General features: G+C 52.9%; 3 protein-coding genes across 3 annotated transcripts; 2 read left to right on the forward strand and 1 right to left on the reverse strand.

Moving 5' to 3' along the window:
- Positions 1–4,233: 4,233 nt before the first annotated feature.
- On the forward strand, positions 4,234–37,582 carry OSGIN1 (oxidative stress induced growth inhibitor 1). Its single transcript, XM_036832133.1, is given in 11 exon segments — positions 4,234–4,314; positions 30,983–31,087; positions 32,214–32,350; positions 33,454–33,645; positions 33,888–33,979; positions 36,258–36,486; positions 36,488–36,579; positions 36,581–36,954; positions 36,957–37,009; positions 37,012–37,117; positions 37,120–37,582. Coding segments are annotated over 10 exon segments (1,596 nt in total). The 5' UTR covers positions 4,234–4,314; positions 30,983–31,020; the 3' UTR covers positions 37,374–37,582.
- Positions 37,583–38,866: 1,284 nt separating this feature from the next.
- On the forward strand, positions 38,867–82,128 carry NECAB2 (N-terminal EF-hand calcium binding protein 2). The gene is given in 14 exon segments (XM_036835202.1): positions 38,867–39,016; positions 39,019–39,081; positions 41,599–41,623; positions 46,992–47,100; positions 49,091–49,116; positions 49,287–49,384; positions 71,381–71,517; positions 74,001–74,119; positions 74,330–74,409; positions 77,541–77,594; positions 78,185–78,297; positions 80,504–80,581; positions 81,036–81,127; positions 81,641–82,128. Coding segments are annotated over 14 exon segments (1,173 nt in total). The 3' UTR covers positions 81,670–82,128.
- A 5,368-nt stretch (positions 82,129–87,496) lies between these two features.
- On the reverse strand, positions 87,497–121,455 carry SLC38A8 (solute carrier family 38 member 8). The gene is made up of 10 exons (XM_036834130.1): positions 121,267–121,455; positions 116,672–116,870; positions 103,293–103,434; positions 102,370–102,471; positions 99,068–99,125; positions 93,407–93,521; positions 91,967–92,114; positions 91,399–91,607; positions 90,127–90,178; positions 87,497–87,757 (listed from the first exon to the last, which is right to left on the reverse strand). The coding sequence occupies exons 1-10, from the start codon at positions 121,453–121,455 to the stop codon at positions 87,610–87,612; spliced, it is 1,362 nt and encodes a 453-aa protein (XP_036690025.1). The 3' UTR covers positions 87,497–87,609.
- Between the last annotated feature and the right edge of the window lie 1,456 nt (positions 121,456–122,911).

Raw genomic sequence — 122,911 nt, forward strand, 5'->3', positions numbered from 1 at the left:
CTTGTAATAGTCTTTATTTTAAAGTCTATTTTGTCTGATATGAGAATTAACTACTCCAACTTTCTTTTGATTTCCATTTGCATGGAATATCTTTTTCCAACCCCTCACTTTCAGTCTGTATGTGTCCCTAGGTCTGAAGTGGGTCTCTTGTAGACAACATATATACGGGTCTTGTTTTTGTATCCATTCAGCCAGTCTATGTCTTTTGGTTGGAGCATTTAATCCATTTACATTTAAGGTAATTATCGATATGTATATTCCTATTACCATTTTCTTAATTGTTTTGGGTTTGTTATTGTAGGTCTTTTCCTTCTGTTGTGTCTCCTGCCTAGAGGAGTTCCTTTAGCATTTGTTGTAAAGCTGGTTTGGTGGTGCTGAATTCTCTTAGCTTTTGCTTCTCTGTAAAGGTTTTAATTTCTCCATCAAATCTGAATGAGATCCTTGCTGGGTAGAATAATCTTGGTTGTAGGTTTTTCTCCTTCATCACTTTAAATATGTCCTGCCACTCCCTTCTGGCTTGCAGAGTTTCTGCTGAAAGATCAGCTGTTAACCTTATGGGGAGTCCCTTGCGTGTTATTTGTTGTTTTTCCCTTGCTGCTTTTAATATTTTTTCTTTGTATTTAATTTTTGGTAGTTTGATTAATATGTGTCTTGGCGTGTTTCTCCTTGGATTTTTCCTGTATGGGACTCTCTGTGCTTCCTGGACGTGATTAACTATTTCCTTTCCCATATTAAGGAAGTTTTCAACTGTAATCTCTTCAAAAATTTTCTCAGTCCCTTTCTTTTTCTCTTCTTCTTCTGGGACCCCTATAATTCGAATGTTGGTGCATTTAATGTTGTCCCCAAGGTCTCTGAGACTGTCCTCAATTCTTTTCATTCTTTTTTCTTTATTGTGCTCTGCAGTAGTTATTTCCACTATTTCATCTTCCAGGTCACTTATCCGTTCTTCTGCCTCAGTTATTCTGCTATTGATTCCTTCTAGAGAATTTTTAATTTCATGTATTGTGTTGTTCATCACTGTTTGTTTTCTCTTTAGTTCTTCTAGGTCCTTGTTACACGTTTCTTGTAGTTTCTCCATTCTATTTCCAAGATTTTGGATCACCTTTACTATCATTATTCTGAATTATTTTTCAGGTAGACTGCCTATTTCCTCTTCATTTGTTAGGTCTGGTGGGTTTTTCCCTTGCTCCTTCATGTGCTGTGTGTTTCTCTGTCATCTCATTTTGCTTATCTTACTGTGTTTGGGGTCTCCTTTTCACAGGCTGCAGGTTCGTAGTTCCTGTTGTTTTTGGTATCTGCCCCCAGTGGCTAAGGTTGGTTCAGTGGGTTGTATAGGCTTCCTGGTGGAGGGGACTGGTGACTGTGTTCTGGTGGATGAGGTTGGATCTTGTCTTTCTGGTGGGCAGGTCAACATCTGGTGGTGTGTTTTGGGGTGTCTGTGACCTTATTATGATTTTAGGCAGCCTCTCTGCTAATGGATGGGGCTGTGTTCCTGTCTTGCTAGTTGTTTGGCATAGGGTGTCCAGCACTGTAGCTTGCTGGTTGTTGAGTGGAGCTGGGTCTTGGTGTTGAGATGGAGATCTCCTGGAGATTTTCACCGTTTGATATTACGTGGAGTTGGGAGGTCTCTTGTGGACCAGGGTCCTGAACTTGGCTCTCCCACCTCAGAGACACAGCCCTGATGCCTGGCTGGAGCACCAAGAGCCTTTCATCCACACGGCTCAGAATAAAACAGAGAAAAAATAGAAAGAAAGAAGGAAGGAAGGAAGGAAGGAGGGAAGGAAGGAGATAAAATAAAATAAAGTTATTAAAATAAAAAGTCAAGGGGCTTCCCTGGTGGCGCAGTGGTTGAGAGTCTGCCTGCCAATGCAGGGGACGCGGGCTCGAGCCCTGGTCTGGGAAGATCCCACATGACGCGGAGCAAGTGGACCCGTGAGCCACAACTGCTGAGCCTGCGCGTCTGGAGCCTGTGCTCCGCAACAAGAGAGGCTGCGATGGTGAGAGACCCGCGCACCACGATGAAGAGTGGCCCCCGCTTGCCACAACTAGAGAAAGCCCTTGCACAGAAACGAAGACCCAACACAACTAAAATAAATAAATAAATAAATAATTTTTTAAAAATAAATAAATAAATAAAAAGTCAAAAATAATTGTTAAGAAAAAATTTTTAAAAAGTAAAAAAAAAAATGGACAGACAGAACCCTAGGACAAATGGTAAAAGCAAAGTTATACAGACAAAATCACACACATACACACTCACAAAAAGAGAAAAAGGGAAAAATATATACATATCTTAGCTCCCAAAGTCCACCTCCTCAATTTGGGATGATTTGTTGTCTATTCGGGTATTCCACAGATGCAGGCACATGAAGTTGTTTGTGGAGCTTTAATCCGCTGCTCCTGAGGCTGCTGGGAGAGATTTCCCTTTCTCTTCTTTGTTTGCACAGCTCCCGGGTTCAGCTTTGGATGTGGCCCCGCCTCTGCGTGTAGGTCACCTGAGGCCGTGTGTTCTTCGCTCAGACAGGACGGGGTTAAAGGAGCAGCTGATTCAGGGGCTCTGGCTCACTCAGGCGGGGGGGAGGGAGGGGTACGGATGCGGGGCGGCGGTGGCCTGGCCGTGGCGATGTCTGCCCCCAAGACCAGAGTTCTGAATCACCCAACTGTGGGGCCTCTTGCCCACCTCCCCTTGCCTCGGGCTCACCTTGGCAAGAGGTGCCCATTTTCAGGGTGACCCCCTTGAGGCCGAGGGTGCTGTGGTGGAGGTGCTGCGAGGGAAGGAGCGGGGCCCAGCCAGGACCCCGGGGCAGAGGCTGTCCAGGCTTCCCCCCCCCCAGACCCCCGCCCGCCAGGATAGGGCTTTGTGATGCGACAAACAGGCCAGCCTGGCCTCCTGTCCCCCTGCTCCCCTGATGCCACAGCCAGGTTGGCGGGGTGCCCCCAGGGGAGGGCCAGCTCCACTGTGCCCACTCCTCCCCAGCCAGCGCTGGTCACCTGTCAGCCCTGCAAACCCAGCCTTACTTGTCACCAGGTAGGGAAGGCGGCCTGCGGCGAGGAGGGGCCAGGGAGGAGGGGGAGCTCCAGAAAGGTGGCGGCCAGGCCCTGTGGCCCCGTGGCCCCGGAGCGAGGGGGGTTAAGCCTGTGGGCTGTGGAGTCAGGGGGCCTGGTCGGGAGCCCCAGGGCTGTGCTTGCCGTCACGCGATCTGGGGAAAGCGCTGTGACCCCTGAGCCTCAGTGTCCCCAGCAGTAAAATGGGCTAACTCTGGTCCCTCCCCTGCGAGGGTGACGGGAGCTCCCTCTGGAGGCCCTAGCACACTACCCCCACCCCATCCCCCCGTGCAGAAGGTGCCAGAACCCGTCATCGTCCCTTGTCATCAGCCCACGTAAGTGGTCACCATCACTCCCATCTCAGCCCAGAGCCCAGGCTCTCCTCAGAGCGCCAGCTCCCCACCGACTCCTGTGGACCCTCCGCAAGAAGCAGCCCTCGCCAGTGTGCCCACGCCCCTGCCACTCCGGGGCCGAGGGGGAGAGGGTGGCCAGGCCTCCCTCCCTGCCTCTGTCCTCCTAGGCCTCTGGCGCCACCTTGGCCCCGTGTCAGGCTGGTGGAGACAGGCCCGGGCGCTCTGACTCAGTCTCTGGCGAACCAGCTCCCCCAGGAGACCGCGTGCTTCACGGTGTGGGCCCCCCTCGAGTCCTGCAGAGGAACGCAGCCCCCAGGGATGCCCAAGGCCCCAGCCAGTCCTCCCCCCGCCCCCCGGACAGGGGATGCTGCGACCTCACTGGGTCCTGACCCCAGCCCTGCCACTTTCTGCGGGGGTCACTTTGGGAAGGTTGTGCAGCGTCCGTTTCCTCGTCTGTGAAATGCCTGTAACCACAGCTTCCCGGTGGGGAAGCTGAGATGCCCCGTGATGTGATGCAGGTGGGGCGCCGAGCCCCCGGGGGTGGGGTGAGTGGTCTGTAAGTGGCGCCCCCGACCCCATCCTCCGGGTGGTTGGTGGAACACCACTCCCACAATCTGTTGTCCTGGTTTAAGTGGCTGGCCTCCAAGGCTGACGGCAGAGCTCCTGGGGCTTCCAGGCCACAGCCACAGGCAGCTGAGCTCAGGCAGAGCCAGGCTGCCCTGTGTGCCCAGCCTCGCTGGGCTCCACCTCGGGCAAACACCACGCCCAGGCGTTGCCCGGGCGTGGCCCAGGGGAGGTGGTTCTGCACCCGGAACGCTCCCTGCCCGATGCACCCCACCCCAATCCCAGGACCGGGAGCAGGACGCAGCCGGGCGCGACGGAGCTGAAAGGCCGGAGCTGAAACCTGGAGGGAAAGGTAGTCCTCAGCAGCCCTCCCTGCAGGCTTTAATCCCCTGCAGTCCCTCCTGTGGGAGGTTTCTGGGGCAGCCATAACAAACAACCACAAAGTGGGCGTCTTAACACCACAGAAATGTGTTCTCCCACGGTCCCGGGGCCAGGGCCCCGGATCAGGGCGTGGGCAGCGCACCACCCCCCAGGCTCTGCGGGAGCGTCCTCCCTTGGCTCGTGACTGTATCACTCCAGGCACTGCCTCTGCGGTCACATGGCCTTCCCTGTCCCTGTCAGATCTCCCTCTCTGTGACAGGGACAGTTGTCATTGGATTTAGGGCCACACTAAATCCAAATGATCCCATCTCAATCTCCTTAACTTGATCAACTTTGATCTGCAAAGACCCTTTTTTCTCAGTTGGCCGCATTCGTAAGTTTCTGGGGTTAGGACTTGGATGTATTTTCTGGGAGGCCACCCACCCTCTCCTCCAGACTCCTCTCCCCACGATGTGATGATGTCTAAACAATGACATGGAGACACGTGGGGTTTGCCTGGTAGCAGTTCACGTGGCTCAGCTTACACCTTGACCGCCAATTCCTGTTACACACTCCCAAGCCCCTGGATATTAGAACGGATGGGGGGACGGGAAGGACAGGCGTCCAGAACGTCTGAGATGGAAAGTCCCAGGGGAGGAGCCCAGGCCGACCCCCTCATTTACAGATGAGAAACCTGAAGGCCAGTCGACGCTCCCAGGGAGCCAGGGGTTTGAAGGTGCCCTGGAAGAGCTGACCCCTCTGATGTTATGTCTCCAGGAACAGAAAGGTCGGCCCCAGAGGAAGGAACCCAGGAGCCTCTGGTCTCAATTGTCCCTCGCTTAAGGCGTGCTCGTAAGCCCAATTCATGCAGTGGTATTTATGGAACACCTACGTGCCAGGCCCCACCCTAGGCATTTGTGATCCACCAGGGAACAGGACAGAAAACACCCTCCCCTCTGGGAACTGGCATCCCAGTGTGGGGATTCAGACAAACAAATGAACAAGTAAGTGTGTAGTGTGTAAGTGGTGGCGAGGGCTGTGTGGCAAGAGGCAGCTGGATGAGGAGGGTAGGAGCTGCTGTTTTTTTTTTTTAAGATTTATTTATTATTTATTTATTTATTTTATTTTTGGCTGCATCGGGTCTTAGCTGTGGCACGCGGGATCTTTCATTGAGGTGCGCGGGCTTCTCTCTAGTTGTGGCATGTGGGTTTTCTCGTCTCTGGTTGTGGCACACGGGCTCCAGGGCTTGTGGGCTCTGTAGTTTGCAGCACACAGGCTCTCTAGTTGAGGCGCGCAGGCTCAGTAGTTGTGGCGCGCCGGCTTAGTTGCCCCGCGGCATGCGGGATCTTAGTTCCCTGACCAGGGATCGAACCCGAGTCCCCTGCATTGTAGGGCAGATTCTTTACCACTGGACCACCAGGGAAGTCCCAGGAGCTGCTGTTTTATAGAGTGCTCTGGCCACTGAGAAGACATATGAGCTGAGACCCAAATGGATTGGAGGAACAAGTCATGTGGATGTCTGAGGAAAGAGCATCGTAGGCCCAGGGAAGGGCAAGTGCAAAGGCCCCATGGTGGGAGCAAGCCTGGGGGAGGCCCAGGAAGTCAGAGAGGCGGGAGAGGAGATCAGACAGGTGATGCCGGGTCGCAAAGGACTGGTTTACACCCCAGGTGAGAGGGAAGTCGTCGCAAGGCTAGGGCCCCCTGCCTCTGCCCCCTCCCTCTCCCCCCTCCCCCCCCCCCAGCTTTGTTTGATGTGACTGTGCTAGTGGGCCGGTTTAGTTAGAAGGCTTTGCAGCAACACAGGGCACAGATGTGGCAGCAGCTGGGGTGGTGTCAAGTGGTCAAAGTCCAAATACATTTGCAGGTACAGTGGGTGGGATCTGCTGATTGGGTCGGGGTGTAAAGGTTGCCTCTGAGCAGCTGGAAGGAAGGAAGAGCAGCTCTGGGGAGGGGGCTGGGGGGAAGAGGGGGAACCAGCTCTGGCACCCGGGCAGGGTGGGCTTCCCAGTGCAGGGAGCCGAGGTGGCCGGGCAGGTCCTGCCTCTTGAGTCCCCCCTTCTCCACCTGGCTGCGTCTTCCCCCTGCCGGTCGCTGCCTGCCCGGGGCCGGAGGGTGGGGCACGGAGTCAGGCCCCCGCCCAGGGCCCTGCCTCACCCAGTCCCGGCCAGAGCCAGGAGGACAGCACGGAGGGACGCACGCCGCTCCCCCGCCTTCAGAGCGCCAGCGAGGCCCCCGTGACCCGGTAGCCGTTGCCCCATCGGAGCAGGAGGTGGCAGGCCTGCAGGGGTGGGCGGGGTGCCGAGCCTCCTCTCCAGGAATGTGGTCACAGTGTTAGAGACACAGAAGCTCCCCGTGGGGGGCCTGGAAGGGATCCAGACCCCACGCCCCTACCAGCGCAGACACTTACGCATGAGGGTGTGTACGCAGGGAGAGGTGGGAGGGAGCAGTCGGAATGGAAAAGACCCAGAACCCCAGGCCCCGGGTGGCCTGGTTTCTAGGCTGGCTCTGCCTCCTGGGCACCTCCATTAATAATGATGATGTGACGCTGCGGCTGGTGGCGGAGGCCAGCCTTTCTGCAGGGCTCCCCGTGAGTTGGGGACAGTTCTCAGCGTTCTGGGCCGTTCCCAAACCTGTGCAGGGCTTGCTATTTTTATCCTCATGCCACCTGTGGGGAAACTGAGGTCCAGAGTGGTTAAGTCACTTGGCCCAGGCCACACAGCTGGGAAGCACCCCTGAGGCAAGTTCCTCACCACACTGCCTCTCAGAGCTCTGTGTGGCCGGGCCTCCACCCTCCTCCCCATCACCCCCTCTCTTCACCCCCAGCACTCGGCACCCTTGATCCCACTGTCACCCTCACACCCACCAGGCCCTCCCAGCCCCAGGGTCTTCGTCAGTGCTGTCCCCTCTGCCTGGAGGCTCCTCACCCATCCTTCCGGGCTTAGTGGAAACGTCACTTCCTCAGAGAGCCTTTCCCTTCCCGTTGATTATCGATTGGTGCTGAATCAAGCAGGACCGCCACCTCGCACATTCTGTAGGTGATGCCCTTATTTTTTTTTTTAAAGCCTTCAATTTTTTTTTTAAATTTATTTATTTTATTTATTTTTGGCTGTGTTGGGTCTTCGTTTCTGTGCGAGGGCTTTCTCTAGTTGCGGCGAGCGGGGGCCACTCTTCATCACGGTGCGCGGGCCTCTCACTGTCACGGCCTCTCTTGTCGCGGAGCACAGGCTCCAGATGCCCAGGCTCAGTAGTTGTGGCTCACGGGCCTAGTTGCTCCGCGGCATGTGGGATCTTCCCGGACCAGGGCTCGAACCCGTGTCCCCTGCATTGGCAGGCAGATTCTCAACCACTGCGCCACCAGGGAAGCCCATGATGCCCTTATTAATGTGACCCAGGATCGCAGTACAAAGGACCGTCCTCTGGCCGCACCCACTGAACCTAGCTCTGGAGCGGTGATTCTCAACCCTGGCTGCACGTGGGAATCACCTGGGGAATCTTTTAAAACCCCAGCGCCCAGGCCTCTAAGGGTGACAGTGGTTATTTATAGAACTGTCTAACCCAGGGTTCCCAAAGTGTGTTCCAGGGAACACTAGTTCTGCAAAATGCACCTTGAAGAAAGGGTGCGTGGGCTGTAAAGCCATCCCCGTACACCTCGCCATCAGATGCATCAGGGTGGAAACTACCCTCCCTCCAAGAAAGGAAGGCAAAAACGCCTGAATCAGGCTTCCTTCGCTGGAAGGACTGCCTCAACTGAGAGCAGCTGGGGCCTTGTCCAGCGGTCAGGCAGTCAGAGAAGTTGCCAGCCTACCCTGAGCCAGGCGCAGATGCTGCAGGGTGTACAGGGCAGATATGGTCCCCACCCCTCCCCGCCCGAATCCTGGGCATGGCTGTGGGTGCATTACTCTGTACCCAGCTCTCACGCCCCTCTCCTCAGGCGGGTGTAGCCACGGAGCTGAGCAGAGGGAGGGCAGGATGGACATGAAACCCTTGGAGGAGAGACAAGTCACCACTGCAGGGTCCTTCCTGCCAAGCCGGGGGTCCTGGAGGGCCTTGGCTGGGTGCCTCCACCCTGGTCAGCCAGCAGGGGGTCAGGGGGCCGGCCTAACTCGAGTTCAGGGGTCCAAGGTGATGAGGCCGAGTTGAGAATGAACAGGAAGGGGCATCTGTCAAGTTTCAGGAGCCCGTATTCAGTCCTGTTTGAACTGTATCTATTTATTGACTAGATGGTACAGGAAAATGGCCCAACATCCAGAAAGTGCCAGTGGGTTTGTAGTGAGAAGTCAGTCCCCAGCCAGGCAGGTCCCCACCCAGAGACGCCTGCTGCAGGTGCTGGCGTGTCCTCCCAGGCAGCAGACCTGTCCCTCCCCTCTTACCACTCCCTCCTCCCAACCCCCTCCCTGCCTTCCTTCTTTTCCTGCACAAATGGAAGCAAAGTCTGCCCACCATCCTGATGTCCTGTTTTCACTCGCAGTCATGGAGAACATTTCGTGTCATCCCAAAAAGAATGGCTGTAACATATTCTACTGTAAGAATGTGCCAGAACCTATTTAACGAGTCTCTTGACGATTGGCACTTGCGCCGTGTCCCGTTTTCTTCTAAACAATGCTGTAATGGATAACTCAAGGCAAACATCATTTCACACAGGTGCGAGCCTGCCTCTAAGACACGTACCTCCCGAGGCATTGCCGGGTCAAGGCCATGTGCACTGTCATCATGACAGACGCGGCCAGAGCACCTCCCGAGAGGGTTCCCGCCGCCACGCCCACCCGCGATGCCCGAGGGATGCAGGCACTTCTGCTGAGTACTTTTCTGTCCTCCAGAAGCTCACCGTACCCCCGCCCCCCCGCCCACCCTCACCCCGGGTTTCTGGCCTCTGGTCTCAGAATCATTTCTTCCACTGACATCCTATGCAGAACGTTGATAACTGACAGAAATGGAAGTGAGCTGGGGTTCAGGCAGGGATGGGCTTCTGCTTCACTGTCCCCCAACCCCAGGACACCACCTTTGGGCCACCCAGCTGGGGCACAGGGAGAGACATTGAGTTCTCCCCGGGCTAAAGAGGCAAGAGGAGAGAGCATCCCTGGAGCCGGGCGAGAGCCAGACCACGAGGAGTCACAGGGCTGGAGCCAGACCACAGAGGGCGCTCCGGACAGGCAGCCTGAGGAAGTGTCACCCGGCCCAGTGGCCCGCCCACCTATGAGGGCCGGCTGTCAAGCCTTCAGAAATTCCGTGAACCAGTTGTTAGGCACTCCCATTATTGAGAATTAAATTATAGGAACTTACAATTAATAAATTATACTCAAAGCAAAGACAACATCTACTCAAAATTCATCACTCCCTAATGACTTTGCTCCATTTCGCTACGAGCTATGGTCGTGAGGTTCCCTACATGGATGTATCTGGAAATACTCCTGCACATCTCTTCCCAACTCTGCGGGCAGAGCTGTCATGGGGGTAACTTGAAATTGACCGCGGTGGGAGCATTTACACCACAGAAATTGGCAAACACTGCCAATTGGGGCTGGTTCACCCCCTGAAGCTGGTTGTGCAACGTTTGCCCTGACTGCTCCCTCCTCCTGCCCTCTGACCTCCTGCCCTCTGACCTCCTGCCTCCTGCCTGCCTCTCCCTTTGATCAAATCCAACCAGAAGCAGCTGGCTAGGGCCTCAGCCTCCCGGGGCTCACAGCAGGACAGAGAAGGGAGAGCATGGATCTGGGAGAAGCCAGTGGCAGATAATTGGCACGCCAGGCCCCTGCTCTCGGGGAGACAAAAGACACCTGATCCACATCGCCCTCCGTGTGGGGCAGGCGTCTGTGACCAGGGAGGCTCGGGCTGGTGCTCTGATGACGTAGCAGACCACGTCAGCCCTGAGCTCCAGAACCCCTTTGCAATTTTTAGAGTAATAACATACTTCTACTCCAGGGAATTTGTGTTCCCATTTTGATTGATTCATCACCAACATGTTCACAAGCCAGGAATCAGCGGTTCTCACACTCGAGCTGCATCAGAACCCCCAGAGGGTTTGTGGGAACACAGATTGCCAAGCCTCACCCCCAAGTTTCTGATTCAGTGAGCATGATATCATGATATAATAAGACATACATATTTCGGTCCTCATTCCTGGCTTCCCGGCCAGAGCTCCTAAAACCTTTGTCATTTCCTACATGATGAAATGCTAGGAGCATGTTTTATACTAATGGTTGATCTTTGACCCCCACTTCTGGACACAGAACTTCCAAATCCCTTGGAATTTCCTGGGTGAGGGGAGCATCTTTTGTTCTAATGAGGTGACTCTGGGTGGCCTCGGGGACAGCTTCAGGATGGGGCTGGTCACCAGGACCATGATGGGAAGCTTGGAGCTTTCAGCCCCACCGTCCTCGCCCAGGGAGGGAGTTAATAATCGATCAGCCTATGTGACAAAGCCTCCATAAAAATCCCTAAAGTGTGGGGTTTGGAGAGCTGCCAGGTCAGTGAACGTGTCCCCATGCCGGGAGGTGACGCACGCCAGCTCCACCGGGGACAGAAACTCCTGTGCTCAGGAACCTTCCAGACCTCCCCTGTCTGTCTCTTCATCTGCCTGTTCACGTGTATCCGTTAAAATACCCTTTGGAATAAATCAACAATAGTAAGTAAACTGTCTTCCCGGGTTCCCTCTAGCAAATTAGTGAAGCCAAGGAGGGGGTCGTGGGAACCTCTGATTTGTGGCCAAGGCGGACAGAAGTGTGGGTGGCCTGGGGACCCACTGCTTGTGCCTGGCATCTAAGTGGGGCAGCAGCCTGGTGGGACTGCGCCCGTAACTTGTGGGGCCTGTTCCATCTCTGGTTGGCGGCAGAATTGAATTGAATTGTAGGACACCCAGCTGGGGTCTGAGACTCAAGTCGCTGACGGCAGACACCCACACATCTGGGGTCAGAGGTGCTGTGAACATGAGAATAAAGGAAAGAAAGCAGTGAGTTTCTCCCAGAGAGTGAGTCTGGAGTGGAGCCCGAGAGCTTGCACCTCTGAGTTCCCAGGTGATCGGTGCTGATGCTCTGGGACCCCACGTGAGAATTCAGCTCCGAGGTGTGGCCAGGTGGACCAAGGTGACGTGCACGGGCCCGAGCTTACAGTGATGAAACCGCCAGGTAGTTGCAAAGAGGGGATGCAGTGAGGCACAGGAAACAGGGACGGTTGCCCGGGGACCCCATGCGCGTGGGACCAGGGCAGTGCCACAGCTTGGGTCCCTGAATTTCAAAGATAACTTGCTGATGACAGGAAGAAAACGCCTCTCCCGCTTAGGAAGCAGCGACTTGCTGACAAAGCCCCGACCCGGGCTGAGGACAGAAGGGGAAGAGAAATCTTGGGAGAGGGAGGAAATCAGTCAGGCAGGGGCTGCCAAGGTCTCCGGCCACCAAGGCAGCAGGATTCAGGCCCAAGGAATGTGCCTCTCAGGGCTGGAGTCCGGAGCGAGCAAAGGAAGGCAAACGCAAGAGAGAAAGAACATTCTGTGTGGTTCCGTTTATGTCAAGTTCAAGAACAGGCAACACTAACCTCAGGGGACAAAAGTCAGACGAGAGCTGGGCGTGTTCCATGTCTTGCCCTGAGTGGTGGTCACACGGGGGTGCACGCTTTGGATGTGTGGGCGTTACTGTACGAAGCTGAGCATTTACTGCACATTTACCGAGGCCTCCTGTGTGCCGGGCATCTTGCTGGGCTCTGAGGACGTAGCTGGGAGGAAGGGGCTGCCCTGACTGTGTGGCATCCCTCCCACGGTGCAAACCCGGCGTGCTCAGAAGAGCCCCAGCCAAGGTGGCTTCGAGCAGCCAGGTGGAAGTGGGCCGAAGGATGCGGGTCAGGGCCCGGGAGACGTCGGCAGGTCGCCAAGATGCTCTGGTTAGATCTGAGAAGACAAGGCGGCCGCCCTCAGGAGGGCGACGGAGGGACGTGTGCTCCTGGCGGAAAAGACAGTCCACGCAGAAGGACAGAAATGACGTGTGTGCAGGGAACTGTGGGCCTTCGATACGGCTGGAACATGAGGTTCAAGGTGGGACAGAGGCAGGGATATACGGCTGGGGAGATAAACGGGGCCGGTGGTGGAGGCCCAGGTGATGCCGCCGAGTTGGAACTTCTCCACCCCCGCCCAGCCCCCCACCAAGGCAGGGGCTGGCTGCAAAGCAAGCGAGGGAATGGCGTGGCCAGCTACCCGTGCAGGAAGCGGGCTGGTGTCGGGGGGCGGCGGCCACAGGGACCCGGCCAAGGTGGTGCGTCCCTCTGGAGAGCCACGTGCAGTGCCTGGTAACCTCACACACTCGCCTTCCCTGTGACCCGGCGTTTCCGCTTCTATGCATTACCCCAATAAACGAAAGCCAGTGTCCCCACAAAGGCTCGCTCTGGAACCATCATAGCAAAAGCTAGAAACAACCAAATGTCCAGGAAACAGACACACAAGCTGTGGAGGATGCAGACGGTGAGGCTCTGCCCAGCAGTTAAACGCAGGGACCCACGACCCACGCACCGGCGTGAGCGGACCCAGGGCCAGAGATCCAGACATGAGAGGGAACATTCCGTGCGATGCCGTTGGTGGCAAGCTGGAGAGCCGACAACGCTAATGCGTGGGGACCAGAGTCAGAGGAGGGGGCATTCCAGGGGGCCGCGCGTGTCCTGCATGGTGGCCTGCGTGGTGGCCACGTGGGCGTGCACATCTGCAAACTTAAGCGTGCACTGTACTGTGTGTAAGTTAAAAGTTACACCCACTGCATAGAACTCACGGGGACAGTGCAGGTTAGTGCATTGCAGGACAATGCAGGCGAGAGATGGGGAGGCCCTCGGTAACAGACAGATGGGGGCTGTGCATGGTGGGGAAGTGACAGGATGTCGTGCCCCCTTGCTCTGAGGACCCCCTCCCGGGGATCAGTGCGTTCAGCCATTGAGTCGCAGGCACCTGAGTGTGCCGGGGAGAAGCCCACCAGGAGCCCCAGGCTGGTGAGCGTTGGGAGGCCTGGTGAGGAGGGGCCGTGGAGACCTTGGGTGCGGGGTGCTCGTCCAAGGCCAGAGTCAGGACCAACCTCCAGTCTCGGGGCCTCTGTGGCGCTTGGTGTCTGGCAGGAGCTCAGAACCTGATCGTGGCGTGAATGGATGAGAGAAAGAGCTCAGGGCCCGACTCTTGGTAAATTCTTTTGCTGTGAGGCATCTCTTACCCTGAAAATGACTGGCTGGCAGGCCCCCACTCCTGCACCTCTAAATGGGACCAGGGCCGCTTCACAGGCATCCGGGGCTCAGAAGGGCCCTCGCTGGGTTTAAGCTCTGCTATCGCCATCTTGATTTTTTTTTTTTTAATTGAAGTATGGTTGATCTACAATGTTGTGCTAGTTTCAGGTGTACAGCAAAGTGATTCTCTCTTTTTCAGATTCCTTTCCGTTATACGTTATTATAAGATATTGAGTATAGTTCCTTGTGCTATACAGTAGGTCCTCATTGTTTATTGTATATATAGTAGTGTGTATCTGTTAATCCCAAACTCCTAATTTATCCCACCCCCCCTTTCCCCATTGGTAACCGTAAGTTTGTTTTCTATGCCTGTGAATCTGTTTCTGTTTTGTAAATAAGTTCAGTTGTATCATTTTTTAGATTCCACGTATAAGTGATATCATATGATATTTGTCTTTCAATGTCTGACTTACTTCACTTAGTATGATAATCTCTAGGTCTGTCCATGTTGCTGCAAAGGGCATTATTTCATTCTCCTTATGGCTGAGTGATATTCCATTGTGTATATGTACCACATCTTCTTTATCCATTCATCTGTCAATGGACACTTAGGTTGCTTTCATGTCTTGGCTATTGTAAATAATTCTGCAGTGAACACAGGGGTGCATGTATATTTTCAAATTAGAGTTTTTGTCCTTTCCGGATATATGCCCGGGAGTGGGATTGCTGGATCATATGGTAACTCAGTTTTTTAAGGAACCTCCGTACTGTTCTCCCTAGTGGCTGTAGCAATTTACATTCCCACCAGCAGTGCAGGAGGGTTCCCTATCTTGATATTCTTATTAACTGTGGAACAAGGGGCCGTGCGTTATCATTTTGCTCCAGGCCTGCGTATCCTGTAATCTGTCCTGGTTTTGGCCCTGGGAGAGGGGTCTCTGGGCAGCTTGGGGTAGGGTAGAGCATGCTAAGACTGAACCAGGACAGCTGTCTGGGGGGTTGGGGGCTCCCAGACACACATGCAATCCCACGGTTGCCAGGGAAGAGGGGAGGTTCAGGGTGTAGTCATGGTGGTATTAGGGCAGGAGACTCACAGGACCCAGATCCTGCCGGGACCCGGGCTCCTGTCCTCCCCATGAGATCCCTGGGAGAGGCGCCAGCACAGGGGGTGCCCACTGATGTCAGTGGCTTCAGGAGCCCGACCTGTCTCTCCACAGCCCCAGGCCCCGGCCAGAGACCCAACCCCCCCCTGCACACGTGGAAGGCGCAACCACACAGGCCAGTCCCAGGAGAAGGAAGAGGGCACTCAGGGTGATGGCTGCCCCTGCCCAGGACAGACCACGCGGGCTCAGGGAGAGGAGAGCCCACTGGGCAGCTCTGGACCCTCGGGGAGGAGGACAGACCATGCCCGCGTGCCCTGTGACCTTTAACCCCTCAGCAAGTTCCACCCACTGGCACTTCCACCTCTCCTGTCTGCATGTCATACCCTACAACACACACACGCACACACACACACACGCATGCACACACACACACACGCACACGCACACACACAGTGTCTGGAATATGGCCCGACCCAGGTGGAGCTTCTTCCTGGGGACAGAAAGTGGCCGTGACCTTGATGCTTTCTTGGGACAGACGCCACAGCCCCCGATCCACACTCGCCTTCATCCTCCCCACGATCTTTTCAAAATGCGAGTCTGATCCCGTGACCCTCATCTGGGGTCTTCCCTTTGCTCCTGGGAAAAAGACCACCAGGCCGTGCGTGACCTGGCTACTGTCAGCCCCTGCAGCCTCAGCTGATGCCCTCACTCAGACACACACGCCCTTTTGGTTTCTCAGAAGACTCCTTCCAACCTCAGGGCCTTTGCACCTGCCACTTCCCCCACCTGGAAGACCTTTCCTAGCCCAGTGGGTCCTTCCCACGCTCTGCTCCCGGCCCAGTTGTCTCCTGGGGCCTCTCCTGACATGGCCAGACTGGTGACAGGACGTTCTCTCACATGCTCAGCTGCTCATCTCGCCGCTGGGTCGTCACCTCCTTGGGGACGAGACCTGCATCTTCCTCCAGCATCGTGTGCCCATCTCCTAGCACTGCACTGGTGCATAGATGCCTGCTGACTGAGTCCCTGAAGGGCGGGGGAGCGTGGAGCCCCCTCCCCAGAGTCCTGGCCTTTTTAGGGGGAAGCAGCATGGTGGCCCTAGAGGCACCACTTCCCCTCCTGGACCTCAGCTTCTGCACCTGGGAAGCGAGGCGTTGGGCTCATGGGGCAGCTCCCTCCGAGTGTCGACGTCCTGGTGCCCGGGACCCTGCACCTCAGCTCTCAGGGGGCCCAGAGTTCCCAGGGGAGTAGGGCACAAGAGCAGAGGATGACCTGCTCCTGCCCCCTGGCTGGGGAGACAGCATCTGCCCACCCTCATCAAATAGAGGATGGAGTCTGAATTCCAGAAGGAGGAAGAAGGCTACAGTGGCCTGGAGTCAGGTCCAGAGTCCTTGACGGCCAGAGGTGGACCAGCCCATCCTTGCCCAGACTCGTGAGGAGAGCAGAGCCACGCCCAGCCCGATGATGATTTAGCCCCCATGCCTCCGATTCCACTGGCAAAGCGCCATCACCTGTAGTGCAGGAATCGTCCCGTGACGAGGGTGTCTGGGGCCCCCTGCTCATGCAGCGGACACCTCAGCCCCCCTCCTCCCCGAGCCCACACAGGCTGCTCCTGCACCCCAAACCATGCACCAAATGCGCAGAGCCTCCAAGGTTCCCTGCCCGGGGGCGGCACCCCAGCGCCGCAGAGGGCAGGCAGCAGTGGAGGTCAGATGGCAGGCTGCCCCATCAGTCCAAAGAGCCCAGGGCCTGTCAGGTCCTGCTGGATGCAGCCCTGTGAGCAAGGCGGGGCTCTCGTCTATTCAGAGGGGCACCCCCTTGTCCCGGCCATCTCCTTACCCAGCTCCAATCACAGTACCTCAGTGCCACCATGGGATTGCCCCCCTTTAAAATGTACAAGCAGTACTCGGCCATGGCAGATAACTTAGAACTACATGTAAGGAACAGTCCTGTTATCCCACTACCCAGTGATGCTTATGATGATGATGATGATGAAGATGGTGATGAAGATGGTGGTGATGGTGAAGACGGTGGTGGTGAAGATGAAGATGGTGATGATGGTGATAGGGATGAAGATGACGGAGATGATGAAAATGAAGATGAAGATGGTGATGATGATGGAGGTGACGGCTGTCATGATGATGAAGATGACAGACGATGGGGATAAGGATGAAGGTGGTGACCATGAGGAACCAGAAACCAGCTGTGGTTCATTTTGGTCTCAACTCAGGCTAGTATCAAAGGAGACCAAGCAGGCCTCATTTCTTCAGAAAACAAAACCACTCCCAAGGAAGGCTCTGTGTTTGGAGAAGGAATTGGGCTCAGCTGGGAAGGTAGGCAGCAGCGGAGGTTGCCGCCATCAGGCTGCCTGGCTCGGCCCCTCGCTGTGCCGCGATTTGCTCCTCTGTAAACCTGGCTGGTGATGGGACCTGCCTCGGAGAAGGACGTGCACATTGATGGTACACAAGGCACTGAGCACCAGCCTGGCATCTGGTTAGGATGTAATAGATCGTAGCTTTTCTCATTATCATTTTTATCCCAGTCTCTCTGTTTTCTCTGATTGGCCCGCTCTCTGCTGCTGGTGCCACTTTTCCCTCCCTCCCCTGGGCCACGCTGTCACCTCAGCCGAGCCAGTGGGGCCTCTAAGCTGCTTTGCAAGATCCCCACGGGGTCTGCCTGTGGTCCAGGGGGCCCCAGAGTCAGCAGCCCTGTGAAGATGCACCCGTTGCATTGCTCAAACCAGGAGAATGGCTGGTATTCTTTTTTTTTTTTCTTTTATAAATTTATTTATTTATTTATTTTTGGCTGCATTGGGTCTTCGTTGCTGCGCGCGGGCTTTCTCTCGTTGCGGCGAGCGTGGGCTTCTCATTGCAGTGGCTTCCCTTGTTGCGGAGCACGGGCTCTAGGCGCGTGGGCTCCAGTAGTTGCCGCACGTGGGCTCAGTAGTTGTGGCTCTTGGGCTCTAGGCACGCGGGCTCAGTAGCTGTGGCGCACGGGCTTAGTTGCTCGGTGGCATGTGAGATCTTCCCGGACCAGGGCTCGAACCCGTGTCCCCTGCATTGGCAGGCGGATTCTTAACCACTGTGCCACCAGGGAAGTCCCCAGAGTCAGTGGCCCTGTGAAGATGCACCCGTCGCCTTGCTCGAACCAGGAGAATGGCTGGTATTCTTGACCCCTGGGGTCGGCTCACACGGGACTATGCTTGTCTCTTCCCAACTCCGCACATGGAGTTGGTAGCTTCAGATCAGCCGTGGTGGGAGTATTTAGGCCGTAGGAATCGGCAGGTACGGCGATCCCGGCTTTTCCTTTGGAGGGAGTCAGTCAGCTGTTCCACATTTAGCAGGGCGGCACCGCTCACTCCCCGGGTATAGCCTGTCATCGAGTCGTGCTGATACCGGCTCCAGAATGGACCGGGCGCCCATCTACTCTCGGCCTAAACCGCCAGCATCCTGGCCCAGGGCACTGCCGTTTCTCGCCAAGTAGCCACCACAGCCTGCCCACTGCTCCGGGGCTTCGCTGGCCGGTCAGGGGCTCCCACTGCAGCCCAGGTAATGTCCAGGTTGTTTCTCTGCACGGCCTGTCCCCGGCCGGCCCCTCCGGCTCCCCTGCACCCTTCCTGCCTTCCTTTAGTTCTTCAAACAAAGCAGTGCAGTTGATGATCTGGAGGGCTTCTGCTTGGGAGTGTCTCTGCCCTGCCTTCCCTCGGCCTCCTCCACCAGCTCCCTGGGTGACCAGGCCACCTCAGCGGAAGTGCTACCACAGCCAAGGGGCTCCCCGTCACCCTCACCGCCCTCACCCCCATTCCCTCCAAAGCTCCCCCGTACCGTCTTCTCTCTGACGCGGGACACTTGGGCATGAAGCGCTTGTTGGCTCTGGTCTGGTGGGCAAGGCAGGAGCCTCCTGAGTTATAAGCCCTTGGTATATAAGCCCAGCGCCCTGTAGGGCTCAGGAAATGCAAGCTCCGGTTATCCCTGACTCGTTTGAACAGCAGAGAGCTCGATCCAGAGAGGTTTGCCCGGAACCAGAGGAAAGTGAGGCAGGGGATCGTGGGCAGAGCAGGGCAGCCGGCAGGAGACAGCATAGGCGCTGGGTGCCGGGGGGACCCTGAGAGCCGGGGCACGTGGGCCCCCCTCCAGGTCCGTTCCTGCCGGGCCTGTCTGCTGGTCCTGAGGCCAGGCAGGTCTGAGGACAGCCAGGAGCCCCTGGAGGTGGTGCCGCAGAGGAGGTACAGGGTCTAATTTGCAGTTTATAAGAGACTCTGGAGGCGTCTCTTATGGGGCCTCAGTAAGGAAGGACAGGAGTCTGGAACCCTGCTTCCGGCAACCACGAGACCCCGAAGCCCCGCAGCCCTCTTCCCGGGAATTCACAGGTGCTCTCTGCAGAGAAACGTGTGAAATGCCCCTGGGGCTATTCTCCCAGCCCGTCCAGTTCCTGGGGAAAGGTCCAGCTCGCAGGACGCAGGACGAAGGACGGTGAATGAGGTCACTGAGGCCCTGACCTCACCACCGCCCAGGAAGGCAAGGCCTGAAGGGTATGTGAAATCCAATAAGGACAGCAAACAGGGCTTTTTTTAGCAGCATGTGGGGCAAAAGGAAAAAGGAAGGTGATGCCGCGGCTCCCCTGGGCCAAAGGGCAACAGCAGCGGCTTCCCCAGGACTGCTTGTCCGCCCGGACAATGAACTTGGACTTGAAGGAGCCACATACCTGCTAGGAGGGCCCGGAAGCTTGGAGGAGGGGCAGGTCAGGGCAGGTCGCAGCCCTCGGCAAAACCACCGCTCGGCGTGCTGAGGGGCCTGGGACATGCCCTAAGAGGACTCACAGGACACGGCAGGACCCTCCAGGTCAGGGACAAGCAGGTGGGCCCCAGGCTTCTGAGGGACGAGGGGGCACGCGCTCACACTCCAGCCCCAGGTCACAGATTGCTTATGGATTACCAGCCGGAGGGAGAAAGAAGCAGTGGCCCAAGTACTCAGCGCGGCTTCTCCAGGAGCAGTCGAGTCAGATGACGGTCATTCCTTTGTCTTGTGGGGCCTGCAGACGGGTCCGGAGGGTGGCGTGGACGGCAGTGGTTCTCAGGATCATGCAGAAGACTTGTGACAGTGCAGACGGCGGGGCTCATCCCAGAATTTCTGATCTAGTGAATCTAGGGTGGGGCCTGAGAATCTGCATTTCTAATAAGTTCCCCAGTGCTGCTGGTCCGGGGACCGCACTTTGAGAACCACTGCACTAGAGGATACTTGTGGGGGAGGGGTGGAACTGTGGGCTGGATGATTGGAAAATGACTCTCTGCTCAGAGTGAAAATGTCTGGATGGTGGGAAGCACAGGTGGCGGTATCCACAGTTTGCTGAGAACCCACAACGTGCCAAGCAGCAAGCTACCCTGAGGGACAGGTGTCCCTATTTTATAGACGAGGAGATGAAGGCTCAGAGAAGTGAAGTAACTTGCCCAAGGACACACAGCTAGTAAGTTCCAGAGACTCAACCCAGAGTTTCTGACTCCACAGACAGGACCCTTTTCACTCACCCCTCTGCCAATGATAGAGCTGTGTCCACTAGTGGGAGGGTCTCTGATGGCGTACCACAGGGCTCTGTCTTCAAGCCACTGCAAAGTTGTCATCAAAGATATAAACATACAGAAGGCACGCCAATCTATATGCACATGATATAAAGCCAAGGGGGGGCCATTCGTGCTCAAAATCTTTTAAGACTCTGTCAGGAAAGTGTGAAAGCAGCAAGATTCATTCACTCATTCAATTCGTATTTATTGAGCTACTACTGTGTCCCAGGCCCTGCATAAGGCATACATCAGTGAACAAAATGAAACAGAAAATCCTCGTCTTGAATTGCCTTTCCTTATGATTATTACTATTGATTATACAAAGATAGTGAAAATTCGAATTTTAAAAATCCATCTACAGGAATTCCCTGGTGGTCCAGTGGTTAGGACTCCGTGCTTCCATTGCAGGGGGCACGGGTTTGATCCCTGGTTGGGGAACTAAGATCCTCTGTGCCGCATGGCGCAGCCAAATAAAACCAAAAAAAAAAATCCATCTACAATTCCTTGGCCCTGGCAAATATTCTAGCTTCTTTTTTTTTTTTTTTTTCCTTGATTCCTTTCCACTTCCTGCCCTCAGGCCCACGTAGTCTGCTTCACTTGTTTCTATCATAGAGAGTTTCCACATTGCCTCCTGGCTCTGTAACTGCCATTTCCAAAGGCTGCCGAATGGTCCTCTCTGAGCACTGGCTCCCGCTGGCTGCACTGGTCTCAGTGGCCAGCACGGAAGTTGCTTAGTTCTTGCTATAAATATCAGTGCTTGGTGCGTGTCTCCTTGTCTGTCGTGGCTGGGGTTTGTCTCTGCTTCCGGGTTTTCCCTTAGGATTGGAATTTAGGATCAGGGGATGCCTGTGCATAGAGAGAATGAGATGAAAAGCCGTGGGGGTCAATGTCGAGTCCTCCATCAAGTTCAAAAGTCAAAGTTGAGGAAACCAAATCTCGGTAAATGAGCAAGGTGACATCGAGGTCTGTCCGGTTGGTCGAGGCCCCACCAGGGTCACCAGCTGGCCCCTGCCATCCTGGTGGCCTGCCTCTTCCAAAGACGTGTTTCTCTTTTAGACCTCATGGCTGTTCCTGCAACAGCATAAAGAATGTGGTTTACAAAAAGGTGGGCCGCCAGGATGGAAGGGAGTCCAATGTATTGGGCATCTCCATGGACCAGGCGGTTCCTCAGCTGTGTCTCAGCTCATCCCCCAACAGCTGCAGGGACAGAGGATCCCAGCCCTGCCGCACATGGAAATCACCAGTGGTACTTCCCGTGTCTGGCCTCATCCCAGCCCCGTGATGTCAGAATCTCTGGGACTGGGGCCTGGGTGTTAGCGTATCTTTAAACCCCCTCCACCAAGTGATTCTGACATGCAGCAGGGATGAGAAGCACTGCTGTGCCGTCTGCAGCTCACGGATAAGGAAACGGAAGCTCAGAGAGGTTAAGTCACTTGCCCAAAATCACACAGCTGAAAGTGATGGAGCCAGAATCCTGGTTGGTCTGACTCCAAAGTGGAAGCCTTTTACACCCGGGGCTGGACCCCTGTCCACCCTGACTGTTGGGCAGACACATTCATTCTCCTGCCAAAACTTTCCTCCTGGTTTTTAAGGAAAAGAGGGGGCAATCAGGAAGCAGAGAATGTAGCTGAAGACCCCCAGCCTCAACCCTGTGCAGACACTCCTTCCCGGGGCCCTCCTTGGTTCTCTCCATGCGGGGGCAGGATGTGGGTTTCCCCAGCTTTGACACCGTCTCCCCCGGGGGATCTCTGGTGACTATCCAGGGCGTGAACCTGCCCTGCGCCCTGGCAGCTCACACCGATGTCCTGGGGCAGCAGGCGCAGGCTGTACCACCAGACAGACCCAACTCTGAATCCCCTCTCCCCACTTCATTGCCCCTGGCCTTGGGCAAGTCCCTCCGGGTTTCTTCATCTGTAAACAAAACTTGTTATTGAAAATATTTGCCCACCTCTGTGGGTTATCGGGAGAATCGATGGAATGCGGTGGATGACAAGACTCTAACCGGTGAGGGCAAATATTAGCTCTCCTGTCATGCACTGGCCGGCCCTGCCGTGACTCAGGGCTACATCTCACATTCTCAGGGCCTCAGTTTCCTCAACTGTAGAATGGGAGCATAACAGCACCGAGCCTTCCTCACTGGACTGGTTAACAGATCAAATGTAGCAATCCCCCAAACACCTTACAGTGTGAACGCCTCATAAAGGGGGTGGCCGTGGAGATAGGGGGCCCTCCGGGAGAGTTCAGGGGTCTGTGCCTTTGTGTCTGAGACAGGAAGCAGGCTGTCTTCCTTCCTTAGTTCCTTCGTAGTCAGCCTTTTTCTTGCAGGCGCCCAGGCTCTGCAGTTGCAGCCCTGGGTTCAAGCCCCAGTTCTGCCACCTACGCTGTGTGACCTCAGGCTCAATATTGGCCTCTCTGAGCCTCAGCTATGTATAAAGAACCTTGTGTCCACAGTGCCCAGTGCCTGGAAGTGCCCGGCAAGTGGCAGAGCCATGGGAGCTGTCCCAAAGGAGAGGGATGAGGAGAGGCCAAGAACAGCCCCTTCGAACCGTTCTAGGATTTCTTTTATCTTGTATTTTTGTTCTAATTTATTTATTTATTTTTGGCTGCATTGGGTCTTCGTTGCTGCACGCGGGCTTTCTCTAGTTGCGGCGAGTAGGGGCCACTCTTCGTTGCGGTGCGCGGGCTTCTTATTGCAGTGGCTTCTCTTTGTTGCAGAGCATGGGCTCTAGGCGCGCGGGCTTCAGTAGTTGTGGCTCGTGAGCTCTAGAGCTCAGGCTCAGTAGTTGTGGCGCACGGCCTTAGTTGCTCCGCAGCATGTGGGATCTTCCTGGACCAGGGCTCGAACCCATGTCCCCTGCATTGGCAGGCGGATTCTTAGCCACTGCGCCCCCAGGGAAGTCCACGTCCTGGGGATTCTTAGGGAGGGAGGAATGGTGGGCTTGATGTGAGGGCTGTTTCAATACCAGGACCCCCAGGGAAGTGCCCTGAGGCTACCCGTCCCCTCTCTTCCCCTGGTTCCCCAGCTCCCGAGTACTTGCCGGGGGGTTGGGGGGAGCCTGGGGGGCAGGGGGCTGCACACCAAGCACAGGCTGCTCCCATGAGCCAGGCCCCTGCCCTCAGCTGCACGGGCCAGTGGTTACCCCCTTGCCAGCCCCATGCTGGCGCTACAGGGCACGGAGTGGGAAAGTGAGGCTCAGAAGCGAGGCGCCAGCCGCTTGCAGTGGCCCAGGGTGACCAGCCATCCTGGTTCACCTGGAACTGAGGGGCTCCTGGGACGTGGCGGGGCTTTTGGTGCTAAACCCGGGAATGTCCCAAAACGTCCCCGTTTGCGCGAGCCGCTGGTGCAAGCGTCCCGCAGAAGCCAAATGAGAGTTGTGTGTGTAACTGTGAGTTTTCCAAGAGCGTCGTTAAACAAAGAGGCGGGTGACGCTAATTTTAATAATCTATGTCACTTAACCCAAGATGTCCAAAATATTTTCACGATATTCATCTCAACCTGGAATCCATATAAAAATTATTGAGCCATTTTGCCTTTTCTTTTTTAGTTGTTTTTCGTTTTTACTAACAGTTTGAAATCTAGCGAATATTTTACACTTAAGGCTAGATTTGCCAGATGAAGTGCAGGCTGCCCAGGTAGCTTTGAATTTCACATAAACAATGAAAAAAAAATTTTTAGCATAAGTATATCCCAAATATTGCATGGGACACACTCAAAGTTTATTTCTTGTTTATCTGAAATTCCGGAAGTTACCTGGGTGCCCATATTTTTATTTGCTGCATCTGAGCCCTACTTATGAGCACATCAGAATGAGGAGGCTCACACTTCCGGCGCTTAGTATTCAAAGTCATGGCCGAGAAGGGGGCGGGGCAGGTCTAAAGGAATCGGGGCACCCAGTGGAGTCCAAGAGAGCCAGTCCCCCAAGAGTCAACCTGCAAAGACCCTTCTTGCTCTTTCTCTGTGGCTCCTCTAACCTTTGCCCCTTTGTCTGCCTGTGACATTATCAGTCTTTGTCTTAGTCAAGCTTTCTGGAAGCAACTCAACACATTTTATTTCTGCTAATCTGCTGTCAGGTAAACAGGCGACAGGGAAGAAAGTCCATATCCCGCCCGCAATTCTCCCGTATCAGCAAATTTTCAAAATCCGGAAAAGGGGTCAGGGCCAGTGGGGGCAGCGGGGCAGGTTGGGAGGAAAGACTGGCCAGACCCAGAGATGGGGGTGCCCGGAGCCCACTTCCTTCCCAGGCTCTCCCTCCGGACCCGGAGCCTCAGCCTCGCCCCACCCCGCCATGCTCCGCGTGGGAGTCTCTGACCTCAGTTTACACACCCACCAAAACCACCGGGAGGCTGCAGACCAGAGCCCTGGGACGGAGAAGTGGAGACAGCGGGCGGGGGTTGGGCAGGCAGGGCTGCTGGGGAAAGATGCAGCCTGTGCCAGAGGGACATCCAGGGGCAGCTCCATCTTCGGCCGTCACGGCTCCTGGCGTGTGCAAACCCAGACTAGGTCCTGGTGTGTGTGGGGTGCACACCAAGCTGTCAGGGAGTTTTGGTAACAAAGCCCCGCTGGAACAGGGGCCCAGAGAGGTGGGCCGCCAGCCCAAGGTCACACAGCAATGTGCAGCAGAGCTAGAAGCCAGCCAGGGAGCTGAGGCCTGGAGCAACGGACTTCCTGCCGCCTCCTGCGTGTTATGTCACACTGCGTCATGTGACGCCAAGGGTCCCTGCTGCCGAGGACCCCAGGAGGAAAGGACTATGAGTGCCATTTCTCCTGGGTAAAGGGAGGCCCCGAGGGCGCAGTGCCTCACCCAAGCTCCTTCGGCCCGTAGAGCTGAGCCCAGAAGCCAGCTGTCACCCACCCCACCACGCACCGGATGCAGCCCTGCCTGGACCAGTCACGTGATTTGTGGGGCCTGGTCCCCCAGGGTCTCCCTTCTCATCCCAGCTCCTCTCACTGCCCCCCAAACGCTTGTCAACAGCCCCTCCCTGTGGGGCACCCCTCTCTCCCTCTCCTCCCCCCCTCAACCTCTCTCTCTCTCCTTTCTCCCCCTTCTCTTCCGGTCCCAGCAGCACTCTGCATCTTCAGAGCCATCCTTCACCCGGGCCCCGCCCCCTGTGCCCAAAGGAGCCCAGCGGTCAGACCCGGTCCCCCCCCTCTTGGTCCCCCGCCACCCCTCTGTGCATATTCCACGGCAGGGCCCTTGTCCCCTGTGGCCACCAGGGCCAGGACTAGGAGAGAGGTGTCGCCTCGAGCACAAAATGCAAGGGGCAGCAAAGCAGTCCATAATCAAGGCACATAGTGTGTTCATGCAGTATTTTTAAAAATCAAAAGTAACACCTCAAATCCAGGATGAACAAAATGTCAAAGTTTTAAATACAGACAGCATGCGTATTCTGATTTTTCTTTTTGCATCAGGCTCTAGTACAGCTTGGCATGGCATGGTTACAGATCTTTGTTTGAAATTTTAACATTTTCGTTTATCTTGGATTTTTGGCATTAATTTTTATTTTTTTCAATTGCATCAAAATACTGTTTTCTTGATCACTGAGTGTTTTTGGCATCCCCTTAAATTTGGTATGCAAGGTGAGTGCCTCCTTGCTTAACCCTGGTCCCAGCCCTAGTGGGGCCGCAGGGCTGGCAGGGAAGTCCCCAGGCAAGTGAGGAGGACGGGGGTGACAGTCACATCAGTAATGAAATAACAGCTAATATGCACTGAGGTCTCTGGGCCGAGTACTGTTCTCAAGCCCTCCCGTCCTTCCTCCTGGATCACCTACTATGTGCTGAGCGCTCAGGATAGAGCAGACAGAGATAACACTTTCCTGCCACTCAGAACCCACATCCTGGTTTGGGCAGAGAGACGATAAAATAATAAAATGAGTAAGAATCGGCAAAATGTGAGGCACGCAATGCTACAGGCTAAAGAGAAAAAATAACGAAGAAAAGAAGACATGAACCATGTTTTAGGCACGGTCACCAAGAATGACATCCCTGAAACGCCCCGACCACCCAGGAGGGAGAGTTATTACTTAGCCCCATTCTCAGATGAGGAAACTGAGGCAGCCTGCCCAGGAAGTGACAGCTGGGTTCCCAGCCTGCTCTGGGCTGGTGCCAGAGGACTTTCTGTTGTGGGGAGGGAGAGGGAGGGGAGAAGCGGGAAGACACCACATAGAACCAGGTGGAATGAGGGCACCAGGACTTCTTTCTCTACTTAAAGGGGCCGCCTTGACTGTACGTTGGGCAGGACTGTCTCCGCCTCCCTAAGGGGAAAGGCCAGGTTGGCTCAGCCTGGCCACGACCGGGCCCCACCCTACCATGGACCGGCCCCACCCCCCAACCCCCCGCCCCGGGTAGGGGCCCTTTAAGGCCGTGCCCCGGAGCTGGCAACGTGACCGCCCTCCCTCAAGTGTGCAAGTTCATTCATCCAGGGGCCCCTGCTGACTCACGCTTATGAAAGTGATTTTCCTGGCCCCGCCCACCACCCGCCTCCTCCCAACTCGTGAAATACCCTCGCTTCCCCGCCTCTCATAGCCTCTTGGATCCCCACGGGGTAATGGGTGTCCTGCTCCCTCGGCCGGCACCGTGACCCCTGGTTCTCCTAGTGCCTGACCAGGCCAGGCTTACGAGTGTCCTCGACCCCTGCCCATCAGGTGAGTGGCCCAGGCGAGGCATGGGGGGGCGGTGGGAGAAGCTAGTCCCTCCCAGGCAGGGGTGGCCACGGGGCCCTGGAGCCACGCAGGCTCCCCGGACCAGCATGATGCCCCCCACCCCAGGGTCCTCCCTCGCCCCTCCCGGCCGTGCCCATCTCCAGGTGCCTGGCACCCTCAGCTGACAGCTGCCCTGCCCGCTTGGAGTACACCCCAGCCCACGTGATGCTGCTCTGGGCAGGAAAGAGAGGTGTGGCCAGCCCGGGCAGGCTGCCCGGCGCCCCAAGGCCACTGGGTCACACAGGCAGGCTGGGTGCTGCCCTCCGGGACCCCGCCTCTCCTGCTTGCAGGGGACAGAGGTCCCAGGCACCTGCCCTCGGCTCCCGCCCCAGGGTCCCGGGGACCTGGCTTCTCCCAGGAGGGTTCGGGGTGCCGAGAATGAGGGGTCCCAGAGGGTCTGGGGAGCCTCGGAGCTCTTGGGGCTCCAGATGGGGGAGGCTCCGGGGGGAGGTGGTGCCACGGGGCGCGCGCCGGCGTTGAGGCGTCACCCTGGCGACTGGCAGCTGCTGGCACTTGGGCTGACAGAGCGCCTCCTCATCCTCCCCCTGCCACTTTCTTGGTAACTGTTGTCATGCTGTTTTCCTCAGAGGGCACTCACCCGGCCTCTGACAGGTATCAAGGGGCAGGATTTGGGCTCGGGGGCGCGGTCTCCAACATTCCTGGGAAAGACACCTGCTCCCTCCTGACCCCAGTTTTTCCCTCTGGGCAATCGGGATAAGAAAACCCACGGGGCAGAGGGGTGGGGGGTTGTCATTAAAGTGAAATGAGCAAAAAGCCACCACAGGTACTCAGTAAATGTAGCCATACAGGTGCCCCAAGTCTTAGAGTGGTTTCAAGCTTTGATAACCCTAGAAGTTCCAATGCTGCAAACTCCAAAGAAAGAAAGAAAATAATTGCACCTTGGAAGGTGCAGTTATTCCCATTTCTTTTAGGCTTCTTTTCTCTTGTGAACTTGAATGAGTTTTCAATGTTAACTTTTTTCAGTGGACATTTGCCATCTCCAACCAGAGGGACTCCAACAAAACGTTCGCATTAAAAACTAACCATTCCAACCCCACAAAACTAAAAAGCATAGAAGAAATGGGAAGTTAAACTTTCAAATGAAAGTTGGCAGCGTGCGTTCTTCCGAGGTTTTGAGAGCTTTGTCTCAGGACTTGGGGCTGTATCGCTGCACAGGAAGTAACCTCTCAGGTCAGCCTCTGGGTGGTGACCTCGTGTGTGGCATCCAGAAGCTTCTGGCAACGAGCACTGGACTTGGAGTCCAAAAGCTCTGGTGGTAAATGGGGCCCCTTTGCCTCCGGGAAGCGTGAAAAGGGGGCAGTCAGTTCTGATTGCTCATCGGTAAACGGGGGCTTCTGCAAGTACCCTCCTTACTGGCGCTGGGAGGATTCAAAGGGGCTGGGATCCTCAGTCCTTTACTGAAGCTTCAAGTAAAGGACTTGGCCCGGGGTGGGCACTCCGTGGGCGCTGGGGACAGGTTGGCACCCATTGTGCGGGGCTATGGGGTGTCCAGGTGGTCTGAGCCCTCGGTGAACAAACTAGTTTCATGACCCCCTGGCTCTGTGACCTCGGGGGCATGGCCTTACCTCCCTGAGCCTCAGTTTTCCGGACTGTAAAGTGGGCTCCATGAGGATTAAAGGAGCCGATGCAGAAGGAGCGTCTTGCAAGGACATCACCTGCGTCCCGTTGGTGCTATTCCTGGGGGCAGTGAGGATGTGCAGTGCAGGGCCCTGGGGCTGTTTGAAGGAACCAGGAGGAAGAGTTCTGGGAACCACAGCCCTCCTCCCCAGGGCCACCAGGCACACCCAGCGGCCGGTGGTTAGTGAGAAACTGTGCCCTCCCAGCTGCGAGCATTGGCCGCCTGGCCTCCCTCCCCCGACACCAGCGCTGGGACAGAGCAGCAGGGGGAGCAGGGACGGATACGCGTGCTACACTCGTATAGGGTAGGAGGGGCCTCTGTCACACACTGTCACACTGTCACTCCAGCTCAGGGGGCACAGAGAAGGCTCTGGAACAGGCCATCCTGGGCTCAAACCCAGCTCGGCCTGCGCAAGCTGGGGCAAACTCCTCGCAAACCATACAGGGCTGGGAGAAGCTCGCTGGGCCTCATTTTCCCCGTCTGTAACACGAGAGTGATTGCGAGAGTCCTTATAACAACGCAGCTAAATGCGGATTAAGTTAGTTAATGTGCATCAAGTGTTTAGAGCATGCCTGGCACCTGGCTAACTCCATGGAAGTATGGAAATGTTGGTCATTCTGTGTCGTTGTTGGCAGTGGCAGTGGTGTCACCCCGGAATCCTCCTCCCAGGCAGACAGCCTGGGCCTCTGCAGGGAACCAGGCGTGGAGAGAGCCATATGGTCCCTGATGGGGAACACGGGGCTCACCAAGACGGGAGGAGGAGGCTTTCCCAGCCCAGGCCCCAGCTGAGGTGAGGAAGGCCATTCTCAGGGGACCTGAGGGCACTGGGGAGGGGGTCCTTAAATGTCACATCCCCCTGTGTGACACTGGAGACACCCTTCACCCTCTGAGCGTCCCTTTCCTCACCTGCCAGATGGCGGTGACGCCGCCCACCTCTCAGGGTGCCCGAGAGGCCCAGATGCTATGGCTCAGGTGCAAGCTTCTCTCCTCGCAAACTGTAAAGTGCTGTGCGAAGGTCCACTGTTGTTGCTGTGGGAGTGACACCCAGGTCCTCCCACCAGCCTGTCTGGGCGGCTGTCCCTCGTCCCTCTGCTTGGGACCTGCCCAGCGGTGGACGCTGGTGTTGCTGTCACTCTGCGCACATCAGAGGTCATACGCTGGCCTCGGTTGTGTTTCACCAGCCTGTTGAAGATTTTCAAAAAATGTGACTTAGTTGCCCACTTTTCCAAATCAGAGAATTCACATTAAAAATCCAGATTTCAGTCTTTTCTGGAAGAATCCTGAAGGCCAGCGATGCCGGGCCCCCATCCCTGGCTGCTCTGGGTGGTCTGGCCCTGTGCCCCTCCATTCACCCTTTTACTTGCTACCAGCCCCATGTCTCCCTGGGGACAGGCCAAGCAGTGTGCACGGTGCATTCAGGCAAAGCCTCGGCACCATTATCCCTGGATTTAAAAGTCGGCTGCGTGATACTGAGCAACTTGTGCGACTTCTCCGAGCCCCAGTTTACCCATCTGTGAAGTGGGATAATAGCACCAACAGTGCTTTCTGCATAGGGTCAGTGTGAGGAGGACATGAGAAAAAACATGTCAAATACCTGGGACATAGAAAGTGCTAAGTGCCTGCCTGCTCCTCACACGCTCGTGTGCATGTTGCCCTGTGGTGGTCAGGACAGCAGGGCTGCTGGACAGTGGGTGAGGCCAGGGCCCCCGTTAGCTCAGTTGGGGGGATGTGGAGAAGGTGGGTCTGGACTCTCCTCAGGCACCTGCAGCCCTAAGAACGGGGTTTGGGTCTCTCTGAGTGATTTGGGCTTGTGGCCAGCAGGGGGCGCTGGTGCTCCAGAGACAAGCAGGTTTGCGTGCATTTCTCCCCAAACCAAGGGGCTCAGGCTTCCGTGCTTTCTGCATGTCCACCTGTTCTAGCCCAGCCCCTGGAGGAGACAGTGAGCTCTGGTCTCTTCCCGGTGGCCCGTTTTCTCGAGGCAGGTGCTTCACGTACAGTACCTGTGTCCCCCCCTCCAACAACCCCATGGGGTAGAGACGATTATTATTCCCATTTTACAGATGAGGAAACTGAGACCCAGAGAGGTCGCCAGCTCAGAAGTGCCTCTCCAGGGCCAGGTCTGCTGAAGACCCGAGGGCTGGATTGTGGGGTGAGGGCTGTGGCCGTCACAGAAGTGCTGGGCAGGGCTTGCCCCCAGCTGGGCGGAGGAGGCCTCATGGAAGCTGAATAAGCTTCGAGGACAGTTACTGCCTCTGATGAGATGGGGAGTGTGGAGTGAGGCTCACAGAGAGGCGGTGACCAGGCTGGGGGAGAGAGCCCTGCATAACTGGACCTGTTCAGAGTATAGCAGATATGAGAGGGGAGTGTCATCCTGATAAGACTCAGGGAGGACCTTGGACTTGATCCTGAGGGCCACAGGAGGTCACCTTGCAGCTGGGAAGTGACTGCATGACACCCCGGCTCACCTCCTCCCCTGTGCCCCCAGGTTGCTGCCAGCCCCGAGCCCCCCCGAGAGCCACAGCCATGAGCAACGGGTGGAAGGACCACCTCGGTGCCAGCGGCTCAGAGCCCCTCCCGGTCGTCATCATCGGTGAGTGCCACCCAGGGTGGGGGAGGGGCTGCACTGAGCCCCAAGGGTTGGAGGTCAGGAGCGGGCAGGGCCTGGAGCGGTCACTCTGTGCCCAGTGCTGTGCTCAGCAATTTATAAAACATCGTCTGAGTAACCCTTCCCAGAACCCTCGAGGCAAGGGCAGGGTGCTCTGCAGAGGCTGCGCAGTAGGGGCGGGGCGGGGGGGGGGGGTCGGGGGACGGGTTCTGTGCCTGCGCCCGTCCTGTGCTTTCCCTGTGCCTGCTGCCTGAGTGACGGGGACACAGCCGAAGCATGTGGTCCTGCCGTCAGGTCTGCACAAATGGGGGACAGAGGGCCCCTCCCTCCGGGCAAACGGCAGGTCGAACCACATGAAATGGCCATTTTTGTAAGTTAAAAACAGTTGAGCCTCGGCGATTTCATAGGGTTTGTCTGAATAGCTGTCTCCATATGAGTAAGACTGAGAACAGCATAACATAAGACAGGGGAAAGACAGAGAAGAATAGGAGTGATGTCATGAGGTTAATTGCCCAAGAAGTGCCTCGGATAAGCAGTGCGATTCATCCAGACCTGGGGGCAGCCAGCCCCACAGGTGGCTTAGCACCCACCCTGAGCACCCTTGGCCCCCGAGATCACCCCCAGAGCACGTAGCCATCTGTGCTGTAATATTTTACACATCCTTCTGACCGACCTGACCCCACTGTCAGTTCTCAGTAATCTCAGGATCTCAGTCATGCCGCTGTGTGACCACAGGCAAGTCAGTTAACCTCTCTGTGCCCCAGCTTCCTCAAGTAGAAAAGGAGGAAAAGTAGTATGTGTCTGGCTCAGTGCGCTCGGGGCTATGGAGGGGCCTGGTACAGCAGCAGCGGCTGTCAGTTTCTTATTATTTTGTTGTTATTAAAATCACTTGACGCAAAGCTTGACTCATAGTAAGCACTCAGTAAATGTCAGCAGTTATCTCCACAACTTTATTGTTGTTAAAGTGGTATAGTGCTAATAAGTGTTCTATTTTTATTTTTATGCATGAAGAGCAAATCAATGAATGAGACAGATCGAGACCAAAGCCCTCGGTGGTGGTGGTCTCTCATGCTCAAAAGCGCCGCCCTCTGACCCCACCCTCTCTCCCCAGGCAATGGTCCCTCAGGCATCTGCCTGTCCTACCTGCTCTCGGGCTACAGCCCCTACGTGAAGCCAGATGCCATCCACCCGCACCCCGTGCTGCAGAGGAAGCTCACCGAGGCGCCAGGGGTCTCCATCGTGGACCAGGTGGGCTTGAGCTCCGGGTGGGAGGGACACCCCCATTGCGGGAAAACTCTCCCAGGCAAAAATCAAAAGGATGCATTTATGAGACATAAGACCAAAGGTGTGAGAGACCACAAAATCAGCCACAGAAACTGGGGAAGAGGAATCACAGCTGTCTTTGAAGACTTACAAATACCACATCAGCTTGTCTCACCTCCCCTAGACCAGTGCTTCTAAACCCAGGGATGATTTTGCTCCCCCTGGGGACACTTGGCCACCTGGAGACAGTTTCGGTTGTCACGACCAGAGTGGTGACACCACAGGCGTAGAGGGTCGAGGCCAGGGATGCTGTTAAACATCCTAGATGCACAGGACAGGCCCCACCACAAAGAATTATCCAGCCCAAATGCCAGTTGTGCCACAGCTGAGAACCCCTGCCCTAGACATTGCAGGTCCACCAGCCCCTGCTCAGGAGGGCTCACCAGTCTCCCCTCCACGCCCCTCGCCTTCCAGGAGGCCACTCAGTGTCCGCCCCCCACTTCAGGCAGCATCCATCCTCCTGGGCCCCTCCCAGCGTCAAGCTGGTGGGTGAGGAAGTAAGTTGGCATTGGGTCTAGATAGGCATTTTTCAGAATGCCTTCTACAGCAGGGGTTCCCCCTGCGGGGGACCCCCGCCCAACCTGGGCCACACAGCAGGAGGTGAGCGGCAGGCAAGCGAAGAGAAGCTTCATCTGCCTCTCCCCATCGCTCCCCATCGCTCACATTACCGCCTAAGCCACCCCCCTCCGCCCCACCCTCGTCTGTGGAAAAATTGTCTTCCACGAAACCGGTCCCTGGTGCCAAAAATGTTGGGGACCGCTGTTCTACAGGACAGCCGTCCCTCAGTATAATATGCAGAGAAAAATGTCCCTGCTCCAGTAAATCTGAGAGACACTGGGTTTGGCAAAATTAAACGGGTAAATGACAGCTGCGGGACTTGTCAGAGCCTTTAATTTGCTGATGTGCACGATCTCCTTTTGAGAGGCAGCATTTCCCAAGCTTATCTGACACCCTGATATTAGGGTGGAAAGGCAGGACCAGGTGTCCTTCCTCCAGCGGGCCCTCTTGACTTGTGTCCCCCCGCCCAGGACCTGGATTACCTGTCCGAAGGCCTTGAAGGCCGGTGCCAAAGCCCTGTGGCCCTGCTGTTTGATGCCCTCCTGCGCCCAGACACAGACTTTGGGGGCAACGTGGAGTCTGTCCTCACCTGGAAGCACCGGAAGGAGCGAGCCATCCCCCACCTGGTCCTGGGCCGGAACCTGCCAGGGGGGGCCTGGCATGTGAGTGGGGCCCAGACGGGGTGAGGGGACTTGAGCCAAATCTACATGAAGTCTTGGGGAGGGGGAGGGAGGGAGGGTCCCTCCTCCTCCTCCTCCCTAACTTGGGTTAGGACGCTTCCATTTCCCACCTTTCCCTAGTCACCTCCCCCTCCCCCCACCCCTCGCCTGCCCTGCCCTGTCCTCCAGCCCTGAGTGGATTGGGGCCCAGCAGAAGCCTGGACTTTGGTCTCCTTTCCTCCCAGTCCATTGAAGGCTCCATGGTGACCCTGAGCCAAGGCGATTGGATGGGGCTCCCGGACCTGCAGGTCAAGGACTGGATGTGCAGAAAGCGAAGGTGGGGCTGCCCTGGAAAGCCCAAGGTGGGCAGGGAAGACCTGGGCCCGACCCGACATTGAACTGGGAGCCAGAGGGCTTCGGGGCTCAGCTAGCCCGCCCTTCCTCTTACTCCAGGGGATAAGCTGAGGCTCGGCTGGGGAACGGACTTGCCCAGGACCACACGGGGAGTGAGCAGCAGAGCTGCGTTCACCTAGGACTCCCTGTCCAGTGCTCCTGCCGCACGACCTCGACCTGGCCTCCTTGTAGCATCCCAGGCTCTAAGGCGAGGGTGACAGCTGGTCCCTGCCCCCCACGCCCTGCCCCGGAGCCTCCGGCCCAGGCTCCCAGTCCTCTGGCCTCCCACTATTCTGAGCCTGGCCTGGAACAGACTCTTTTTGTCTAGGTCAGCTAATAGGATGCAGTTTTTTTAAAAAATGTTTCTGCATTAGAAACATAACCATACTATAGAAAACTGAAAATTGAGAAAAGGAAAACAACTGACCCCTACCTAGCACTGCCGCATCTCGGGGGGTTCTCTCCCCATCCGGTTTCCTGCTCCATAATGACCACACTGCACACTTCTCTCCACCCCAGAGAGACAGCAGAATCACTGAATAGATAAATTCTAGCCCCGGCTCGCCCTTGTACATTTCCTCCGCCCTCGGGGCTGTGACAGGGAGCCTGTTGTCCCCACCGAGGAGGCAGTCGGCCTCTCTGGCAGCTCGGTTTCCAACCCTCCGGGGCTCACTGTCTGTCCCTTGGACACAAAGACTTTTTGTCCCTGAAAATTTGATAGGAAGTCATCCAGGCTGGTGTAGTGATGTGTTAACAGACAGATGGGAACGTAAATTTAACTTGTGGACATACCCTTTTCTATCGGACTCTTAAAATGTAACATTATGTCATGAGGACTTCACAGGGCCATTACACAGTGTTTGCAACCATCCTTTCCCATGGCCACTTATACTCCCAAGAGACGGTGAGCATCTCCACTAATTCCTCCATACCCAGCCTTGTGCTTAGATGTTGGAGCCAAAAGCCACAACAGATGCCCTCCCGGCCTCGTGGTGCTGCCACGGTTCCTAAACCACTTCCCAGTCACGGAGCTTTCATTCTTTCCAATGTGCCATTATTATCAAGAACCCCGGATGGAACATCTTCTGAGGACGGTCCTTTAAAACAATTTTTACTAAAACAGAGGAGGGGAAATGACCAGCCCACAGGCATGGATTCCAGACTTCCAGTTTCAGGAGCAGACTAACGAGTTGGGTTGGCTGGAGCGGCCTTAGGGAATGTGCTCTGAGCTCACACTGCAATCATGGGTTGTATTGAAGGCGTGTCACAGAGGATTCCCTTCAAGTGAGTTAATCCGTAACAATGTGTCCACAAGTCAGGGAAAGTAACTCACCTAAGGTCACCCAGGTAGCTACAGGGAGGAGCTGAGATGATGTCAAAGTCTGTGTGTCACCCACTGGCAACGCTGGCCCTAGTCATGGCCCCGGAAGGGGTTGCAATAATAGCGATAGAAATAACAACAACAACAATAATAGTAATATAATAATAGTCTCTGCTGCTACTGTGTGGGCTAAGGACTATGCTAAGTGCTTTACATGGATTATTCTTTAACCAACTTGTTTACTGAAACACAGGGACATACAGAAAACTACACAGCTCATATGCCCACAGGTGGGTGAAATTTCTCAGAGTGGATACACCTGCGCTTCAGCCCCCCAGACTCAGAAAACAGATCCCCTGTCCCCAGAAGCCCCCTCAGACCCCTCCCAGCCATCACCCGCTTCCTAAGAGATAGCCACTCGCTTGACCTTGAACTCTGTAGATTAGTTTTGTCTGTTTCTGAACTTTATAAAAACGGAATCCTACCACATTTATGTAAAATATTATTTAGTCATTTGAAGGAACAGTAGTGGCCGACCTCATGTCACTTCCTGCCTGTCAGGATCTATTCTAAATTCTTCATTCGTATTATCTAACCCTCTCAACAATGGCAGGGAACGGGCGCTGTCACCACGGTCATCCTCATTTTGCAAAGGAGGAGCCCAGGCAGAGGGTTCCAGGCCCAGAGCTCACTGGTGGCAGAGCCAGGATTTGAACCCAGGCCATCTGGCACCGGAGGCCACACTCGGAACCCCACCCTAATGAGGCACCCTTATCAGCTCCATTTTACAGAAGAGGAGACTGAGAGGTTAAACCGCTTAACCAAGTCCTACACGTCTGGGTGGTGCACCTCCCCCGCAGTCCGCTCTGTGACACTCTCCCTCCCTCGTCCTTCCCCGCAGAGGTCTTCGCAACAGCCGGGCCACGGCCGGGGACATGGCCCACTACTACAGCGACTACGTGATCAAGAAGGGCCTGAGCCACAATTTCGTGTCTGGCGCCGTGGTCACGGCCGTGGAGCGGGGGACGCCCGAGCCAAGCGGCCCCGGGGCCCGGGACCCCAGCCCCCTCTTCCAGGTGAACGGCTTCGTGACCGCCGAGGACCGGAGCCAGCAGCCCTTCTCCCTATGCGGCCCGCAAAGTGGTCTTGGCCACTGGCACGTCTGACAGCCCAGCCCGGCTGGGCATCCCCGGGGAGGCCCTGCCCTTCGTCCATAATGATCTGCGGCCTGGAGGCAGCCACGCGGGCAGGCACCATGTCCCCGGCCTCGGACCCCGTCCTCATCATCGGGGCGGGACTGTCGGCGGCCGACGCGGTCCTCTACGCCCGCCACTACAACATCCCTGTGATCCACGCCTTCCGCCGGTCCGTGGACGACCCCGGCCTGGTGTTCAACCAGCTGCCCAAGATGCTGTACCCTGAGTACCACAAGGTGCACCAGATGATGCGGGAGCAGTCCATCCTGTCGCCCAGCCCCCTACGAGGGCTACCGGAGCCTCCTGAGCACCAGCTGCTGCTCTTCAAGGAGGACCGCCAGGCTGTGTTCCGGGACCCCCAGGGCCTCCAGAAGGTCTTTGGCATTGCCCTGGTGCTGGTCCTCTCGGCTCCCACCCTGATCTGTCCTTCCTCCCGGGGGCAGGCGCTGACCTCGCCAATGGGACCCCAACCAGCCACTGAGCGCCAAGAGGAACCCCATTGACGTGGACCCCTTCACCTACCAGAGCATCCACCAGGAGGGCATGTACGCCGTGGGGCCACTGGCCGGGACAACTTTGTGAGGTTTGTGCAGGGCGGGGCCCTGGCTGTGGCCAGCTCCCTGAGAGGAAGGAGGCCAGAAGCCGCCCTAGCACCTGGCCTGGCATCCTTGCACCCAGGCCCTAAAGAGGAGGGAGGGGAGAGCACACGGCCCTGCTGGATGCAGAGCCCCTCCCAAGATGCCCCCAGTGATGGAAGGGGGCTCTCCTGGCAGGAGACGAGGAGCGGCCACCGAGCCCATGGCAACAGCCCTCTCAGGTGAAGAGTGAGAAACCCAGGCTGCCAGGACTCAGACCAGGGTGGAAACAGTGACCACAGGACAGGGTAGGCCCAGACCTGTAATTGGGGGTGAAGTGAAAGCTGCTGGTGTGAGCTGGGAGCACCGGGGCCCAGCTGAGCACCGAGCCAGCAGTGACCCAGGCCCTGCTCTTTCCAGAATCGGGTCCCAAATAAAACCAGCGCCTGCCTGCACTCCTGTGTCTGAGGACTCTGTGCTTGGGGAGGGGGCCAGGTGCCAGGACCTGCTCTGGAGCTGGGGAGTGGGGGCGGGGGGAGAAGGACATGGCCTAGTGGGAGAAGTCCTTGGGCTGGGGGGTTGGGAGTCAATGGATGGTGCCCCAAGAGGAAGGGCAGCTGAGGTGATGAGAGCAGAGGAGACAGGCAGCTGGTTTGAGGAAGGGGTGCTGGGGAGGCTTTCCTGCTCCGCCCACCCCTCCAGTCTAGTCCACCCTCTCCCACTCTCCCTCCAGCCACACTGTCTCCTTTCAGTCTGTCCTGCATGTTCCCCACACTTGCACCTGCCACAGGGCCTTTGCACAGGATAGTCTCTAGCGAGGGCACTTTCCCCTCCTCTCTCTAACTCGTTTCCTTCCACTCTCAGAGCATAAGGATCATTTCCTGTAGGAAGCCTCTTCTGACACATGCCCCTCTCGTGGCCCAAGGTGCCACCGCTTCATAACAGTTCAGTTTTAATTGTTCATTCATCCGTGTAATCATTCCAGTATCTGGCTCCGCCCACTTGGATGTAAGCTCCAGGAGGCCAAGGAAATCTTCTGTTTTCCCTGTCCTTGGAACCTAGTGCCAGCACCAGGCCTAGCACCTAGCAGGTGCTTGTTTAATTCTTTGGGTCGGTGGGTGGATGGATGCGGGGAGTGAGGGGAAGAGGGTGTTCCGGGGTGAAGACTGGTTCTGGGCGTTGTTTAACGGGCGGGTGAGGTCTCACCGGGCGTGCACCGGGAGGAAGGGAAGAGTGGGTACCAGCGGAGTGGTGGGGGAGACCCCCGTGCGTGGGCGCTGATACCCGGAGCTGGAGCCGGAGCCGGCAGAGGGCGCTCCGGGCTCGCCGGACACCGCGCTCCGGCCCCTGCGGCGGTGCCAAGGCGGGGCGGGGCGGGGCACCTTCCGGAGAGAGGACAGCGGGAGACTTTCGGAGGGGGGCAGCCCCCAGGGACGCACCCCTGCAGCCAGACCCCCCCAGGACCCCGCGCCTGTTGGGTTTAGCGCCCTGCCGCCGCGCCCCGGCCGCGGGGGGTGGGGGCTGTGGCCACGGGGCAACGTGGCTCGGGGTCCGGCGGAGCGGCCCCCTCCCCCCACTCCCGTCCCCGGCGCCGGTCCGTCACTCGCGGCCGCGGGGGCAGAGGAGGGAGGGGCGGGGGCGCGGGGCGGCGCCGGGGACGGGGGTCGTGCGGGGGCGGTACGCGGGCCGGGCGGGGGTCGGCGGGCTTCCGGGCGGGTGGCGGCGGCGGGCGCGGCGCGATGTGCGAGCGGGCGGCGCGCCTGTGCAGGGCCGGCGCGCACAGGCTGCTCCGGGAGCCGCCGCCGCAGGGCCGGGCGCTGGGCGGGCTGCTGCGCGTGGGTGGCGCCAGGATGGGCGAGCCACGGGCGCCGCTGGCCCCGCCGTCCCCGCCGCGGACCCCGGCCCCAGCCCGGCCCCCGCCTCGCCGCGCGGGGGCACCGCGGTCATCCTGGACGTGAGTACGCGCCGGCCGGGACCCCGAGCCCCCTCCTCCCACGGGGGCGACACCGAGGCCGCCCTCCTCCGTCCCCGCCGGGACCCGCGAGGCCCCCTTCTCCCTGGGTAGAGACCCCCCGGCCCCTCCCGCTCGGCGGCCCGGAGCAGGACCCGCACCGGCCCCTCCGCGTCCCAGAGCGCGGCCCCCTGCCCCTCTACCTCCCGGCGGGTCTCCGTGCGAATCCTGTCTCGTTCCTGGACCGGGACGACCCCCTTTCTCCCGTCCCCTCCCTCCACTTCTGGGGATCTGCACGTTTTCAGAGCCGGGAGCCTGGAGCCCCTCGACCCGGCCACCGCCCACCCTACTTTTGTTCTGGCCAAACCCTCATCTTTTTCCCAGCTCGGCACTTCATCCTTTACCCCCATCCCTTCCCGGGACGGGAGCCTCTGACCGCTTCCGGCCCCCTCCTCCTCTCCATCCCGATTCCTGCCCCAGTCGTTGCTTTTCTAAGACCACCTCCCCCCAACACACACACACACACACACACGCACACACGCACACCCCCTAGGTCGGGGGCCTCCTTTCTTGTCCTGGCTGTAGACCCTAAGCCCTTGTATTCTCTACCCTAAATGCCCTTCCCCCAGGCACCACCTCTTTAAGTGAGGCCCCCTCCGCACCTCTGTCGTCCCCTCTCCTGTCAGCAGAGGCGGAGCCATCCCCCGTCCTCTCTGAGCCTGGACCCCTCTGGGGACCCCCATCCACTCTGAGCCCCGTCATTCCCTTCCCCACCCTCCCTCCCTCCCTCTCCTCACCCCCATCCATCCTCTCCGGGGCCCAAATTGCCCCACCTCGCCCTCCCACCCACTCCCCACCGTAGGAGGGAGATTCTACAGGATGGACGTCCCCTGTAGAGTGCTGGGGGCAGGTGGAGGGAGCTTTGCCCCCCCCAAGGGGCAGCATGGCAGTGGGGTGTGCATGTCCCAGTGAGGGTGTCCTGTGTGGTGGGTGACCGCGGGCTGGGGTGCCTCGCTTGTGCATCGTGGGGTTCTGGGAGAGGGTGTGTGTGTGTGTGTGTGTGTGTGTGTGTGTATCACACATCGTTGTGAGTGGGGGTAGCGTGGATTTCCGCTCTCCCCTTCCTCCTGGAGCCCATAGCTGGCTCTGGGCGGAAAGGGCTGGGCAGGAAGGGGGATCTGTGCTGTGAGTGCCTGTGGCTCAGTGCCCCCCGAACAGGCTCACACACAGCCCGACACGCACTTGCACAGCTGAACCCTCTCAAAGCCCCAGCAGCGTTCACAGCTGAAAGTCCTGGGCCGCCCTTGCAGGGAAGACCTGTCCAGACCTCTCCTGGTCCTCACAGGACTGGAGGTGGGCTCTGGAGTCCTCACATGCTGGCCGTGAGCTGGCTCTGAGCCTCCATTTCCTCATCTGGGAAATGGGGTGATGAGCAGGCATGGGGGCCACATCACGTGGTCGTGTCAGCCACTTGTTTAACGCTCACACCGGCACGGGCACCTGACGGTGGGACCCCCGCCTCCGGGAACCTTGCAGTCAGGAGCAGGCGTGTGGGGTGCTCAGGCTGGGGTTCTGATAACTGCTCCCTTTTCTGCCTCAGCCACGGTGGCTACTGCCCCAGGACTGAGTACTGTGCCCAGGACTCAGGGTTCAGCTAAAGGAAGGGGAGATGTTTGAGAAGCCTTCCTGAGCTGCTCCTTTGGTTTGTGCTCGATGATGGATGCCTGCCCCGTTGCTTGGAGGGAGGGGACTAGGGGGCTCTGTCCTTGAAGGTGTGATGGTCACCCACAGGGGCCGTGCCTCCCTCTCCTCCTTCCATCAGCAAGGCTTACTAGGTCTCAAAAACACCAGGAGGAGGAGTTACCTGGTTTCAGCTGAGGCTGGAGGGGATTGGGCTCCCCCCTCCCCCCTCTTCCCCTTCCCGTGGCAGCCGGAACCTTGCATCTGCACCTAGATTTCTGAGCTCCTGGCAGCCTGCTCCTACCCACTCCCCCATCCCCCAAAATAATCCAGTTCTGCCCTGGCTGATCCAGTCATCAGGCCTCGAGGTTCCCTTAGCAGACACCTCTGTTCAGACTTAACCCAACCTCCCTGGAGGAAACCAGGCTCCCAAGGGGTCCTGGAGGGAGGAGGTATAAGGCGAGTGGCTGCATCCATGGGACAGGAATTCTGAGTGTGCGAATGAGTGTCCGACAGTGCGTGCAGCCCACAGACCCACAGCTCTGGAAGCACACACGCAAGCACGTGATGGGTGTGAGCGTATGTCCACGCGCACGTGTGCGTGTGTCAGCGTGGCCGTGGGCAGGCTGCCGGCACAGAAGGGAGAGTGGGCAGCTGCTTCCGTGCAGGCAGCGGGAGGACCTCTGCCTGAAACACCCTCCCACCCCTGGATCCCAGCCAGGGTTGTCCTCCCGGGGAGGGAGAAGGGGGCCCAGCTTCCCCAGGACCACCCTGGGTTGGGGGCGGTGGTAGAGCCTGCCCCTTCCGGGCCAGCGCTGATTCGACCTCTCTTCTCTGCAGATTTTCCGCCGTGCGGACAAAAATGGTTGAGTTTCCCTCCCAGGCTGTCCCCTGAATGAGGACCTGACTCTTTCTGGTTGGGAGTGCAGGACTCTGAATCCTGGCTCTGCTCTGTTTCCTCAGTTTCCCCATCTTACAATGGCACTCCCCATAGTTCCTACTTAGTAGGGGAGCCGTGCGGATTCAGAGAGCAGGTGCTGGTGATGCTGTGATGCCTTGCCCGTGGTAAATGCTTGATGTACTTTAATCTCATGCAGCTGGGCTGGACCAGAGCAACCCAGGCGGGGGCCCAGGAAGCCCCTAGCCTCACTGCAGGCCCTTCCCAGGCCCTGGCACACCTCCTCCTCAAAGCCACCTGATACAGTCGGTGCTGTTGCCCCCATTCTGTCAACTCCGTAGCGGCCCAGAGAGGTTCTGTGACTTGCCCGGGGTCACCCAGCTGCATGAAGACAGTCGAAGCTCTGCTGCGGACCCCAGCAGATTTCCCCACTTCACGCGGCTTCCCGAACAAAGTGAGCACGTTGTTGTGGCCAGTGAATTCAGGACACTCCACTTCTCCTGACTTGCTGGAGATGTTCCACCCTGGACCTTTCTGGAAGGCAGGGGCCAGAAGATAACAAGGTTTACCAAGGCGCACCTGAGCCTCACAGTGGCCACAGAGAGCGTTTGTATTAATACCATAGTCATTATTCTTGGGCCGGAAGCAGCTCTCTATGGACTTTAACCAAGGCACAGCCCCTCTCCAGGCCTCAGTTTTGCCATCTGTAAAGTGGGGTGATAACACGTAACCTGTCTGCTTCCCTGGGCTGTTGGGGAAATGCAGGGAGGAGATGGGTGGTGAACTTTTTAAAAGAGAAGCAGGCAGTGCTCAGTGTTGATTTAGTCATCCATTGAGAAAATACTAATTAAGTATCAAGGCCCGTGCTGGGGAAGGAGTGGGGAACAGATGGCCCATCGCTTGCCCACTCCCCCAGGGCCTTCAGGTCCCAGGCCCTCTCGTGCGTGGGCTGGAGGTCAAGATGGCAGCACTCCCCTGGGCCCCAGCACCCCTCCCTCCTGACCCTGGGAGTTACCATTGAGCTGCCCCCTCACTGTGTTGGGGGTAGAGCACGAGACCTTGGGGAACAGCCCTGGGCTGGAAGCTAGTGCCCAGGGGTCTCCCTCTCTCACCCACCATCCCTGGGTGTGACGGTGTCCCCTCCCAGGCCTCTTGGGATACAGGACCATCAGATGGAGTAATTCCCTATGGAGGAAGGAGAGGGACGCGGTGGGGGGACTTGAGTGGCACTCAAGAAATCGTCGTGGCATCGCGGCCTGGACAGCGTCAGAGACTAGAGAAGGGGGTTTGGGGGGCCTCTCTCTACCTTCTAATGTGCAGACGGCCTGAGGTCATCACCGTGTGTTGGTCACGCCCCTCAGCAGATGACGAGGTTTTTCCAGGGAGGGATTTGGGCTCGTCCCTGTCGTGGGCCCGGCACACAGTAGGTCCTCGGTAAACAGCTGCTGGCTTACAGGTGACGGACTCATTCACCGCTGGGAGTGCGGTGTGTGTGTCCCTGGGATGCAGCCGTGTGGGTCTGGCTGTGCATCACCATTCATGCTTTTGAGGGTGTGTGCACATGAGGGTTGAATGGCCATCTCCGACTGTTGCTGTACATACCAAGTGTGTGTGTGTGTGGAGTTGGGTGTGTGTGTCTGTGTGTCTTCCTGGTGGTTAGCTCTGCAGGAGCCTTTGCAGTGTGTGTGTGTCTGTGTGGGTGCGTGGCTGGCGCCCTGGTCTCCCTTCAGGCACAGATGGGGTTTCATCCTCGTTGCTCATCCCCCGCCCCCCTGCACCCCGGCCCATCAGAGGCCGTGTTTCCGCCCCCTGAGCACAGCTGCGGGGACCCTCGACTTTGCTCCTGCGGTCCCCACAGAGGCTGAGCCCAAGCCCACTCGTGCCCCTGGGGCCTTAGTCTTCCCGGCCGGCACCTGTGGCCGTGGGGGGTTGTCACCAGGGTTAATGGGGGGTGTGATTCTGGTTCCCAGGAAGCTTCCCGGGCCTGTGAGAAGGAGGTAGGGCCCCCGCTTTGCTGCAGGGGCTGCCAGGGCTCAGCCGCCTCCCAGCTCTGTGACCTCAGGCCAGTCACCAAACTCTCAGGGTCTCAGTGTCCCCATCTGTAGGTGGGGATAATCATACTAGTACCCGCTTCGAGGGGCTGTCATGGGGGTGGAGTGAAGCTCGGGTCTTGGCATGCTGCAGGGAGCCAGCGAGCCCTCACATCAGCTGATGAGCGTTGAGTGCCTCGGAAAACGGGCCTTGGTTTGTCAACAAGTGCTTGATTCTCGCCCCGTGCTTCACGGGGCGTTCACCATCTGGTGGAGACTGCCCGCAGCTGTGGTGCATCTATTAGGCACCAAGACGTTAACAGACCTCCTCTGACGTTCCCTGGGCTCCTAGTGGGAGAAGAAGCATCACCCCCCTTTTCTACAGGTGCCAAAAATCAAGGCTCAGGGAGGACAAGTCAAAGATCGCAGGTTCTCAGTTGGGGAGCAGAGCGGGCGGTTCTGATTGAGCCCAGCCCAGTCTGCCAACATCGTGTGGGCAGGGAATGGATGCTGGCTCCGCCCCAGTTGTCCACGGAAGCAAGAGGCCTGCCGCGGCCCCAGGCCGCGGGTTGGAGTGGAATCGGCCTTAGGGATCACAGGAACAAGGGCTTCGGCTCGGGCTGGCCTGGCCTGGCCTGGCCTGGTGGCTCCCGGGACAGAGGCGTCTTCGTGGAGGTGGAGCTGGAGACTGGGCGTGGCCCCCGCGGGGAGGCAGAGAGTGGGGTGCCTGCCGGGGAGCCTGGGGTTGTAGGACCTGGAAGGGTGGAGGGGTGGGTGCCAGACTGCGTTTCCTCCAGGGAACAGGGAGACTGGCGGACTCTGGCATTTGAAAGGTCACTGCAACAGAGGCTGAGCTCATGCTAATTAGTGAGGACACCTGCAAACGGCCCGCTCGGGGGGGTCCTGGAGGTGCTAGGCCCTCTCGCTCCTCTAATTGGACAGAGGCCCTGGCAGATAGATGTTGCTTCCCTCATTAGCTGATCTGGGTTCAGTAGGGCTGTGGTGGGACTTTCAAGCTAAATGTCACCGAGAAGCCTTTGTGCTCAGGAGGCCTGGCGGGCCTCTCTGTGCCTGTTCTCCTGAGTGCAGACTGGATGGCGGTGCCTGGCTGCGCGGAAGGAGATGGTGGCGGGGATGGTGCTGTGCCCGTGGCAGACGTGGCTAATCGATCACAGCACGCTTCCACTGAGTCCAGACTTGGCTTCGGCTTTTCCATCTAGCCCTGTGGCTGGGGGTCTCGACACAAGACCCTGCCCCAGGTTGGGTTGGGAGCATGGACTCAGGAGCCAGGTGGCCTGGGTTCGACCTCCCGCTGAGGGATCAGGGCAAGTCCCATAACTGCTCTGTGCCTCTCTGCTCTGTAAACTGGAGGTGATGGTATACTTATGTCGTGGGGCGTTGTGAGGACCAGATGCGTGAACACACAGAGCCTGTGTGTCTGCCCTGGTTCCGCTCCCTGGCTCCTGGGTCATCATCAGTCTTGTTAAAGGAAACCTGGAAAGTGTCCTCTTTCACAGAAGACACAGAGCCATAACTTAGCATTTATGTATGTCACAGCTGGTATCGTGCTCTGTTTATGGTTGGTTTCTGGGTCTTTATGTGTGAATGGGGGGGGATTGTTTTGATTTGGGGGGACTCTGGGTTTTGAAAGTCAGAAATTCATTCTCCCGTCTGTGACATTAAAACATGAGCCGGGAGAATTCCCTGGTGGTTCAGTGGTTAGGACTCCGAGCTTCCACTGCGGGGAGCGCAGGCTCGATCCCTGGTCGGGGAGCTAAGATCCCGCGTGCTGTGCGGGCAAGGCCGAGAAAACAAGAGAAAACAAAACAAACCTGAGCACCTGAGACAGGAAGTTGGAGGCACGCTGGACATTGCCCCAGCCCCCCACGTGCAAGCCCGTGCCCACTCTCCCATATTCCCCTTCTCAACACGGGCGGGGCGGAGCCCAGCGCAAGGCGTGAGGATCTCCCTCTCCCTACTCAAAGTTGCCCTACTTTGAGCCCCTGCAGAGCTCTTGGCAGCAGAGATAGAAGGTCCAGAGCCTTTAAAATGTACGAGTGGCTTCTGCCTGGGTCCAAGTAGGTCTGCCGTGTCTGATTGGGCGGATTGTGCCCTGCTCAAGGGCAGCTACTTGAGAGAATTGAGGGCCTCAGATCCAGCCTGCACGGCCCTCCCCTCACGTGCTCTGATGCTGTACTGCATCTCCTCACCACCCCCATCAGGAAGCACGTTTCTTTCTAATCCACACAACGTGCCATGTGGGCTCTCGAGGGCTTTGACTGCAGACTTGCCGGAAGTAATGAAGGGGGTCTGCAGAGAGGGGCTGGGGCTCACCCGTTTCCCTGACCTCCGCTGTCTCCCACAGATGCGGCCCCTTTAAGGAGGAGCAGGAAGCGGTCTAAGATCAGTGAGGAGGGGGTTGTGGCTTCCGGGATGGGATGGGGAGGTGGGTGCACTGAGCGGGAGAGCCCAGATGGGAGGAGCGGAGGCTGGAAGCTTGGGGAGTCGCTGGAGTTCTGCTGGGAGCCTCTCTCTCAGGGGCCCAGCTGCCCCCAACCCATGAGAACTTCCCCAGCGGGTGCTGGTACCCAGGGCAACCGCAAGTGGAGGCCGAAGAGGTGAGACGGGGAGGGAAGCGTTGGGACAGGTATGTCAGCTGTGAGGGCCCCTCGTCCAGAACCCAGCCCCTCCCCACCCCAGAGCCCCAGGCCTGGCACCACCTCCCCCGGGGTTTGGCATCCTCAGGGCTGCATCCTTGGCCCGGTGAGTGCCACCGTTGGTAGCGGGCTCACGTCAGACCCTGTGAGGGCAGAGTGGAGGGGGGTCATTCCCTCCCCAGAATCAGGACCTGGGTGCTGAGGCGGAGATGATTAAAGTGTGCGGAGGTTATCTGGGCTTTTGGAACCAAAAGAGAGTGGTCATCAGACTGCCTCCAGGTGGTCAGGTGACTGGGAGAGAAGGTTGCCTGACAGGCTCAGGTGTGCTCTACCTACTTGTTGACTGCGGGGCTTAATGAGCCCCAGCAGTTGCTGGTTTGGGGATTATCTGTAAATGGTGTTGGTCTGTTGGTTTGGGAATCAGCTAGATGAGTCTGTGATCTCCGTGAACTGGAGTTTGCTGGTTAATTTGGATTAGCGGCACCGGCAGGGATGATCTGAGCTGGGGTTTATCTGCTAGTTTGGGAATTAGCGGGGCAGGCGGGGATTACCTGGCTGGAGTTTCTCTGTTGATTTGGGAATTGTCTGGGTCTGGGGATGTCCCATCTGTTAGACACCAGCTGCTCTCCCCCCACCCCTTCCTCGCAGATGACGGGAAGTTATCCTTGGAGGAATTCCAGCTCTTCTTTGCAGATGGCGTCCTCAACGAGAAAGAACTAGAGGGTCTCTTCCACACCATCGACTCCGACAATACCAAGTGAGCTAAGTCCTGGGGAGTGGGGGGGCCGGGGCCGGGAGGCAGCGTTTCCCTTCTCTCGCAGTGGCCAGTCTCCACTGCCCACTCCCCTGGAGGCACGGAGACCTCAAAGTCCCCAAACCTGCTAATCCAGAAGTCCCATCTGTTTGGCCCCGACTGGCCGGGGCGATCTGGGGAGTGGATAGGTTGATACTGCGTTGGCAAGTGTTTGTCTTTTCTGAGCACACATGGCGAAGCTGGGAGAGACCCTAGATTTGCAGAATATACACCGGATAACGAAAGGGAGAGATGAGCCCCCTCGACCTAGTTCTGACCCCAGCGCCTCGTGCTTATCCCCGGTCCCAACACGAGCTCTGTGATCCTCATCCTCGCCGGATCCCGTCTTAAACCAAACTGATCTTCACTCTGACCTGAACTCTCCTTCTCACCTTGTACCTGATCACCGTTTCTCCAACCCAGCTGGAACCCTAACCTGCATCTCAGTCAATCCCAAACTCCGGCCCCAGCCCTAAAACTCTAAATCCCTAAATCGAGTACAAAGTGCGCATTCTACTCACAGGTACCCGACCCTTCCCAACCTGAACTCCAGCCTTGCCCTCTCCGAGTGACCCCCAGGCAGGATGAGGCCCGAGCCCCCTTCTCCACTCCACACCTGAGTTCCTCGGGGCTGTTTGGAGCAGATTTGATAAGCTGGGGTCCCCTGTGACAGGCTAGAGATGATCTGGACGAGGAGCTGCCACAGGCCCGTGGCAAAGGGACACAGCACGGGGGCGCCTGGGGCCAGAGGTGGGCGGAGCGTCCTGGGAGCCGGGGTGGGGCGGCGGAGGGGGAAAGGCCCGTGAAAGAAACGGCTTCCGGGCCGCAGGCTCCAGGGGAGGGCTTTGTTTCTGGAGAGAGATGGAGGGTCTGAGCAAGTTCCTGCAGCGCCCCAGGGAGTTTGAAAGGGCTTGCGGCAGGTGCCTGTCGATTATTCATCCTCATTCGCGCAGCTGGGTCTGGGAGGAGGCGGCACTGGAGAGCGTATGTGAGTGCGGGCGGGCGGACTTCCCACTAGCAAAGGCCAGACCTCTAAAGACCTTTGGGTGTTTTCTTTCCAACGTTCCCCAGAGTGTGAGCTGTAAACATCCCCTCCTTGGGATGCTAAACAGGTTTTCTACCCAAAACCGTTCACACGGCTCAGAAAGGTCGGTGAAATGCTACTTTGAGCACCATTAAGCAGGCTTCGTTTCTGCAGGACTTGTCGGAACTTTTCACCAGGTGATGCGGATTGGGGGAACCTCCAAGGCAGAGTTTGCAGAGCCTTTTCCCAGAAGCCTCTCGATGAAGCCGGCACACTCTGTAGGCCGGCGTGTCTCAGTGAGGGAACTGGGGCCCAGAAAGGGAAGGTTATCAGGACCTGCACAAAGCTCAGGTCCCTTGGCGTCCGCCGCCAGCACACCGCCCCGCCGTGTCTGCGTTCCGAGGCTGCCGCCTGCGCCTTCCCCGGCGTGGGTGGCCTTCTCGTGCTCGGCCTCCTCTGAGGAAGGACAGGAGGATCCCAGGCTAGAGTGAGAGCAAGGAGGGCCACCCGCACCCCCAGCAGAGCCAGGGACCCAGCAGGCAGGGATGCCCGGGGCAGTGTGTCGCGTGAGAGTTTGTTGACAGCCGTAATAGCCATGGGCTATTCCCCTCCCTTTTGCCAGCCCCCGGTTTAGCCCCATCTGCTCCTGATGTGTGGTGGGCAGGCTTTGGGAGAGGAAGGGGTGGGAAGCATGGTGAGGGGTCAGACAGACGCACAGACATGGAACCCTCTGGAGGGGGCGGCATTCTTCACCTGCTGTTCCCGCATCTGTGAAGCCGGGGTCACGGTTTGCCAGCGCATTAGGATGAAAGAGAAGAGGCCCGGGAGGTGTTTTACCAGCTGCACTAGGCTGTGCTCGCTAGGCAGGGGAGGAGGGCGGGAGGCACGGCACAGGCTAGTCCCTGAGTCCCTCTCATTCTCTCTCTGCAGCCATGTGGACACCAAGGAGCTGTGTGGTAGGTGCTGGCTGTGCAGGGACCGAGGCTTGGGTGGGGTGTGTTTTTTGGGAGGGGAGGGGCCTGGGGAGAGGCAATGAATGAGGGGCAGAGACGGGATTGGTGGGAGGATCCAGGGGGCGGGCCATGATCCTCCTATGACCTTTGACCCCTGCCTTCCCTTCCCCCAGATTACTTTGTGGACCACATGGGGGACTACGAGGACGTCCTGGCCTCCCTGGAGACCTTGAATCACTCTGTCCTGAAGGCCATGGGCTACACCAAGGAGGTCAGCGGGTGCGGGTGGCCCTCTGGGGGCCAGGGCTTGAGTGCTGGTTTGGGTCTGCATTTCCCCAGCACAAGGTGCTGGTGCAAGGGTGCCTGGATTTGTGACGACAAGTGTTGGGCGAATCTGGCTCTGAAGTGGGCTTTGCTTGGAGCTTCTAGAGAGAGTGAGGGAGACTGTGCAGTGAGCGGAGTGGCTTGGTGAATGGCACTGTCCAGCCGTGTCTGCTTCGGAGCGTGAGGCCCTTTCCCACGGTTGGGCTTGGTCCTGGGGTGGAGTCCTAGGAAGGGAGTGGCAGTCACACTGAGGACTCCAGGGTCCTTGGACAGGTGTCACACCTGACGATGCCATGCCCTTAACAGCAGGGTTACGGATGGGGAGGGATCGGGGTGGATTTGAGCATCTGAACTTGACCGGGAATCTGAGGGTGTCTGGGGTGAGAACGCCGTGTCCAGACCAGGAGACGTGAGCTGGGCGGTGGATCCATTAGGAGTGTTGGGAGGGAGCCGGGTGCAGGACTCTTTGCGTGTCCTGGAGAGAGGGCTCGGCTGTGGCTTCAGAGTCTGTGCCCGCAGGCCTGTCACCTCCTTGTTGGCATTTATGCCCTGGAGGAGGGCAGAAGGAGGGAGATGGGGCAGGTTGTGGGCTGGGCGTCATTGTAGCTCAGATGGGCGTAAGTAGCCCGCCTCCCAGCTCCGTTTCCCACCTGTGAGTCTGCACCTGCTCTGGCTGGTGCTTCTGGGGGGAGCAGTGGGGTGTGTTCCTTCTCTGTATCCACGGAGAAGAGTCACCGTGAGTTTCCCGAGGATCTATGACAGCCAGGATTAAACGCTCACTTAATCCCCCCAGCAACCCTGTGGGTAGTGACACTCACTCATAACTATAAGTGACATAACTATGGAAACATAGCTCGCATAACTATGGAAACAGAGACTCGGAAAGGTGAACCCTGTAGGGTCGTGGCCAGACAGCCAGAGCTTCCTGCTGAAATGGGAGGGGAAACTGAGTCAGGGACCTGGCCGGAGGTATGGAGCACAGCATGGGAGCAAGCTGACCAAGGCGTGTAGAAGGGAGTGGGCCACGCTGTGATGGACATGTAATGCCTGAGGGCGTGCAGCCTACCTGAGCTGTGGGAGCTCAGGAGAGACCAGCGCCACCTGCTGGTTGAGGCCAGGGAGCTTAGCTGATAAAGTTAGCCAGACCAGGCTGAAGGACCCCAGCCAGTCACTTCTCTTTCTGAACCTCAGTTTCTCCATCTGTGGAATGGGAGCATTCACTTTATAGAGTCCTTACAAGGACTGAACAAAGTAAAAGGTCTCTAAGCTGCTTAGCACAGGGTCTGGCACAGAGCAAAGGCGACTATTAGTATCATTAGGCCCCTATTGTGTGCCCAGTCATAGGAAAGATCAGTTCTGTATGTTTTGTTCAGATGCTACTTGGTTCCTGCTCTACCAGGTGCTGGAGAATCCCTTTCTTCCCATATATCCAAAAACAGCTGGGCCTGATCCTGAACCTCCACGAACCCACATTTCCATTTGTGTCCTAGCGTCATGCTGTTTTGAGTCTTGGTGTTTGAAGTATATTTTAACGTTGTGTGAGACTAATTCCCTTTCATTGTTCATCCTTGGACACTATTTGATATTCTGAAAGTATCAAGATGGGCAGGGGGTTAGAAGGCAGCATGGAAAGCCCCCAAGCTCTGGAACCCTTGCGCAGTGTGTCAGCCCCAGCTCCGCTCCTCACGGCTGAGTAAGGCACACTGGATGCCCACATGGGACTCCTTGCGATTGAACTCACCGCCTTGAGCCTCAGTTTTGAAATCTGGGAATGGAGCCACTGCCCAGCAATGTTGTCTTCCGTATTAATAAAACACGTACTTGTTTCTTGGTCTTTGGGCATAACTATTCAGAGATGTGACACAATTCTCTATCAAGAGACGATTTTATTTTATTTTTAAAATTTTATTGGAATATAGTTGACTTACAATGCTGTGTTAGTTTCAGGTATACAGCAAAGTGATTCAGTTATACATATATTCATTGTTTTTCAGATTCTTTTCTCATATAGGGTATCACAGATTATTGAGTAGAGTTCTCTGTGCTATACAGTAGGTCCTTGTTGGTTATCTATCTTATATGTAGTAGTGTGTGTATGTTAATCCCAAGCTCCTGATTTATCCCTCCCGCCTCCCCACGTTTCCCCTTTGGTAACCAGAAGTTTCTTGTCAATATCTGTAAATCTGTTTCTGGCTTTTTTTAATCTCTTCAAAATATTGTGTTCTTTTGGTTGTTTAAAAATTTCTATTGGAGTATACTAGATTTACAATGTTGTGTTAGTTTCAGGTGTACAGCAAAGTGAATGTTATATATATATATCCATTATCTTTCAGATTCTTTCTCCATATAGGTTGTTATAGAATATTGAGTAGTATTCCCTGTGCTATGCAGTAGGTTCTTACTCGTTATCCATTTTATTTATAATAGTGTGTATATATTAATCCCAGCCTCCTAATTTATCACTTTCTCCCATGTTTCCTCTTTGGTAGCCATAAGTTTGATTTTGATATCTGTGAGTCTGTTTCTGTGTTGTAAATAAGTTCATTTGTATCATTTTTTAAAAAATTAGATTTCACATATGAGCGGTATCATACGATGTTTGTCTTTCTCTGTCTGACTTACTTCAGTTAGTATGATAATTTCTAGGTCCATCCATGTTGCCGCAAATGACATTATTTTGTTCTTTTTTATGGCTGAGTAATATTCCATTGTATATATGTGCCACATCTTCTTTATCCATTCATCTGTCGATGGACATTTAGGTTGTTTCCATGACCTGGCTATTGTAAGTAGTGCTGCAGTGAACATTGGGGTACATGTGTCTTTTTGAATTATGGTTTTCTCAGGGTATATGCCCAGGAGTGGGATTGCTGGGTCATATGGTAGTTCTATTTTTAGTTTTTTAAGGAACCTCCATACTGTTCTCCATAGTGGCTGTATCAATTTACATTCCCACCAACAGTGCAAGAAGGTTCCCTTTTCTCCACACCCTCTCCAGCATTTGTTGCCTGTAGAACTTTTGATGATGGCCATTCTGACTGTGTGAGGTGATACCTCATTGTAGTTTTTGTTTGTTTGTTTGTTTGTTTGTTTTTTTATTTTTGGCTGTGTTGGGTCTTTGTTGCTGCTTGCAGGCTTTCTCTAGTTGCAACGAGCTGGGGCTACTCTTCGTTGCGGTATGCGGGCTTCTCTTGTTGTGGAGCATGGGGTCTAGAGCACAGGCTCAGTAGTTGTGGCACACAGGCTTAGTTGCTCCGTGGCATGTGGGATCTTCCCAGACCAGGGGTCGAACCCATGCCCCCTGCGTTGGCAGGCAGGTTCTTAACCACTGTGCCACCAATCCCTCTGATTGTAGCTTTGATTTGCATTTCTCTGATAATTAGCGATGTTGAGCATCTTTTCATGTGCTTTTTGGCCATCTGTATATCTTCTTTGGAGAAATGTCTACTTTGATCCTCTGCCCATTTTTTGATTGGGTTGTTTGCTTTTTTTGATATTGAGCTGTATGAGCTATTTGTATATTGTGGAGATTAAGCCCTTGTCAGTCGCTTCGTTTGCAAATATTTTCTCCCATTCTGTGGGTTGTCTTTTCGTTTTGTTTATGGTTTCCTTTGCTGTGCAAAGCTTTTAAGTTTAATTAGGTCCCATTTGTTTATTTTTGGTTTTATTTTCATTACTCTAGGAGGTGGATCAAAAAAGATATTTCTGCAATTTATGTCAAACAGTGTTCTGCCTATGTTTTCCTCTAAGAGTTTTAGAGTATCCGGTATTACATTTAGGTCTTTAATCCATTTTGAGTTTATTTTTGTGTATGGTGTTAGAGAATGTCCTAATATCATTCTTTTAAACTGCTATCCAGTTTTCCCAGCAGCACTTATTGAAGAGACTGTCTTTTCTCCATTGTACGTACTTGCCTCCTTTGTCATAGATTAGGTGACCATAGGTGAGTGGGTTTATTTCTGGGCTTTCTATCCTGTTCCATTGATCTATATTTCTGTTTTTGTGCCATTACCATACTGTTTTGATGACTGTAGTTGTAGTATATTCTGAAGTCAAGGAGCCTGATTCCTCCAGCTCTGTTTTTCTTTCTCAGGATTGCTTTGGCTATTCGGGGTCTTTTGTGTTTCCACACAAATTTAAAAATTTTTTGTTCTAGTTCTGTGAAAAATGCCATTGTTAATTTGATAGGGATTGCATTGAGTCTGTAGATTGCCTTGGATAGTATAGTCACTTTGACAATATTGATTCTTCCAATCCAAGAATGTGATGTATCTTTGCATCTGTTTGTGTCATCTTCGATTTCTTTCATCGGCGGCTTACAGTTTTCAGAATACAGGTCTTTTGTCTCCTTAGGTAGTTTTATTCCTAGGTATTTTATTCTTTTTGATGTGATGGTAAAAGGGAGAGGATTTTAACATCTACCAGTACAACCTAAAGCAGTTTGCAGGATTTTTGCTGTTGGAGTGTACCAAAGGCTGCATGATTTCCTAGTGATGGTGGTGATGCTATGATAGGTTGTCACAATGGTGACTGGCATTTCTTGCATGTTTTCTAACAAGTTTTTGTTTGGAGAAGTGCAGCTCATTGATTATTTCAAATACTTCTCTTGCATCCATTGATTTAAGGTGACTCATTTGCTTTCGTAGATATGCAGTCATAGTATCATTGTTAACTAGTGTAGTTACTGTCTTCATTTCTGATATGTGTTCCTCCTATTTCTCTGTTGTGTCCTGTTGCGTTTACCCTGAATTCTCAAACATTGTAATGGCACTACGTCGGACATCCTTGTTTTGCTCCTGATGTTCAAATGCATCTCTGTAGTAGTTCTTCACTAATTATAATATTAATACCAGCTCTTATTTTAGAAATAAAGTCTTCAGTCTGTTAAAAAATATTTTTGTGTTCCCTTCGTTAAATGTTGCCTTAGGGGGTGGTAGTGAATTTTTTTCAAATGCCCTTTTGGTATTTTTTTTCAGGGATCATATGATTTTTCTTAACCTATTGATGGGGTGGATTCTATTATTAGATTCTCTCCTATTGAACAGTCCTTAGCTTCCTGTGATAAACCCTAATTGGCACATTATTCTTTTACCACGTTGCTGAATCCTGTCACTAGCTGAGTGTTTTATCTCTGTCTCTATCAGGAATTGAGATTGGGTGATAGGGAGTGAATTGTAGGTGGTTTTGAATATCTTTCTGTGTGTGAATCAGCTTCTTTAACTTAGAATCATGTTTCTATTCAAAAATAGAAAGAATTAATCCATAGGCTTGGGTTGAGGTACTAAACAGGGGGAGGGGATTATTCTAATAGTGATTTTAAAGTCAATCCTAATTTTAGGTAAACTTTTGGTGTCCATTTTAGTATATTTTTAAACAAAACTGCCATGGACATGTTCAGTTTTATGATCGATTATGCATAGTATGTTCTTATGATTTTTTTAAAAAATTCTAAAACATTGAAACAGGCACATAATGCAGATTACGTTTAATAAAACATCTGCTGTTACAGCTCAGGTCTTGATTTAAATTTTGTCCTATTTTGCTACATTTAAACTTCTATTTAACAGAGTTTTGCCTGTTTTAATTAGTTGTTTCTAGAAACGAGCCCCTGACACATTTATTTAAATTTAATTTATATAGTATGTTTTCTCCTGTATTTATTTTTTAAATTCTTTTCTTTCCTTTAAAAAAAATCTTTTGTATTGAAGTAGAGTTGATTTGCAATATTGTGTAAGATTCAGGTGTACAGCACAATTCAGTTTTATACATACATATATATATATATATATATATATATATTCTTTTTCAGATCCTTTTCCCTTATAGGTTATTAGATAATATTGCGTAGCATTCCCTGTGCTATACAGTAGGTCCTTGTTGGTTATCTATTTTATATATAGTAGTGTGTATACGTTAATCCCAGCTTCCTAATTTATCCCTTCACCCACCCCCTTTCCCCTTTGGTAACCATAAGTTTGTTTTCTGTGTCTATGAGCCTCTGTTTTGGCAGTAAGTTCATTTGTGTCTTTTTTTTTCTGTTAGATTCTGCATGTAAGCGATATCATGATACTTGTCCTTCTCTGTCTGGCTCACTTCACTTAGTATGATAATCTCTAGGTCCATCCACGTTGCTGCAAAGGGCATTATTTCATTCTTTTTTTTAATGGCTGAGTAATATTCCATTGTATGTATGTACCACATCTTTTTTATGCATTCCTCTGTCAGTAGACACTGAGGTTGCTTCCATGTCTTGGCTATTGTAAATAGTGCTGCAATGAACATTGGGGGGTGCGTGTATCTTTTTTTTTTTTAATTCTTATTGGAGTATAGTTGATTTACAATGTTGTGTTAGTTTCAAGTGTACAGCAAAGTGAATCAGTTATACATATACATATATCCACTCTTTTTAGGTTCTTTCCCCATATAGGCCATTACAGAGTATTGAGTAGAGTTCCCTGTGCTATACAGTAGGTCCTTATTATCTATTTAGAAGTGTGTACATGTCAATCCCAATCTCCCAATGTATCCCTGTCCCCCCTTACCCCCTGGTAACCATAAGTTTGTTTTCTACATCTGTGACTCTGTTTCTGTTTTGTAAAGAAGTTCATTTGTACCCTTTTTTTAGATTCCACATATAAGCGATATCATATGATGTTTGTCTTTCTCTGTCTGACTTATTTCACTCAGTATGACAATTTTCAAATGGCATTATTTTGTTCTTTTTTTAAGGATGAGAAATATTCCATTGTATATATATACCACATCTTCTTTATCCATTCCTCTGTTGATGGACATTTAGGTTGCTTCCATGTCCTGGCTATTGTAAATAGCGCTGCAGTGAACATTGGGATGCATGTATCTTTTCGAATTATGGTTTTCTCCAGGTATATGCCCAGGAGTAGAATTGCTGGGTCATATGGTAGTTCTATTTTTAGTTTTTTGAGAAACCTCCATACTGTTCTCCGTAGTGGCTGTACCAATTTACATTCCCACCAACAGTGTAGGAAGGTTCCCTTTTCTCCACACCCTCTCCAGCATTTATTGTTTGTAGATTTTTTTGATGACAGCCATTTTGACTGGTATGAGGTGGTACCTCATGGTAGTTTTGATTTACATTTCTCTAATAATTAGCAGTGTTGAACATCTTTTCATGTGCTTTTTGGCTACCTGGATGTCTTCTTTGGAGAAATGTCTGTTTAGGTCTTCTTCCCATGTTTTGATTGGGTTATTTGTTTGTTTTTGATATTGAGCTATATGAATCGTTAATATATTTCAGCATTTAATTTCTTGTCAGTCGCACTGTTTGCAAATATTTTCTCCCATTCTGTGGGTTGTCTTTTCATTTTGTTTATAGTTTCCTTTGCTGTGCAGAAGCTTTTAAGTTTGATTAGGTCCCATTTGTTTATTTTTGGTTTTACTTTCATTACTCTAGGAGGTGGATCAAAAAAGATATTGCTGCGATTTATGTCAAAGAGTGTTCTGCCTATGTTTTCCTCTGAGAGTTTTATAGTGTCTGTCCCTACATGTAGGTCTTTGATCCATTTTGAGTTTATTTTTGTATATGGTGTTAGAGAGTGTCCTAATTTCATTCTTTTAAACTGCTGTCCAGTTTTCCTGGCACCACTTATTGAAGAGACTGTCTTTTCTCCATTTGTATGTTCTTGCCTCCTTTGTCATAGATTAGTTGACCATAGGTGAGTGGGTTTATTTCTGGGCTTTCTATCCTGTTCCATTGATCTATATTTCTGTTTTTGTGCCAGTACCATACTGTTTTGATGACTGTAGCTTTGTAGTATATTCTGAAGTCAAGGAGCCTGATTCCTCCAGCTCTGTTTTTCTTTCTCAGGACTGCTTTGGCTATTCGGGGTCTTTTGTGTTTCCATACAAATTTTGAAATTTTTTGTCCTAGTTCTGTGAAAAATGCCATTGGTAATCTGATAGGGATTGGATTGAATCTGTAGATTGCCTTGGGTAGTATGGTCATTTTGGCAATATTGATTCTGTATCTACTACTGAATCTACTGTATTTATAGTTTTTATCATTATTATTTCCTACCACCTATTTCCTTAGGTTTATTGTTGTTGCTATACTTTTTCATATGTGAAAAGGAATGCTTAAATTTTTTTGGATAATAAAGTTTGAAATTTTAGAAATCTACCTTTGAATGATACTTTCACTGCAATGATAGATTTTAGTATATAGGATTAATATTTCCTCTCTCAATATTCTCTAATAGTTTGTTATGTCCTCACTCATTTCTCATTTCATAGTATTAGGATAAAACCAAGTAACCAGTAGTTTGTAGTCTATTTTTTAAATTTTTTTTGAGATTTCTTCACTACATATTATTTTGATTAAAAAAAATTTTTTTTTAATGTGATTGTGCCGGGTCTTAGTTGCAGCAGGCAGGCTCCTTAGTTGTGGCTCGTGGGCTCCTTAGTTGTGGCATGCGAACTCTTGTGGCATGCATGTGGGATCTACTTCCCTGACCAGGGCTCAAACCCAGCCCCCTGCGTTGGGAGCGTGGAATCTTATCCACTGTGCCACCAGGGAAGTCCCATATTATTTTGTTTTTATAATTCTCCCATGGATACTTGGGAAGAAGATGTGGATCATACTTTCAGAGTATAAAATCTGAAAATAGCTATCCCTTCTTTGTTGTGAAATATATGTTGTTAAAAGACAACTTTGTAAAAAGGTAAATTTGTCTCTTGTACAAATATGAAAGTATACACATGTGAAAGATTTTATTTAACTCCTTAATTTGAGAACCAGTAAGATGTTACACTGTCTCCAAGGAAAATTCAAAGAACATTTGCCATGTACATAGGCAACCAGGAATTCTGAGATGAATCTGTGAATAAATGCAAAATTGGTCACTGTTCACAGGACAATAGTCAGTTGAATTCTGCCAGACAAAATTCATATGCATTTCTGTGGATGAGAATTATTTGCATTATTGTCAAGTTTTTACATGCTAGAGTTTATTGTTTTGTTTTTTTTTATACATCTTTATTGGAGTATAATTGCTTTACAATGGTGTGTTAGTTTCTGCTTTATAACAAAGTGAATGTTTTGTTTTTTAATTTTATTTATTTTTTTGGCTACGTGGGGTCTTCATTGCTGCACGCAGCCTTTCTCTAGTTGCGGCGAGCGGGGGCTATTCTTCATTGTGGTGGCTTCTCGTTGCAGAGCACGGGCTCTAGGTGCGTGGGCTTCAGTAGTTGCGGTGAGTGGGCTCAGTTGTTGTGGCTCGCGGGCTCTAAAGTGCAGGCTCAGTAGTTGTGGCGCACAGGCTTAGTTGCTCCGCGGCATGTGGGATCTTCCTGGACCAGGGCTCGAACCCGTGTCCCCTGCATTGGCAGGCGGATTCTTAACCACTGCACCACCAGGGAAGTCCTACATGCTAGAGTTTTAAAAGTAGCTCCCAAAGAAGGAAAGACCTAGATAACCTAGAAGGGTGTATTAGACAAGGAACCCAGTAATCTTTTTTGCCTATTTTAAAGACTTGCACATTTTCCCAGTAATGCCCTTTACAATAGACATTTATTATTTCTAATTTATCTGTCCTGTGGGACACTGGTGAACTAATTTCTCACACTAAATTGTGTTTTGACATTTAATCTTTAAAATTCTAATATTTCCTTCCTGTATATTTAGCCATGCCGTTTGACGCCTATAGACCTTGTTGTAATACTTTTGTTACCTAAATGGTACATATTCAATATTCAAAATTTAGGAAGTAGAGAAAAATATAAAGAAAAATTTCAAATCACTTCTAATTCCCACTATCTCTAACCACTGTTACCACTTTATTACCATTGAGCCTTTTTTTCTCTGGGTATTTCTCTAATACACTTAAAATCATTCTGTATACAAAAATTTTCTTTTTTTCACCTAACATTTTAACAAACACCTTTCCCATGTTAATAAAACTGTTTAAAAGTATCATTTTAAGTGTTCTTACTTAAATTTACATACTATTCCTCTGTTCTTGGGGATGTTAGATTATTTCCAGGTTTTTGCTATTATCAATTAACACTGTATCCTTGGGACATCAGTATTTGTCCACATTTTGCATTATTTCTTAAGGATAGATCATCAAAAGTAGAGAATTACTGGGCAGTCTAAGGCTCTTGATATAAAGTAGAATTGCCTTATAAAGTGGTTATACTCATCTAACCCTGCATAGCCGTACTTGTAGCAATATCCTGTCCCGTTGCACAAAGATATAATAATGCACGAAGATTTAATAATGTCATGTCCGTGTAATGCATTATGCCTTCTGTCATTTATTCTTACCCTTTTAATCTTATGTAATACTTTCCCATTAAATTCTACCTTGATCGTGATATTGCAACTCGTCCTCATCATTCGATCAAATTTGGTAGCAGAATCTTTGCACAGGCTTTTCTTTGCAAATCCTTTGGTGCTCTTTTGCTTTATATATGCCTCCAGATGGACCTCATTTAGTCAAATCTGGGACTGTGTCTTTACGTGGGGCAGTTTAGGCTGATTTTCTTTATTGTTATGATCTGTCTGGCCTGGCTGCTGTCATAATCTTATATGCTTCCCATTTTTTAATGATCCTTCGTCTTTTTTGACATTTTACCTTTTGGTAGTCTGCTTTGTTTATAACATTGATTATGATTTCAAAGGTAAATATTCTAGTTTTCATTTTACTAGGGACTTCTAAAACATACATTGTTAAACACTCTTAATCCTGTTTTTATACCTGGCTAATAAAGAACACTTTCTATTCCCTCTTGTGAAATTAAAACAATTTTTGAGATGATTGGCTCTTTTTCCATACTTTGACACTCTTTATTCCCTTAATCCAGTGTGATTAAAATTTAACTATTAGTGATCAATGTTTTTATTTCCTAACCTCTGTAACCTTCATTTTCATTTGGGTGATCACCCTCACTTTTTTTCCACAACCTCCCTATTCAAGAATATTTTTCTGTGATTCACCCCTAGAAGATCTGGGAGAAATTCCTAGGCATTCTTTGCCGGAAAGGTGCTCATTTGATAAACTTTCAGAGATCTGCAGATTTCTGCAGGTCTCCCTGTTATCCTGCACGTGAATAACTTGCCCACATGTTGCGGAATTCCCAGCTCTGACTCTTTCCCTCTGAAATCTGTGGAGCTGGCCTCTCGGCTGAGGCATCAGTGGTAGTGGAGGACAAAACTGTACAAGCTGCATTTTTACTCTTTTGAAAATTTTGTCTTTATTTTTTTTTTTAATTCAGCTAACCAGTTACACTTATTGATCCCTGACTGCACCTTGAGTCACTCATCTGGGTGCTTTTAACGTACTCCCTTTAGCTCGTTTTTCTGCTTGATGGCGTCTAGCAACCTTTCTCTTTTTGTTCAGTTTTTGTTTTGTTTTTTTTTACCTCGTTATGTCTTCCTGTTCTTTGGGGTCATTTGTTTGTCCAGAGCCCATCGATCACTGGATTGCATGTGAGTTCAGCTGTCTGCTAGGAAGGATAATTGATCACTGCAGTGCATTAGGCTGCCGGAACCTGGCATGCTTTCTGCCCTCGGCTCCTTCCCCGTTGGGGCCTGCCGCCAGCGCGCCTGGTCTGATGGGTGGCGCAGGAGGTCCACCTCCACACCTCCCCGTCTGCGTGCACCTCTCCTCTCGGCCCCTGTCCACCCTGAGCCGTGTTCCCCTGCTCCCCGCCCTGGCCTTCATTTCTCAGTCTCTCTGTCTCTAGCCGTGGTTCCCTTGTGCAATTATTGCTGATTAATTCCAAGTCAGAGTGATGGATGGTTTAAATTTTCTTTCCTTGAGAGCCCTTGCCTGGCCGGGGACTGGGCAGAATTCCAAGGTGCCGGGGCAGGTGGCTCAGGAGGGTGGGGTCTTGGTAGAGGAGGCCAGAGAGCAGCACAGGGCTTGAGGGGCCAGCTTCCCAGCACAGTGTCATTTTGATCATTGTCATCGTGGAGTGACCTGGCTAAGCCAGAGCCTTCTCCCTCCCACTCAAGTCTTCTGAAGCCAAAAGAAACTCAACGGGATCCAGGAACCTTGAGCCGTGTCTCTGCCGCAGACTCTTGACAAAAGGGGAAATGGTCTCACATCACAGAGCAAACTCCGTGGAAGACCCTCTTCATCTTATGCCCCAGAGTTCGTCTTCTCGTGGCCTCTAAGCACCCCCCCTTTCCCCCCAGACTTCCCTCTCGTCCCCTCCCTCTGGGGACTGAGTCTCAGGCACTTTCTTTGGGGAGACAGTTTACTCTGGCTGCTTTGGATTCTCTTCTGTCACTCCTCAGAGTAGCAGCATGAAAGAATCCACCTTTTTATTTATTTATTTTTTTTTTAGGTATTTTTTATAGTGGGTAATGTGAAGACTTCAGATGAAATAGATTGAGAAACTGATTGGAAATTGAATGCAAACTAAGACCACTTGACTGTTACTGAAATGAATAGCCCAGTTTGCTTTTTTTTTTTTTTTTTTAAAGAAATTCACGTTCTTTTTTATTTATTTATGACTGTGTTGAGTCTTCGTTTCTGTGTGAGGGCTTTCTCTAGTTGCGGCAAGTGGGGACCACTCTTCATCGCGGTGCGCGGGCCTCTCACCATCGCGGCCTCTCTTGTTGCGGAGCACAGGCTCCAGACGCGCAGGCTCAGTAATTGTGGCTCACAGGCCCAGTTGCACCGTGGCATGTGGGATCTTCCCAGACCAGGGCTCGAACCCGTGTCCCCTGCATTGGCAGGCAGATTCTCAACCACTGCGCCACCAGGGAAGCCCCACCTTTTTATTTTTAAAGGCAAAAGTTTATTGTTTATTTAGGGGACATACAGAACACTTAGGAGATGCAGAATTCCCTTAATGAGAGAGATGGGGTCTCGCTGTGCTGCCCAGGCTGGGGCGCTGTGGTTATTCCCAGGCACCATGCCACTACTGATCAGCACAGGTGGGTTTTGGGGGTTTTTTTGTTTTGTTTTTATTGAAATATAGTTGATTTACAGTGTTGTGTTAGTTGTTTCTGGTGTACAGCAAAGTGATTCAGGTATATATATATATTCAGTTATATATATATTCTTTTTCATATTCTTTTCCATTATGGTTTATCCCAGGAGATTGGATATAGTTCCCTGTGCTATATAGTGGGACCTTGTTGTTTATCCATTCTCTGTATAATAGTTTGCATCTGCTAACCCCAAACTCCCACTGCATCCCTCCCCCAACCCCCTCCCCCTTGGCAACCACAAGTCTGTTTCTATGTCTGTTTCTGTTTCATAAATAAGATCATTTATGTCATATTTTAGATTCCACATATAAGTGATATACGGTGGTATTTGTCTTTCTGACTTACTTCACTTAGTATGATACTCTAGATAATCTCTGCAAATGGCATTATTTCATTCTTTTTTGGGGGAGTAATATTCCATTGTATATATACATATACTGCATCTTCTTCATCTGTTGATGGACATTTAGGTTGTTTCCATGTCTTAGCTATTGTAAACAGGGCTGCTATGAACATAGGGGTGCATGTGTCTTTTTGAATTATAGTTTTGTCCAGATATATGCCCAGGAGTAGGATTGCTGGATCATATGGTAATTCTATTTTTAGTTTTCTGAGGAAACTCCATACTGTTTTCCATAGTGGCTGAACGAACTTACATTCCCACCAACAGAGGAGGAGGGTTCCCTTTTCTCCACACCCTCTCCAGCATTTGTTGTTTGTAGACTGTTTAGTGATGGCCATTCTGACGGGTGTGAGGTGGTACCTCACTGTAGTTTTGATTTGCATTTCCCTGATAGTTATCAATGTTGAGCATCTTTTCATGTGCCTGTTGGCCATCTGTATGTCTTCTTTGGAGAAATGTCTATTTGGGTCTTCTGCCCATTTTTCGATTGGGTTGTTTGGTTTTTTTTACTGAGTTGTATGGGCTGTTTGTATATTTTGGAAATTAAGCCCTTGTTGGTCGCATCATTTGCAAATGTTTTCTCCCAGTCTGTAGTGTCTTTTCTTTTTTTTTTTTATGGTTTCCTTTGCCGTGCAAAAACTTATAAGTTTGAGTAGGTCCCATTTGTTTACTTTTGCTTTTACTTCTATTGCCTTGAGAGACTGACCTAAGAAAACAGTGGTATGTTTTGAGTCAGAGAATGCCTTGCCTATGTTCTCTTCCAGGAGTTTTATGGTGTCATGTCTTATGTTTAGGTCTTTAACCCATTTTGAGTTTATTCTTGTTTATGGTGTTAGGGTGTGTTCTAACTTCACTGATTTGCCTGCGGCTGTCCAGCTTTCCCAGTACCCCTTGCTGAAGAGACTTTTTCCCCATTGTATATTCTTGCCTCCTTTGTCGGAGATTAATTGCCCGCAGGTGTGTGGGCTTACTTAGCACAGTTTTGACCTGCTTCTTTTCTGACCTGGGCTGGTTCTTGCCTCCATAGGCAACCTGGTGGTCCCCTGCTCTCGGGAGGTCGCCACGTTGATGCCGAACTTAGGGCCTAGTGCACTGCAGCCTGGAACTCCTGGGCTCAAGGGATCCTCCTGTCTCAGCCTCCCAGAAGCTGGGACTACAGGCGTGTGACACCATGCCTGGCCCAAAGAATCCACCTCGGAGGAGGAAGGAAGGAAGGAGGCTGTGAATTCTTCTTCCCTAATACTTTATCCCTGTCCACAACAACATCAAGAACACCACCACCATCACCATCTTCATAACCATCACCACCATCATCACCACCATCACCATCAGGATCCTCTTTGTAACCATCACCACCAGCATTACCACCACCATCTTCACCATCGTCATCACCACCATCATTACCACCACCATCTTCACCATAATCACCACCATCACCACCATCACCATCATCATCTAACCATCACCACCACCATCATCACCACCATCACCATCATCACCACCATCACCATCATCACCACCATCACCATCATCATCAGCATCCTCTTCATAACCATCACCACCACCATTACCACCACCATCTTCACCATCATCACCGCCATCACCACCATCACCACCACCATCCTTCTCCTCCTCCTCATCATCATCTTCATAACCATCATCACTACCACCATCTTTTTTTACATTTTTTATTTATAATTTAGTTGTTTTTTATTATTTTTTTTATTGAAGTATAGTTGATTTACAATGTTGTGTTAATTTCTGCTGTACAGCAAAGTGACTCAGCTATACACATATATACATTCTTTTTTTTTATATTTTCCATTATGGATTATCCCAGGAGGTTGGATATAGTTCCCTGTTCTATACAGTAGGACCTTGTTGTTTATCCATTCTATATATAATAGTTTGCTTCTGCTGATCCCAAACTCCCAATCCATCCCTCCCCCGCTCCCCCTCGGCAACCACCAGTCTGTTCTCTATGTCCGTGAGTCTGTTTCTGTTTTGTAGGTAGGTTCATTTGTGCCATATTTTAGATGCCACATATAAGTGATATCATATGGTATTTCTCTCTGACTTACTTCACTTAGTATGATAATCTCTAGGTCCATCCATGTTGCTGCAAATGGCATTATTTTGGTTTTTTTATGGCTGAGTAGTATTCCATTGTATATATAGATACCACATCTTCTTTACCCATTCATCTGTCTGTGGACATTTAGGTAGTTTCCATGTCTTGGCTATTGTGAATAGTGCTGCTATGAACATAGGGGTGCATGTATCTTTTTGAATTATAGTTTTGTCTGGACATATGCCCAGGAGTAGGATTGCTGGATCATATGGTAACTCTGTTTTTAGTTTTTTGAGGAACCTCTATACTGTTTTCCATAGTGGCTGCACCAACTTACATTCCCACCAACAGTGTAGGAGGGTTCCCTTTTATCCACACCCTCTCCAGCATTTGTCATTTGTAGACTTTTTAATGATGGCCATTCTGATGGGTGTGAGGTAGTACCTCATTGTAGTTTTGATTTGCATTTCTCTAATAGTTAGCAATGTTGAGCATTTTTTCATGTGCCTTTTGGCCATTGTATGTCTTCTTTGGAGAAATGTCTATTTAGATCCTCTGCCTGTTTTTGGATTGGGTTGTTTTTCTGTTACTGAGTTGTGTGTGCTGTTTGTATATTTTGCATTAACTTTGTATCCTGCAACTTTACCATATTCATTAATTAGCTCTAGCAGTTTTCTGGTGGCAGTTTTAGGATTCTCTATGTATAGTATCATGTCATCTGCAAACAGTGACAGTTTTACTTCTTCTTTTCCAATTTGTATTCCTTTTATTTCTTTTTCTTCTCTGATTGCCGTGGCTAGGACTTCCAGAACTATGTTGAATAATAGTGGTGAGAGTGGACATCCTTGTCTCGTTCCTGATCTTAGAGGAAATGCTTTCAGTTTTTCACCGTTGAGAATGATGTTTGCTGTGGGTTTGTCATATATTGCCTTTATTATGTTGAGGTAGGTTCCCTCTATGCCCACTTTCTGGAGAGTTTTTATCATAAATGGGTGTTGAATTTTGTCAAAAGCTTTTTCTGCATCTATTGAGATGATCATATGGTTTCTATTCTTCAGTTTGTTAATATGGTGTATCACATTGATTGATTTGCATATATTGAAGAATCCTTGCATCCCTGGGATAAATCCCACTTGATCATGGTGTATGATCCTTTTAATGTGTTGTTGGATTCTGTTTGCTAGTATTTTGTTGAGGATTTTTGTATCTATATTCATCAGTGATATTGGTCTGTAATTTTCTTTTATTGTGGTGTCTTTGTCTGGTTTTGGTATCAGGGTGATGGTGGCCTCATAGAATGAGTTTGGGAGTGTTCCTTCCTCTGCAATTTTTTGGAAGAGTTTGAGAAGGATGGGTGTTAGCTCTTCTCTAAATGTTTGATAGAATTCACCTGTGAAGCCATCTGGTCCTGGACTTTTGTTTGTTGGAAGATATTTAATCCCAGTTTCAATTTCATGACTTGTGATTGGTCTGTTCATATTTTCTGTTTCTTCCTGGTTCAGTCTTGGAAGGTTATACCTTTCTAGGAATTTGTCCATTTCTTCCAGGTTGTCCATTTTATTGGCATACAGTTGCTTGTAGTAGTCTCTTAGGATGCTTTGTATTTCTGCGGTGTCTGTTGTAACTTCTCCTTTTTCATTTCTAATTCTATTGATCTGAGTCCTCTCCCTCTTTTTCTTGATGAGTCTGGCTAATGGCTTATCAATTTTGTTTATCTTCTCAGAGAACCAGCTTTTAGTTTTATTGATCTTTGCTATTGTTTTCTTTGTTTCTATTTCATTTATTTCTGCTCTGATCTTTATGATTTCTTTCCTCTGCTAACTTTGGGTTTTGTTTGTTCTTCTTTCTCTAGTTTCTTTAGGTGTAAGGTTAGATTGTTTACGTGAGATTTTTCTTGTTTCTTTAGGTAGGCTTGTATAGCTATAAACTTCCCTCTTAGAACTGCTTTCGCTGCATCCCATAGGTTTTGGGTCGTCGTATTTTCATTGTCATTTGTCTCTAGGTATTTTTTGATTTCCTCTTTGATTTCTTCAGTGATCTCTTGGTTATTTAGTAACATATTGTTTAGACTCCATGTGTTTGTGTTGTTTACGTTTTTTTCCCTGTAATTCATTTCTAATCTCATAGCGTTGTGGTCAGAAAAGATGCTTGATATGATTTCAATTTCCTTAAATTTACTGAGGCTTGATTTGTGACCCAAGATATGATCTATCCTGGAGGATGTTCCATGTGCACTTGAGAAGAACGTGTAACCTGCTGTTTTTGGATGGAATGTCCTATAAATATCAATTAAATCTATCTGGTCTATTGTGTCATTTAAAGCTTCGTTTCTTTATTTATTTTCATTTTGGATGATCTGTCCATTGGTGTAAGTGAGGTGTTAAAGTCCCCCACTATTATTGTGTTACTGTCAATTTCCTCTTTTATAGCTGTTAGCAGTTGCCTTATGTATTGAGGTGCTCCTATGTTGGGTGCATATATATTTATAATTGTTATATCTTCTTCTTGGATTGATCCCTTGATCATTCTGTAGTGTCCTTCCTTGTCTCTTGTAACATTCTTTATTTTAAAGTCTATTTTATCTGATATGAGTATAGCTACTCCAGCTTTCTTTTGATTTCCATTTGCATGGAATATCTTTTTCCATCCCCTCACTTTCAGTCTGAATGTGTCCCTAGGTCTGAAGTGGGTCTCTTGTAGACAGCATATATATGGGTCTTGTTTTTGTATCCATTCAGCAAGCCTGTGTCTTTTGGTTGGAGCATGTAATCCATTCACGTTTAAGGTAATTATCGATATGTATGTTCCTATGACCATTTTCTTAATTGTTTTGGGTTTGTTTTTGTAGGTCCTTTTCTTCTCTTATGTTTCCCACTTAGGGAAGTTCCTTTAGCATTTGTTGTAGAGCTGGTTTGGTGGTGCTGAATTCTCTTAGCTTTTGCTTGTCTGTAAAGCTTTTGATTTCTCCATCAAATCTAAATGAGATCCTTGCTGGGTAGAGTAATCTTGGTTTTAGGTTCTTCCCTTTCATCACTTTAAGTATATCATGCCACTCTCTTCTGGCTTGTAGAGTTTCTGCTGAGAAATCAGCTGTTAACCTGATGGGAGTTCCCTTGTATGTTATTTGTCGTTTTTCCCTTGCTGCTTTCAATAATTTTTCTTTGTCTTTAATTTTTGCCACTTTGATTACTATGTGTCTCGGCATGTTTCTCCTTGGGTTTATCCTGTATGGGACTCTCTGCGCTTCCTGGACTTGGGTGGCTATTTCCTTTCCCATGTTAGGGAAGTTTTCGACTATAATCTCTTCAAATATTTTCTCTGGTCCTTTCTCTCTCTCTTCTCCTTCTGGGACCCCTATAATGCGAATGTTGTTGTGTTTAATGTTGTCCCAGAGGTCTCTTAGGCTGTCTTCATTTCTTTTCCTTCTTTTTTCTTTATTCTGTTCCGCAGCAGTGAATTCCACCATTCTGTCTTCCAGGTCACTTATCCGTTCTTCTGCCTCAGTTATTCTGCTATTGATTCCTTCTAGTGTAGTTTTCATTTCAGTTATTGTATTGGTCATCTCTGTTTGTTTGTTCTTTAATTCTTCTAGGTCTTTGTTAATCATTTCTTGCATCTTCTCAATCTTTGCCTCCATTCTTATTCCGAGGTCCTGGATCATCTTCACTATCATTATTCTGAATTCTTTTTCTGGAAGGTTGCCTATCTCCACTTCATTTAGTTGTTTTTCTGGGGTTTTTTCTTGTTCCTTCATAGCCCTCTGCCTTTTCATCTTCTCTATCTTTCTGTAACTGTGGTTTTTGGTCCACAGGCTGCAGGATCGTAGTTTTTCTTGCTTTTGTTGTCTGCCCTCTGGTGGTTGAGGCTATCTAAGAGGCTTGATGGGAGGCTCTGGTGGTGGGTAGAGCTGACTGTTGCTGTGGCGGTCAGAGCTCAGTAAAACCTTAATCCACTTGACTGTTGATGGGTGGGGCTGGGTTCCCTCCCTGTTGCTGTGGCGGTCAGAGCTCAGTAAAACCTTAATCCACTTGACTGTTGATGGGTGGGGCTGGGTTCCCTCCCTGTTGGTTGTTTTGCCTGAGGCAACCCAACACTGGAGCCTACCTGGGCTCTTTGGTGGGGCTAATGGCAGACTCTGGGAGGGCTCACGCCAAGGAGTACTTCCCAGAACCTCTGCTGCCAGTGTCCTTGTCCCCACGGTGAAACAGAGCCAGCCCCCGCCTCTGCAGGAGACCCTCCAACACTACCAGGTAGGTCTGGTTCAGTCTCCCCCAGGGTCACTGCTCCTTCCCCTGGGTCCCGATGCGCACACTACTTTGTGTGTGCCCTCCAAGAGTGGGGTCTCTGTTTCCCCCAGTCCTGTCGAAGTCCTGCAATCAATTCCCACTAGGCTTTAGAGTCTGATTCTCTATGAATTCCTCCTTCCGTTGCCGGACCCCCAGGTTGGGAAGCCTGACGTGGGGCTCAGAACCTTCACTCCAGTGGGTGGACTTCTGTGGTATAAGTGTTCGCCAGTCTGTGAGTCACCCATCCAGCAGTTATGGGATTTGATTTTACTCTGATTGCGCCCCTCCTACTGTCTCACTGTGGCTTCTCCTCTGTCCCTGGATGTGGGGTATCCTCCTTGGTGAAGTCCAGTGTCTTCCTGTCGATGATTGTCCAGCAGCCAGTTGTGATTCTGGTGCTCTCGCAAGAGGGAGTGAGCGCACATCCTTCTACTCCGCCATCTTGGTTAATCCTTGTTTGTATATTTTGGAAATTATGCGCTTGTCGGTCGCATCATTTGCAAATATTTTCTCCCATTCTGTAGGTTGTCTTTTTGTGTGTTTTTTTTTTTATGGTTTCCTTTGTTGTGCAAAAGCTTGTAAGTTTGATTAGGTCCCATTTGTTTATTCTTGTTTTTATTTCTATTGCTTTGCGAGACTGACCTAAGAAAACATTGATACAGTTTATGTCAGAGAATGTTTTGCCTATGTTGTCTTCTAGGAGTTTTATGGTGTCATGTCTTATGTTTAAGTCTTTAAGCCATTTTGAGCTTATTTTTGTGCATGGTGTGAGGGTGTGTTCTAATTTCATTGATTTACCTGTGGCTGTCCAGTTTTCCTAGCACCACTTGCTGAAGAGGCTGTTTTTTCCCATTTAATATTCTTGCCTCCTTTGTCAAAGATTAACTGACCATAGGTGTGTGGGTTTATTTCTGGTCTGTCTATTCTGTTCCATTGATCTGTGTGTCTGTTTTTGTACCAGTACCACACTGTTTTGATTACTGTAGCTTTGTAGTATTGTCTGAAGTCTGGGAGAGTTATGCCTCCTGCTTTCTTTTTTTTTTCCCCCTCAGGATTGCTTTGGCAATTCTGGGTCTTTTATGGTTCCATATAACTTTTTGGATTATCCTAGTTCTGTGAAAAATGTCATGGGTAATTTGATAGCGATCACGTTAAATCTGTAGATTGCTTTGGGTAGTTTCGTGATTTTTTATTTATTTATTTATTTATTTATTTTTGGCTGTGTTGGATCTTCGTTTCTGTGCGAGGGCTTTCTCTAGTTGTGGCAAGCAGGGGCCACTCCTCATCGTGGTGCGTGGGCCTCTCACCATTGCGGCCTCTCTTGTTGTGGAGCACAGGCTCCAGATGTGCAGGCTCAGTAGCTGTGGCTCACGGGCCTAGTTGCTCCGTGGCATGTGGGATCCTCCCAGGCCAGGGCTCGAACCTGTGTCCCCTGCATTAGCAGGCAGACTCTCAACCACTGCGCCACCAAGGAAGCCCCATAGTTTCATGATTTTTAACAATATTCTTCCAATCCAAGAACATGGGATATCTTTCCATTTCCTTGAATCCTCTTTAATTTCCTGTATTAATGTTTTATAATTCTCATCATATAAGTCTTTCAGCTCCTTGGTCAGGTTTATTCCTAGGTTTTTCTCTTTTTTTTTGGTGCGATTTTAAAAGGTATTGTTTTTTTGCATTCCCTTTCTGATGTTTCATTGTTAGTGTAAAGAAATGCAACCGATTTCTGAATGTTAATCTTGTATCCTGCTACTTTGCTGAATTCATTTATTAGATCTAGTAGTTTTTCTGTGGAATCCTTAGGGTTTTCTATTTATAGTATCATGTCATCTGCATATAGTGACAACTTTACCTCTTCCCTTCCAGTTTGGATACCTTTTATTTCTTTTTCTTGTCTGATTGCTGGGGCTAGGACATCCAATACTATGTTGAATAGAAGTGACCCACCACCATCTTTCTCATCATCATCACCATCACCACCATCATCATCATCATCATCATCATAGCAGCTCCTGTATACTGAGTATTTGCTATGTGACAGGCACAGTCCATACCCCTGCCTTCATGCTGGAGCCCTGTGATACCCCCATCCCAGTGCAGAGACACTGACCCCAGGTGTCCCCCCACCCCTGCACCAGCTCTCCACCCACGATCCCTCCCCAACTCCTTTCCCCTCTGTGCCCCTTCCCTTCCCGCTACAGGTGTATGAGGGTGGGAGCAACGTGGACCAGTTTGTGACACGCTTCCTCCTGAAGGAGACGGCCAATCAGATCCAGTCCCTGCTGAGCTCGGTGGAGAGCGCGGTGGAGGCCATTGAAGAGCAGACCAGCCAGATCCGGTGCGTCGATGGGATCTTGTGGGGCCTGTGGGGTGGGCCGTGTGTGTGCTGACCTGCTGCTTGGTGGGGACGTTCGTGTGCTTGGGGGCTGGGTGACCTTGGGCAAGCCGCTGCTCCTCTCTGTGCCTCCACTTCCCCAGCTCTTTAAGTGGGGACGATTATACACCTACCTCCTCACAGAGTTATGACTAGTTCCTAGACTCTGATCAATTTGGCCACATTTCCATATTGCTCACATTATTGTTTAGCTAAAACTATTCTATTGTTTGACTCATTTTTTAAAACCTGGGAATAAATTTAAGAAACTCTGGTGGCTATTACCATCATTTGAAAACAAGTTATCACATGCTGTGAGTGAAGAAATTGTAAAAATAAGCGCTGTTGGTGCCTGCAGTCAGCTTGGACCCTGAGGGCTGCTGCCTCTTTGTTCAAAAAGAGAGGCTGTGAGATCATAGATGGGCGTTGGAAACAAAGGAGCATCAAAGCATGACTTCAGAAAGATTGAAAGAGCAGTGAAATAGAGTGGTTTTCTCCCAATGTTAGTGTTATTTAAGGCCTTGTTTGTGGGTCCTTGAAGCCGTGGAAAAGTACCTGGGGTCCCCCCTCTTTGCAGGGGTCACTGTTGGGGCGGTGAGATGGGGGTCCGGAGAGTAGCAGTCTCCTTCCGGCTCGGCAGGGCCAGCCCCTGGGGGCCACGAGCCCTCCCATTTGCTGTCCCAAGTTCCGGCCAACTCCTCTGTGCCTGTTCTTCCCTGAAGAGCTGATGTGCCCGGGGCAAAGGGGAAATAAAGAAATAGAAACAGGCGGGGGCAGCTGCCGGATGCCCAAGCTTTACTGAGCCTTGAGTCTCTGCCGCGGTTTCCCAGGCAGAGACCCGGCACAGCAGGATGTTGGTTGCTGGGCATGGGGGTTTGTATGTGTTTTTTTGGTTGGTGGGGGGCTTGTCCCAGTCAGATATGATTGCAAAGGCTGCTCAGTGATGCTGTTCGCAAAATGCCTTTGCTCTGAGCACCTGCAGCCCGGTCACCTAGGATATGCACAATGCAGATTCCTGGGCTCCGGCCGTGCCCGCTGGATTAGGGTCGCTGGGAGCTGAGCCCAGGACTCTGCATAGCTGATCAGTCTTGTGATTCTGAGGGTTCCCAAGGTTAACAGCCTCAGCTCTGGAAGTTGTCACGTAAATTTTCTTCATTTTTTTTAAATTTTTTTATCACTATCTTGATTTTAAAACCTGCGGTTTCTATCCTGCTGCAGAACAGATAAGACCGCTGCATGATTTTCAGAGCCGATTTCCTGCACTTTGCCAGTTCTGTCACGTGTCAGCCGTTACACCTGCCTGCCCCCTTTTTGGAAGCTTACTTTGGGATGTTGTTGGCAGGGGTGGCACGTCGCGATGGGGAGACACATCTCCTTCACAGGCACTGCCACCTCAAACCGCCCAAATCTCAGCTGTTTCGGCTCTCAGCTGCAGATCCCCTGAGCGTCCTCTTTCCCAGGCCTGGGGACGTCGTGACCCAGGCACGAGCCACTGGTTCAGACCCTGCCGCCCTTGGGGGACTCCCACTGTTCCCACTCATGGTCTGAGTCTGTTGAGGCGCCACGATTGACACCTCAAGGACTCTGCCAGCCTTTCTCCTCCCTTGGGGGTGGCCCCTCTGCACAGGGAGAGGCTGCTGGGCTTTCAGGCTCACAGGAGGCAAATTCCAGAACATTACCAAGGCAGCCCTGGGGACCAGGCATGTCGGCCGTGCACACAGGAGTGTGTGGGGGGGGCGGGGGGGAATATGTGCGTCTGGGTGTATTTTTATGTCTGTGGTGAGTTTTCCAGCATCTTTGCACATGGGCGTTTGGGCATTTGTTGAGTCGCTACTACGTGCCAGGCACAGTGTTTGGTGGGCTGTGTGTGCGTGTCAGGGATGCTGGGGGCTGTGCGTGTGTGTGCACATCAGTAGTGTGCGTGGCGGGTGGTGTCATGACGGGATGGGCCCAGGCTGAGGTCGGGATCACGGATCTTTGTCCTGTTAGATGCCTGCTCTTGACTGTGTCTTAGGGCTTCCTTTTTTGGACAGGGGGCTTGTTAGCCAACCCAGGCCCCCACCCCAGAGGGCAGTGAACACTGAATCGGCTCCTAGCAGGGCCGGGGGGGTAGGGGCAGCCGTGGGCTGTGGGGAGGCTGGGGGCCTGGCTCAGCCTCGCCCGGCCCTGGAACTAAACCTCCCGGGAACAGGGTCTGGGTTCCTGGAAAGGATCTGAGTTCAGATCCCAACCCGGCCCCGCCTGCAGCGTGGCCTTGGCCTGTGGGCCTGGTGTCCCCCTCTGTAAAACAAAGGCCACGATGTTCGCTTCACAGGGACGGGGCTCCACGGAGTGAGTTTTGTGCACGTTTCAGCCCCCAGTTGGTGCTTAATGTTTGTCGAAGCTGCCACAAGCGGACAGGGCCCTGCAGCCCCCCTCACAGTGTGTGTTTCCCCACTCCTCTGCAGACAGAACCACAGCAAACCCAGCCACAGCGTGGTGGAGACCTGGTCTGGGAGCTCCACTCCCCTCTATGCCCACAACCACAAGCTCACGGCCGTGGAGCAAGGGAAGAGCTTCCCACTTGGTGAGAGAGCAGTGGCCCAGAGTGGGGGGCACTGGCTGGGGGGTCCTGGGGGGAATTCTGAGAGTGGTCCACATGGGGCCTGGGCCTCCCATGGGGACCGAGCCTGGGAGGGCTGGGGGCAGGTCTCAGCCCCGGGGCAGGGCCGGGAGCTCCCCTCCACCTTAGGCCTGGCCCTGCCCCCCCATCAGCATCTCTGTTCCTCTTTCCCAGTCACCTCAGACTCCAAGGAGGAGGGCCTGGAAGCCCAGATCAGCAGGTTGGCGGGGCTGATAGGACGGCTGGAGAGCAAGGTGAGCCCACTGAGCCCTCGCCTCTGTCCCTGCATCCACTCTCCGCCCTCCCAGCCCCCAGGGAGTGCAGAGTGAGGCCCGAGCTCGAGACAGAAGTCAGGAAGCCTTGTAAAGGACATTCCCCAGGTGGAGTGCGGACTAAGGGTAGATGCCGGGAACATGTCCACTGTATAGGACCGGAGGAGAGGAGCAGCTGTGGAGGGTGGGCGGGCAGCCAGGAGGGGCATCTCAAGGAGCAGGAAGTAGTCGGCAGGGTCACGGGCAGCAAGGGGACAGAGCTTCAAGGAGGCGTTAAGGCGGCGGGGTGGTCTGGGCAGGTGGTAGCCTAGACCCAGCAACGTGGTGGGTGAGGGATGGTGACGTCCCAGGAGAGATTAGAATGACCGGCAGCGTGAAGTCTTTTAAATGTGACGTGGCACATCCACAAGTGACGGAAAGTGGCACAGCCTTTGCGGAATCGTGTTTTCGGAGAACATTTTATGGCTCGGTAGGCACTCAGGATACGATTGTGTTAGCTTTGCAGGGCTGCCAGAACCGGGGCTTTAAACCCAGGCATTTATTCTCTCACAGATCAAGGCTAGAAATCTGAAATCAGGATGTTGGCGGGGCTGGTTTCTTCTGAGGCCTCTCGTTGGCGTGTAGACGGCCGTCTTCTCCCTGTGTCTGTGTGTGTCTGTGTCCTGATCTCTTCTTATAAGGACACCAGTCATATTGGATTAGAGCCCACCCATGTGACCTTATTCTAACTTAATCACCTATTCAAAGGTCCTGTCTCCAAATATAGTCACGTTTTGCGGTACGGGGGATTGGGACTTCAACATATGAATTTTGGGGGAACACAATTCAGCCCATAACGATGACCATTCGTTGGAAGAAAGAAAATAATTTGCCTTAAGGTTTACCAACAGGCTCCAGTATCAGACTGCCTGTATTTGAATCCTGGCTATAACACTTAACAGCTGTGTGACCTTGGGCCAGTGACTTACCCTCTCTGAGCCTCAGAGTCCTCCTCTAACCACAGAGAAAATAATCAGAATGGCACCTCTCACAGGGTCATTGTGAGGATTAAACAAAATGATGTCTTAATGGCTTAGCACAGAGCCTGCTGCATAGTTAGCATTTAATATTAACAATGTTATTTAGCAGTTATTATTAGACATTCTGATGCCAGAACCTATACACATACCATACCTGTATATCAACATAAACCAAGATAGCAGGCATCTCCAGGCTGTAGGGTTGCAGTGGCAAGTTTACGTTTTTCCTACTTCTTTGAATTTTTTTATATCTTTTGCAAAAGGGCAAAAGAAAAATAGTGCTTTGATGGGTTCGTGGGTTAGTTCTTGAGGGATTCGTGAGGGCAGTGGGTGGGGCTCCCCAGGAGGAGGTGAGGCCGAGACTTGCAGGGGAGTCCGAGGGAGGAGGCGGCCATCCCACCTGCAGGTCTGAGGCCGAGGGGTGGGATCTCCTTCCCCCCCCCACCCCGCCACCCCGCCACCCCGCCACTAAGCTAAAGCCGGCTGCTGGGTGGGAGCGGTGGGAAAGGCTCGGCGGGGACCCTGAGGCCCGGTTGTCATAACAACTCTGCGGGCGCCCCCAGGGGGAGGCTCTTTGAAGCTTATTTTTAGCGCCCCAGTCGCCTTAACAACCGGCTGGCTGGAAACCAAGGAGCACCTGGGCGTCCTGGAGACGGGGCGGGGCCCTCTTCCCGGCCTCTGATTGGTCCGAGCTGCGAGCAGGGGCCAATCCGGGACCTGCTGTGGGCCCCGCCCTCCAAGGGCCAACCTGAGCGCTCCTAGCTGTGCCTGGGCTCCTGGAACGCTGGGACGGCGAGGCAGGGAGACGGGGCGGGGGGCGCAGACGTGGGTGCCGCCGCCCTTCCCCCACCCTCCCGTCATCTTTATCTCATCCCCATCCTCACCGCCGCGGGGCCCAGCTGGCCAGGAGAAACCTAGGGAACCAGTTGCAGCCCCTGCTCTCCAGGAGCCCACCTATATGGTTTTAAAACCATGGAAAGAGACTTGCCCTGCCAGGCAGACCTTGGCCACCTACAAACGCCTACATCCACACCCTATGTCCCCGGAAAGTCAGTACCCTCTCTGGGACCGGCTGTGTAATTTATGGGGCCCCTTGTTCCAACATTATTAAGAATGTCCAGGTGGTGACTGCATGGGTCATGGCCCTGCACATCGGCCGCTCTCTCTGTTTTCCTTAACAGCCAGCTGATGCGCCTCACTCACGTGCTTGTGTAGAGAAGAAAGACCTGGGTGCGGGATTGCGCCAGGGACACGGGCTGTCCTCGTGGAGGCTGGACAGGGATGGGCACAGAGGTGGCCTTTATTGGGGTGCCCAAGTTAAAGGAAGAAGGATCATGATTCCGTGCATCAGGAGGAGAGAGGCCTGGCCTCAAACTCAGACTCTGACCCTGGACCAGCTTCTGTGGCCTCTGGGTTCTCTGCTCTGAAATCGTGGTGCTGGGCACCATTACAGACACAAGCACGGGGTCAGGAGCAGAGTGCACGGGCTTCCCGCTTTCCTAGAGCTCACAGTAGGGCAGCCGCGACCTCGGGGAGTCTGGAAAGTTACATAAGATTTGGTATAGAGGGTTTAGCCCCCAGGGTCGGTGGAAGGCCAGCGAGCACAGACTACCTCATTTAGACCGTTACATTCATGAGGCGCCAGGGGCTGTGACTGGGGGCGACGTGTAAGTTGTCGGGGAACCTGTTGCCAGCAAGGCTGTCGGCGGAAGTTGTGACGAAACCCCAGCGTCCTGGGTTCAGCACGGTGGAGCCGCCTTCGTGTTCTCTGCACTTGGCGTGCTTGGCCTCTGTGGCTCCAGCGCCCCCTAGATGCCACGGCCAGAAGGGATCTGTGCCACTGCCTGTGGTTGGTCTTCCAGCCTGGCTTCCCGGCTCCTCTCTGAGCCAGCACCTTGCCTGGAGGGTGGGCTGAGCTCTGGCCCTGGGAGCTCCCACCCGCTCAGGGACTCCAGAGCCTCTGGAATCGTGGGGTGGAGGGGCTGGAGCTCTTCGGTGGCCCTGGGTGCTTGGGTGTCACTGTGGTGGTCCTGGAAGCCTCCCTAACAGAGGTGGCCTCTGTCTCCGGCATCTCTTCGTGCTTTGTTGTTGCAGACCCTTTGGTTTGACCTCCAGCAGCATCTCTCGGATGAAGAAGGCACCAACATGGTGAGGACCCCTCTCCTGCGGCCCCATCCCTGCCTGAGCCAGGCCTCAACATGCAGGTGGCTCGGTGTCCCTGACACCTCCACCCTGGGGCCACCACAAGGGGAGATGCAGCCCCAGCACTTGGCCACCCTCCCCTCCCAGGAGCGTTCTTAGAGGCTCCAGGGCTGTGATCAGTTGGGCCTGGAGCAACATCATCAGCAGGACAGTGACGTCACAATGCTGATTCAATCAGAGACAATTTTGCTGGTCACTCATTTTGTTGTGTCCTGGACCCGAAGCCTTGCAGGCAGCTCCCAGTCTCTCTAGAGCCTCTTTAAACGTCCCTGTTTTTTCAGCACTTGTGGGACTACTTCCCGCATTTGGCTTCTTAAGTTTAGCTCATTTTTCGCCAGTTTCCACGTGTAAGAATGAAAAGTGTGTGTGGGGTGGGGGGAGTGGGTCGGTTTTATTCTGAAGAAATTGTCCTGTCCTGGGGAGGCGGGCTCCTGGGCTGGGCGGGGTCCCGGGCTGCCAGGGGGGAGTGGGCTGCCATGGGGGAGCGGGCTGCCAGGGGGCCCGCAGGGTGGCTCACTGGTCCTGTGGCCCCGCAGCATCTGCAGCTGGTCCGGCAGGAGATGGCCGTGTGCCCTGAGCAGCTGGCCGAGTTCCTGGACTCCCTGCGTCAGTACCTGAGGGGCACCGCCGGAGCCAGGAACTGCTTCCAGTGAGTAAGCTGCGGGGCGGGGTGGTGGCCGGGAGCTCTGCCTGGGGTTGAGGCACAGGGCAGGACCGGCCTCACCCCTGAGAACACACCGGACCCCAGGGAAGCCCCCTAACGGGGTGGTTCCAAGAGCTGGGTTCAGGTCCCCTAGCTCGGGCTCTTCCTTGCTGCGCAAACGTGCCAAGTGACTTCTTCTCGCGGACCTCAGCTTACTCATCTGTAAAGTGGGACCACTGACCGGACCCGCTCCCTGGTGGGGTTGGAGGCGTCAGTGGAATAATGACCGTGGAGGGCACAGGCCAGTGCCTGGCACCCAGCGCCCACTCAGCATTAGCTGCCACGGTTGCTGCCCCTCAGGGCCTCACCCTCTGGTCCCCACTGCCAAGGCCTGCATCCTTGCCGGGGGTGGTCCCAGAGGGCTGTTGGTCCCACAAGCTGCCGGGCTCTGTCTCCCGTCTGTGGCCCACCCGTCGGTGCCCGGCGGACAGTAGCTGTAGGCTCCGTGCCTGTTCCCTGCCTCGAGTCTCTCCCTCCCCGGTTGCTTTTCTCCTACCTCAAGAGCACGTGTGCCTCCACCAGCTTCCCGGTGAAGCAGGTGCGCCAGGCCTTGGGGGTACGGCGTGACTCAGGCGGCTGCTCTTGCTGCACGTTAATCCTGGGTGGTGGGAGAGGGCAGGTGACAAAAGATGGTTCTGGTTGGCAGGGGGCGCCGTGCAGGCCAGCGAACGGGGGGCTTTGGGGAGGGGCTGCATGTGTGCCGAGGCTGAGTGATGAGCAGCGCCACCCGCAGACTCTGAGGCCCGGCCCAGGCTGCTGCCCAGACCTGGCGTGGCAGTGAGGGAGCCGTGCTTGCGAAAAAGCAAGCAGCCGGTGTGGCTCGACAGAGTGACCCAGGGGTGGGTGGGTCAGATGGCCAGGGAGGCAGGCAGGCCCTGCTCGTTCCGGGGACCAGGGACCACGGGGGAGAGATGCTTAGGCAGGAGGGAGACTCGGTCTTGCCTCCCTTGTGTAAGGAGGGGTGGCAACAGGCGTGCAGCTGGCAGCCAGGGAGAGGCCCTGCGGTCACGCGGAGAGGGCACTGGCCTTGGCACGATGTGGGCAGAGCTGGGATCTGGTTTGGAGGGGGGCGGACTGGACTTGACCATGGCCAGGATGGGGTGGGGGGGGGCTGTAGAAAGAGGAGGCAAGGCGGAGTCTGAGATTCTTCAGCTTCAGGAACTTGATGGAGGACGGGGCCACAGGCTGAGCCGGAGAAGCCGCGGCAGGTCAGGCGCGTGGGTGCGGGGAGTCGCACGGGCCTTCTGGGCCATGTTAAATTCCAGGTGCCACTCGAGGTGCCGATGTACAAGTGGGGAGACGCGGGGAGTGGGGGGCATGCAGGTGTCACCCGGAGCCCCGGGAGCTGTGTGCTCATCATGGGAGAAGGCGTGGAAGAAGGGGGCCCGGGGCTGGAAGGGCGTCCTCCCTGCAGCCCCACCCTGGAATTGCCTGTAAATTATGCAGGAGATGCTAGCGGGCCAGGATTCTCCTCTCTCGGGGATGCTTGGGGTTCTGTGCTACCGAGCGTGTGGGAAAAGGAGAAGGAACCGGGAGGGTGGCCGAGAGGCCAGATGGGGTGGTAGCGTGACCTGGGAGGCAGGGCCTCCCTCTCCCGGGGTCGGCCACATTCTTAGAGGCGCCCCCCGCTTGCTCCAGCCCCCCAGCCTGGGTCTCTCAGTCCTATCTGCAATGGGGTGAGTGCCTTGCTGCTCGCTCAGGGGCTTGGGCCACGTCTGCCTCGCCTACGTTTAAGGATTAAATGAAAGGATGATTATGAAGGACAGCGTGGCAGGTGGAAGATGCTTTTAAAGGTAGGTTTTTCAATGACTAGAAAGCCTTTTTCAAAAAGACGTTTCACTGTCATTCATTCAACAGCCATGCTGGCCACTGTACGGGGCCAGGCCTTGCTCTCGAGGGTAGAGAGGGGCACTCAGCTGATCAGACTAGGGGGCTGGTCCTGGAGGGTTCGGGGGTCCTGATCAGAAAGGGAGTGTGTTGCTGAGAGCAGCCTCGGGGTGGTGACAGGCTGGCTTCCGGGCCTGTCACCACCCCCGGCTGCTGCAGCTTCTGCCTGGGCTCGGTTGTGGGCTGTGTGCGCACCCCAGCGGGGAGCAGGCAGGCGGGCCGCCCGGTGCATCCACTGAGTCCGGTCTCTCCTCTCCTCTCGCAGCATCGCTGCCGTGAGGCTGGCGGACGGCGTCACCTTCGTGGTCTACGAGTTCTGGGAGACGGAGGAGGAGTGGAAGATGTAGGCCTGGCCACGCACGTTCTCTAGTTTCAGCCCTCGGCCGGGGGTGAGGTGGTGGGATGGGGGAGGGGGCCTGCCCCGGCCCCCTTTCCAGGCCCTTCCTTGGGTGATGAGTCGGGGTTCCAGCGCCATCCACCACTCAGAAGGCCGGGCCTCAATCCAGTTGGAGGCGGTGTTTCTCAGGCTGGAGCTTGACCCCCTCAACGTGCTCGGCTGGGCCCTGGGAGCAGAGGCCAGGGTTGCTCCTGTTTCAAAACTGCTGCCCAAGGATAACAATCCAGAGAGAAAGTTCTCTCATTGAAGGTTGCTCATGGGGAGGCAAGAGCCAGGCTGTGCCCCCAGCACCCGGGGGCCCCGGCCCTACCTTCCCACAAGGGCTCTGAGCCCCGAGCTCGGCTGACTGGTGTGTGGCCCCCAGGCCCCGAGAGCTCACGGGCGTCCCCCTGGGTTGCAGGCACCTGCAGAGCCCCGTGTGCAAGGCGTTCCGGCACGTCAAGGTGGACACGCTGAGCCAGCCCGAGGCTCTCTCCCGGATCTCCGTGCCAGGTACCGGGGAGGAGGGCCTGGACCAGCTACCGAGGGAGCAGGGACGCCACGGGCCAGGCAGAAACGGCTGAGCTGAGGCCCAAACCTCACAGACTCTCTTCTGTTCCCTTAGCTGCCAGGAACTGCAGTCCACCAGCGAGTGCTCCAGCAGAGGGGGTCCTAGACAAGACAGGGTTCTAGAGGCAGGGAGGCCGGGCCTCAGCCGAGCCCAAAGGCCGGGGCCCTGAGCCCAGCATGGGGCAGGCCTGTGCCAGGGGCCCAGAAAGCACCCCCAGGCCAGGGCAGGCCTCGCTGCAGGACCCCCCCCCCTCGCCCACGTTCCCAGCCAGACTGTCATTCCCTCCCTGGGCCCGTGCTCTGCCCCCAGGACAAGCACCTCTGCACCCTTCGTAGGGCCCGGCCCCTGGCACAGAGTTGGCACCGGCAGGAGGAGCGCCAGCCTGCAGGCCCTGAGGGGAGAGGGGGCCCGCTGCAGCCTCCTCCCCCTGACGCGTCTCCCCTCCTCCCCTCCAGCTGCCTGGTGCACCCGGGGCCGCGACTGACCCCCTGCCCGAGGCCCCGCGGCTGAGCCCGCTGCCCTGCTCCCGCTGATGAAGGACGTCCACTCTTTTCTAAAAACTGTGGTATACGCGCGAGCTGTCTTTTCAATATACTTCCAAATAAGGAGGTCTTTTCCTGCTGTTTGAGGTGAAGGAGAACCCCTGCCCCCCGCTTGTTGACAGAGCAGCATCTGAGCTGCTGGGCCCTGCGGAAGCCAGAGGGCGGCGGTGACGGGGAGCGGCCCCTGCGCCCACCTGACCAGTCCCCACGTCCTCGGCCGGGCTGCCCCTCACCGCCTCTCCCTGCTCTCGCCTCCTGGTTGCCACTCCTCCACCTGGTAGGAGCCGGGACCCTGTAGTGCCCCCCAGGCCCGGGCCGAGCCCGCAGGCGGCAGTAGACCCCATGTAGCCAGTGCCCTGCGAGGCAAACAGCCGCCCGGGACAGGCACCAAATAAACTAGCGTTGGGGACGGCTGCGTGTGTGTTTTCTAGTTGATGACAGCTGGCGAGCGAAGCTGTCAGGATGCTCGGGGCCCCTGAAACCTGAGCCCAGTCGCCTCAGCTTTCTTATCTGTCAAATGGAAGTGATGACCGAGGTATGTATCTATCTTGACAAACAAGTTCATGCCTGTTGCACAGTTCGGTGGTCCCCAAGACCACCCTCGGCTCGGTAATTCACTACAAGGACTCTCAGAACTCAGCCGAGCCGTTCTACTCGTGGTTACGGATTCTGGCAGCAAAAGCATACAGACTGAACTCACCATGGCGGAGGGTCCCGGAGAGACCAAGCTCAGGGGTGTCCCTTCCCAGTGACATGTGCAGACAGCACCTGGTTCTCCCAGAGCTGCCAACCAGGGAAGCTCACCTTCAGAGTTTGCACTGGGGGTCGGCTCTGGCTGACCTTAGCCTCCAGCCCCTGTGGAGGTCAAGCTGCTCCCAAGTAGCCCCAGGTAAACAAAGATACACGTGTCAGGACGTTCCAAGGTCCTAGAGGTCATCACCTCGTAAGAGCTGAGGGCAAAAGCCAGACCTCCCTGGACACACTCAATCCTTGACTGCACACCCATAAAGGTGCTGTTCCAACAAGACAGAAGACCCTAGACTTAAAGGTTATTATTTCAAGTCCGATGCTGGAACCTCTGTAACTCCCTATTTCCCTGGCCGTGGTGCAGGAGAGACATAATACACAAAAGTCTCAAGGGACAAGGAGAGAGACATGCCTCCCTTTCCTAAAGCAGGATGGAAAGGAGGGCAGGTAGGTAGGGATGCAGCTGCCAGGGGCCGCTGAGGGCTGGGGAAGGAGGAGAGAGAGAAAGGGCCTGGAACTGGGCCGTGGTGCCCAGTGAAACCATGGGGGCTTGCTGGAAGCATAAAATGCACATTCACATCCCAGCCGAACATCTGAGCGTCCTTGCACTCAGCCTCTCACAGCCTCTGTTTTCTCATCTGTGAAGTGGGGAGAAGACCCCTCCTTTGAAGATTAGGAACTGCCTGCCTCACGACAAGGCCACTGCAGGAGGTCCTGCTGGCAGCGCCACCTCACCCCACCCTGACGCCGCTACCGTTCCAAGCAGCTCAGCTGTTTTAAAAATAATATTCTCGGGGTGGAGGCTCTTGGAGGCGCAACTGAGGAAGCCTGCACTCTGGGCCCGTCACCCTCTGCCCCAGCTCTCCCCTCCTGTAGGCTCGGAGCTGACTGCACCCACAAGCACTTAGCGCCTCCTCAGATTCTGAGTGGGTGGAACAGGCTCTGAAGAGAACAACCATCAACCCTAAAGGGGATAAGAGCCTCCACTTACTTTACACTCCAGTGCCAGGCACTTGGCAGGCGCCGTCGCTGCTTCCTGTGTCATCCTGGGATCCGCAGGTAGGGAAACCGAGACACAGAAAGGCAAGCAGCTCACCAGAGGTCACACAGCCAAGTGGCACTGCTTCATCCAAACCCAGAGCAGCTGTCTGCCCCCAATCCTGTGCTCTAACCACCTCGCACACAGCGGAGACAGGTGCAGAGGAACGGCTCCAGGTTAATACGGTCAGATCTGAGTCAGGTTCCCCCAACAGTTAAAGATGGAATTACCACATGACCGAGAAATTCCCCTCCTGGGTGTATACTAGGCCCAAAAGAATTGAGGCATTTAAGCAAGCAAGCACTTGTGCCCATATGTTCACAGCAGCTTATTCACACGAGCCAGAAGGTAGAAACATCACAAATGCCCATCAGCGGACGAATGGACAAACCCAGGGCTATCCATGCAGTGGACCATGATTCAGCCATAAAAAAGGAATGAAGTCCTGACCCAGGCCACAGCCTGGGCGACCCTTACAAACCCTATGCTGAGCGAAAGAAGCCGGTCACAGAAGGCCACATTTGTACGATCGCATTCCTACGACACGTCTGGAAGAGTTAAATCTATAGCAATGGAAAGTAGAGTAGAGGTTGCTGGGGGACTTACTGCTGAGGAAGGCGTGTGGGAAGCGATGGAGGAGGTGGGTGTATGACACCGTGGAGGTACCCAAAGCCCCTGCAGCGTACACTTCAAAACGGTTAATTTTATGTTACATGAATCTCATTTTAAAAAAAATCACAACTCACCTGCTCAAACAGATGTTCAGCATCTGTGTTCCTTACCGTGTCCCGTTCAAAACGCAAGCCTTCCACGGGAGGCATGTGGCCGCCATCCTGTGTGCGACACAGGTAACCCCTCAGGTGCGGGGCTGCTGTCCCTGTGCGTCCCCTGGGGGCACCTAGAGCCACTGGAAGGGCACTTCCCCAGGACACTCGGACCCCCTGTAGCCCATGCTGCTCAGAGCAGGAGAACGAGTCACCTCGACTGCAGAACGTTACTGGGCCACGTTCACAGCTGTCACTGGAGACAGGAGGGTCTCTGCACTCAAGCACACATGTCACCACTGACCGGGGTCCTGTGACAGGCCAGGCTCTGGGGGTCTGTCTCAGCTCATCCCCATGGCTATGCTGGGAGGGAGGGGCTGCCCTCAGTTTCGTTTTAGAGAACAAAGAGGATGGGAACCAAGGGCCGGAGGAAGAAGGAAAGGAGGAGATGCTGACCCAGGTCCGAGGAGGGACGCCGAGGCTCACGGAGGTTTTTCCTGGGTCAGCAGCCTGAGGACAAGGGCTGTTAAGAGCAGGGACGGGGCCTGGCCAAGGTGACAGAGCCGGTACATGGCAGGCGGAGTCAGCTCAGATGTTCCAGACCCAGAGCCTATGCTCAGAGCCCTGCGCTACCACCCTGATCTCAAGCACGCCACTTGAGCCCCTCTGTCCTCCAGCTGCTATCCCAAACCAGGGGGAGGCGCTCGGTGCTGGAGCAGGTCAGTCCAGGAGATGATCATACCTGCCTGCATTTCTTTGCATCACATCCTTGCGTGATCATGGCTGATCTGAGGCTCAGTCCTATGAGAAGCCCCTCTACCTGTCAGAGAGATGGAAACGATCGTACCCAGGGGTGATACCTGTCACCCCTGCAAGAGCCCCACCCTCATCTCTTCTTAGCATTAGTGCCAGGCCACCACCTCCCTGATGTGCTTTCCTGCTTTGGCATAAGCCCTACGGTCCTCATACTTCCCTTTTTCCCTTAGCTGCCAGGAAGCTCAGTGTTCACCTCCTAATACTCTCAATCTAGCTTTTCTGGAAATAAAACTACCATTGCTTGGGTCCCCCACCAGCTGCTGTGGGTACATGATCACCTTTAGTTCTCACACAGTAAGCCCACATTGCCTCATACACAATAAGGCTGCTCTGTTTTGCTGGTGGAGAGATTCTTAGAGGAGGTTCATGAACTTTCCAAATCTTGAGAAAGCAAATGGCAGAGACTATTCACAACCAGTAGTCCAACTCCAAAGCCACTTCATACACTGCCTCTCTTTTTGGCACGACCCCTACCGGCCATGCTTTGTTCTCACCTAGGACCCTCCATGAAGGGTCCTATCACAGCCCAGCCTTCCTGGGCAGCAGCACAGTGCCAGGCACACAGGGTGTGAATGATAAAGTCTCTGACCATCCAAACCCGCTGCCAGCTCGGGGGTGATAAATGCCCCAGGAAATCAATTCTCCCAGCACATGTGCCGGTTCTGAGGCCCTTGTCCAGGAGGACGCTGTGGCCACTGCAGGGTGTGGCAGGTCGTGGTGGGGCTGGTCAGAGAGCACTTGGAGAAGGGTCCTGTGTCCCCCTCACAGGGTCAGAGTCTCCGCCAACAGCCAGGGCACTGGGGGGCAGGGGCCCCATCCCCGCCCCCTGGGTCAACTAGTTCCCACCCCCCTTGGCCACTCCTAGGAGTGGAAAGAAAATGGACGATGGAATTTAACCCAAAATCAGTCCCAACCCAACTCTGCACCTCACGGGACAGGCGGCCTTGAGTTTCCCAAGCCTCAGTTGCCTCACCTGGAAAATGGGCGAGTTTGAAAACATTACGCTAAGTCAAAGGAACCAGACACAAAAGGCCACGTATTGTATGCGTCCATTCATGTGGAATGTCCAGAATGGGCAAATCCCTAGAGACAGAAAGTGGATCCATGGTTACGGGGAACTGGAGAGAGGGAGGAAGAGGGAGTCAAGGCTAACGGGTCCTGGGTTCCTTTGGGGGTGGATAAACGTGTACGGGAATTGGATATTGGTGACGGCTGCATCCCTCTGTACATCTAATGCTCACCGAATTGTACACTTTAGAAGGGTGGACTACGTGATATGTGAATTGCATCTCAAAAAAACAAAATTAATACAGGTGGATAAATGGAAAAAACCAAACTCTAAAACGGTCCTATCACCACCAGCCTCACACACATGTGACACGAGATAACAAACAAGGCCCAGCTGCTGCCTACCTGGAGGGAGGTGTCTAAAGGACGTCAGCCCATGCGGGCTCTGGCACTGCTGGCTTCTGGCAGGTGTCCCAGGGCGGAGGAAGAGCGGGCTGAATCCAGCAACATCCATCCAGGGGTTGCCGGGCCCCGGGCAGGGTCAGTGCCGGGGAGCACGGCGACGCGGGAGCTCCTGGCCCCGTCCTCCTCTCCTCCCCGGCCGTGGGCAGAGCCCTGCCCCCTCAGCCGCAGGCGTGGCTCCTCACCCCGGGATCAGGGAGGGAACCGTGGAGCAAACAGCGCACTTGTCCTCCGGGCTCTTCAGGTCCAGCCAGTGGAAGGGGCGGGGGCTCTCCTCGGGTTCCCCCCCCACTGGAGAGAGGCCAAGCACAGGCTGTGTGGCCAGCTCTGGGCACGCATCTCCTTGGGCATTCCCCCGTGCCGTGGCACTGCCATCCCCAACGGATGCCGCCCCAAATGCCCTCTGGGCTCTCACCCACCGAGCAATGCCCTTGCCTCGTGTCTTTGATCCCAGCACCCCAAAGCAGGGCTCTCTGGGCCTCAGCACCTACCTCCCAGTTATGGGTTTAACTTATTTTTCTGGGGGACACAGTTTAAGCCCTAACCTCTGGAAACTGTGACTGTGACCTTATTTGGAAATAGGATCTTTGCAGATCCCAATTAAGTAATTAAGATGAAGTCATGCTGAATTAGGGTGAGCCCTATAAGAGGGAAATTCAGACAGATACACAGGGAAGACGGCCACGTGAGGGAGGCGGCAGAAATTGGAGGCAGGCAGCCACGAGCCAAGGAGAACCAAGGATGGCCAGCAACCTTCAGAAGCTGGAAGAGGCAGGAGGGACCCTCCCCCTACAGCCTGCAGAGGGAACGTGCCAGCCCAGCACACACCTCGATCTCACACTTCTAGCCTCCAGACTGAGAGAGAGTGCACTGCTGTTGCCAGAAGCCCCCAGTCTGTGGTCATTTGCAGGGCAGCCCCAGGACACTAAGAAACTCCTCACCACCGCACCGGAAACCCTGGGAACCAGCAGAAGCCCAAATGAGCAGCCTGGGAAGGCAGAACGTATCAGTTTCTCCAGCATCTTTATGATGAAATAACATCGGTCTCACGGCTGGGTGCAGGCAGGCGGACCAGGGCAGCCGTGGAGACCCCGTCCCGCTCGGAGCAGCTCCATGACAGCCGCCACCGTGCTCTGCCCGAAGATGAAGGTGCCGACGAGCACGGAGACCACCCCCCAGGCCTCCAGGAAGCACCTGCCAAGTCAACAAACTCACGTCAACACGCGCTTTTCTGGAGAGTTGCACAGACGAGCCAAACACACATAGAAAACTTATGATGTGAAGCCTAGTAGAGTCACCAATTTGGAAAAAATTCAGGTTACCCTCCCTTACCCGTAGGGATGGGTTTCTGAGACAACGGGAAATAAAGTACCCATGCAATTGAAAAAAAAAAAAACAAACTCTCACCCAATCTGTTGTTTCATAACCTCGTTCCTTCCCAATATTTTATCAAAGACAAAGAAACGGGGGAAGGGAGACACTAGTTTCAAACTCCCTTCTCTTCCGCTTCTTTTCTTTAGGGGGTTGAAGCCCCCGAAAGTGAGGAAGGAGAAGAAAGCCCTAGGTCACACAGATGGGAACAGCGGCTGGGGGGCCATGGAGGAGGGGACAGAAGTGGCTGGAATTGGTGGCCACGAGACCACGTCCACAGGCTTCATAACGTAACCAGGAGAGAAGCTGCAGACAGTGAGGCAAGAGCCACGATAATAAGATTCCCACGAAATGATAGGGATATTTCTGGCCCCTTAACAAAGGCCACAAGGATCCGTTGTCATGGAAAGTTCATCTCCAGTTACGCAGCGTGGCAGAGCGGCAGCTCGGTGCCATAAACACCCGCCTGCCTGAAAGGGGGGAGAGAGGTGAACGTGACGGGGCTGCCGGCTCCTGGGAGCAGCTTTGATGGATCAGAAAGCCCTAAAGCAGCGCTAGGATTAAAAATACCTTGAAAGCCCATCAGTAACAACTGCTGTGAACTTGGACTGAGGCACCACACAGAAGCAGCAAGACTTGAAAGGGCGCTACAAGGAAAGAACCGTGTAGGGGGCCCCCAGGCAACTGGGGCTGGTGCTAAGCCCAAGTCAGCTTTAGAGGTGCCCACAAAAATGCTTCTCAACCCAGAAGGGAACCCAGCCAGGCCTGCCGCTGTGGGAAGACCGAGCTTGGGCTCCATGTGGCTGGACGAAGGGGAAAGAGAGGCTGCAAGTGGGCCCCAAGTTCACGGCTGCTGTGACATAAGAGCAACTGTACTGGGCTGAATGGTGGTCCCCCAAATTCACATCCACCTGGAAGCTGTGAACACGACCTCATTTGGAAATAGGGTCTTTGCGGATGTGAGGAAGTTAACGATATGGAGATGAGATCACCGTGGATTGGGGGTGGGCCCTAAGCCCAATGACAGGTGTCCTCATAGGAGAGAAGCAGAGGGAGACTTGAGACACAGACATAAGGGAGAGGCTGTGTGAGGACAGAGGCAGGGATGGGACTGATGCGGCCACAAGCCAAGGACCACCTGGAGCCGCCAGAAGCAGGAAATAGCACAGAATGGAATCCCCCCAAGAGCTTGCAGAGGGAGTGTGGCCCTGCTGACACCATGATTTTGGACTTCTGGCCTCCAGAACTGGGAGAAAATACATTTCTGTTGATTTAAGCCACGAGCAGCCCTAGAAAACTACTACAGTATCCTATCTAGCCGTCTTGGCCTCAGTTTTCACATCTGTGAAATGGGACCAAGATCTGCACAGTCTCCCGGGTCCCTGGCACCGGCTGAGCTCTGGCCCATCACCCATGCACACACTCTCTTTCTCAGTGGGGTCCAACTGGGCCCCTCAGTGGCAGAGTACATGGTCCAAGTCACACCAGAGGCCGACCCAGCAGAGGGTACTCTGTTGAAAAAAGGGATGGTCCAAACTGTCTTGTCTAACCAGCAACGTGGAGCAGGGAAGGGGGTAAGCGTGGGGCCCCATGTCCAGTTGGCCAGAGTTGAGCCCCAGCTCTGCCCTTACTCGCCACCTGCCTGTGGGTTGGTTTCTGTCTCCTCGTCTTTGGGATGGAAATATCCCAGCATCGCAGGGAGAGGAAGGGGTAAAGGGGCTGAGCGTGGGGCCCAGCACTGAGGCGTCATCCAACCAGGACCTGCTGTCCTGTTAACAGAACGTGTTGCCCTGGTGCATGGGGGAGCCCACGGCCTCCGGAACTCAGGGATCTGTGGGGCAACAGGACCAGCCTGTACCCACCCTGCCCGGGGTCTGAGTGCAGGATGGGGAAGCACGCACGACTCGGGCCTCCAGACGCCGGGAAGACCCCAAATCTGCATAAAGCTCCAAGCAGAGACCACAGCGCTCGGAGCAGAAGGGCGGCCGTGCACGGACTGAGCAGGGCGCCGTGTGCTGGCCTGGGATGGAGCCCCGGCTCAGCTGCCCCCCCACCGTGTGGACAAGGCCCCCCTCCCGGCCTGGCCTGCAGTTCCCTCACACGCAGGACCCGGCGGGCGAGCAGCCTTCACACGCCCCTCCCGCCGAGCCCCACACACGCTAGAGTCGACACCCTCACGTGCACACACTTACTTAACTCGGGGTCCTACGGGCTCCACGCTGATGGCACAAATGAGGCACAGACCTGCGGAGGAGACACGGGGTCACACCAGCTCTTCATTATTGAACCCAGAGCAGCCCCGAGCTCGCAAGGGCTCGGCCAACACCCAGCAGTCCCCAGGGACCCGAGAGGCCGGCAGGGCCTTTGCCCAAAGCGGCCCCGCAGGCTCACCCTGCCCCTGGAGAGCGGGCACCGAATGGTGGCTCATGGCGCCACTGTGGGGTCCCCGCTCGACACCCCCTAACACCTTGGCCTCTCCAGCGACATCGACAGCACACGCTCACGTCTCTGATGAGAGGTAGTGAGTCAGGGCCAGACTCGGGGCCTGACCCCTGGGACGCCTTTGACAACTGCCAGCTGCCTTTGTTATTTTCTTCTTTGTCATTTTTTTTTTTTTTTCTTTTTTAATCGTGCTACTGGGATTTGAAGCCAGACAGCTCTGCCTAAAGATCCTGTGGATCTCCCCGCTGCCAAGCCTATCCTGGCCCGTCCTGTCCAGCACGGGAAACGGCTAGAGCTACAAGGCCCCACCCAGGACATGGACACCCAACCCATACTGTGTGTTTAAGACACTGCATCACTAAGTCCATCCGCCCTAGATGGTGGATGGCGGTGGGGGGGAAGCTAAGGGAGGTGGTGAGGCGCTCGGACCCCACCACTCATGTCTGAGAGCGCTTCCCAGGGCCACGGGCCGCAGGATCTGGGGTTTCTGCCCCTGCAGTGCCGCGCCGTCTCCGGGAGCCCCTAGCCTTGGCCGCCCTGGGTCTGCCAGGCTGGGATAACCCTCAGGCCAATATGACTGGAATTTCACCTCATCACTCACTAACACTGGGAAGGTTTCCTAGGAATCCATCCATCATGGAAACTGTGTCTGCCTCCCAGACTGGGGGACAAGGAGGAAGATGTTTGTGGGGCACCTTTGAACCATAGGAGTTTCATATAATTGAAAACATTAAATAAAATCCTACAGTGAGTGGCAGCAGCAGGAGAGTGGACAAGGCTGTGAGGCTGACTCAGCCCCGCCACACGCCAGCTATTCCACCCAGGAGGCCTCAGGGCCTCGGTCTTCCCATCTGTAGGCTGGGTTGATGACAGCACGCCCACCAAGTACGTCCTTCGAGGGCCATTGAGATGTTAAATGAGGGAAGGTGTGCGAAGCCCCGGCCCCGCACCTGGCCCAGTAAACACTGCTGGGAGCCATCCCTCCAACGCGGGCTCCCACCCCCCACACACAGGGCCCTCACCCGGGAAGATGAAGATGAAGAAGGAGCTGACGCCGCCGATGATGCCGATGATCTCGCTGAGGTCGGGCAGGAACAGGGCCATGGCGAGCGTCACGGTGACCCACAGGACGGTCAGCGACATCCGGACCCATGGCCCCGAGGGCTCGGCCAGGGCCCGGGGCCCACACGCCCAGCAGCAGCCCCTCCTCCAGAAATCCTGCATCACCGACCTGGAGGCCATGCACCATGGGCTCCCACGGGCTCCCGGGGGCTGTAGCCCTGCACTCGCCCACCACTGGGTGCCCCAGAGTGCCCCCCCAACTGCCCTGCACACCGGCAAGGCTCACTCCCCAGGAACCCCGCACGTGGGTAGCCGACAGGGCGGGGCCCAGGGGGTCAGGCTTCAGTCCTGACACCAGCTGGGCGACGCTGGCCAAACCACCTGACTCCCCTGCCCCCGTCTCCTCCTCTAGGAAACAGAGGTGAAGACAGTCCCCACGCCACATGGGCTGGCGTGGCGCCCGGCACGTGCTAATTTTCGACGGGTGCGGTGCTCTGCACTGAACCGTGTCCCACGAGCTGGCCTCACCTCCCCAGGAAGAGCACGATGGGGTAGACAGTCACGATGGACACAGCGAAGAGGACCCGGGCAACGATGATGACCCCATCGTTGCCTGGGTAGGACATCAGGATGTCAGCAGAAACGTCTGTCCCGAAGGTCAGGAAGCCGTACACGCCTGTGAAGGGTAAAGGGGGCAACACAGGGGAGCTGATTAGAAAAATGCTGTCCCCCCACCTCAACTCCAACACGCAGACAGCACCTGGATCTACCGCTGCTAAGGTTTCCCCTAGGAGCTGACAAAGTTCTAGAATCTCCCAAGGCTTTCCTGTCCTCAGCCTACAGGATCCTGGTCCTTCTGACTCAAACTCCTGCTGGGCAAAGCTGTCCCTTGTCCTTCTTCCAAACAGCTCCCGGCACCCGTACAAGGCGCCCACTCGTGGGTGTGGACTGGCTGGAAGCACTCTGAACGATGCTTTCCGTGCCCTGTCCACCCCACCCTCACAGCCCCTAGACAAAGAAACTGTCCATGCGCCCATTTTCCTGATGGGGAAAATCAAGACCCAAGGTGCCAACAACTGTCTGGAATAACACAGCTCATTACAGCAGAAGTCAGGTCCCCACCCCACAACCCAGCACTGCCTCTCGGCCTCCGCGTCACCTGCCCGGTCCTGAGACATCCATCGCTGACCAAGAGCTGTGGCTCGCTTTGGTTTTTCTCCAGTCCCAGGATCCTGCTGGCCCTGGACCATCTGAAGGAGACTCTCAATCACCGGGTCCAACTCAGGGGGCCACAGAATAAGAGAGACCTCCCCTGCTAGACAGAAGTCACCCAGCAAGTGTCCAAGGCCCCTGACACATCTGTGGGAGCCCCAGAGCTCCCTGAATCAGAGACTCTGATAGGCTGACGAAAGAAAGGGCTGCTGGGCTGGAGAAAGGCAACCAGAAGTCAGCCTGAGCCCGGGCCCTGGGCTGTGCACCGGACGTGCCGTGGGACCTCGGGTGTGGCACAGCCCCTCTCTGAGCCACACTGCTGTCACCTTTGAAGACCCTCCTGTGCCAGTTTGTGGATGCTGAAACCACTGCATCCGAGAGCGTGTTCTGTAAACCACTGCCTGGACATAATGCTCCGACAGCCATCACCGACGCCATCCCACCAGACAGGCAGGCAGGGGCGTGGGGGGTGAAGAGCAGGGGCTTGGGAGACAGATGGGCCAGGGTTTGCATCTCAGCTTTGCCTCATCTATAGCTGGGAGGCCCTGGACGAGCCATGACAACCCTCTGGGCCTCAGTGGCCGCCGCTATGAACTGTGGACTCTCCTGGGGGCGTTAGGGACAAAAGAAGCACAGGCAGTCAAACCACTTAGCACTGCACCCAGGACGTGGTAGGGTCTCTATACACACTTGTGATTATTCCGGTCTCTCCTACTGCTCTGCACCCAGGTCCTGGGCACCCCGCGCGGGCCTTACCTGTCAGCGAGTAGACAAGGCAGCAGGCCAGCAAGGACAGCACGGAGACCAGGGCCCAGTGCCCGAGGCTCTGGTGGCGCATGCTGCAGTAGATGGACACGGCAGCTTCGTGACACTGCAAGGCAGCAGCGGGGTCAACGGGAGTCGGGCCAGCTGGGTGCTAGAATCACCTGGCGCCATCTAAAAAGTCTCAGTGTCTTGGGACTTCCCTGGCGGTCCAGTGGTAAAGAATCCCCCCTTCCAATGCAGGGGACATGGGTTCAATCCCTGGTCAGGGAACTAAGATCCCACATGCTGCAGGGCAACTAAGCCCGTGTGCCACAACAAAGATCCCGAGCATCGCAACTAAGACCCGACACAGCCAAAAATAAATAAATAAAATAAATATTTTTTAAAATACAAAAAAAAAAAAGTCTCAGTGTCCCAAAACGGGGGTAACAACCCAAATGCCCACCAAGAGCAGAAGGTAGAAGTAAGTCGTCAGATATTCACGTATAGAATATTACACGGCACTGAAAAGGGGTGAACGCAACTGCACACCTCAACACAGAGAGCCCTGCAGCTGTAACGTGGAGCAAAAGACGCCAGAAAAGAAGAATGTTTCCATGTACGTGAAGTTCAAGTTACAAGCCAAACAAGCCAGGACGGGGGTCTCGACCGCAGCACTGCTGATGCTTGGGGACTGTCCTGTGCATGGTGGGATGCGGACCACATCCTCTGGCCTCGACCCACTAGATGCCAGAAGCATCCCCCCCAGTTGTGACAATCAAAAATGTCTGCAGACATTGCCAAGTGTCCCCTAGGGGGCAAAATCACCCTCAGTTGAGAGTTACCATTTGTGGTGACAGAGGGCAGAACAGTGGGGTGGCTTGGTGCTACTGAGAGAGCATTCCAGGGGTGCTGACGATGTTCTATATCCCCATCGGGGTGACGGTTTCATGGGAGGACACATACAGTAGGTAGGAAGTATATAAACCGGAAGTATCACATGGTCAAATTTTTAAAAATATAAACCAGATGTAGCCAATGCCAGGAGCCCACCTGTGATGTGGACTTCATTTATCTGGGGCAGGTCCTGGGCAGCGGTGTTTTATCAGCAGCCCAGGAGGCCCTGATGAGCGGCCAGGGGTGAGAGGCGCTGCTGCATCTGGATGTGCCCTATGGGCTCTGGGATCCTCCCAGGCTCCCGGGGCAGGGTTCCCACCACCGCGTCCATTTACTCACTTCTGATCAAAGCCGACACGACGACCGCCCACGCGCGCCCACTCCCCAGGCTCGAGAGCCCCGCTCCCCCCGCCCACCGAGCTCAGCCCGCCACTGTCCCTCTTCGCCGCCTCAGGGCCTTTGCCCGTGCTGTGTGCTCTGCCTGCGATGTCTCCTGGTCCAGCCGGCTTCTACTCATCCTTTAGGAAAGCCCTCCTCCCCAGCTGGCCGAGTTCTGCTCTCACGCCCCCCATGTGAGCACATCTGGGTTTGCTGGTTCAGCGTCTGTCAGGTATGTGGTGTCAAGACACACCTGCCTCCCTCACTCCCAGCACAGAGCCTGGCCCACGGGTGAAGGGCACTCCGGCGGTTGCTCAGTCATCCATCCCTTTGCCGCACCTGCAGCCACGAGGCCTCCCTGCACCCAACCCCAGCGCTCCATACTCAGGTCCTTGTATCAGTCCCCCCTGTTGCGAGTGTGGGATACCCATCAACCAGCCTCACACAGTCCCCACCCTCATGGAGTGCCCACTGTGAGGGGCTGGGGCACACCAGCCTCAGGCCTCCCGATTCTAGCCACAGAGGCGGCGTCCAGCCTGGGGCAAGCTCTCACACACCTTCCGCGACAGGCAAGCCTCAGGGACCTCCCTGACCCTGAGCCTGCTGGCTTGCAGGCTGGCTCAGCCAGGCACTGGGGGGCTTAAACTGCCCCCCTACACACACACACACACACACACACACACACACACACACACACACACACACACACACACACACACACACGCCCTCAACCAACAAGCAGCGGAACTCAGGATCAATGTTCCCGCCTCCTGTACTCCGGAACCCAGACCTGGGGGAAAAGATGTTTGGTGGTTGCAGGATGGAGCCCTGCCCTTCTTCCTGTTTCTCCCAAGACTCCTGGGTTGTGTTTCTCTTGGTCTTATGCGGGGAAATAAAGCTTCTGAGGGCAGGGCTACCCTGCTGGGACAGCAGCTAGGACGGTGACTGGCCAATAGCAAGCTCACTGTTCACTAAGTGATGGGATGCAGGGCAGAGGAGCATGTGGTGGGTAAGCAGTGGAAACAGTCCAAACGTCCACCAGCTGAAGAACGGAAAAACAAGCTGTGGACTCTCCAGACAGTAGAATATCATTCAGCCAGGAAAAGGGACGCAGTCCTGACACGTGTTCCACACGGATGATCCTCAAAAACACCACGGTGAGTGGGACTTCCCTGGTGGCGCATTGGTTAAGAATCTGCCTGCCAATGCAGGGGACATGGGTTCGAGCCCTGGTCCGGGAAGATCCCACATGCCCCGAAGCAACTAAGCCCGTGCGCAACTACTGAGCCTGCACGCCACAACTACGGAAGCCTGCGCGCCTAGAGCCCGTGTTCTGCAACAAGAAAAGCCACCGCAATGAGAAGCCCATGCACCACAACGAAGAGCAGCCCCCGCCCGCCGCAACTAGAGAAAGCCTGCACGCAGCAACAAAGACCCAACGCAGCCAAAAATATAAATTTAAAACAAAACAAAACACCACGTCGAGTGAAAGAAGCCAGCTACAAAGAACCATATACTGTATGATTCCACTTACATGAAGTGCCCAGAACAGGTACATCCAGAGAGACAGAAAAATTTGTGGTTGCCAGGGGCTAGGAGGGGAACAAGAGGGGAATGGGGAGTGACTGGTAATAAGTACAAGTTTCTTTTGAAGGTGATGAAAATGTTGTAAAATTGATGGTGGTGATGGTTGCACAACTCTGTGAACATACTAAAAACCACTGAACTGTACACTTTAGAGGGGTGAGTTGTATACCATGTAAGTTGTATCTCAAAGCCGCTTAAAAATAACAAGGGGAAAGAAGACACACTGAGGGCCAACAGGCACATGAAAAGATGCTCAACATCGCTAATTATTAGAGAAATGCAAATCCAGACAACAATGAGGTACCTGCTCACAACAGTCAGAATAGCCATCATCAGAAAGTCTACAAATGATAAATGCTGGAGAGGGTGTGGAGAAAAGGGAACCCTCCTACACTGCTGGTGGGAATGTAAATTGGTACAGCCACTATGGAGAACACTATGGAGGTTCCTTTAAAAACTAAGAACAGAGTTACCATATGATCTTACAATCCCACTCCTGGGCATATATCCGGAGAAAACCATAATTCGAAAAGATACACGCAGCCCAATGTTCATTACAGCACTATTTACAATAGCCAAGACATGGAAGCAACCTAAATGTCCGTCAACAGATGAACGGATAAAGAAGGTGTAGTACATATATACAATGGAATATTACTCAGCCATAAAAAGAATGAAATAATGCCATTTGCAGCAACATGGATGGACCTAGAGATTATCATACTAAATGAAGTAAGCCAGACAGAGAAAGACAAATATCATGGCACCATTTATATGTGGAATCTAAAAAAAAAAAAAAAGATACAAATGAACTTATTTCCAAAACAGAAAAAGACTCATAAACATGAAAACGAACTTATAGTCACCAAAGGGGAAAGGGGAATGGGAGGAGGGATAAATTAGGAATTGGGAATTAACATATACACACTACTATGGATAAAACAGATAACCCTTGGACCTCCTGTATAACACAGGGGACTATACTCAATATTTTGTAATAACCTCTAAAGGAAAAAATCTGAAAACGAATATGTATATATATTCAGCTACATATAACTGAATTGCTGCGCTGTACACCTGAAACTAACACGATGTTGTAAATCAGTCATACTTCAATTAAAAAAACACAAACCAGGGAGAAGTACTGCGTGTGGCCAGGGTGTCTGGGAGCAGAGCCTGCACCCCCAACCCGTGCTCCCCCAGGCCTCTCCTTCCCACTCTGCGCAGGCTGGACGGGGTGCCCCGCTGCTAAGTGTGTGGGGAGGGCTGTGTTTGAACCGGAGCTCCCGATGACGCCAGGTGACCGCCCGCCCCCTCCCCGCACAGCAGCCCCTCCAGCCTTGCGCCACTCCTCACCCTGCTCCCTTCCACCTTCACCTGCGTCTAGCCTCCCCACCCCCAGATCCCTGACTCCCCAAGCTGGATCCTGGCAGCCCCACCCCCGCCCTGCAATCCGCATCCTTTCCCAACTCCCCCATCTCCGCATCCCGTGTCCCTGGAAACTGCAGCCCAGGCCTCGGTTGCTAGGAGAATCGGATGAGGGAGCCGAGGCAAAGGTGAGGGGGGCACCTCCTTACAAGCATCTGGAAAGCACCCCGCACCCCCGCCCGGCGCGAGCCTGCTACACCATATGGTGCTCGGGCACCCGAGAGAGGACTGACTCAACGACATCCAAAAGGTTGACAGCAAAATCAGCGCTTTCCATCTTTCAAAATATTGGGCGTGCAGGAAGAAACGTGAGAAACTCTGTGAGCGGCTTGCTAAGCCCCAGAAACGATACAGCGACTCATTTATAAAAAAAGAGAAATGGAAATGTTTCAGGACTTTTCTTTTCCCCAAAAAGTGGTTCTCAAAGAAAATATAAGATGACGAACGCAAAGAGAAGCTGGTTCACGAGTACAGGAAGAAGACACTCGGGCTACGAAGCTGAGACACTGCCAACCCTGGGCCACTTTCCCTCGCGAACCGCATTTCACTTGGGGCGGTTTCGTTGTTGTCGTGGTGGGTAGGGGGTTGTTTTTAGGAGAGAGGCAAATCTTTCCCAAAATAAACAATGGAGGAAGGGACTCAGCTGCCACCTGCTAGGAGACTGCGAGACCCCAGGAGAGACCAGAGGGCGGGGAGCAAAGCCCAACCCCACCCCCGCCCCTCCAGCCCCGCCCAGCCCTTCGCGGCTCTCCAGCCTGGGACCCCTCCCCTCCGTGGCTCTCCAGCTGAAGCGCCCTCCCCTTCAAGCTGGCCACCTCCCACACATTCCTCAAGACTCCGCCCAGGCATCAGCGCCTGGAAAAGGGCATCTCTGAATCTGCCCCACCCAGCGCTGCGGCGGAAGCCCCTCCACTGGATTCCACGCACGGAGTTCCTTACTCCATGACATTCTGTCAAAGTCTATATATTCTGCCCAGTACCGCCAACTCCCACACACCTTCCGGCCCTCCTAGCCGGCAAGCCTCCAGGCCCCCGCGGCAGAATCCACCTGCACGAAGGCATTCTAAGTAAGGGGGCCGCTCCAGGTCCCCAGGCGTGGCGACTCGGCCGTGAGGACTGTGCAAAGGAGGGAACAGGTCCCGGGCCCACACACTCGACCTCAGACCCAACAAACAAACGTGCTGCTGCTGGCTGTCGGCGGGGCCGGTTCCCAGCTCACTGAGCCCAGATGCCGGCCACGTGCACGTCCCCCAAAGACAGCCCATCTCATCCCGGAACAAGTCCTCGAGCTTCTCCCGACAGGGAGGCCACACTCTCCTGAGGGAGCAGGCGGTCACCAGAGCCTGCAAATGCCACCCTCTTCAACACAGACGCCAAGGTTACCTGAAATCCGAAGCAGATGGTGGGAAAGACACTGAACACGGAGGTCCAGGAGGAAGGACTGTAAAGAGATGAAAACGGGTGTTTGTTACAAAAAGTTAAACTCAAAACAACCTTCAACTTGAAGATGAGTTTTCAACAACACCAGCAAGATGTAACTAAGCGTGACTATAAGACAGGCTTTAATAACCACGTCCACTGCCGGGTTTGGGGGGTTGGAAAAGGCTGCGTGTTAAATGCTGCACTTTCTAAGTACATCTGTGCTGACATATGGTAACTTGACATTCTCCATGCAGGCACAGCTTGGGCAGGGCGTGGCTAGGAGGAACTTCCAGCCTCCCTTGCAGGCTGCCCGTTCCCAGGGAGCTTAGGCGCTGGGGTGGTAGGGGCCACAGGCAGCATCCATCAAACAGACCCCAACGGGGCAAGGATGGTTTGACCTCTGTCCAAGCTGCCCAAGAGAACTGAGGTGTGCACGGGGCAGAGTCTTCAGGTCAAGCCCTCTCAGTGGTCCCCAGATGGTGGCCCTCCAGCTTCCTTTAATAAGCAGCTCTAGGTACCGGCCTCCAGCACCTTTAGGGACATGTAGTGGAGGGGTCATAAACAGCACCCGCTATAGAATCGGGGGCTCCTGCTTGTGGTAGAATAGTGGGCCCCAAAGAGGTCCCCGTCCTAATCCTGGGAACCTTACACGGCACAAGGAACTCTGCAGATGTAATGAAGCTCAGGACTTTGAGGTGAGAGACGACCCTGGATGATCTAGGCCCAATGCAGCCCAAGGATCCTTGCCGTCCGAGAACCTTCCCCAGCTATGGTCAGAGGGAGCTGTGACCAGAGAAGCAGGGTCAGAGAGATGGAACCTTGCTGGCTTTGAAGATGGAGGAAGGGGCCCCGAGGCAAGGAATGTGGGCGCTTCTAGGAGCTGGAAATGGCAAGGGAACAGATTCCAATCTAGAGCTTCCAAAAGGAACACAGCCCTGCTGACATCTTGATTTTAGCCCAGTGAGACCTATTCTGGACTTCTGATATCAGAACTGTAAGGGAATAAATTTGTGTAGTTTTAAGTCACCAAGTTTGGCAGTAACGTGTCACAGCAGCCACGGGGAACGTCACACGGTGGTATCTCCCTTCTGCGCTGCGCTCCGGCCGACTCTTAACCCTGGATGCAGATCACGGAGCCTCCCAGCCAAGCCCTGCCTTCCTGGACTTTCCTCAACAGCACAGTCAGCCGATGGCCAGCTTCTTAGCGCCCACGCTCCCACGGCTCCATCTGCCTGCCCGCGTCCTCTGGGCCTCACATGCTGTCCTCTCCTGTTCCTGTGGGGGAGACTGCCCGAGCTCCAGCCTTGGAGGCTGCGCTTCCAGAGAGCAGGACCCTCCCCTCCGCAGACTCAAGGCCACAGATCAGCAGTGGATCTGGCCCTCTTCTGATCGGGTTTCCTTCACTGCTGGATTATGCCGTCGGTGTGCCATGGGCCACACGGGCCATGGCCTGTGTGCCCCGGCTCTTGCACATTCCTCTTCTCCCCTCTTCAGAAGAGCTCTTTCTCGGCTCCTTCCCCCTCTCCTGAACCCAATCCACCTGGGCCTTCAACCCCGCCTCCTGCCCTGACAAAACCCAGCCACATCAAGAGCGGCCTCCGTGGCCAAATCAGGCGCCAGCGCTCAGCCCCATGTGACCCAGAAGCGGCCTTTGGTGGCGATCACCCCAACCTTCTTCAAATTTTGCTGACTTCTGAGACCCAGATTCTATTATCCTCTGTCCTGAGTTTCACAGTGTCCCCCTAGATTTGTAGCCACTGGGAACCTCAGAATGAAATCTTATTTGGAAAAAGGGTCTTTGTAGATGTAATTGGTTAAATGAAGATGAGGTCATACTGAAGTAGGCTGGGAGTTAACCCAACAACTGGTGTCCTTATAGGAAGAGGAAACACAGAGGAGGCCGTGTGACCACGGGGGCCGAGTCTGGAGCGAAGCATCTGCAGACCAAGGAAGGCCAAAGGGTGCCGGCAACACCGACGCTGGGAGGGGCAGGAAGGACCCTCCCCCAGAGCCTCCAGAGGGAGCGCGCAGCCTTGCCCACACCTTGATTTTGGACTTTTAGCTTCCAAAACCAGGGGAGAAATTTCTGCTGCTTTCAGCCACCCGGCTTGTGGTCACTTGTTACTACGAGCAGCCCCAAGAAGCTAACACGTGCTCCTAACTTGCCACCCTCTCCCTGATCCCCCAGGGCCTGGTGGAGGACCACCAGCTCACACTTCTCACCTGGGCTCCTGGCCTTAACCTACATGCCATCTCTGGGCTGACGTTCCTCTCTCCAGCCCAGGCCTCTCTGGACTTCAGGCGCACAGTCTGACCAGCTCCCTGACATCTTATTTAGTGCCTCACAGCCGTCTCCAACCTAACACATCCCCACCCGACCCCTCCCCATCCCATCCAGCCCAGGAAACGGCATCGCCAGAGCTCAGAGTCCACCCGGACTCTCTTCTCTCTCCCGCTCCACTTCCAACCTATCCTCCAGGAGGGTCCACACGATTTGCAGGACCCAGTGCAAAGGGAACATGCCGGCCCCTGGTTCAACAGCGGTGAAGCATTTCAGGATGGCGACAGCAGGGCGTTAAACCAAGTGCGGGGCCCTTCTGAGCCCAGGACCCGGGTGACGTCACAGGTCACAGGCTCATGGAGCTGGCCTGCCACCAGCCGATTTGATTTCAAGCCCCTGCTGTGATCAAAACCCTGCAAAGGCTTCCGTGCAAAACTGAAGTCCCCGCCGCAGCTCCGCATCCCTAGAGGACACCCCCCCCCGTGCCCACTCCCACTCTTGGCCTCGCTCAGGCTCGTCGGGCCTCACTACCCTCTGCCCCTGCACCTGCATTTTGCTGGCTGGTTCTGCCGCCTCTAAACTGCGGGGAACGCGTCTGCACCAGCCTAGGAGCCCCAGGCTGGTGGGGTGTCTAGTGCTTCTGTGTCCCTTAGCCTGTCCCCCGTCCTCACTAGTGATAGCGCTGTCGTTCTGAAGAAGGAAAGGAGCTTTTTTTTTTGGCCGTGCCGTGCAGCACGCGGGATCTTAGTTCCCCGACCAGGGCTTGAACCCGCGCTCCCTGCAGTGGAAGCGCAGAGCCCTAACCACTGGACCGCCGGGGAAGCCCCAGGAAAGGAGGTTTTGCTGAGTTCTACGGCATCAGAGACTTGAAGGATTTCACGGGACGAGCCAGGGCTCTGTGCAAACCATGGGTGGGGTCGAGGGGGGAGAAGCGTCCCTCGGTCCTCACAGCAGCCCCGGGAAGCCATCCCCCGAGACTCACCTCGACGCCAGGCGGGGCTCACGAGCGAGGTCTTGGGGCCCGAGGTAGTACTGTGCCACGACGACCAGGGCCAGGTAGCAGGCGGCCAGGGTGCCTAGGACGCTAACACATGGACGGAGGGCAGCGTTAGGGGGCCTCTATGGTGGGGCAGGGCCTGGGGAGCCACACGGAGCGGGGTCTCAATGCCAGCTCTGCCCACACTGGCAAGGTGTCAGGCCAGTGTCTGGACCCCATTTCCTTATCTGCACACTGGGGACAGCGGGAAGAGCATTCCACGCAGGCAGGGCAGGGCCGCGCTCAGGCCCAGCGAGGTCAGACCTGCGAGGCTGTGATCGCTACGGGCGCCCCCGTCTCTCCACCAACAGCCGCTGGGATTCAGCATCTAAGTCGGGACACTGCCCGCTGGGCCACAGCACAGGGGGAAGGAGGACCCGGACAAGGCTGGCAAGGGCTGGGGGTCCCCGGGGGGCAAGGGGGTCCTGCCCACTCTTTCTCTGCTCCATTTCGTTACATGACAGGGGAAGGCGGGTGGCACACTTGTGTGAAGACTTCTGCCAGACTTCATTTTTGCAAAAGTACATGGAGAGCCTCAGACTGTAAAATGGAAAAAAGTGTGTGTGTGTCTCTCTCTGTACCAGCATATGCGCAAGTGTGTGCAGAAAAAGTCTGCAATCATTAAGTAACAAAATGTCAGCTGCAGGTCCTGTCATTACGGGTAATTTTCTTTTTTGTTTATCTGTATTTTCTATCAGGCACATGTATGACTTGTGTAATTAAAAAATTTTTTTCCCCTTCTCCAAACGGGAAGACCCGTGCTAGCAGCTCCCCTATCCCAGGCGGACAGAAGCCACCCACCAAACGCGCGCCGAGGTGGGGACCCAGCCCCAGCCATCGCCCTGCCAGGAAGGGGCCACAGCCTGTACCTTGTGTACTTCTGGAACCCGATCTCACGCGGGGCGGACAGGGGCAGGATGACCAGCACGGAGAGCAGCGTCAGGGTGAAGTGCTGGTCGGCGTACCAGGGCTGCGGGGCTGGCGGGGCGCCGGGCAGGAGGAAGTCACACACTAGGGGGAGGGAGGGAAGGAGAGGCAGCGAGCCCCGCGGGGCCCTCCCCCAGCTGCAGAGCCGCGGCCGTGGGGTTCCCAGCTCCGGGGTTCGCCGTGGGCACTGAGTCATCCCCGTGAGTTTGAAGGGATGGGATGACAAACAGGATGGGGACCTTGTCACGTGCCACCAGGACGGAGGGAACACGCTGTAGGAATTCATTCAACAGACCTTCCCCGAGTTCCTTCCGCCCGGCAGGCGCTGCTCTAAGTGCTGGAATCGGGAACAAACGACACAACGGTCTGCCCTTGGGGCACCCAGGCCCTCCTGTTTGTAAAAGATCCTTCTTGTCTGCTCAAGAGCTCAAAGGGTGTGTGCGGTGAGGTCGGGGCCTGGAATACATGTCCCCCAGACAGCAGCCTAGGGCAACCCCGTTATTAGATAGAGGAGAGTTAGGGCGGGGCTGAGCTGGCCTCTTCTGCTAAACACCAGAGAGGCTGGGGTCCCCTGGGGGTATCTGGCAGGGGGCGGGGCTGGAGGGTCCGTGATGGCTGGGCTCACACAGGGTGCCTGGTGGGGATGCCTGGGCGCCGCGGGGCCCTCCCTGCAGACCGTCCAGCAGGCTGGTCCATGACAGCTGTGGGGTCCCGAGCCCAAGGCGGAAGGTGCCGTCCTCTTAAAGGCCAGGCCTGGAACTGGCAGTGTCCCATCTGCCATCCTCCGCCAGGCCGAGCCGTCACGGAGCCCGCTCTGATTCAGGGGGAGGGGACACAGACCCCATCAACCTCTCAAGAGAAGGAACACCTAAGAGTCTGGGCCCGTTTTGGTTCCACCACAGTAAGACGGAGAATTTGGAGTTATCAGATAGAAGAGGCTAGACAGATGGGGGAGAGGGGCGAGCCAAGGGGAGAGAGCAAGATGGCTTGAGGCTGGAAGCACGTGGGTGGAGGTGCCGAGAGCTGGTTCCCGGCCCACTCGGGGGTGCTGGCAACTGCTGTAACATAACCCTTCCTTGTTCTCACCACATGCTCCGTAAAGCCAGCGATGAAAAGAAATCAACGGCCTGACCACAATGGCTTGCTTCTACTGGAGCGACGCAACGGGACAGCTCCACATGGAGCTCAGGGTACAGAGACCTCCCGTGAGGGAGGCAAGGCAGGCTTTCCTGGCCAGAGAGGCCAAGGGAATGCACGTACCCAAAGGCGCACAGAGATCTCCATGAGTCCCAGGCCCCACGTGGCCTGGGATGGGGGGCAAGCCCTTCTTAGCCATCTGGACTCCTGAAGCCAGGAAAGCCTCCCTCTGCCATCTGGGCTACCCAGCTCCTTCCTGAGCCCTCACTTTCCAGGCCATGCCTTGGTGTCCTCAGCACCATCGTTTGTAATCATTTGTACCCGATGAATGTAACGACTCCATCAAAAACCCCAACCTCCAATTAGCCTTCAGCCCGAGTAACCTGGACTTGCCTTCAGAAAGACATATCCCTAAATATCCAACCAGAAACACACACACGATGCTCTCTTCCCACCAGTCAATCCACCCAGAGCTGGGGTGGCATGCCTCCAATCAATAATCTCTCCAGGTGATCCACTAACTGAGCCCAAAATCTTCTCAACACAGCAGCCCTCAGATCCTTCTCAACACGACAGCCCCTAAGATTGTTCTAAACATGGCAGCCCCTCAGAATCCTTCGCAACACGACAGCCCCTAAGGTTGTTCTAAACATGGCAGCCCCTCAGAATCCTTCGCAACATGAACAGCAACTCAGTATCATTTGCAACTCGGCAGCCCTTCAAATCCTCCCCAAAATGGCAGCCACCCAGAATCCTTCCCAACACTGCAGGTTCTAAGATTCTTCCCAACATACTGGCCCATATTTTCTCAACACTGAGGTCCTCAAAATCCTTCTCACGTGACACCCCCTCAGAATCCTTCTCAACAGGGAAGCCCTCAGAATCAGTTTCAACATGGCAGCCCCTAAGATTCCTCTCAACACTGAGGGCCTCAGGTCCTCCTCAACACAGCAGCTCCCCAAAATGCTCACCATGGCAGCCCCTAACATCCTTCCAAACACAGCAGCCACGAAGAATCCTTCTCAACAAGGCAGCGCCTCACAATCCTCCTCAACACGGCAGGCCCTCAGAATCCTTCCCAACATGAAAGCCCCTCAGAATCACTCTAACACTGCAGCGGCTCAAAATCTTCTAACACGGCACCCCTCAGTTCCTTTTGAACAAGACAGTTCCTCAGAACCTTCTCAGCAAGGCAGCCTCTCAAAAGCATTTTCAACATGGCAGCACCTCAGAAACCCTCTCAACACGGCAACTCTTCAGAATCCTTCTGAACACTGCAAGCCCTCAGAATCTTTCCCAACACGGCAGCCCCTCAGAATCCTCTTCAACACGACAGGCACTAATTTCTTCTCAACACTGAGGCCCTCAGAATCTTTCCCAACACGGCAGCCCCTAAGATTCTTCTAAAGAAGGCAGCCCCTAGAACCCTTCTCTCGTGGCAGCCCATCAGAATCCTTCCCAATATGAGAGGCCCTCACATCCTTCCCAAGAAGTCAGGCCCTCAGAATCCTTCTCAGTAAGGCAGGCCCTCAGAATCCTTCTCAACACTGTAGCTGCTAAGATTCTCCTCAACACGGCAGCCCCTAGAATCCTTCTCACACGGCAGCCCATCAAAATCCTTCCCATCACGGCAGCCCCTCAGATCCTTGCCAATGAGTCAGGCCCTCAGAATCCTTCTCAACATGGCAGCACTTCAGAATTCATCTCAGCAGAGCAGCACCACCAGTTGACCAGAATTGAAATCTGACATGACCTCTACTTGCCATTGTCAGGCAGGGCATTTTTGTGCCAATTTACCCTCTGGGAGGTTCAGATCTACCAACTATGATTTTTGTGGAAGATCAGAGTGCTTCCCACAACATGGGAGCCTTTAATTTCCACATCCCTGCATCAGGGACCTTTCTTCATGGTTCAAGAGACAGAACAGACAAAACAAACAGTAAAATGATAGACCGAGATGTAACCATATCAGTCATTATTTCATTCCAAGTAAAAGTCTAAATATGCCAATTAAAACCCGAGACTGTCAAGATGCTAAAAAAACAAGACCCGACCATATGCTCTCTACAAGAAGTGCATTTTAAAATTCCAAGGTTCACAGTAAAAGAGTGGGAAAAGAAATTCTGTGCAAACACTAATCTTAAGGACACTGGAGAGGCTATATTCACAGGTATATTCACAAAGAATTACAGAGACAAAAAGGGAAATTTCGTAATAAAAAGGCAATTCACTGTGTGTGCTTATTAATAAGAGAGCTGCAAAAACCATGAGCAAAAAATTCATAGAATTAAAGGGAAAAATAGACAAATCTGCAATCATAATTGGAGATGTTAACACTCTCTCTCTCATAACCTGACAGAATAACTAGACTCCGCCACTGCCCCACTCCCACAAAAATCTGCAAGGCCATGGAAGATCTGACCAAAGCTCTGGATCACCTTGACCTAATGGAGAGTTCTAGAACACTGTACCAAAGAACCACAGAATACACACCCTTTAAGAGCTCACCAAGACAGACCACATGCTGAGGCACAGAGTAAGTCTCAAATGCCAAAATTATACAGGTGTGTTCTCTGACCATGGTGCATTTAAGGCAGAAAACAAAAAGGCGACATTCACAGAAAGATAGACGAGATGAAAAGGCAGAGGGCTATGTACCAGATGAAGGAACAAGATAAAACCCCAGAAAAGCAACTAAATGAAGTGGAGATAGGAAACCTTCCAGAAAAAGAATTCAGAAAAATGATAGTGAAGATGATCCAGGACCTCAGAAAAACAATGGAGGCAAAGATCGAGAAGACACAAGAAATGTTTAACAAAGATCTAGAAGAATTAAAGAATAAACAGAGATGAACAACACAAAAACTGAAATGAAAAATACACTAGAAGGAATCAATAGCAGAATAACTGAGGCAGAAGAACGGATAAGTGACCTGGAAGACAGAATGGTGGAATTCACTGCTGCAGAACAGAATAAAGAAAAAAGAATGAAAAGAAATGAAGACAGCCTAAGAGACCTCTGGGACAACATTAAAGGCAACAACATTCGCATTATAGGGGTTCCAGAACGAGAAGACAGACAGAAAGGACCTGAGAAAATATTTGGAGAGATTATAGTCGAAAACTTCCCTAACATGGGAAAGGAAATAGCCACCCAAGTCCAGGAAGTGCAGAGAGTCCCATATAGGATAAATCCAAAGAGAAACATGCTGAGACACATAGTAATCAAACTGGCAAAAATTAAAGACAAATTGCTGAAAGCAGCAAGGGAAGAACGACAAATAACATACACGGGAACTCTCATAAGGTTAACAGCTGATTTCTCAGCAGAAACTCTACAAGCCAGAAGGCAGTGGCATGATATACTTAAAGTGATGAAAGGGAAGAACCTACAACCAAGATTACTCTACCCAGCAAGGATCTCATTCAGATTCGATGCTGACATCAAAAGCTTTACAGACAAGCAAAAGCTAAGAGAATTCAGCACCACCAAACCAGCTCTACAACAAATGCTAAAGGAACTTCTCTAAGTGGGAAACACAACAAAAGAAAAGAACCTATAAAAACGAATCCAAAACAATTAAGAAAATGGTAATAGGAACATACAATTTGATAATTACCTTAAACGTCAATGGATTAAATGCTCCAACCAAAAGACACAGGCTTGCTGAATGGATACAAAAATAATACCCATATATATGTTGTCTACAAGAGACCCACTTCAGACCTAGGGACACATTCAGACTGAAAGTGAGGGGATGGAAAAAGATATTCCATGCAAATGGAAATCAAAAGAAAGCTGGAGTAGCAATACTCGTATCAGATAAAATAGACTTTAAAATAAAGAATGTTAAAAGAGACAAGGAAGGACACTACAGAATGATCAAGGGATCAATCCAAGAAGAAGATATAACAATTATAAATATATACGCACCCAACATAGGAGCACATCAATACATAAGGCAACTGCTAACAGCTATAAAAGAGGAAATCGACAGTAACACAATAATAGTGGGGGACTTTAACACCTCACTTACACCACTGGACAGATCATCCAAACAGAAAATTAATAAGGAAACACAAGCTTTAAATGACACAATAGACCAGATAGATTTAATTGACATTTATAGGACATTCCATCCAAAAACAGCAGATTACACTTTCTTCTCAAGTGCACATGGAACATTCTCCAGGATACATCACATCTTGGGCCACAAATCAAGCCTCAGTAAATTTAAGAAAATTGAAATCATATCAAGCATCTTTTCTGACCACAATGCTATGACATTAGAAAGCAATTACAGGGAAAAAATGTAAAAAAACACAAACGCAGGGAGGCTAAATAATATGTTACTAAATAATCAAGAGATCACTGAAGAAATCAAAGAGGAAATCAAAAAATACCTAGAGACAAATGATACTGAAAACACGACGATCCAAAACCTATGCGATGCAACAGAAGCAGTTCTAAGAGGGAAGTTTATAGCTATACAAGCCTACCTCAAGAAACAAGAAAAATCTCATATAAACAATCTAACCTTACATCTGAAGGAACTAGAGAAAGAAGAACAAACAAAACCCAAAGTTAGCAGAAGGAAAGAAATCATAAAGATCAGAGCAGAAATAAATGAAATAGAAACAAAGAAAACAATAGCAAAGATCAATGAAACTAAAAGCTGGTTCTTTGAGAAGATAAACAAAATTGATAAACCATTAGCCAGACTCATCAAGAAAAAGAGGGAGAGGACTCAAATCAATAAAATTAGAAATGAAAAAGGAGAAGTTACAACAGACACCGCAGAAATACAAAGCATCTTAAGAGACTACTACAAGCAACTCTATGCCAATAAAATGGACAACCTGGAAGAAACGGACAAATTCTTAGAAAGGTATAACCTTCCAAGACTGAACCAGGAAGAAATAGAAAATATGAACAGACCAATCACAAGTCATGAAATTGAAACTGTGATTAAAAATCTTCCAACAAACAAAAGTCCAGGACCAGATGGCTTCACAGGTGAATTCTATCAAACATTTAGAGAAGAGCTAACACCCATCCTTCCAAAACTCTTCCAAAAAACTGCAGAGGAAGGAACACTCCCAAACTCATTCTATGAGGCCACCATCACCCTGATACCAAAACCAGACAAAGACACTACAAAAAAAGAAAATTTCAGACCAATATCACTGATGAATATAGATACAAAAATCCTCAACAAAATACTAGCAAACAGAATCCAACAACACATTAAAAGGATCATACACCATGACCAAGTGCGATTTATCCCAGGGATGCAAGGATTCTTCAATATATGCAAATCAATCAATGTGATACACCATATTAACAAATTGAAGAAGAAAAACCATATGATCATCTCAATAGATGCAGAAAAAGCTTTTGACAAAATTCAACACCCATTTATGATAAAAACTCTCCAGAAAGTGGGCATAGAGGGAACCTACCTCAACATAATAAAGGCCATATATGACAAACCCACAGCAAACACCATTCTCAATGGTGAAAAACTGAAAGCATTTCCTCTAAGATCAGGAACAAGACAAGGATGCCCACTCTCACCACTATTATTCAACATAGTTTTGGAAGTCCTAGCCACAGCAATCAGAGAAGAAAAATAAATAAAAGGAATATAAATTGGAAAAGAAGAAGTAAAACTGTCACTGCTTGCAGATGACATGATACTAAACATAGAGAATCCGAAAGATGCCACCAGAAAACTACTAGAGCTAATCAATGAATTTGGTAAAGTTGCAGGATACAAAATTAATGCATAGAAATCTCTTGCATTCCTGTACACTAATGATGAAACATCTGAAAGAGAAACTAAGGAAACACTCCCATTTACCATTGCAACAAAAAGAATAAAATACCTAGGAATAAACCTACCTAGGGAGACAAAAGCCCTGTATGCAGAAAACTATAAGACACTGATGAAAGAAATTAAAGATGATACCAACAGATGGAGAGATATACCATGTTCTTGGATTGGAAGAATCAATATTGTGAAAATGACTATACTACCCAAAGCAATCTACAGATTCAATGCAATCCCTATCAAATTACCAATGGCATTTTTTACAGAACTAGAACAAAAAAATCTTAAAATTTGTGTGGAGACACAAAACACCCCGAATAGCCAAAGCAGTCTTGAGGGAAAAAAACGGAGCTGGAGGAATCAGACTCCCTGACTTCAGACTATACTACAAAGCTACAGTAATCAAGACAATATGGTACTGGCACAAAAACAGAGATATAGATCAATGGAACAGGATAGAAAGCCCAGAGATAAACCCACGCACCTATGGTCAACTAATCTATGACAAAGGAGGCAAGGATATACAATGGAGAAAAGACAGTCTCTTCAATAAGTGGTGCTGGGAAAACTGGACAGCTACATGTAAAAGAATGAAATTAGAACACTCCCTAACACCATACACAAAAATAAACTCAAAATGGATTCGAGACCTAAATGTAAGACTGGACACTATAAAACTCTTAGAGGGAAACATAGGAAGAACACTCTTTGACATAAATCACAGCAAGATCTTTTTTGATCCACCTCCTAGAGTAATGGAAATAAAAACAAAAATAAACAAATGGGACCTAATGAAACTTAAAAGCTTTTGCAAAGCAAAGGAAACTACAAACAAGACGAAAAGACAACTCTCAGAATGGGAAAAAATATTTGCAAACGAACCAACGGACAAAGGATTAATCTCCAAAATATATAAACAGCTCATGCAGCTCAATATTAAAAAAAAATCAAGCAGCCAGGCCCGGAGCTGGAAAGTTCAAACTGGATGTGTTGCTTGCGCCGCTGGCAGAGACCGCGGTGGAGGCTCGGTCCAAGTTCTCCGGGCCGAGTGCCCGGTGGCGCCCTGCGCCCCCACCCCGCCACCCCCAGCCACGCTCCCGGCTTGGGCTCCGTGCCTGGCGACCGCAGCAAGACTTGAATGCAGCAATCATCTAAATTAGAGAAAGGAGATAAAAATAACCTCTGGATATTCCTCTCGTGTGATATTTATTCTGGATGAAGCATTAAGATTGCTACTAGAGGTGTATCACTGGACTTCCCTGGTGGCGCAGTGCTTAAGAATCCACCTGCCGGGGGCTTCCCTGGTGGCGCAGTGGTTGAGAATCTGCCTGCTAATGCAGGCGACACGGGTTCGAGCCCTGGTCTGGGAAGATCTCACATGCCACGGAGCAACTAGGCCCGTGAGCCACAGCTACTGAGCCTGCGCGTCTGGAGCCTGTGCTCCGCGTCTGGAGCCTGTGCTCTGCGTCTGGAGCCTGTGCTCCGCAACAAGAGAGGCTGCGATAGTGAGAGGCCCGCGCACCGCGATGAAGGGTGGCCCCCGCTTGCCGCAACTAGAGGAAGCCCTTGCACAGAAACGAAGACCCAACACAGCCAAAAATAAATATAATAAATAAAAATAAATAAAAGATTACTATTAAAAAAAAAATAGGGGGGCCTTCCCTGGTGGCGCAGTGGTTGAGAGTCCGCCTGCCAATGCAGGGGACGCGGGTTTGAGCCCTGGTCTGGGAGGATCCCACATGCCGCGGAGCAGCTAGGCCCGTGAGCCACAATTACTGAGCCTGCACGTCTGGAGCCTGTGCTCTGCAACAAGAGAGGCCGCGATAGTGAGAGGCCCGCGCACCGCGATGAAGAGTGGCCCCCGCTCGCCACAAGTAGAGAAAGCCCTCGCACAGAAACGAAGACCCAGCACAGCCATAAATAAATAAGTAAAATTTAAAGTCAAACTAATTGAGTAACAGACATTAAAAAAAAAAAAAGGGAAGGAAGAGAATCCTAGTGATTGGAAAAAAAAAAAAAGCTTAAAAGACATATCAGTTTAAAAAAAAAAAAAAAAAATCTGCCTGCCAATGCAGGGGACATGGTTCAATCCCTGGCCCAGGAAGATCCCACATGCCTAAGAGCAACTAAGCCCAAGTGCCACAGCTACTGAGCCCGCATGCCACAACTACTGAGCCCGCATGCCACAACTACTGAGCCCGCATGCCACAACTACTGAAGCCTGCACACCTAGAGCCCATGCTCTGCAACGAGAAGCCACAATGAGAAACCTGCACACTGCAACGAAGAGTAGCCCCCACACACCGCAACTAGAGCAAGCCCGTGCAGCAATGAAGACCCAATGCAGCCAAAAATAAATAAATTAATTAATTAAAAAAAAAAAACTTTGGTAAAGAACGAATTTGACACCAATGTCCTCACGTCTCAGTTCACTTAGTAACAGAGCACCAACCCTCCTGGCTTGACGGGAATTGTTACAGAAAACATTTCAAAAGATATTTCTAGGGTCTTTCTGTGATGCTCAAACTTTCTGCTTGTCTGTGATTCAACCTGCTTCTCCTCAATCTCAATACTTAAACCTTCATTGAGAAAATAGTAGTCCTCCAAAATGTACTTAACTATTATTACTATTACCATTAATTTTAGAAGAATGTAGAGAAAATAGTTGGAGTTGGCTAGGAGAATAAATATAAAAATATATACAAAAGGAAAATTCTGACTGCTTTGTTAATAGAACTTAAAGATTAAAACCTACACAGGTCTCTTCAGATCTTAAAGGATTTTCTTCTAAAGGGTGATTTCAGTGCTTAATATATATAAATCATGTTCTTCACTACAACACAGTAATGTAAAATTATCAGTTTACTACTGCAAGATTGATATGAGCCTAAGAGTCAAGTCCACTAAAGAGGTTTGTTTTCCTTGCATTCATGCCAAATCAGCTAGAGTGAAATTATCCACCAGTCTAAGCAGCTGGTTCTGTGCAGCCCAGAGAACGTGTGGCGAAATTCTCTCCTTCACAGGGTGCAGGTTCACTGTGTCTCTCACACCCAGGTGGTTTGTAAAGACTCTCTGTTTCTGGTAGCTTTAAATTAGAGGTGCTCTTAGCACCAAACGAGAATGAGAGATATGTAATATTAAACTCTTATGTATTTTTCCTGCGTAGCCCTTGCTTTTATGATCTACCTGGGACTTTATGCTCTGGGTTTCACTCACTTATCCATAAAAAACAATATTATGCAGAGACCACGGTTTATGCAACTGAAACGTAAAATCATGCAGGTAACTTACAGAAGTGTATCAACCCAAGAAAATTTTGAACCTCAGAATTCCTGAGTACTATAGTCGTTGAAAGATATTTGCTCTTGGCTTTCAGAATTTAGAGAAACCAGTTACAGATATCAATTTAATAGGGGCTCAGATGTGGAATTATGTGCATGACACTATGCTGGGTTTTATGAACGAGTCACAAAATGAGTATGTACTCGTTATATGGCCATTACTTTCAGCTAATTAAAATTTTTTCTAGCATTTACTTTAGCAAATTTTTTTCCAACATTTCTTTTGGGCATCATACTTAAATATAATATGTCATTTAATCTAATTCTCATAACACTATTTTGTGAGGCTATTATTCACGCAAGAATATAAAGGTGGCGAAAAAGGTTAAACAACTCACCAGATGCCTTAGTTTGTAAGATAAAAGGTGTTCAGTGAAGTGCATGTACCCACTGAGTCTGTGCTTTTAGCTATGACAATGTTCTACTACTTTCAAGGCCCTGACCATTGGGTAGGAAAGGCAAGAACGAAGAGGCCAAACTAAAATACAGATAAAACAAATCTCATAAAATGAGAAAATGGAGTGGAAGCATTTATAAGGAGCAATTAATTTGGTATTAGGTAGGAAGGGTTGAGGAAGACTCGAGAGAAATCAATCTTTTGTGCTTGGTCTTGATGTGTGAATAGAATTTCCATTGCTAAAAATGTTGTACTGACAGCAATATTGGTTGAGGACAGGACAGAAGGAGAGGGAGAAATTCAAAGGGTATTGCAGTCTGATAATGGCATGACCAAAGACATCAGGAAATAAAATTTACACATGGCTCCTTCCAGGAATGATAAGTAAGCAGGAATGGATATGTAGAGACAGAGGGGCCATACAAATATTTTGTCCAGTGGTTTATTTTGTTCAGTGGTTTTGGAGGTGCTGAATGCCGAATTAAAGCATAAGCAACACATTTTTGAAAGGCCTTTTTGTAATTCAGTTGTGTGTATCTCAATGACCACAATAAATAGAATCAAAAGCAATAGGTGACTAGGTTTTAATTTTTGGAAACTTTTCCCTCTATTTTAGGGAATTCCCTGCTGTAGAGACAACCTGAGAAAGAAGGTGAGAGAGTGAGAAAAATTAAGACATGAGTAATCTGGTAGCGCCTGAAACAAGAGTGGGTGCATTCCTAATGCTCCAAGTACTAGGGACCTTGACGATTATGTGTGACATTATCAGTTAATGTTTTCCCTTTTGAATTTTCGCATGAAATTTTTTGTGTTACATTTTCACTTCTTCGAACAGAGGTAACTTCCTCCACTTCCATCCTATTCTCTAGAGCTAAAACTATGGCCCTATGCTTATGACTGGAGAAGAATGTCTATCTTTTACACCACTTTTATATGTTAAACAAATTGATTATTTCATATTCATTTTGTTCAAACAAAGCCCAAAGCTAATAGTAGGATTTAGATTAATTCTGAACTAATACCTCTTCAAAATCATTTGAAGTTAAAGTTTGATAAATATTTAGACATCTAGCTTTTCAGAACCCCCAAATATGGCCTAAGCGTATAATACCTATCCTTTGAGTTATCTTCATCAGTTATTTTTATAATCATTTTTATTGCTTTGTTTTGTACCTGCTGAAAGAGAATAAAAGTCATATTCAAAATGAAAAAAAAAACCCAAAAAACAAACAAAAAAAACAAGCAACCCAATCAAAAAATGGGTGGAAGACCTAAATAGACATTTCTCCAAAGAGGACATATGGATGGCCGAGAAGCACATGAAAAGCTGCTCAACATCACTAATTATTAGAGAAATGCAAATCAAAACTACAATGAGGTATCACCTCACACCAGTCAGAATGGGCATCATCAGAAAATCTACAAGCAAAAAATGCTGGAGACGGTGTTGAGAAAAGGGAACACTCCTACACTGTTGGTGGGAATGAATTGATACAGCCACTATGGAGAACAGTATGGAGGTTCCTTAAAAAACTAAAAATAGAATTACCATATGACCCAGCAATCCCACTACTGGGCGTATACCCACAGAAAACCGTAATTCAAAAAGACACATGCACCCCAATGGTCATTGCAGCACTATTTACAATAGCCAGGTCATGGAAGCAACCTAAATGCCCATCGACAGACGAATGGATAAAGAAGATGTGGCACATATATACAATGGAGTATTACTCAGCCATAAAAAGGAACGAAATTGGGTCATATGTAGAGACGTGGATGGATCTAGAGACTGTCATACAGAGTGAAGTAAGTCAGAAAGAGAAAAACAAATATCGTATATTAATGCATGTATGTGGAACCTAGAAAAATGGTACAGATGAACCGGTCTGCAGGGCAGAAGTTGAGACACAGATGTAGAGAACAAACGTATGGACGCCAAGAGGGGAAAGTTGTTGGGGGGGTGGTGTGATGAATTGGGCGATTGGGATTGACATGTGTCCACTGATGTGTATGAAATGGATGACTAATAAGAACCTGCTGTATAAAAAAATTTTTAAAAAAAGAAACCAAAAAGGCAAGTAGAAAACTCCCAAATAAGTGGAAATTGAATCACACAATTCTAAACATCCCATGAGTCAAATAAGAAATCATAGCAAAAATTAGCAAAGGATTGAACAGAATAAAAGTGAAATCAGAACATATCAAAATCGGTCAGATGCAGCCAAAGTGCTTAGAGGGAAATTGTTAGTGGGGGGGGCTAGAGGCCAAGGTGGCATGGGGCTGAGCGTCTTCAACGTCCCCAAATTCCAGGTGTTACTGCTTCTCTCTCACAGGGGTGTCCTTGCAGTTGGTGCCACCTCCCCATCTGTAAAATGAGTCCCCACTGGACACCCCAGCACAGCTCCCTCCAGCTCCTTGACTCTAACCGTGGTGGTAATTACTAACCCTACATCTCCCTTCGCCACGACGTTAGCAGCTGGGAGTGGTCTCGGCCTCTGCTGCTTGCCAAGGGCCCGAGCCCAACGTCCACATCCTGTTCATCCACCAGGAGCTCGGGAGACCTGAGCTCCACACCCGGGGTCGCCCCTAACTCCAGGGCAGGTACTTACACTTCTCCAGCTGGTCCCCGATCACCCTGAGGAAGGCCACGGAGATCATGAGCAGGTTGATGATGAAGCAGGCCTCGCACAGCTTCCTGATGGTGGGGCCACACAGCCCTCCGACCACGCCCTGGTAGGTGGCCTGGCCGCTGACGGAGGCAGCATAGCCCAGGATGACCAGCCCACTGATCAGGAAGACCAGGGAGACCTGCAGAACAGGACCATGGGGCCAGGCGTGCCCACAACCGCCCCCCAGGATGCTGATACCACTCCCTCCGGGTCTCACCTGCAGAGGCCACGGCTGCCTGCAGCCTAGGGCCTCTACCTGACAAGCCACCAGCCCCCTCCCTTGAAACCAGAGCTGCAAAGCAGGTGGATTCCAGAGGCCGCGCTGGCTCTACGTCTGTGAATCTGGGGTTCCCACCACTCCACACCAGTTGGACAAATGAGGTATCAGAAACCCAGAGTTTAAATTACTTTCCTAAGATCACATGCGTTGCAGGTGAAGAGCCGTAAAGCATGGTGGTTAGGAAGCAGGCATACTTGGGTTCAATTCCAACTCTGCCACTCACCTGCTCTGTGGCATGAAGCCCACCATCAACCTCTGTTTTCCCATCTGTGAAATGGGGATGATACCATCTACCTTACTGGAGGGTTGTGATGCATTTGCTTTAAACAAAGCACGTAACTCACTCAGCTCAGTGCCTGGCACGTGGTAACTGCTCAAGAAATGATGGTCATTCTTATTCTCCAGACTCCCTCTCCAGTGTTCTGTTGGAATTTTTTCCAACACTGAAATATTTTCAAACATCTAGGAAAGTTGGAAGAATTTTACAATGAACGCCATGCACCCACTACCTAGATTCTACTAGGAGCAGGTCACTTTGCTTATTTTATCACACCTCTACCATGCGTCCATGTGTCCATCTAAACTTGGGGGTACATTTCAAGGCAAGTTGTGGATACTAATTAGCATACTTCCCCCTAAAGATTTGGGCATGCATATCGCTAGAGCTTGCTATTTGTTTACAGTCCTTCTCCCTTGTAAGATAAAATTTACACACAGTGAAATGCACAAAGTCTTAAGTGTGTATCAGTATATCATTGGAAGGGGTATAACCAACGTACATGTGCAACCTAAACCCCTACCAAGACACAAAATGTTACCACGTCCCCGAAGTTCCCTCCTGTCCCTTCCCAGTCACTTTCTGTCCCCGTGCCCAGAAAAAAACCACTCTAATATTTTTCTGCTTTTATCCATTTTCTTATCGGGCTTTCCACTGAGTGGTAACTTTTGTGAGGGCCAGCCCTATCGGGCACATCGATAAAATTTATTCCTATTTTTGCCAAGTGCTATTTCACTGTGTGGATAGAATCACAATTGGTTGATCCAGTCCCCTGTTGCCAGACATCTGGGCTGTTCTTCGTTTTTGGCTACTATGAAGGAAGAGCTGAGCATTCTAGAATAAGTCATTCTGAGGACCCACGTTTCCTTCTCCTGGACACACACCTAGGAGTGGAATTCCTGGGTGTCAGGGTAGATGTGTGCTCAAGTCTGGCAATTTCTTACAAACTGCTTTCCGAATCATCTGCGCCACTCGATAACCTCTCCCCCACGCCCCCCCCAGCCTCAACTGATGCATTTGAGACCCACTTGCCCCACGTAGTTAAATGTTTTTGAGCCTCTCCAGGATGGACGGCTACCTTTCCCTAAGCTGGACCTGGTCTCCATGGCCAAACTCCCCTCCCACATTTCTATGGAGGAGAACAATGCAGGAGCTGTGAGGTGCTCAGCCAAGAAGCCCAGGGAGAGCCAGCATGGCCGTCTTCAGACACAGTTCGTGCCCCTGAACGGCAGACTCGTTCTTACGCCAGCAGCCAAAACTAGGGCTGCTGAAGGGAACATCTAACTGGACCGCCTGACAGAAACTTGCAAGTTCAGAGCCAGGAGGAACATGCACGCTCCCTCCAGCCCCTCGACCTCTGCCCGTGCCGGTTCCTCTGCCTGGAACACCACCACCCCGCCTCCACCACTGTCCCTCACCTGGGGAGCCCCTACTCTTCCCCCCGCCTCTCCAAGGTCACCTCCTCCAGGAAGCCTCCCCACACTTCACCCCCGAGCTGGGCTCAACCCTCCGTTTCTGGCAGAACCACACCTTTCGTGGGCCCACTTTTTTCCCCCGTGGTGGGTCGAGTCCCCCAAAAGGTTTGTCTACATTCCAATCTCCAGAACCTGTGAAAGGGACTTACTGGCAGCCATCTTTGCAGATGCAAATAATGAACATGTAATTAAATGAAAAAGGGTCTTTCCAGGTGAAATTAAGGATCTTGACATGAGGTCATTCTGGATGAGCCAAGTGGGCCTTAAATCCAATGATAAGTGTCCTAATAAGCGACAGAAGACGAGGAGACACAGAGAAAGCCATGTTGCGATGGGGCAGAGATTGGAGTGACGTGGCCACAAGCCAAGGAATGCCTGGAGTCCCCAGGAGCTGGAGAGGCGGGAAGGACCCTGATGACACCTTGATTCAGACTTGCGGTCTCCAGGACTGGGAGAGAATACACTTCTGTTGTTTTACGCTGCCCAGGTTGTGGTCCTCGGGTCCAGGGACCTGAGGCCACATACTCACAACTGTGCAAACAGCGTGAGGATCCTTGCCTCTCTCATCCACCAGACTCTAAGCTCCATGGACACTGGGATCGTGTCTTTTTTGCTTACCATTTAGCCCCAGAAAAGCACCCAGAACATAGCAGGTGCTTCATAGGTATTTGGGGGTGAAAGGAAGGGAAGGCGGGTTGGGGGTCAGGCTGAGCCTCTGCCAGTGAAGGTGCGTCTCTGCTAACACAGTGAGCTGTCCACGCAGGAGTGGCTGACCCTCAAGACAGTCCCCGAGCCTCTTAGCAGCCAGTCAGCAAAGAGCCCTTACAGCCCCTCGCCAGGCACGCCTCTCTTTGGAGCCGAGGAGGGTGCAGGTTCGTTAATTTCATTAACCCTCCAGTGCTCATGGGGCCATTAGAGACCTAAAAACCTCACACCACTGACCTCCCAGTAGCAGGGATGTTTAAACATTCCTCCCATCCGAGGGGAGGCCTTGTAACTGGGGACAGGGCAGAAGTCTCACTGGCTAAGAGGAGGGGAGAGTCAGGAAATGATGGGGGGAGTTACTGATTACCAGCCTGACTTCTTCCCTTGTCGGGAGTTTCCATTTATTCATAGTTGGGGTCCTCTCTCCTGAAGCCTGCCTGCCTGCTCAAGATGGGATCTTTAGACCATGCTGTGCAAACAGCAAGCCACCCCAGCAGCATCCGTGTTACCCGGGAGCCTGTCAGAGATGCGCGATCTCAGGCCCACCCAAACCTGGGCTGTCAGCATCCGTAGTCCCGAAAGGTGCCGGGAGACCCCGCACAGAGCTTGGGGAGCGGCGCGGCACGTCCCTGCCTCAGCCCTGCCTGGCGTCCTCGGACTGGTCCGTCTGTGCCTGACCACGGACCCCCACGCGGGCCCCATCCGCTCTATCGCTGACCCTTTGTGGCTGGAGGTCGGGCCCCCTGTTCCGGAAGCGCGGCCTTTCCGCCGCACACATCCAAACACCGCTCTGTTGCCCGCCACGTGCACCTGGACAAGCTGGGGCTCAGCGCCGCCTTGGAGGGGGCTTCTCTGCCCCACTCCCGCTCCCACAGATGTCATCCCACTCGTCACGCTGCCCACCATCTGACACTGTCTCATTCGACTTCTTGAATCTTGTCCGAGCTCCCTGTTAGAACAAGCTTCACAAGGACGGAGACCACACTGTCTCAGACACCCGGCGCCAGACAGGCGCTCAGCCAGCATGGGGGCGGCACGGGCTACACCGGACACTGCGCAGGGCAGCATCTGGCAGCTTCCAGAAGGACAAGAGAGGCCCCGTGGGCCCACCAATGAGGCCATTATCAGCCAGCTGCCAGAAAAAAGCATTTGAGATGATGCCGGTCAAAGAGCTTACCACGAAATGCCTGATTCCTATCAGCCCAAGGAAAAGCCTGCTAATAACATGAAGCTGTGCTAATCAGCAGCTCTTTTCCGCTGAGGACGGTCAGGCCCTGGAACTTTCTGGGAAGGGAGAGAGTTCAGGCTCCACACGCAGCCAGCAGAACTGGCCAAACACCGCTGACACCGTGCAGGTTGGGGGCGTCACAGCGGCCTCAGTCCTGACCTGCCCACGGGATTTGGGCTTTCGCTGTGGAGCCGAGACCGGGAGGCAAGATAAGTCAATCAGTGGCTCGGAGACAGCGCCTCCCCGGCTGAGAGGCCAGGTTCATTGGCTACAGGTGCCGCGCGCTCCGCAGGGACCCGCCGCGCCTCTACCTCCCCCTCCCCCTCCACCCCGCCTGGCTGCGAGGCCCTCAGCCGCATAGAGGATGCTCTCGGCCCGGGCCTACAGGGGGATTCCCTTCTCCCTTCGTGAGCTGAGCGGGATGGAAAACCAAAAGCCACAGGAGTAATTTCGGAGACAGGCAGCTCTGCAAAAGCAATGCCCAGGGCTCTAGCTGGAAAAATAAACTCAAGCTCCTACCTGCCCCCAGAGAACCACCCCCCCGCCCCAAAATGCTCCCCAGGGGCTTACCAGCTCCACTAGGAAAGCGGGGGCCACCCCACCCGCCTTGTGGAAGGCCCATGGGAAGTTGAGCAGGCCGGCGCCCAGCGCGGACTTAAGGAGAATGAAGATAGCACCCAGTGAGGATAGACTGGGGCGGGCGGCCGTGGGGACCGGCTTTTCCGAAAGGCCTCTGTCTCCTGGGGTCTGTCCCTCCATGGCTAGAAGCAGCAGAGGGGCAGAGAGACGGGGTGGTCCCGGCACCGTCTTCCCAGTTCACGGTAACCTTCTCCAGCTGGGATGCGTCTCTCCTCGATCCAGCCAGAGCCAAGACGTCTGTCTCAACCACCCCAGCCTCCGTACCCCTCTTCCTGAGCATCTGCTCCCCCTTTCCAAAGCGTTATGCAACCACCTGCCCCATGACTTCTGGTCCTCACGCCTTTCCCCTCAACCAACGCTGCCCCCCCCCAACTTCCAACCTTGTTTATGAGCACTCTTGCCCTCCCCCACCCCGTTTCTCTTCCAAATCCCCAACTCCTTCCTCCCCATGGCTGTTCTCACCCACCCACCCGCCTCCAGGCCAACTTCCACAGCGAAGGGGCTCCAGCCCCTGGTCCTTACCACCAAGTCCAATCTTCAAGGGCGACAGACAGTCCTGGGCCATCAGGGACGGGGACTCGGGCTCACTTCAGAGGACCCAGAGGGGTGGGAGGAAGGCTCTAGCTCCACCAGGGTGGGCAAATGAGTCATGAATTATGGGAGCCCTAGAGAGCACGTGCTGGGGTCACGTCCCCGAACCTGGGAGGACACGGGCAAGAGGTCAGGGCCATCCGTCCCAAGAACTTGTAGCTTCTGAGACTTCTGGCCTGAGCACGGGAGTCTTAAGACTGCCGGGGGCGGGGCCTTCCCGGCCGCCCCGAGGGTTAGAGGGAGCTCAGCTGGGAGAGATCAGGGAGGCTGCACCGATCTCACCATCTCCAACGCCTCCTCCCGGCATGCCTCCCAGGCCCCCACCCCCATCTGTCACCTGCTAGGGGCGCCGAGCCTAGTTTCCCATCTGCAGAAGGGGGTCCGTGTGCCCTCCTCGGGGGGCTGTAGACTCACGCATGCAAAGGCCCAGGCTGTCAGCAGGTGCTTCCTGGCGAGGCTCCCCAGGCCAATGAGCACGTGAATCACCTGGGGTCTTGTTAACAGGCAGATGCTGATTCGTCCCACCTTGGGTGGAGCCGAGAGTCCACGTTTCTCACGAGCTCTGCGGAGGCGGGTGCTGCTGGTCCCCGGACCACACTTTGAGTAGAGACCACCTCTCCGACCCAATACAGTCGGCTAGGATGGCAGAATCCTGGAAACGGTCCCAACCCGGAAAACGCAGCCCCGTGAAGGTCGGATCTTGAATTCAGAGGTGAACCTGTTTATTCCTGGCGCCCAGGCTCAAATCCCCCTGAGAGCATGTTAAACCACCGAGTGTGGGATCCGTCACCAGCGTTTCTGACTCAGGGGGTCCGGGGCCCCTTCCTGAGAACTGCTGCTGTAAGTTAGACATGTTCAACGCCTCCCCCAATCAGTCCTTCTCCGTCGAGATCAGCACCAAAGGCTTTGCTCGTGTGGTCTCAAGCCCCTGACCGTGCCACCTCCCTGCAGCGGCTCCGTTTATACTTTGCGGGCTCCCGGAGCT

Source organism: Balaenoptera musculus, chromosome 19 (genome assembly GCF_009873245.2).
Source record: "Balaenoptera musculus isolate JJ_BM4_2016_0621 chromosome 19, mBalMus1.pri.v3, whole genome shotgun sequence".
In the NCBI taxonomy this organism is placed as follows: Eukaryota; Metazoa; Chordata; class Mammalia; order Artiodactyla; family Balaenopteridae; genus Balaenoptera; species Balaenoptera musculus.

Bases quoted from the DNA above. Each gene is read 5' to 3' on its own strand.
- SLC38A8 (XM_036834130.1), bottom strand. From the start codon at position 121,455: ATGGAGGGACAGACCCCAGGAGACAGAGGCCTTTCGGAAAAGCCGGTC. The intron at 116,871-121,266 runs GTAAGCCCCTGG...CCTGTTCTGCAG, and splicing joins CCGCTTTCCTAGTGGAGCTG to GTCTCCCTGGTCTTCCTGAT. The intron at 93,522-99,067 runs GTAACCTTGGCG...GCTGCCTTGCAG, and splicing joins CCATCTGCTTCGGATTTCAG to TGTCACGAAGCTGCCGTGTC.